This window comes from Mytilus trossulus, chromosome 7, assembly GCF_036588685.1.
Source record: "Mytilus trossulus isolate FHL-02 chromosome 7, PNRI_Mtr1.1.1.hap1, whole genome shotgun sequence".
NCBI classification, from domain to species: domain Eukaryota; kingdom Metazoa; phylum Mollusca; class Bivalvia; order Mytilida; family Mytilidae; genus Mytilus; species Mytilus trossulus.
This window is the reverse complement of record NC_086379.1, coordinates 21,988,313-22,132,491: the sequence shown is the minus strand read 5'-3', so window position 1 is coordinate 22,132,491 and position 144,179 is coordinate 21,988,313. Positions and strand designations below refer to the sequence as shown.

The following is a 144,179-nucleotide window of genomic DNA, read 5'->3' as shown; positions in this document are numbered from 1 at the left end:
TTCACGATTGAATTGTTCATATTTTTCATGTATTGCACTCTTGCACCCGACTAAATGGTAAGGATTTTATTCATTGTTTACGGTCGTACTGTTGTCTATAATTGCTAACATCCATTTAATTGGAACCAGAAGTATTTGAACATATGATAATCGATATATTCTTGTTTGTGTTGTTCAAATAAAATTGAGTTAGAAAATATATCCGAAAACAAATCTTGATAAAGACTTTTTGAACAGGACCTTAAGGGGGTAGACCTTGGTCCAGGGAGATAACTCTTTAATTTAGTGATGCGTTTGTAATAGACAAGTTTTATTAATATATTTTAAGCATTTACCTGAAACAGATTGGAATTAATCTATCATCATAGAAACTTAGAACGTATTTATGACAATGGCTGACACATTTCTCTTTACCTAGGTCTACCACCTTAAAGAAAAAAATGAGGTTTTACTCCTTTATAAAATGGATTAGCCTAACGAAACTGTTCGATCTACAAAGCTATACTGCTGAGATGGAACATATATACCCAAGCTTTATTATTTTTAAAGGCACGAACAAGCATGCTATAAGCAAACACTGGATTACGTTAAAATAATAAACGATTATATCAATGCACTAAGTTGACCTCAAGTGTTGCTCCCTGTATAATAGATGATATAGGCCTAAATATTTGTACATATAACTTGACATTTACAATTAACAAATACATGACGGCGACAAAACCATTTGTTTTCAGTAACAGGCATTGTCACAATTTGTGTAGTCATCATTAAATACCAATTAATACTTCTTTCAAGATCTGTTATTGATTTCGATTTTATCCAGATTTGACTGATTAATTTATTAATATATTATAGATGTCGCGTAAAAAGCAACATGTGTTATTTCGTAGTGCATTTCTTTTAGACAATAAATTCAATTAAAAAAAAATCGCACCTGCTCTTTCTCAAAAAGATTTTAACAGTGTAGTGTTCTACCAGTGAGACAAGTAATATCAAAATTATAGAACCTTCTACCAGCTCTAACTCAAAATATTGACAATTCTGTTTTAAGGGGGTGTAAAATTCAGTTTGACAGCTTCAGACGTGATAAAATTTGACCTTTTTGCACTGGACCAAATCACTACTTAACATAAAGATTCAGTACCCAAATTTTTTTAACATGTAATTACATCCCCCTACTTAATATTTCATGCATTTAATATCAAGAAATAAATCGGGAAAGTGTATCAAATAAAACATGCAAGATATACACTGTTTACACTAGGGACTATATTCGTAGGGCAACGAAAAAAGGACGATAACTGTGTCCTTGGACCTAATATTTCCCCATTCGGATGACCTTAATATACTAGGTAAACACACTGTCATGTTACCTAAGTTTGAACTAAAATTTATCATTAAATATGGTACCAAAAAGCCTGCTAGATCATTATATTGCCTAGCAAGTGCACATTGTTCAAAGTTAAGATCATATTAAAAAATACCGAGTTATTTTTAAAAAAAAAAGTGGGGGGCAGAAAATAAGCACAAACATCGGATTTCAATTTTAAGGATGAGAAGAAGTTTTTGAATTAATCTAATCATAGATCTAATAATCAGTGTATGTAAAGTGCGGATCCTAAAATATCATTTTTACTGTATATGCCATAAATGTCTAATGTAGAATGATGAATAAACAGACGAACTTTTTTTAATTTTTGAAGAAAATGAAGAAAATTAGTTAAACTGTATATGTTCAGAAATACATAATACTAATAAAACAAAGAAAGAGAAGCGAGCGGGATTTTATCGCGCCTAAAGCCATCCAGCTGTGAAATATATACCAAAATAGGTGAATATTTAGGACATTTCACGAACAGATCGTGCAGGTGCTTTATAACTAACAGGTAAGATGTTGTTGCAGTAAAAAATATTCATTTTAATACAATTAATAAAGTTGTATAACGAAAAAAAGGTTTTGTCATTCAGTTTCTTCATATTTAACTAAATTCCACTATGATGATTTCGTAATGCTAGTCATGTTTACTGTCGAATAATGATACTATTCTTTCATTTTCACTGTGGAGCGAATCATTAGTATTGTATATGCGGTGCATTTTCACTGTATAATTATTTTTTATCTATTACAGCTCATTTCTTTCAGCATGTAGAGCAAGACTTTAGTTGACTTGCTTGCTTTTCTTTTATTTGATAATCATTATGATAACACCCAATTTCATTCAAATATTAATACAGGTTAAACTTTGCCTATTCATATTGTTTAAAATTTTCAATCTTATTTACAAAGTTTGTATAAACAATTAAACAAACAAAGCAAGCAAGCCAACCAAAATTTTGCTTTACATGCATTAAGAAATTAGCTGTAAAGCCTTAATTTAGCCGACTTGCTCAAACAATAGATAAAGTAAGAGAAAGATTTGATAAAATTTAACTTACGGAGGAAAGTTTGGTTTTAAAACACTCTAATAAATTCAATAGAAATAACATTTATTTCAAATGTATTCCATTATTTTCTTATAAAGCGTATATGGAAATTTATCCTTATTTCTTTTATCCATTTCCATGACACTTCACCACTAATTACGTACATCTTGATATAGATTGAACCTATGTTTTCCCGTTTAAAAGGTTTTACACTGAAGCCGTTTATAACTTGCTGTTCGGTGTGAGCCAAGACTCCATGTTGAAGACCGTATTTTGACGTATAATGGTCTACTTTTATAAATTGTGACTCGGTTGGAGAGTTGTCTCATTGTCACATACATGTACGACATCTATATATGGCTCAAAAACGAAACGATACGGGATAAAGACGGGATAAAAAAATCCACGCTACTTTTTTAATATATTTATAATGGGCTTAAAATGAGTCAGAATAGAGTAAAATAGTGGGTCGCATTTGGGTATAAGCGTGACGCTGGATTGCCGATTTTTTGCAAGCGTGACAGGTGAAAGTCAAATGATTGTGTCGTGAAAAACGAGAAATGAAGTCTAGCGGGACACGGATAATTACAAAAAATGAGAACAGCATAGTATAAGCGGGATACGGGAATCTGACAAAACAATAAGCGGAATACGGGAATCTGCCAAAACAAATCCAGGATCAGAACCCCCCAATGAGACCCCAGAATAAGATATTTTGTATATTCATCCTATTGTTACAGTCATGCCTTCAATAAAAAATGTATCCGATGCATGCATTTTTTTTTTATATTTTTGGTCCCTTTTTCAATTTTGTCGGGTCCAAATTTATAGACAAAAGTCCTTTAATATAGATATTTCGGATTCGTTGACATGCTGAATCTGACCGTGTATCTAGTTTAGGGATTTTTTTCATAGTTTCTGAAATAGCCCACATAGAGTTCCAAAGGGTATAAAATCAACAAAAATGAATTGTAGCATGCATTTCGTGTACAATAACCCAAATGTGTGTGGTTTTATCTTGCGGTAGTATCCATTCGCGGATCTAGAATTTTTCATTTTGAGAATCGTTTTTGTTACAAGTTTGAAAAGCTATATATTTGATGAAGAATGAATGAGGAGTTTGTATTTCAATTTGAAAATACATGTATCGTAAATCCTAAAGTCATCAACTAAGTTTTTTCATTTGTTGCAAGTGCATTTATCACATAATTCTACATTAAAAATTCCTCGCATCTTTGAAAATTCTACATTAATAATGACTGCACTAACAGTGATAATTCATCGCATCTATAGTTAAAATGGATCGCTTTCAATAATCGATATGCTTTATTATGATGCTTTTATAACACTTATTTGAACTTTAATGCTATGTTTGTATATTATAAAGACATATCACAAAGAAAATATGTTAAAACTTTCCTTCTAATCACTTAACTTGATATTTTCAAAACGTAAACAAATACAGGTTTCCCATGATCCTTTATTCTACAATAGACATACCCGCATATAACAGTAAAAATGAAGTAGCTGGATTCGCACTTTATATACACTGATAATGTTCATGTTAATGTTTCGATTTTTAAGTTTTATTACATTTTAAAAGGTTGCCATTGAGCATGCTATGTACTTTACAGTTGATAATCTAAGAGTAAAGTTCAATTGCATATAACTGTAGACTCATCAAGTTGGGCGTAATAAGCACTCGAGTTGGGTTCTATTGGTTTATTATAGTAATCCTGAATAAACACCCTGTAACGTATAGAATACACAATAAGTCACAATACATACGTTCAAAGAACGATAACTCTAATCATTATCTCCATATTAATATAATGAAATATAAATTATCCAAGTAAACTGTTAACCTCAGTTCGAAATATACCATAATTAATAAAATATGTTTTACTACAAATCATAAGCATGTATACCAAAGTCTATTTCCGGTAACTGTTCAATATGCAATTCTACAGATATCAATAACACCTTGTGTCAACGATCATTATCTACAGTAATCGATTCTAATACACTATTGTATTCGGAGATATTCGTAAACTAAACAATAACATTACAAACACAGACAAGACACACATTAATTAAACACATAGTTAAAATAGACAACACGTACACAAATAATCATGTAAACACAGAACACAGCTTACCATGTATATAATACTTGTGCTAGGGCTGAGCAGTGCTCCTCTATAAAGTTACTGTACTCTATACTATACTTCACATACTGGAATCTGAATATAAAGAAATATGACTTCATAAGTCTTAATGTCAAAATAGTAAATAATATAGTTAAACTCAATGAAAGACAATATTCTATGCTGGAATCTAATAGCAGCCAAATATGAAAAATAATACAATAACTGTAATATTCTTGCTGTCTTGCAAATACTAACTTAAAGTAAAAATATGAACTCTCTCATACTCATGGGAATCAAAGTGGACTTTCATACACATTTTCATAACACATTCATATCTTTTATACCAAGATAAAAATATCAAATACTAAATTAAATGTAAAGAATATAACTGACCTGAATATAAAGAATGGTTTCCAGAATAAGAATAAATAGAATATATCAAAACCACAATAAAGTATCAGTGTCTCTGTGTAGAATTTGAAAATAGTGCCTCAATATCAAAGGAGTTCACAGAGTTACCAATCGGAATAAAGAAATAGAAAACCCAGGATGTAAATACCTAAGTGAAAAGAAAATCATAGGGGCAGCAACCTAACAACGAGTTGTCCGATTCATCTAGATCTTCACCAGATAAACAATTTCCCCCCTTGTAAGATTTGCTCTAAATGCTTTGGTTTTTGAGTTATAAGCCAAAAACTGCATTTTACCCCTATGTTCTATTTTTAGCCGTAGCGGCCATCTTGGTTGGTTTGCCCGGTTACAAAACACAATATTTAAACTAGATAGCCTAATAATGATTCTGGCTAGGTTTGGTAAAATTTGGCCCAGTAGTTTCAGAGGAGAAGTTTTTGTAAAAGTTAACTAAGATTTACGAAAAATGGTTAAAAATTGACTATAAAGGGCAATAACTCCTAAAAGGGGTCAACTGACCATTTTGATCCTGTGACTTATTTGTAAATCTTACTTTGCTGAACATTTTTGCAGTTTACAGTTTATCTCTATCCATAATAATATTTAAGATAATATCCAAAAACAGCAAAATTTCCTTAAAATTACCAATTCAGGGGCAGCAACCCAACAACGGATTGTCCCATTCATTTTTAAAATTACAGGGCAGATAGATCTTGACCAAATAAACAATTTTACCCATTGTTAGATTTGCTCTAAATGCTTTGGTTTTTGAGTAATAACCAAAAAATGCATTTAACCTCCGTGTTCTATTTTTAGCCGTGGCGGCCATCTTGGTTGGTTGGCCGGGTAAAAAAACACCATTTTTAGACTAGATACATCAATGATGATTGTGGCCAAGTTTGGATTAATTTCGCCCGGTAGTTTCAGAAACGAAGATTTTTGTAAAAGATCTCCTAAAGGGGTCAACTGACCATTTTGGTCATGTTAACTTATTTGTAAATCTTACGTTGCTGAACATTATTGCTGTTTGTTTACAGTTAATCTCCATCTATAATAATATTCAAGATAATAAACAAAAACAGTAAAATTTCCTGAAAATTACCAATTTAGGGGCAGCAACCCAACAATGGGTTGTCTGATTGATCTAAAAATTTCAGGGCAGATAGATCTTGACCTGTTAAACAATTTTACCCACGTCAGATTTGCTCTAAATGCTTTGGTGTTTGAGTTATAAGCCAAAAACTGCATTTTACCCCTATGTTCTATTTTTAGCCATGACGACCATTTTGGTTGGTTGGCCGGGTAAAAAAAAAACACAATTTTTAAACTAAATACATCAATGATGATTGTGGCCAAGTTTGGTTTAATTTGGCCCAGTAGTTTCAGAGGAGAAGATTTTTGTAAAAGCTAACGACGACGGACGCATGACGACTACGACGACGACGGACGACGGACGACGGACGACGGACGCCGGACGCCAAGTGATGGGAAAAGCTCATTTAGCCTTTTAGGCCACGTGAGCTAAAAAGCAATTATTTATGCATTTGCCTAACGTTAGTTAATGATTTTTACCATAAAACATACAAGTAAAATAAAGAGCACTTCGATATATCTCAGCGATTATATTTGAATCAAATGTACATTCATGTTAAATGTTATAATTTTAAATAAGGTAAGCTACTTTAATATCGGGAAGTTGCAATGATGTTAAAAACAATCCCTATGCCATTGTTGAAGTCATATGAAACCTCAAATTAAAAAAAATGATGCATATTTTGTTTTTAACAAAATGGATAATTTTCATTATTGAACATATGCACATAAACTTTTTTCTGAATAAAATTCTTTAAATTGTCTACTTTTAAAAGAAGTTTCCTTTTTTATTGCTTGCTTCTAAGAAGCAATATGCCGACATATTTTCCGTATGCCAAGTGACCTTAGCGGGAACCTTCTCGTAACAATCCAGTGATCGCTATACGCATCATCGCATGGGTCTGTCACTGAAATAAATTATAATAATTATCTGATTGTACATGTTAAACACGTGCTCAATATCCATGATTTTTTGTTGATTGTTTACTAAAAGGTGACAATCGGTAAAGTTTGGAGTCAAAACACGGCATTAAATGAGCTGCAATATTTGTTAAATCATAACAGACAGAGACAAAAAATAGGACGATTATACGATATGTTTGCGTAAAAAATATTAAAGTCATATGAAATGAGTGAGTGGTTCAAAATAATTTTTATCCAATTCTTGAACCAATGCATGTGTATATCATAAACTTAGTCCACTGTGCACGAATTTCTCAATTTTAACGAAAATATACTGTTTAATCGTCATTTTTTTTTCTTTATGATTTTACAAATATGGCTACTCATTAAATGCCGTGTTTTGAAGCCGAACTTTACCGATTGTCACCTTATAGTAAACAAATAACAAAAAGCATGCTTATTGAGCACGTGTTTAACATGAACAATCAGATAATTGTTTTTTTAAATGACAGATCATATGCGTATTGCGACCACCGGATTTTTACGAGGAGGGTTACGCTCAGGTCACTTTGAATACGGAAAATCTGTCGGCAAATTGCTTCCTGGAAGCAAGCAATTAAAAATAAGTTAACATCTTCTAAATTTGAACAAATTTTCCTTAGAAAAAAGTATATGTACATAAGTTGTATAATGAAAACTATCCATTTAGTTATTAAAAACATATGCATATTTTTTTTTAATTTGAGGTTTCTTAGGACTTTAAAATCGTGCACCGAAGACTCTATTTTTGATATATTCATGGTGTTACAAATGTATATGACATTGGCCTTATTTTGTAGGGTAAAACTTCTTTAATTAAAGTATATATATTTTTTTTAGCTGGTACTTCATATATCCAGTGGGGAACTATGAATTGCACCAATGATAATGCAGAACTGATTTATTCTGGTAAGTTATAAACATATAATTATGAAGAACACGCAAATTATATTTATTAGAATATTACTTGTTACCTCTGTGTGTACGATTTTTCGTTATGCTATATGCAATGATTCTTCGTAAAATCGTATGTTGTAAAGTTGAAAACTTAGTAATGATAGTACGGTCATCAACAATTAGAGAGAAAAAACCTCATACGACATAGCAAGCTATCAAATTCATCAAAATGAAAAATGTAAAGAAAGCGTGAAAGAAGTGGGTTTTTTTTGTAGGTTTTGTTGGTGGATCTTCATATACCAGTGGTGGCGTTCCAAATAAGCTCTGTGTTCCGAAAGAACCACAGTGGGGTATTTATGATGGTAATAAAGTTAACAGCAATCCTTTCATCGGTGCTACTTTGTTCGATAACTGGGACATCAACATCAAGAACACACTTTTTGACAAGAAATACACGCATTATATAATTCAGTGTGCTGTTTGTCATGTGACCAAAGCAAGGTCAACGATCATGATACCGGGAAGGAAAACATGCTACAAAAATTGGAATGAGGAATACCATGGTTACCTGATGGCTGGGTTTCCTGATCATAAGGCTGCTTCGGAATATATCTGTGTTGATGAAAACCCGGATCACATCACAAAAGTACCTAGCTGGACCGACAAATCTCTTTTGTACTCGGTTTATTCAAGATGTAACGGAGCCACCCCTTGTCCACCCTACGTCAATGGTAGAGAAATGCCGTGTGTAATTCGTTCTAGATAAATACAATGAGATGTTTAAGCTGTCATACTTTTTACACTTTTTACATTAAATTCGACTGTTTTGACTTGTTTTGGTATTTTTTTTTCTTCTTGACCAATATGCATATGTTTTAAAATATGATACTGTTCATCAATTACCTCTTCTTATTTTCAAATGAGTCGGATTTCCGTCAGATACATGTCAAAAACAATCCAAACTTTCTGATTAGGGTCAATTAATATATCTACTATAATATTTGTTTAAAGAAACAACAAAAACGTCTTCATCTGCCTCGTTTTTAGACTTATAACTCTAATTTCCGGAAGCCGATAAGGGCCATTCAAAAAAAAATTATGTCGTTATTACGACATAGCATGTCGTAATTTCGACATAACATGTCGTTATTACGACATCGCTTCGTCGTAATTTCGACATAACATGTCGTTATAACGACATCGCTATGTCGTAATTTCGACATATCATGTCGTAATAACGACATAGCTATGTCGTAATAACGACATCGCTATATTTAAAAGAATATGTATTATGATAAGAAAAAGACTAAATAACAAAGAAATTAACAATTATACGTCATCATAATGTCCCCGATAATTAGAAAAGCCCCCGCATGGTCAGCTATAAAAGAGGGAAGAAAGCTTCCAGAGGGAGAGTCTCCGAAATGCTGTGTGGCAGACAGTGTTATTATTCAATTATTAGCTCCCTTGGTAAAACTCCAAATTTCATATTTAATGTATTCTATTGTTAAATAATTTACATGAAGCTTAATAAGTATATATTTGTTAATTGCATAGCTTTTGCTATTTGAATTCATTGGTTAAAGATATTTATTTATATTGTAAAGTTTAATATTTGCATCGTCGTAAAATCTTTGGATATCTTCTAAGGATAACTTCAGTGAGAAATTTATATATGTTATAGATAACAATTTTGATTAATATGGCCCATAGTGTTAGGCTGTACAGTCAGACAAAGTCGATAAGATTAACAAGTTACCGGTCGTAGAATAGCTATGCAGTCACACATGTTGGAAGAATGAAATGTGGAATTATTAGAGGACTGAAATTGTACAACCAAGTCAAGCCAAGCTTTCCATCTCCCTTTAAATGAGCGCAAACTACATGGCTTCTTGGTATAAGGGTGAATTGAAGTATTGATAGCTCTATTTCTACTTTCAAACGTTGGGCACGCGCGATGTTCCTACAACCCCTAGGATTTAAAACAGAATCTTCGAAATTTCATTCGCAAAATAAATACGATTTGTTAACATCTGTGCGAAAATGTATATTCCAAATGTTTTCCTGGTCCCAAAAGGATCGCGACAATGGTGATCGTCATAAATCTGCAAACCAAATTCGACTTTCCTTCAGCGGCCGTTCCCTAGATTTTTATGGTGACAAAAAAGCAGTTATAAAAACGTCCCCAGAGCTCGAGTCACCTATGGCAAGGCAATATTCCTGACTTTATCATAGTGAACTTTGACAAGGCAATATATCTGACCTTATCATAGTGACAAGTAGTCCAAATAATTATGACGTTTGGCAAGGCTATTTTTATTTTTTTTCTTGGACGCCTTCCTACAACGTCATAACGCCGAAGCCATTTTTTACGTCTGGAGTTTGAGAGCAAATTTTGGGGGGAACTTTGAAACCTAATTTTGACAAGAAATTTTTATTGCCGGTTGAAAATTTTTACGTAGTTACAAAGCCCTACCTTTTTTGAGCTTATTGATGTAAAATATTTCCAGAAATATCCAAAAGAAAGGATAAAACGAGATAAGATTCCATTTGAAGTGGGGGAATATTTATTTCGTTTGGAAAAGATTTCCCACAATTACCAACGGCACGTGACTTCCGGTGAATATAAAATTTGAAATCTCCGTTCTAAATTGGAGGGAGTAATTGGTGGTCTGACACCTAAAGAGCAAAAAAAGTTGATCAGAAATCTTTCGTTTTGTTTATTCTTGATCCTTAGTCAATTTGAAGTTAGAAACATTCTTTCTGAGCATAATGCGACTCATATTACAAATTTCACAGCTCAATTTAAACTGACTGTAATGTAAGCCTTTGATAGAAAATACTTGAAAATCTCATTTTGGACTTGAGGAACATAAACTTTCAATATCAAGATCAGTTTTTGTTGATTTATCCTTGTTTGTTCTACTGTTTTAAAGACTTTCCACAATTTTTACAATGAGTTTAATAAAAAATCCAAGGTATTGAAGAGTCAAGGAATATTGACCCCCCTTTTTTACACCTGGTGTCAGTAATGGAACTATTAACTGATCAAAAGTGCAGTCATGGTCATTTAACTGTTTTATTTACTATCAGTCAATAAAATTTAAGGTATAAAACTTTCATTTGGTATAATATATGAGATTTTTGTGAGTTTATGCAGTATTTATAGCAGCCTATGTTAACTGTCATATACATTGTATGCCGCAATGATATAAGTGGTAAAAATCAAATAATTTCATCAAATTTTCATGACGACAACTTTTTTGGGGTAGTAATCAACCCTTGTTTAAATATTTAACACCACAGAAACAACTTACTGTGCATTTATAACAATTTATAACATTTTTTATATGAAAGCATATTGTCAAGGTAGGAAAAGCTAAAAATAGCACACATTCAGGTTAAATGCTCTAAATTTGCAATTTGTGACTTTTTGCGCCAAAAAAGATTGAAATGTGGCTACTTTTATTTCAAATGATCAGTTAAGACCAAAAAATCAATTATTTTCTGAATTTTGGGTTTCACAGCATTTCTCTTAAAGGTGTCAGACCACCAATTAAAAATCCCTATCTGTTCAACCAAATTTTGCAATTTTCACAGCTTTCTAAATATTTTACCTTAAGTTTAACTTCATAGAAACCAGGTATATCCTGAATTGTACATGTATCAGCATTCTACATGCCAATTTTCACCATACCTTTAAAGCCTTCTAACAAATTAACTGACCATCAAACAGAGATACACAAAAAAAAAAACCTGGTTTTCTGAAAATCTAAAATTAGTATACTATGGAGCGCATTAATCCTCAATTTTAAATGCAAACTCATAGACAAATAAATGTTGGCTCAAAATGATCTAGATATATGTCTCTTTCATCAAAAGTTTCATTTCTGCATATTTGTTGGTTAGTTTAAGTAAACAAGTACATCAAAAGCACTATTTTGTGTCAGAGTAGGGCTACTTTTACATACGTTCTAAATTGGAGGGAGTAATTGGTGGTCTGACACCTAAAGAGCAAAAAAAGTTGATCAGAAATCTTTCGTTTTGTTTATTCTTGATCCTTAGTCAATTTAAAGTTAGAAACATTCTTTCTGAGCATAATGCGACTCATATTACAAATTTCACAGCTCAATTTAAACTGACTGTAATGTAAGCCTTTGATAGAAAATACTTGAAAATCTCATTTTGGACTTGAGGAACATAAACTTTCAATTTTTGTTGATTTATCCTTGTTTGTTCTACTGTTTTAAAGACTTTCCACAATTTTTACAATGAGTTTAATAAAAAATCCAAGGTATTGAAGAGTCAAGGAATATTGACCCCCCTTTTTTACACCTGGTGTCAGTAATGGAACTATTAACTGATCAAAAGTGCAGTCATGGTCATTTAACTGTTTTATTTACTATCAGTCAATAAAATTTAAGGTATAAAACTTTCATTTGGTATAATATATGAGATTTTTGTGAGTTTATGCAGTATTTATAGCAGCCTATGTTAACTGTCATATACATTGTATGCCGCAATGATATAAGTGGTAAAAATCAAATAATTTCATCAAATTTTCATGACGACAACTTTTTTGGGGTAGTAATCAACCCTTGTTTAAATATTTAACACCACAGAAACAACTTACTGTGCATTTATAACAATTTATAACATTTTTTATATGAAAGCATATTGTCAAGGTAGGAAAAGCTAAAAATAGCACACATTCAGGTTAAATGCTCTAAATTTGCAATTTGTGACTTTTTGCGCCAAAAAAGATTGAAATGTGGCTACTTTTATTTCAAATGATCAGTTAAGACCAAAAAATCAATTATTTTCTGAATTTTGGGTTTCACAGCATTTCTCTTAAAGAGCAAAAAAAGTTGATCAGAAATCTTTCGTTTTGTTTATTCTTGATCCTTAGTCAATTTGAAGTTAGAAACATTCTTTCTGAGCATAATGCGACTCATATTACAAATTTCACAGCTCAATTTAAACTGACTGTAATGTAAGCCTTTGATAGAAAATACTTGAAAATCTCATTTTGGACTTGAGGAACATAAACTTTCAATATCAAGATCAGTTTTTGTTGATTTATCCTTGTTTGTTCTACTGTTTTAAAGACTTTCCACAATTTTTACAATGAGTTTAATAAAAAATCCAAGGTATTGAAGAGTCAAGGAATATTGACCCCCCTTTTTTACACCTGGTGTCAGTAATGGAACTATTAACTGATCAAAAGTGCAGTCATGGTCATTTAACTGTTTTATTTACTATCAGTCAATAAAATTTAAGGTATAAAACTTTCATTTGGTATAATATATGAGATTTTTGTGAGTTTATGCAGTATTTATAGCAGCCTATGTTAACTGTCATATACATTGTATGCCGCAATGATATAAGTGGTAAAAATCAAATAATTTCATCAAATTTTCATGACGACAACTTTTTTGGGGTAGTAATCAACCCTTGTTTAAATATTTAACACCACAGAAACAACTTACTGTGCATTTATAACAATTTATAACATTTTTTATATGAAAGCATATTGTCAAGGTAGGAAAAGCTAAAAATAGCACACATTCAGGTTAAATGCTCTAAATTTGCAATTTGTGACTTTTTGCGCCAAAAAAGATTGAAATGTGGCTACTTTTATTTCAAATGATCAGTTAAGACCAAAAAATCAATTATTTTCTGAATTTTGGGTTTCACAGCATTTCTCTTAAAGAGCAAAAAAAGTTGATCAGAAATCTTTCGTTTTGTTTATTCTTGATCCTTAGTCAATTTGAAGTTAGAAACATTCTTTCTGAGCATAATGCGACTCATATTACAAATTTCACAGCTCAATTTAAACTGACTGTAATGTAAGCCTTTGATAGAAAATACTTGAAAATCTCATTTTGGACTTGAGGAACATAAACTTTCAATATCAAGATCAGTTTTTGTTGATTTATCCTTGTTTGTTCTACTGTTTTAAAGACTTTCCACAATTTTTACAATGAGTTTAATAAAAAATCCAAGGTATTGAAGAGTCAAGGAATATTGACCCCCCTTTTTTACACCTGGTGTCAGTAATGGAACTATTAACTGATCAAAAGTGCAGTCATGGTCATTTAACTGTTTTATTTACTATCAGTCAATAAAATTTAAGGTATAAAACTTTCATTTGGTATAATATATGAGATTTTTGTGAGTTTATGCAGTATTTATAGCAGCCTATGTTAACTGTCATATACATTGTATGCCGCAATGATATAAGTGGTAAAAATCAAATAATTTCATCAAATTTTCATGACGACAACTTTTTTGGGGTAGTAATCAACCCTTGTTTAAATATTTAACACCACAGAAACAACTTACTGTGCATTTATAACAATTTATAACATTTTTTATATGAAAGCATATTGTCAAGGTAGGAAAAGCTAAAAATAGCACACATTCAGGTTAAATGCTCTAAATTTGCAATTTGTGACTTTTTGCGCCAAAAAAGATTGAAATGTGGCTACTTTTATTTCAAATGATCAGTTAAGACCAAAAAATCAATTATTTTCTGAATTTTGGGTTTCACAGCATTTCTCTTAAAGAGCAAAAAAAGTTGATCAGAAATCTTTCGTTTTGTTTATTTTTGATCCTTAGTCAATTTGAAGTTAGAAACATTCTTTCTGAGCATAATGCGACTCATATTACAAATTTCACAGCTCAATTTAAACTGACTGTAATGTAAGCCTTTGATAGAAAATACTTGAAAATCTCATTTTGGACTTGAGGAACATAAACTTTCAATATCAAGATCAGTTTTTGTTGATTTATCCTTGTTTGTTCTGCTGTTTTAAAGACTTTCCACAATTTTTACAATAAGTTTAATAAAAAATCCAAGGTATTGAAGAGTCAAGGAATATTGACCCCCCTTTTTTACACCTGGTGTCAGTAATGGAACTATTAACTGATCAAAAGTGCAGTCATGGTCATTTAACTGTTTTATTTACTATCAGTCAATAAAATTTAAGGTATAAAACTTTCATTTGGTATAATATATGAGATTTTTGTGAGTTTATGCAGTATTTATAGCAGCCTATGTTAACTGTCATATACATTGTATGCCGCAATGATATAAGTGGTAAAAATCAAATAATTTCATCAAATTTTCATGACGACAACTTTTTTGGGGTAGTAATCAACCCTTGTTTAAATATTTAACACCACAGAAACAACTTACTGTGCATTTATAACAATTTATAACATTTTTTATATGAAAGCATATTGTCAAGGTAGGAAAAGCTAAAAATAGCACACATTCAGGTTAAATGCTCTAAATTTGCAATTTGTGACTTTTTGCGCCAAAAAAGATTGAAATGTGGCTACTTTTATTTCAAATGATCAGTTAAGACCAAAAAATCAATTATTTTCTGAATTTTGGGTTTCACAGCATTTCTCTTAAAGAGCAAAAAAAGTTGATCAGAAATCTTTCGTTTTGTTTATTCTTGATCCTTAGTCAATTTGAAGTTAGAAACATTCTTTCTGAGCATAATGCGACTCATATTACAAATTTCACAGCTCAATTTAAACTGACTGTAATGTAAGCCTTTGATAGAAAATACTTGAAAATCTCATTTTGGACTTGAGGAACATAAACTTTCAATATCAAGATCAGTTTTTGTTGATTTATCCTTGTTTGTTCTACTGTTTTAAAGACTTTCCACAATTTTTACAATAAGTTTAATAAAAAATCCAAGGTATTGAAGAGTCAAGGAATATTGACCCCCCTTTTTTACACCTGGTGTCAGTAATGGAACTATTAACTGATCAAAAGTGCAGTCATGGTCATTTAACTGTTTTATTTACTATCAGTCAATAAAATTTAAGGTATAAAACTTTCATTTGGTATAATATATGAGATTTTTGTGAGTTTATGCAGTATTTATAGCAGCCTATGTTAACTGTCATATACATTGTATGCCGCAATGATATAAGTGGTAAAAATCAAATAATTTCATCAAATTTTCATGACGACAACTTTTTTGGGGTAGTAATCAACCCTTGTTTAAATATTTAACACCACAGAAACAACTTACTGTGCATTTATAACAATTTATAACATTTTTTATATGAAAGCATATTGTCAAGGTAGGAAAAGCTAAAAATAGCACACATTCAGGTTAAATGCTCTAAATTTGCAATTTGTGACTTTTTGCGCCAAAAAAGATTGAAATGTGGCTACTTTTATTTCAAATGATCAGTTAAGACCAAAAAATCAATTATTTTCTGAATTTTGGGTTTCACAGCATTTCTCTTAAAGAGCAAAAAAAGTTGATCAGAAATCTTTCGTTTTGTTTATTCTTGATCCTTAGTCAATTTGAAGTTAGAAACATTCTTTCTGAGCATAATGCGACTCATATTACAAATTTCACAGCTCAATTTAAACTGACTGTAATGTAAGCCTTTGATAGAAAATACTTGAAAATCTCATTTTGGACTTGAGGAACTAAACTTTCAATATCAAGATCAGTTTTTGTTGATTTATCCTTGTTTGTTCTACTGTTTAAAGACTTTCCACAATTTTTACAATGAGTTTAATAAAAAATCCAAGGTATTGAAGAGTCAAGGAATATTGACCCCCCTTTTTTACACCTGGTGTCAGTAATGGAACTATTAACTGATCAAAAGTGCAGTCATGGTCATTTAACTGTTTTATTTACTATCAGTCAATAAAATTTAAGGTATAAAACTTTCATTTGGTATAATATATGAGATTTTTGTGAGTTTATGCAGTATTTATAGCAGCCTATGTTAACTGTCATATACATTGTATGCCGCAATGATATAAGTGGTAAAAATCAAATAATTTCATCAAATTTTCATGACGACAACTTTTTTGGGGTAGTAATCAACCCTTGTTTAAATATTTAACACCACAGAAACAACTTACTGTGCATTTATAACAATTTATAACATTTTTTATATGAAAGCATATTGTCAAGGTAGGAAAAGCTAAAAATAGCACACATTCAGGTTAAATGCTCTAAATTTGCAATTTGTGACTTTTTGCGCCAAAAAAGATTGAAATGTGGCTACTTTTATTTCAAATGATCAGTTAAGACCAAAAAATCAATTATTTTCTGAATTTTGGGTTTCACAGCATTTCTCTTAAAGAGCAAAAAAAGTTGATCAGAAATCTTTCGTTTTGTTTATTCTTGATCCTTAGTCAATTTGAAGTTAGAAACATTCTTTCTGAGCATAATGCGACTCATATTACAAATTTCACAGCTCAATTTAAACTGACTGTAATGTAAGCCTTTGATAGAAAATACTTGAAAATCTCATTTTGGACTTGAGGAACATAAACTTTCAATATCAAGATCAGTTTTTGTTGATTTATCCTTGTTTGTTCTACTGTTTTAAAGACTTTCCACAATTTTTACAATGAGTTTAATAAAAAATCCAAGGTATTGAAGAGTCAAGGAATATTGACCCCCCTTTTTTACACCTGGTGTCAGTAATGGAACTATTAACTGATCAAAAGTGCAGTCATGGTCATTTAACTGTTTTATTTACTATCAGTCAATAAAATTTAAGGTATAAAACTTTCATTTGGTATAATATATGAGATTTTTGTGAGTTTATGCAGTATTTATAGCAGCCTATGTTAACTGTCATATACATTGTATGCCGCAATGATATAAGTGGTAAAAATCAAATAATTTCATCAAATTTTCATGACGACAACTTTTTTGGGGTAGTAATCAACCCTTGTTTAAATATTTAACACCACAGAAACAACTTACTGTGCATTTATAACAATTTATAACATTTTTTATATGAAAGCATATTGTCAAGGTAGGAAAAGCTAAAAATAGCACACATTCAGGTTAAATGCTCTAAATTTGCAATTTGTGACTTTTTGCGCCAAAAAAGATTGAAATGTGGCTACTTTTATTTCAAATGATCAGTTAAGACCAAAAAATCAATTATTTTCTGAATTTTGGGTTTCACAGCATTTCTCTTAAAGAGCAAAAAAAGTTGATCAGAAATCTTTCGTTTTGTTTATTCTTGATCCTTAGTCAATTTGAAGTTAGAAACATTCTTTCTGAGCATAATGCAACTCATATTACAAATTTCACAGCTCAATTTAAACTGACTGTAATGTAAGCCTTTGATAGAAAATACTTGAAAATCTCATTTTGGACTTGAGACTCATAAACTTTCAATATCAAGATCAGTTTTTGTTGATTTATCCTTGTTTGTTCTATTGTTTTAAAGACTTTCCACAATTTTTACAATGAGTTTAATAAAAAATCCAAGGTATTGAAGAGTCAAGGAATATTGACCCCCCTTTTTTACACCTGGTGTCAGTAATGGAACTATTAACTGATCAAAAGTGCAGTCATGGTCATTTAACTGTTTTATTTACTATCAGTCAATAAAATTTAAGGTATAAAACTTTCATTTGGTATAATATATGAGATTTTTGTGAGTTTATGCAGTATTTATAGCAGCCTATGTTAACTGTCATATACATTGTATGCCGCAATGATATAAGTGGTAAAAATCAAATAATTTCATCAAATTTTCATGACGACAACTTTTTTGGGGTAGTAATCAACCCTTGTTTAAATATTTAACACCACAGAAACAACTTACTGTGCATTTATAACAATTTATAACATTTTTTATATGAAAGCATATTGTCAAGGTAGGAAAAGCTAAAAATAGCACACATTCAGGTTAAATGCTCTAAATTTGCAATTTGTGACTTTTTGCGCCAAAAAAGATTGAAATGTGGCTACTTTTATTTCAAATGATCAGTTAAGACCAAAAAATCAATTATTTTCTGAATTTTGGGTTTCACAGCATTTCTCTTAAAGAGCAAAAAAAGTTGATCAGAAATCTTTCGTTTTGTTTATTCTTGATCCTTAGTCAATTTGAAGTTAGAAACATTCTTTCTGAGCATAATGCGACTCATATTACAAATTTCACAGCTCAATTTAAACTGACTGTAATGTAAGCCTTTGATAGAAAATACTTGAAAATCTCATTTTGGACTTGAGGAACATAAACTTTCAATATCAAGATCAGTTTTTGTTGATTTATCCTTGTTTGTTCTACTGTTTTAAAGACTTTCCACAATTTTTACAATGAGTTTAATAAAAAATCCAAGGTATTGAAGAGTCAAGGAATATTGACCCCCCTTTTTTACACCTGGTGTCAGTAATGGAACTATTAACTGATCAAAAGTGCAGTCATGGTCATTTAACTGTTTTATTTACTATCAGTCAATAAAATTTAAGGTATAAAACTTTCATTTGGTATAATATATGAGATTTTTGTGAGTTAATGCAGTATTTATAGCAGCCTATGTTAACTGTCATATACATTGTATGCCGCAATGATATAAGTGGTAAAAATCAAATAATTTCAACAAATTTTCATGACGACAACTTTTTTGGGGTAGTAATCAACCCTTGTTTAAATATTTAACACCACAGAAACAACTTACTGTGCATTTATAACAATTTATAACATTTTTTATATGAAAGCATATTGTCAAGGTAGGAAAAGCTAAAAATAGCACACATTCAGGTTAAATGCTCTAAATTTGCAATTTGTGACTTTTTGCGCCAAAAAAGATTGAAATATGGCTACTTTTATTTCAAATGATCAGTTAAGACCAAAAAATCAATTATTTTCTGAATTTTGGGTTTCACAGCATTTCTCTTAAAGAGCAAAAAAAGTTGATCAGAAATCTTTCGTTTTGTTTATTCTTGATCCTTAGTCAATTTGAAGTTAGAAACATTCTTTCTGAGCATAATGCGACTCATATTACAAATTTCACAGCTCAATTTAAACTGACTGTAATGTAAGCCTTTGATAGAAAATACTTGAAAATCTCATTTTGGACTTGAGGAACATAAACTTTCAATATCAAGATCAGTTTTTGTTGATTTATCCTTGTTTGTTCTACTGTTTTAAAGACTTTCCACAATTTTTACAATGAGTTTAATAAAAAAATCCAAGGTATTGAAGAGTCAAGGAATATTGACCCCCCTTTTTTACACCTGGTGTCAGTAATGGAAGTATTAACTGATCAAAAGTGCAGTCATGGTCATTTAACTGTTTTATTTACTATCAGTCAATAAAATTTAAGGTATAAAACTTTCATTTGGTATAATATATGAGATTTTTGTGAGTTTATGCAGTATTTATAGCAGCCTATGTTAATTGTCATATACATTGTATGCCGCAATGATATAAGTGGTAAAAATCAAATAATTTCATCAAATTTTCATGACGACAACTTTTTTGGGGTAGTAATCAACCCTTGTTTAAATATTTAACACCACAGAAACAACTTACTGTGCATTTATAACAATTTATAACATTTTTTATATGAAAGCATATTGTCAAGGTAGGAAAAGCTAAAAATAGCACACATTCAGGTTAAATGCTCTAAATTTGCAATTTGTGACTTTTTGCGCCAAAAAAGATTGAAATGTGGCTACTTTTATTTCAAATGATCAGTTAAGACCAAAAAATCAATTATTTTCTGAATTTTGGGTTTCACAGCATTTCTCTTAAAGAGCAAAAAAAGTTGATCAGAAATCTTTCGTTTTGTTTATTCTTGATCCTTAGTCAATTTGAAGTTAGAAACATTCTTTCTGAGCATAATGCGACTCATATTACAAATTTCACAGCTCAATTTAAACTGACTGTAATGTAAGCCTTTGATAGAAAATACTTGAAAATCTCATTTTGGACTTGAGGAACATAAACTTTCAATATCAAGATCAGTTTTTGTTGATTTATCCTTGTTTGTTCTACTGTTTTAAAGACTTTCCACAATTTTTACAATGAGTTTAATAAAAAATCCAAGGTATTGAAGAGTCAAGGAATATTGACCCCCCTTTTTTACACCTGGTGTCAGTAATGGAACTATTAACTGATCAAAAGTGCAGTCATGGTCATTTAACTGTTTTATTTACTATCAGTCAATAAAATTTAAGGTATAAAACTTTCATTTGGTATAATATATGAGATTTTTGTGAGTTTATGCAGTATTTATAGCAGCCTATGTTAACTGTCATATACATTGTATGCCGCAATGATATAAGTGGTAAAAATCAAATAATTTCATCAAATTTTCATGACGACAACTTTTTTGGGGTAGTAATCAACCCTTGTTTAAATATTTAACACCACAGAAACAACTTACTGTGCATTTATAACAATTTATAACATTTTTTATATGAAAGCATATTGTCAAGGTAGGAAAAGCTAAAAATAGCACACATTCAGGTTAAATGCTCTAAATTTGCAATTTGTGACTTTTTGCGCCAAAAAAGATTGAAATGTGGCTACTTTTATTTCAAATGATCAGTTAAGACCAAAAAATCAATTATTTTCTGAATTTTGGGTTTCACAGCATTTCTCTTAAAGAGCAAAAAAAGTTGATCAGAAATCTTTCGTTTTGTTTATTCTTGATCCTTAGTCAATTTGAAGTTAGAAACATTCTTTCTGAGCATAATGCGACTCATATTACAAATTTCACAGCTCAATTTAAACTGACTGTAATGTAAGCCTTTGATAGAAAATACTTGAAAATCTCATTTTGGACTTGAGGAACATAAACTTTCAATATCAAGATCAGTTTTTGTTGATTTATCCTTGTTTGTTCTACTGTTTTAAAGACTTTCCACAATTTTTACAATGAGTTTAATAAAAAATCCAAGGTATTGAAGAGTCAAGGAATATTGACCCCCCTTTTTTACACCTGGTGTCAGTAATGGAACTATTAACTGATCAAAAGTGCAGTCATGGTCATTTAACTGTTTTATTTACTATCAGTCAATAAAATTTAAGGTATAAAACTTTCATTTGGTATAATATATGAGATTTTTGTGAGTTTATGCAGTATTTATAGCAGCCTATGTTAACTGTCATATACATTGTATGCCGCAATGATATAAGTGGTAAAAATCAAATAATTTCATCAAATTTTCATGACGACAACTTTTTTGGGGTAGTAATCAACCCTTGTTTAAATATTTAACACCACAGAAACAACTTACTGTGCATTTATAACAATTTATAACATTTTTTATATGAAAGCATATTGTCAAGGTAGGAAAAGCTAAAAATAGCACACATTCAGGTTAAATGCTCTAAATTTGCAATTTGTGACTTTTTGCGCCAAAAAAGATTGAAATGTGGCTACTTTTATTTCAAATGATCAGTTAAGACCAAAAAATCAATTATTTTCTGAATTTTGGGTTTCACAGCATTTCTCTTAAAGAGCAAAAAAAGTTGATCAGAAATCTTTCGTTTTGTTTATTCTTGATCCTTAGTCAATTTGAAGTTAGAAACATTCTTTCTGAGCATAATGCGACTCATATTACAAATTTCACAGCTCAATTTAAACTGACTGTAATGTAAGCCTTTGATAGAAAATACTTGAAAATCTCATTTTGGACTTGAGGAACATAAACTTTCAATATCAAGATCAGTTTTTGTTGATTTATCCTTGTTTGTTCTACTGTTTTAAAGACTTTCCACAATTTTTACAATGAGTTTAATAAAAAATCCAAGGTATTGAAGAGTCAAGGAATATTGACCCCCCTTTTTTACACCTGGTGTCAGTAATGGAACTATTAACTGATCAAAAGTGCAGTCATGGTCATTTAACTGTTTTATTTACTATCAGTCAATAAAATTTAAGGTATAAAACTTTCATTTGGTATAATATATGAGATTTTTGTGAGTTTATGCAGTATTTATAGCAGCCTATGTTAACTGTCATATACATTGTATGCCGCAATGATATAAGTGGTAAAAATCAAATAATTTCATCAAATTTTCATGACGACAACTTTTTTGGGGTAGTAATCAACCCTTGTTTAAATATTTAACACCACAGAAACAACTTACTGTGCATTTATAACAATTTATAACATTTTTTATATGAAAGCATATTGTCAAGGTAGGAAAAGCTAAAAATAGCACACATTCAGGTTAAATGCTCTAAATTTGCAATTTGTGACTTTTTGCGCCAAAAAAGATTGAAATGTGGCTACTTTTATTTCAAATGATCAGTTAAGACCAAAAAATCATTTATTTTCTGAATTTTGGGTTTCACAGCATTTCTCTTAAAGAGCAAAAAAAGTTGATCAGAAATCTTTCGTTTTGTTTATTCTTGATCCTTAGTCAATTTGAAGTTAGAAACATTCTTTCTGAGCATAATGCGACTCATATTACAAATTTCACAGCTCAATTTAAACTGACTGTAATGTAAGCCTTTGATAGAAAATACTTGAAAATCTCATTTTGGACTTGAGGAACATAAACTTTCAATATCAAGATCAGTTTTTGTTGATTTATCCTTGTTTGTTCTACTGTTTTAAAGACTTTCCACAATTTTTACAATGAGTTTAATAAAAAATCCAAGGTATTGAAGAGTCAAGGAATATTGACCCCCCTTTTTTACACCTGGTGTCAGTAATGGAACTATTAACTGATCAAAAGTGCAGTCATGGTCATTTAACTGTTTTATTTACTATCAGTCAATAAAATTTAAGGTATAAAACTTTCATTTGGTATAATATATGAGATTTTTGTGAGTTTATGCAGTATTTATAGCAGCCTATGTTAACTGTCATATACATTGTATGCCGCAATGATATAAGTGGTAAAAATCAAATAATTTCATCAAATTTTCATGACGACAACTTTTTTGGGGTAGTAATCAACCCTTGTTTAAATATTTAACACCACAGAAACAACTTACTGTGCATTTATAACAATTTATAACATTTTTTATATGAAAGCATATTGTCAAGGTAGGAAAAGCTAAAAATAGCACACATTCAGGTTAAATGCTCTAAATTTGCAATTTGTGACTTTTTGCGCCAAAAAAGATTGAAATGTGGCTACTTTTATTTCAAATGATCAGTTAAGACCAAAAAATCAATTATTTTCTGAATTTTGGGTTTCACAGCATTTCTCTTAAAGAGCAAAAAAAGTTGATCAGAAATCTTTCGTTTTGTTTATTCTTGATCCTTAGTCAATTTGAAGTTAGAAACATTCTTTCTGAGCATAATGCAACTCATATTACAAATTTCACAGCTCAATTTAAACTGACTGTAATGTAAGCCTTTGATAGAAAATACTTGAAAATCTCATTTTGGACTTGAGGAACATAAACTTTCAATATCAAGATCAGTTTTTGTTGATTTATCCTTGTTTGTTCTACTGTTTTAAAGACTTTCCACAATTTTTACAATGAGTTTAATAAAAAATCCAAGGTATTGAAGAGTCAAGGAATATTGACCCCCCTTTTTTACACCTGGTGTCAGTAATGGAACTATTAACTGATCAAAAGTGCAGTCATGGTCATTTAACTGTTTTATTTACTATCAGTCAATAAAATTTAAGGTATAAAACTTTCATTTGGTATAATATATGAGATTTTTGTGAGTTTATGCAGTATTTATAGCAGCCTATGTTAACTGTCATATACATTGTATGCCGCAATGATATAAGTGGTAAAAATCAAATAATTTCATCAAATTTTCATGACGACAACTTTTTTGGGGTAGTAATCAACCCTTGTTTAAATATTTAACACCACAGAAACAACTTACTGTGCATTTATAACAATTTATAACATTTTTTATATGAAAGCATATTGTCAAGGTAGGAAAAGCTAAAAATAGCACACATTCAGGTTAAATGCTCTAAATTTGCAATTTGTGACTTTTTGCGCCAAAAAAGATTGAAATGTGGCTACTTTTATTTCAAATGATCAGTTAAGACCAAAAAATCAATTATTTTCTGAATTTTGGGTTTCACAGCATTTCTCTTAAAGAGCAAAAAAAGTTGATCAGAAATCTTTCGTTTTGTTTATTCTTGATCCTTAGTCAATTTGAAGTTAGAAACATTCTTTCTGAGCATAATGCGACTCATATTACAAATTTCACAGCTCAATTTAAACTGACTGTAATGTAAGCCTTTGATAGAAAATACTTGAAAATCTCATTTTGGACTTGAGGAACATAAACTTTCAATATCAAGATCAGTTTTTGTTGATTTATCCTTGTTTGTTCTACTGTTTTAAAGACTTTCCACAATTTTTACAATGAGTTTAATAAAAAATCCAAGGTATTGAAGAGTCAAGGAATATTGACCCCCCTTTTTTACACCTGGTGTCAGTAATGGAACTATTAACTGATCAAAAGTGCAGTCATGGTCATTTAACTGTTTTATTTACTATCAGTCAATAAAATTTAAGGTATAAAACTTTCATTTGGTATAATATATGAGATTTTTGTGAGTTTATGCAGTATTTATAGCAGCCTATGTTAACTGTCATATACATTGTATGCCGCAATGATATAAGTGGTAAAAATCAAATAATTTCATCAAATTTTCATGACAACAACTTTTTTGGGGCAGTAATCAACCCTTGTTTAAATATTTAACACCACAGAAACAACTTACTGTGCATTTATAACAATTTATAACATTTTTTATATGAAAGCATATTGTCAAGGTAGGAAAAGCTAAAAATAGCACACATTCAGGTTAAATGCTCTAAATTTGCAATTTGTGACTTTTTGCGCCAAAAAAGATTGAAATGTGGCTACTTTTATTTCAAATGATCAGTTAAGACCAAAAAATCAATTATTTTCTGAATTTTGGGTTTCACAGCATTTCTTTTAAAGAGCAAAAAAAGTTGATCAGAAATCTTTCGTTTTGTTTATTCTTGATCCTTAGTCAATTTGAAGTTAGAAACATTCTTTCTGAGCATAATGCGACTCATATTACAAATTTCACAGCTCAATTTAAACTGACTGTAATGTAAGCCTTTGATAGAAAATACTTGAAAATCTCATTTTGGACTTGAGGAACATAAACTTTCAATATCAAGATCAGTTTTTGTTGATTTATCCTTGTTTGTTCTACTGTTTTAAAGACTTTCCACAATTTTTACAATGAGTTTAATAAAAAATCCAAGGTATTGAAGAGTCAAGGAATATTGACCCCCCTTTTTTACACCTGGTGTCAGTAATGGAACTATTAACTGATCAAAAGTGCAGTCATGGTCATTTAACTGTTTTATTTACTATCAGTCAATAAAATTTAAGGTATAAAACTTTCATTTGGTATAATATATGAGATTTTTGTGAGTTTATGCAGTATTTATAGCAGCCTATGTTAACTGTCATATACATTGTATGCCGCAATGATATAAGTGGTAAAAATCAAATAATTTCATCAAATTTTCATGACGACAACTTTTTTGGGGTAGTAATCAACCCTTGTTTAAATATTTAACACCACAGAAACAACTTACTGTGCATTTATAACAATTTATAACATTTTTTATATGAAAGCATATTGTCAAGGTAGGAAAAGCTAAAAATAGCACACATTCAGGTTAAATGCTCTAAATTTGCAATTTGTGACTTTTTGCGCCAAAAAAGATTGAAATGTGGCTACTTTTATTTCAAATGATCAGTTAAGACCAAAAAATCAATTATTTTCTGAATTTTGGGTTTCACAGCATTTCTCTTAAAGGTGTCAGACCACCAATTAAAAATCCCTATCTGTTCAACCAAATTTTGCAATTTTCACAGCTTTCTAAATATTTTACCTTAAGTTTAACTTCATAGAAACCAGGTATATCCTGAATTGTACATGTATCAGCATTCTACATGCCAATTTTCACCATACCTTTAAAGCCTTCTAACAAATTAACTGACCATCAAACAGAGATACACAAAAAAAAAAAACTGGTTTTCTGAAAATCTAAAATTAGTATACTATGGAGCGCATTAATCCTCAATTTTAAATGCAAACTCATAGACAAAAAAATTTTGGCTCAAAATGATCTAGATATATGTCTCTTTCATCAAAAGTTTCATTTCTGCATATTTGTTGGTTAGTTTAAGTAAACAAGTACATCAAAAGCACTATTTTGTGTCAGAGTAGGGCTACTTTTACATACGTTCTAAATTGGAGGGAGTAATTGGTGGTCTGACACCTAAAGAGCAAAAAAAGTTGATCAGAAATCTTTCGTTTTGTTTATTCTTGATCCTTAGTCAATTTGAAGTTAGAAACATTCTTTCTGAGCATAATGCGACTCATATTACAAATTTCACAGCTCAATTTAAACTGACTGTAATGTAAGCCTTTGATAGAAAATACTTGAAAATCTCATTTTGGACTTGAGGAACATAAACTTTCAATATCAAGATCAGTTTTTGTTGATTTATCCTTGTTTGTTCTACTGTTTTAAAGACTTTCCACAATTTTTACAATGAGTTTAATAAAAAATCCAAGGTATTGAAGAGTCAAGGAATATTGACCCCCCTTTTTTACACCTGGTGTCAGTAATGGAACTATTAACTGATCAAAAGTGCAGTCATGGTCATTTAACTGTTTTATTTACTATCAGTCAATAAAATTTAAGGTATAAAACTTTCATTTGGTATAATATATGAGATTTTTGTGAGTTTATGCAGTATTTATAGCAGCCTATGTTAACTGTCATATACATTGTATGCCGCAATGATATAAGTGGTAAAAATCAAATAATTTCATCAAATTTTCATGACGACAACTTTTTTGGGGTAGTAATCAACCCTTGTTTAAATATTTAACACCACAGAAACAACTTACTGTGCATTTATAACAATTTATAACATTTTTTATATGAAAGCATATTGTCAAGGTAGGAAAAGCTAAAAATAGCACACATTCAGGTTAAATGCTCTAAATTTGCAATTTGTGACTTTTTGCGCCAAAAAAGATTGAAATGTGGCTACTTTTATTTCAAATGATCAGTTAAGACCAAAAAATCAATTATTTTCTGAATTTTGGGTTTCACAGCATTTCTCTTAAAGAGCAAAAAAAGTTGATCAGAAATCTTTCGTTTTGTTTATTCTTGATCCTTAGTCAATTTGAAGTTAGAAACATTCTTTCTGAGCATAATGCGACTCATATTACAAATTTCACAGCTCAATTTAAACTGACTGTAATGTAAGCCTTTGATAGAAAATACTTGAAAATCTCATTTTGGACTTGAGGAACATAAACTTTCAATATCAAGATCAGTTTTTGTTGATTTATCCTTGTTTGTTCTACTGTTTTAAAGACTTTCCACAATTTTTACAATGAGTTTAATAAAAAATCCAAGGTATTGAAGAGTCAAGGAATATTGACCCCCCTTTTTTACACCTGGTGTCAGTAATGGAACTATTAACTGATCAAAAGTGCAGTCATGGTCATTTAACTGTTTTATTTACTATCAGTCAATAAAATTTAAGGTATAAAACTTTCATTTGGTATAATATATGAGATTTTTGTGAGTTTATGCAGTATTTATAGCAGCCTATGTTAACTGTCATATACATTGTATGCCGCAATGATATAAGTGGTAAAAATCAAAAAATTTCATCAAATTTTCATGACGACAACTTTTTTGGGGTAGTAATCAACCCTTGTTTAAATATTTAACACCACAGAAACAACTTACTGTGCATTTATAACAATTTATAACATTTTTTATATGAAAGCATATTGTCAAGGTAGGAAAAGCTAAAAATAGCACACATTCAGGTTAAATGCTCTAAATTTGCAATTTGTGACTTTTTGCGCCAAAAAAGATTGAAATGTGGCTACTTTTATTTCAAATGATCAGTTAAGACCAAAAAATCAATTATTTTCTGAATTTTGGGTTTCACAGCATTTCTCTTAAAGAGCAAAAAAAGTTGATCAGAAATCTTTCGTTTTATTTATTCTTGATCCTTAGTCAATTTGAAGTTAGAAACATTCTTTCTGAGCATAATGCGACTCATATTACAAATTTCACAGCTCAATTTAAACTGACTGTAATGTAAGCCTTTGATAGAAAATACTTGAAAATCTCATTTTGGACTTGAGGAACATAAACTTTCAATATCAAGATCAGTTTTTGTTGATTTATCCTTGTTTGTTCTACTGTTTTAAAGACTTTCCACAATTTTTACAATGAGTTTAATAAAAAATCCAAGGTATTGAAGAGTCAAGGAATATTGACCCCCCTTTTTTACACCTGGTGTCAGTAATGGAACTATTAACTGATCAAAAGTGCAGTCATGGTCATTTAACTGTTTTATTTACTATCAGTCAATAAAATTTAAGGTATAAATCTTTCATTTGGTATAATATATGAGATTTTTGTGAGTTTATGCAGTATTTATAGCAGCCTATGTTAACTGTCATATACATTGTATGCCGCAATGATATAAGTGGTAAAAATCAAATAATTTCATCAAATTTTCATGACGACAACTTTTTGGGGGTAGTAATCAACCCTTGTTTAAATAGTTAATTTAACACCACAGAAACAACTTACTGTGCATTTATAACAATTTATAACATTTTTTATATGAAAGCATATTGTCAAGGTAGGAAAAGCTAAAAATAGCACACATTCAGGTTAAATGCTCTAAATTTGCAATTTGTGACTTTTTGCGCCAAAAAAGATTGAAATGTGGCTACTTTTCTTTTAAATGATCAGTTAAGACCAAAAAATCAATTATTTTCTGAATTTTGGGTTTCACAGCATTTCTCTTAAAGGTGTCAGACCACCAATTAAAAATCCCTATCTGTTCAACCAAATTTTGCAATTTTCACAGCTTTCTAAATATTTTACCTTAAGTTTAACTTCATAGAAACCAGGTATATCCTGAATTGTACATGTATCAGCATTCTACATGCCAATTTTCACCATACCTTTAAAGCCTTCTAACAAATTAACTGACCATCAAACAGAGATACACAAAAAAACAAACCTGGTTTTTTGAAAATCTAAAATTAGTATACTATGGAGCGCATTAATCCTCAATTTTAAATGCAAACTCATAGACAAATAAATTTTGGCTCAAAATGATCTAGATATATGTCTCTTTCATCAAAAGTTTCATTTCTGCATATTTGTTGGTTAGTTTAAGTAAACAAGTACATCAAAAGCACTATTTTGTGTCAGAGTAGGGCTACTTTTACATACGTTCTAAATTGGAGGGAGTAATTGGTGGTCTGACACCTAAAGAGCAAAAAAAGTTGATCAGAAATCTTTCGTTTTGTTTATTCTTGATCCTTAGTCAATTTGAAGTTAGAAACATTCTTTCTGAGCATAATGCAACTCATATTACAAATTTCACAGCTCAATTTAAACTGACTGTAATGTAAGCCTTTGATAGAAAATACTTGAAAATCTCATTTTGGACTTGAGGAACATAAACTTTCAATATCAAGATCAGTTGTTGTTGATTTATCCTTGTTTGTTCTACTGTTTTAAAGACTTTCCACAATTTTTACAATGAGTTTAATAAAAAATCCAAGGTATTGAAGAGTCAAGGAATATTGACCCCCCTTTTTTACACCTGGTGTCAGTAATGGAACTATTAACTGATCAAAAGTGCAGTCATGGTCATTTAACTGTTTTATTTACTATCAGTCAATAAAATTTAAGGTATAAAACTTTCATTTGGTATAATATATGAGATTTTTGTGAGTTTATGCAGTATTTATAGCAGCCTATGTTAACTGTCATATACATTGTATGCCGCAATGATATAAGTGGTAAAAATCAAATAATTTCATCAAATTTTCATGACGACAACTTTTTTGGGGTAGTAATCAACCCTTGTTTAAATATTTAACACCACAGAAACAACTTACTGTGCATTTATAACAATTTATAACATTTTTTATATGAAAGCATATTGTCAAGGTAGGAAAAGCTAAAAATAGCACACATTCAGGTTAAATGCTCTAAATTTGCAATTTGTGACTTTTTGCGCCAAAAAAGATTGAAATGTGGCTACTTTTATTTCAAATGATCAGTTAAGACCAAAAAATCAATTATTTTCTGAATTTTGGGTTTCACAGCATTTCTCTTAAAGAGCAAAAAAAGTTGATCAGAAATCTTTCGTTTTGTTTATTCTTGATCCTTAGTCAATTTGAAGTTAGAAACATTCTTTCTGAGCATAATGCGACTCATATTACAAATTTCACAGCTCAATTTAAACTGACTGTAATGTAAGCCTTTGATAGAAAATACTTGAAAATCTCATTTTGGACTTGAGGAACATAAACTTTCAATATCAAGATCAGTTTTTGTTGATTTATCCTTGTTTGTTCTACTGTTTTAAAGACTTTCCACAATTTTTACAATGAGTTTAATAAAAAATCCAAGGTATTGAAGAGTCAAGGAATATTGACCCCCCTTTTTTACACCTGGTGTCAGTAATGGAACTATTAACTGATCAAAAGTGCAGTCATGGTCATTTAACTGTTTTATTTACTATCAGTCAATAAAATTTAAGGTATAAAACTTTCATTTGGTATAATATATGAGATTTTTGTGAGTTTATGCAGTATTTATAGCAGCCTATGTTAACTGTCATATACATTGTATGCCGCAATGATATAAGTGGTAAAAATCAAATAATTTCATCAAATTTTCATGACGACAACTTTTTTGGGGTAGTAATCAACCCTTGTTTAAATATTTAACACCACAGAAACAACTTACTGTGCATTTATAACAATTCATAACATTTTTTATATGAAAGCATATTGTCAAGGTAGGAAAAGCTAAAAATAGCACACATTCAGGTTAAATGCTCTAAATTTGCAATTTGTGACTTTTTGCGCCAAAAAAGATTGAAATGTGGCTACTTTTATTTCAAATGATCAGTTTTAAAGACCAAAAAATCAATTATTTTCTGAATTTTGGGTTTCACAGCATTTCTCTTAAAGAGCAAAAAAAGTTGATCAGAAATCTTTCGTTTTGTTTATTCTTGATCCTTAGTCAATTTGAAGTTAGAAACATTCTTTCTGAGCATAATGCGACTCATATTACAAATTTCACAGCTCAATTTAAACTGACTGTAATGTAGCCTTTGATAGAAAATACTTGAAAATCTCATTTTGGACTTGAGGAACATAAACTTTCAATATCAACATTCAGTTTTTGTTGATTTATCCTTGTTTGTTCTACTGTTTTAAAGACTTTCCACAATTTTTACAATGAGTTTAATAAAAAATCCAAGGTATTGAAGAGTCAAGGAATATTGACCCCCCTTTTTTACACCTGGTGTCAGTAATGGAACTATTAACTGATCAAAAGTGCAGTCATGGTCATTTAACTGTTTTATTTACTATCAGTCAATAAAATTTAAGGTATAAAACTTTCATTTGGTATAATATATGAGATTTTTGTGAGTTTATGCAGTATTTATAGCAGCCTATGTTAACTGTCATATACATTGTATGCCGCAATGATATAAGTGGTAAAAATCAAATAATTTCATCAAATTTTCATGACGACAACTTTTTTGGGGTAGTAATCAACCCTTGTTTAAATATTTAACACCACAGAAACAACTTACTGTGCATTTATAACAATTTATAACATTTTTTATATGAAAGCATATTGTCAAGGTAGGAAAAGCTAAAAATAGCACACATTCAGGTTAAATGCTCTAAATTTGCAATTTGTGACTTTTTGCGCCAAAAAAGATTGAAATGTGGCTACTTTTATTTCAAATGATCAGTTAAGACCAAAAAATCAATTATTTTCTGAATTTTGGGTTTCACAGCATTTCTCTTAAAGAGCAAAAAAAGTTGATCAGAAATCTTTCGTTTTGTTTATTCTTGATCCTTAGTCAATTTGAAGTTAGAAACATTCTTTCTGAGCATAATGCGACTCATATTACAAATTTCACAGCTCAATTTAAACTGACTGTAATGTAAGCCTTTGATAGAAAATACTTGAAAATCTCATTTTGGACTTGAGGAACATAAACTTTCAATATCAAGATCAGTTTTTGTTGATTTATCCTTGTTTGTTCTACTGTTTTAAAGACTTTCCACAATTTTTACAATGAGTTTAATAAAAAATCCAAGGTATTGAAGAGTCAAGGAATATTGACCCCCCTTTTTTACACCTGGTGTCAGTAATGGAACTATTAACTGATCAAAAGTGCAGTCATGGTCATTTAACTGTTTTATTTACTATCAGTCAATAAAATTTAAGGTATAAAACTTTCATTTGGTATAATATATGAGATTTTTGTGAGTTTAGGCAGTATTTATAGCAGCCTATGTTAACTGTCATATACATTGTATGCCGCAATGATATAAGTGGTAAAAATCAAATAATTTCATCAAATTTTCATGACGACAACTTTTTTGGGGTAGTAATCAACCCTTGTTTAAATATTTAACACCACAGAAACAACTTACTGTGCATTTATAACAATTCATAACATTTTTTATATGAAAGCATATTGTCAAGGTAGGAAAAGCTAAAAATAGCACACATTCAGGTTAAATGCTCTAAATTTGCAATTTGTGACTTTTTGCGCCAAAAAAGATTGAAATGTGGCTACTTTTATTTCAAATGATCAGTTAAGACCAAAAAATCAATTATTTTCTGAATTTTGGGTTTCACAGCATTTCTCTTAAAGAGCAAAAAAAGTTGATCAGAAATCTTTCGTTTTGTTTATTCTTGATCCTTAGTCAATTTGAAGTTAGAAACATTCTTTCTGAGCATAATGCGACTCATATTACAAATTTCACAGCTCAATTTAAACTGACTGTAATGTAAGCCTTTGATAGAAAATACTTGAAAATCTCATTTTGGACTTGAGGAACATAAACTTTCAATATCAAGATCAGTTTTTGTTGATTTATCCTTGTTTGTTCTACTGTTTTAAAGACTTTCCACAATTTTTACAATGAGTTTAATAAAAAATCCAAGGTATTGAAGAGTCAAGGAATATTGACCCCCCTTTTTTACACCTGGTGTCAGTACTGGAACTATTAACTGATCAAAAGTGCAGTCATGGTCATTTAACTGTTTTATTTACTATCAGTCAATAAAATTTAAGGTATAAAACTTTCATTTGGTATAATATATGAGATTTTTGTGAGTTTATGCAGTATTTATAGCAGCCTATGTTAACTGTCATATACATTGTATGCCGCAATGATATAAGTGGTAAAAATCAAATAATGTCATCAAATTTTCATGACGACAACTTTTTTGGGGTAGTAATCAACCCTTGTTTAAATATTTAACACCACAGAAACAACTTACTGTGCATTTATAACAATTTATAACATTTTTTATATGAAAGCATATTGTCAAGGTAGGAAAAGCTAAAAATAGCACACATTCAGGTTAAATGCTCTAAATTTGCAATTTGTGACTTTTTGCGCCAAAAAAGATTGAAATGTGGCTACTTTTATTTCAAATGATCAGTTAAGACCAAAAAATCAATTATTTTCTGAATTTTGGGTTTCACAGCATTTCTCTTAAAGAGCAAAAAAAGTTGATCAGAAATCTTTCGTTTTGTTTATTCTTGATCCTTAGTCAATTTGAAGTTAGAAACATTCTTTCTGAGCATAATGCGACTCATATTACAAATTTCACAGCTCAATTTAAACTGACTGTAATGTAAGCCTTTGATAGAAAATACTTGAAAATCTCATTTTGGACTTGAGGAACATAAACTTTCAATATCAAGATCAGTTTTTGTTGATTTATCCTTGTTTGTTCTACTGTTTTAAAGACTTTCCACAATTTTTACAATGAGTTTAATAAAAAATCCAAGGTATTGAAGAGTCAAGGAATATTGACCCCCCTTTTTTACACCTGGTGTCAGTAATGGAACTATTAACTGATCAAAAAAGTGCAGTCATGGTCATTTAACTGTTTTATTTACTATCAGTCAATAAAATTTAAGGTATAAAACTTTCATTTGGTATAATATATGAGATTTTTGTGAGTTTATGCAGTATTTATAGCAGCCTATGTTAACTGTCATATACATTGTATGCCGCAATGATATAAGTGGTAAAAATCAAATAATTTCATCAAATTTTCATGACGACAACTTTTTTGGGGTAGTAATCAACCCTTGTTTGAATATTTAACACCACAGAAACAACTTACTGTGCATTTATAACAATTCATAACATTTTTTATATGAAAGCATATTGTCAAGGTAGGAAAAGCTAAAAATAGCACACATTCAGGTTAAATGCTCTAAATTTGCAATTTGTGACTTTTTGCGCCAAAAAAGATTGAAATGTGGCTACTTTTATTTCAAATGATCAGTTAAGACCAAAAAATCAATTATTTTCTGAATTTTGGGTTTCACAGCATTTCTCTTAAAGAGCAAAAAAAGTTGATCAGAAATCTTTCGTTTTGTTTATTCTTGATCCTTAGTCAATTTGAAGTTAGAAACATTCTTTCTGAGCATAATGCGACTCATATTACAAATTTCACAGCTCAATTTAAACTGACTGTAATGTAAGCCTTTGATAGAAAATACTTGAAAATCTCATTTTGGACTTGAGGAACATAAACTTTCAATATCAAGATCAGTTTTTGTTGATTTATCCTTGTTTGTTCTACTGTTTTAAAGACTTTCCACAATTTTTACAATGAGTTTAATAAAAAATCCAAGGTATTGAAGAGTCAAGGAATATTGACCCCCCTTTTTTACACCTGGTGTCAGTAATGGAACTATTAACTGATCAAAAGTGCAGTCATGGTCATTTAACTGTTTTATTTACTATCAGTCAATAAAATTTAAGGTATAAAACTTTCATTTGGTATAATATATGAGATTTTTGTGAGTTTATGCAGTATTTATAGCAGCCTATGTTAACTGTCATATACATTGTATGCCGCAATGATATAAGTGGTAAAAATCAAATAATTTCATCAAATTTTCATGACGACAACTTTTTTGGGGTAGTAATCAACCCTTGTTTAAATATTTAACACCACAGAAACAACTTACTGTGCATTTATAACAATTTATAACATTTTTTATATGAAAGCATATTGTCAAGGTAGGAAAAGCTAAAAATAGCACACATTCAGGTTAAATGCTCTAAATTTGCAATTTGTGACTTTTTGCGCCAAAAAAGATTGAAATGTGGCTACTTTTATTTCAAATGATCAGTTAAGACCAAAAAATCATTTATTTTCTGAATTTTGGGTTTCACAGCATTTCTCTTAAAGAGCAAAAAAAGTTGATCAGAAATCTTTCGTTTTGTTTATTCTTGATCCTTAGTCAATTTGAAGTTAGAAACATTCTTTCTGAGCATAATGCGACTCATATTACAAATTTCACAGCTCAATTTAAACTGACTGTAATGTAAGCCTTTGATAGAAAATACTTGAAAATCTCATTTTGGACTTGAGGAACATAAACTTTCAATATCAAGATCAGTTTTTGTTGATTTATCCTTGTTTGTTCTACTGTTTTAAAGACTTTCCATAATTTTTACAATGAGTTTAATAAAAAATCCAAGGTATTGAAGAGTCAAGGAATATTGACCCCCCTTTTTTACACCTGGTGTCAGTAATGGAACTATTAACTGATCAAAAGTGCAGTCATGGTCATTTAACTGTTTTATTTACTATCAGTCAATAAAATTTAAGGTATAAAACTTTCATTTGGTATAATATATGAGATTTTTGTGAGTTTATGCAGTATTTATAGCAGCCTATGTTAACTGTCATATACATTGTATGCCGCAATGATATAAGTGGTAAAAATCAAATAATTTCATCAAATTTTCATGACGACAACTTTTTTGGGGTAGTAATCAACCCTTGTTTAAATATTTAACACCACAGAAACAACTTACTGTGCATTTATAACAATTTATAACATTTTTTATATGAAAGCATATTGTCAAGGTAGGAAAAGCTAAAAATAGCACACATTCAGGTTAAATGCTCTAAATTTGCAATTTGTGACTTTTTGCGCCAAAAAAGATTGAAATGTGGCTACTTTTATTTCAAATGATCAGTTAAGACCAAAAAATCAATTATTTTCTGAATTTTGGGTTTCACAGCATTTCTCTTAAAGGTGTCAGACCACCAATTAAAAATCCCTATCTGTTCAACCAAATTTTGCAATTTTCACAGCTTTCTAAATATTTTACCTTAAGTTTAACTTCATAGAAACCAGGTATATCCTGAATTGTACATGTATCAGCATTCTACATGCCAATTTTCACCATACCTTTAAGCCTTCTAACAAATTAACTGACCATCAAACAGAGATACACAAAAAAACAAACCTGGTTTTCTGAAAATCTAAAATTAGTATACTATGGAGCGCATTAATCCTCAATTTTAAATGCAAACTCATAGACAAATAAATTTTGGCTCAAAATGATCTAGATATATGTCTCTTTCATCAAAAGTTTCATTTCTGCATATTTGTTGGTTAGTTTAAGTAAACAAGTACATCAAAAGCACTATTTTGTGTCAGAGTAGGGCTACTTTTACATACGTTCTAAATTGGAGGGAGTAATTGGTGGTCTGACACCTAAAGAGCAAAAAAAGTTGATCAGAAATCTTTCGTTTTGTTTATTCTTGATCCTTAGTCAATTTGAAGTTAGAAACATTCTTTCTGAGCATAATGCGACTCATATTACAAATTTCACAGCTCAATTTAAACTGACTGTAATGTAAGCCTTTGATAGAAAATACTTGAAAATCTCATTTTGGACTTGAGGAACATAAACTTTCAATATCAAGATCAGTTTTTGTTGATTTATCCTTGTTTGTTCTACTGTTTTAAAGACTTTCCACAATTTTTACAATGAGTTTAATAAAAAATCCAAGGTATTGAAGAGTCAAGGAATATTGACCCCCCTTTTTTACACCTGGTGTCAGTAATGGAACTATTAACTGATCAAAAGTGCAGTCATGGTCATTTAACTGTTTTATTTACTATCAGTCAATAAAATTTAAGGTATAAAACTTTCATTTGGTATAATATATGAGATTTTTGTGAGTTTATGCAGTATTTATAGCAGCCTATGTTAACTGTCATATACATTGTATGCCGCAATGATATAAGTGGTAAAAATCAAATAATTTCATCAAATTTTCATGACGACAACTTTTTTGGGGTAGTAATCAACCCTTGTTTAAATATTTAACACCACAGAAACAACTTACTGTGCATTTATAACAATTTATAACATTTTTTATATGAAAGCATATTGTCAAGGTAGGAAAAGCTAAAAATAGCACACATTCAGGTTAAATGCTCTAAATTTGCAATTTGTGACTTTTTGCGCCAAAAAAGATTGAAATGTGGCTACTTTTATTTCAAATGATCAGTTAAGACCAAAAAATCATTTATTTTCTGAATTTTGGGTTTCACAGCATTTCTCTTAAAGAGCAAAAAAAGTTGATCAGAAATCTTTCGTTTTGTTTATTCTTGATCCTTAGTCAATTTGAAGTTAGAAACATTCTTTCTGAGCATAATGCGACTCATATTACAAATTTCACAGCTCAATTTAAACTGACTGTAATGTAAGCCTTTGATAGAAAATACTTGAAAATCTCATTTTGGACTTGAGGAACATAAACTTTCAATATCAAGATCAGTTTTTGTTGATTTATCCTTGTTTGTTCTACTGTTTTAAAGACTTTCCATAATTTTTACAATGAGTTTAATAAAAAATCCAAGGTATTGAAGAGTCAAGGAATATTGACCCCCCTTTTTTACACCTGGTGTCAGTAATGGAACTATTAACTGATCAAAAGTGCAGTCATGGTCATTTAACTGTTTTATTTACTATCAGTCAATAAAATTTAAGGTATAAAACTTTCATTTGGTATAATATATGAGATTTTTGTGAGTTTATGCAGTATTTATAGCAGCCTATGTTAACTGTCATATACATTGTATGCCGCAATGATATAAGTGGTAAAAATCAAATAATTTCATCAAATTTTCATGACGACAACTTTTTTGGGGTAGTAATCAACCCTTGTTTAAATATTTAACACCACAGAAACAACTTACTGTGCATTTATAACAATTTATAACATTTTTTATATGAAAGCATATTGTCAAGGTAGGAAAAGCTAAAAATAGCACACATTCAGGTTAAATGCTCTAAATTTGCAATTTGTGACTTTTTGCGCCAAAAAAGATTGAAATGTGGCTACTTTTATTTCAAATGATCAGTTAAGACCAAAAAATCAATTATTTTCTGAATTTTGGGTTTCACAGCATTTCTCTTAAAGGTGTCAGACCACCAATTAAAAATCCCTATCTGTTCAACCAAATTTTGCAATTTTCACAGCTTTCTAAATATTTTACCTTAAGTTTAACTTCATAGAAACCAGGTATATCCTGAATTGTACATGTATCAGCATTCTACATGCCAATTTTCACCATACCTTTAAGCCTTCTAACAAATTAACTGACCATCAAACAGAGATACACAAAAAAACAAACCTGGTTTTCTGAAAATCTAAAATTAGTATACTATGGAGCGCATTAATCCTCAATTTTAAATGCAAACTCATAGACAAATAAATTTTGGCTCAAAATGATCTAGATATATGTCTCTTTCATCAAAAGTTTCATTTCTGCATATTTGTTGGTTAGTTTAAGTAAACAAGTACATCAAAAGCACTATTTTGTGTCAGAGTAGGGCTACTTTTACATACGTTCTAAATTGGAGGGAGTAATTGGTGGTCTGACACCTAAAGAGCAAAAAAAGTTGATCAGAAATCTTTCGTTTTGTTTATTCTTGATCCTTAGTCAATTTGAAGTTAGAAACATTCTTTCTGAGCATAATGCGACTCATATTACAAATTTCACAGCTCAATTTAAACTGACTGTAATGTAAGCCTTTGATAGAAAATACTTGAAAATCTCATTTTGGACTTGAGGAACATAAACTTTCAATATCAAGATCAGTTTTTGTTGATTTATCCTTGTTTGTTCTACTGTTTTAAAGACTTTCCACAATTTTTACAATGAGTTTAATAAAAAATCCAAGGTATTGAAGAGTCAAGGAATATTGACCCCCCTTTTTTACACCTGGTGTCAGTAATGGAACTATTAACTGATCAAAAGTGCAGTCATGGTCATTTAACTGTTTTATTTACTATCAGTCAATAAAATTTAAGGTATAAAACTTTCATTTGGTATAATATATGAGATTTTTGTGAGTTTATGCAGTATTTATAGCAGCCTATGTTAACTGTCATATACATTGTATGCCGCAATGATATAAGTGGTAAAAATCAAATAATTTCATCAAATTTTCATGACGACAACTTTTTGGGGGTAGTAATCAACCCTTGTTTAAATAGTTAATTTAACACCACAGAAACAACTTACTGTGCATTTATAACAATTTATAACATTTTTTATATGAAAGCATATTGTCAAGGTAGGAAAAGCTAAAAATAGCACACATTCAGGTTAAATGCTCTAAATTTGCAATTTGTGACTTTTTGCGCCAAAAAAGATTGAAATGTGGCTACTTTTATTTCAAATGATCAGTTAAGACCAAAAAATCAATTATTTTCTGAATTTTGGGTTTCACAGCATTTCTCTTAAAGAGCAAAAAAAGTTGATCAGAAATCTTTCGTTTTGTTTATTCTTGATCCTTAGTCAATTTGAAGTTAGAAACATTCTTTCTGAGCATAATGCGACTCATATTACAAATTTCACAGCTCAATTTAAACTGACTGTAATGTAAGCCTTTGATAGAAAATACTTGAAAATCTCATTTTGGACTTGAGGAACATAAACTTTCAATATCAAGATCAGTTTTTGTTGATTTATCCTTGTTTGTTCTACTGTTTTAAAGACTTTCCACAATTTTTACAATGAGTTTAATAAAAAATCCAAGGTATTGAAGAGTCAAGGAATATTGACCCCCCTTTTTTACACCTGGTGTCAGTAATGGAACTATTAACTGATCAAAAGTGCAGTCATGGTCATTTAACTGTTTTATTTACTATCAGTCAATAAAATTTAAGGTATAAAACTTTCATTTGGTATAATATATGAGATTTTTGTGAGTTTATGCAGTATTTATAGCAGCCTATGTTAACTGTCATATACATTGTATGCCGCAATGATATAAGTGGTAAAAATCAAATAATTTCATCAAATTTTCATGACGACAACTTTTTTGGGGTAGTAATCAACCCTTGTTTAAATATTTAACACCACAGAAACAACTTACTGTGCATTTATAACAATTCATAACATTTTTTATATGAAAGCATATTGTCAAGGTAGGAAAAGCTAAAAATAGCACACATTCAGGTTAAATGCTCTAAATTTGCAATTTGTGACTTTTTGCGCCAAAAAAGATTGAAATGTGGCTACTTTTATTTCAAATGATCAGTTAAGACCAAAAAATCAATTATTTTCTGAATTTTGGGTTTCACAGCATTTCTCTTAAAGAGCAAAAAAAGTTGATCAGAAATCTTTCGTTTTGTTTATTCTTGATCCTTAGTCAATTTGAAGTTAGAAACATTCTTTCTGAGCATAATGCGACTCATATTACAAATTTCACAGCTCAATTTAAACTGACTGTAATGTAGCCTTTGATAGAAAATACTTGAAAATCTCATTTTGGACTTGAGGAACATAAACTTTCAATATCAAGATCAGTTTTTGTTGATTTATCCTTGTTTGTTCTACTGTTTTAAAGACTTTCCACAATTTTTACAATGAGTTTAATAAAAAATCCAAGGTATTGAAGAGTCAAGGAATATTGACCCCCCTTTTTTACACCTGGTGTCAGTAATGGAACTATTAACTGATCAAAAGTGCAGTCATGGTCATTTAACTGTTTTATTTACTATCAGTCAATAAAATTTAAGGTATAAAACTTTCATTTGGTATAATATATGAGATTTTTGTGAGTTTATGCAGTATTTATAGCAGCCTATGTTAACTGTCATATACATTGTATGCCGCAATGATATAAGTGGTAAAAATCAAATAATTTCATCAAATTTTCATGACGACAACTTTTTTGGGGTAGTAATCAACCCTTGTTTAAATATTTAACACCACAGAAACAACTTACTGTGCATTTATAACAATTTATAACATTTTTTATATGAAAGCATATTGTCAAGGTAGGAAAAGCTAAAAATAGCACACATTCAGGTTAAATGCTCTAAATTTGCAATTTGTGACTTTTTGCGCCAAAAAAGATTGAAATGTGGCTACTTTTATTTCAAATGATCAGTTAAGACCAAAAAATCAATTATTTTCTGAATTTTGGGTTTCACAGCATTTCTCTTAAAGGTGTCAGACCACCAATTAAAAATCCCTATCTGTTCAACCAAATTTTGCAATTTTCACAGCTTTCTAAATATTTTACCTTAAGTTTAACTTCATAGAAACCAGGTATATCCTGAATTGTACATGTATCAGCATTCTACATGCCAATTTTCACCATACCTTTAAAGCCTTCTAACAAATTAACTGACCATCAAACAGAGATACACAAAAAAACAAACCTGGTTTTCTGAAAATCTAAAATTAGTATACTATGGAGCGCATTAATCCTCAATTTTAAATGCAAACTCATACTACCGGATTTCAAATTTTATATTCACCGGAAGTCACGTGCCGTTGGTAATTGTGGGCAATCTTTGCCAAACAAAATAAATATTCCCCCACTTCAAATGGAATCTTATCTCTTTTTATCCTTTCTTTTGGATATTTCTGGAAATATTTTACATCAATAAGCACACAAAAGGTAAGGCTTTGTAACTACGTAAAAATTTTCAACCAGCAATAAAAATTTCTTGTCAAAATTATGTTTCAAAGTTCCCCCCAAAATTTGCTCTCAAACTCCAGACGTAAAAAATGGCTTCGGCGTTATGACGTTGTAGGAAGGCGTCCCAGAAAAAAAATAAAAATATCCTTGCCAAACGTCATAATTATTTGGACTAAGTGACAAGGCAATATTACTGAAAATATTATAGTGGACTGGTAAGGCAATATTCCTGAACTTATAAGAGTGGAAAGGCATTATTTAATGACACTGGCATAGAGGACTGTGGTGAGGCAATTTTCCTGACCTTATAATAGTAACAATGCAATGTTCCTGCACTATCATAGTGGACTGGGAAAAGGCAATATATCTGACCTTATAATAGTGACAAGGCAATATTACTGACACTATCATAGTAGACTGTGGCAAGGCAATATCACTGACTATATAGTGGACTATAGTAGGGCAATATTCCCGACCCTATCATAGTGGCCTGTGACAAGGCAATATTCCTGACCTTATCATAGTGGTCTGTTGCAAGGCAGTATTCCTGACCCTATCATAGTGGTCTGTTGTCAGGCAATATTCCTGACCCTATCATAGTGGTCTGTTGTCAGGCAATATTCCTGACCCTATCATAGTGGTCTGTTGCAAGGCAATATTCCTGACCCTATCATAGTGGTCTGTTGTCAGGCAATATTCCTGTCCCTATCATAGTGGCCTGTGACAAGGCAATATTCCTGACCCTATCATAGTGGTCTGTTGCAAGGCAATATTCCTGACCCTATCATAGTGGTCTGTTGTCAGGCAATATTCCTGACCCTATCATAGTGGTCTGTTGCAAGGTAGTATTCCTGACCCTATCATAGTGGCCTATTTCATAGCAATATAACTTATCCTTCCAGAGCAACCCATGGCAAAGCAATATCCCTAACCCTTTCAGAGTGGACTGCGACAAAGCAATATTACTGACCCTTTAATACTGGCGTGTGGCAAGGCAATTTTCCTGACCTGATCATAGTGGCATTTTAATATCCCAGACCCTATCATAGTGGCCTATAGTAAGGTAATATTCCTGACCTCATCATAGTGGCAATCCAATATTCCAGACCCTATCATAGTGGCCTATAGTAAGGCAGTTTTCCTGACCCTTTCATATATATAGTGGCCTATAGTAGGGCAATAGTCCTGACCCTTTCATAGTGGCCTATAGTAGGGCAATAGTCCTGACCCTTTCATTGTGGCCTGTGGCAATCCAATATTCCTGACCCTATCATAAAAGTGTTTAGAAAGACAATATCCCTTGCACTTTCATAGTTACCTGTAGCAAGGCAATATTCTTTACTCTATCATAGCGCCATTGTTTTTTCGGTAGTAGTCTAATACCCCCTTTTTCATCCCAATCGACCCATCTTGCACACTTTGTTCTTGTATTAAAGTATTTTCCACTGGACGTTAATCAAAATTTTAATCAATTGATCGGACTTTAACAATTTATTGTTTAAACTTTATAAATAAGTAGATGTGGTGTTATCATTAATGAGACATTTACCCACAAGAAAAAAAAATTGTGGATTCATCAAGTAATGGTTCACGGTTTTGCCTTCAACAATGAGCAAACACCATATCATATAGTGAGCTATAGAAGGCCCGACATCAAAAAATGTAAACGATCTGAACGACAAATTATACTGACTGATTTATGACAACATTATAAAACAAAAAATGTCAGACACCAACTAATGACGAGGTTCTGACTTTAGATAGGCACATTTAGAATGTGGCCGGTATTAACATGTTTGTGAGCGTTCAATCCTCCCCTAACAAGAAACTAAACAGAGATTAAATGAAAATAACTCGATTCGAGTTGAACGAATTAATATCAAGTGATATTCAATTCTCGCGTGTAATGAAATCTAAAGTTTGAACACGTACTGCTTTTTGGACTGTGGACCTGTTGTTCAGTTCTCAAAGTTACTTGACATGACATATACGTTATTTTGTCCATCTGATGAGTTCAGCCTTTTTCAACGGATTTTTATAGTTCGTTTTTATGATGTACTGTTTTACCACTGTCCTAGTTTAGGGGAGGGTTGGGATCCCGCTAACATGTTTAACATCGCCACATTATTTCCTGTAATTCAGTGGTTGTCGTTTGTTTATGTGTTACATATATGTTTTTCGTTCATTTTTTTTTATATAAATAAGGCCGTTAGTTTTCTCGTTTGAATTGTTTTACATTGTCTTATCGGGGTCTTGTATAGCTGACTATGCAGTTTGAGCTTTGCTCATTGTTGAAGGCCGTACGGTGACCTATAGTTGTTAATGTCTGTGTTATTTTGGTCTTTTGTGGATAGTTGTCTCATTGGCAATCATACCACCTCTTCTTTTTTATAAGTAGAATAAAAAAAAGTCATACATACAGCATCAAATATTTATTTATATATTCGTGATACAGATTTCCAGTGCATATTAAAAAATAAATTATGTATTTCAAAGTATGTTTCTAGTGGCTTATAAACTTTAAAATTGTTACACAATTTGACACCAGAAAGTATTTCAGATCTGACCGTATTTATCTAGAACAAACTACACACGTCATTTCTCTGCCATTGACGTAGGGTGGACAAGGGGTGGCTCCGTTACATCTTGAATAAACCGAGTACAAAAGAGATTTGTCGGCCCAGCTAGGTACTCTTTTGATATGATCAGGGTTTTCGTCAACACAGGTATATTCCGAAGCAGCTTTATGACTAGGGTAACCAGCCATCAGGTAACCATGGTATTCCATTTTCCAATTTTCGTAGCATGTTTTCCTCCCCGGTATCATGATCGTTGACGTTGCTTTGGTCACATGACAAACAGCACACTGAATTACATAATACGTGTATTTTTTATCAAAAAGTGTATTCTTGATGTTAATGTCCCAGTTATCGAACAAAGTAGCACCGATGAAAGGACTGCTGTTAGCTTTACCGTCATAAATACCCCACTGTGGTTCATTCGGAACACAGAGCTTGTTTGGAGCGCCACCACCCGTATATGAAGATCCACCAACAAAGCCTAAAACGATAAAATTACTACGAGGTTTGAGGTAATAACAGAAATGGAAAAATAAATAGGAATATTTAAGTTAACACAGCTACATGTAGTCAGAAATGGTTCAATGATTGGTTGTTTAGCGTTCCAATCTTAATTTCCATCGTCCCTGTTGACATTTTTTTTACTGAAACACGCGTCATGCTCTTTAACCGGCATAATTTTTTAAATTGTAATTTGGATGGAGAGTTGTCTCATTGGCACTCACACCACATCTTCTTATATCTATATACAAGGTTGGCATATATTGTATGCCGGTTAAAGAGCATGAAGCGTGTTTCTGGAAAATAACATGTAGTTATAAGTTATTAATAAAATCCTCTCTTTTTTTTTGTAGTTTTGACAAACTGCTTTCACTGATTTAGAAAGAAAGAAAAGGCAAAAAAGCGCAATCAGGATTTATTTATTTAGCATGAAACATAAACACGTGATACAATGTACAAAACAATTCTACGAGTATTTATTGTAAGAAGATTGCGTGAATGTTGGCTAAAATATTTGAAAAATATATAATATGCATAACCGTAAAACCACTATAATTATATGATATGCATTTTCAATAGGATTTTAATATGATTGAAAGCGAACTTTCCCTTCAAACGGTAAGATCTTGGTAATTTGAATTGATTTCTTGTACTTGATATATGTTGTGTACACGTTATCATTTTGTAATGGTTATAATTTGTACCAAAAAAATGTAGAAATTAAAATTTGTATGTTGACTTCGTACATATTACAATTTGTACATGTACATGAAGTGCATGTACATGTACAAATTCAATTTGTACAAAATTTGACAGAAATTCACTTATACAATGTAACTTAGAAAACTATCTAGATGGATACATGATATGTAATTGATACATTCATGCCAATTAATTCTGATAGTACAATAGAAACTAGTACATCAGAATGTTACTTATTCCTCTGCGCTTTATGATGCCCCAACTTATCCTCGAAATATCTGAAGTTTAATTATTGTGTCTGGAGAATATAGGTACCGCAATGGTACAGCTATATGAATTTAAAAAGTTATATGTCCGGTGTTTTTTGTATATGCATGTACATGTAGATGAAAAGGTGGTGCAGCACCTCTAAATGTAATAATGCAACTTTATCATATAAAATATTATAGATATTTACCGGTATAAACCATTTCTGTGTTTTCATTTGTGCATTTCGTCTTTCCCCATTGGATATAGGAGGTACCAGCTGAAAAAAAATGAGTCATTTCAAGAACTTAACATGGGAGTTCTGACATTGGTGTTCATACATGTACATCTATAATTACATCGAATTTATGTTTCATTATGATACGTTATTTTGATTGGCTAACAACGATCTCGCGTCCTTCTGAAATTAGCATTCATTTCACAATGAAATGTAATATGCATGATGACACGAGCTCTTACAATAAATTGCACATGTAAATCAAAGAAAAACTTGATAGAAACCGTGTTTTCATGATCCTAGCTGAAAGAAAGGTAATGTAAGTGTTGAATATTTCTTTTTTTCTAATTTCGCAGGGTTGTAAAAGAGTTGACTGTGCGCATATTATTAGAATGAAGCGCTTTTTCGCTTCACACAAAATGTTCTTCTGTTAACGCAACGCTTTTACATGCAAATGAATTTACAAAAAGAAGCATTCAATTCCAAAGTACAGAGTTCCTTTTGAAGAGGGGCGAAAGATACCAGAGGGACATTCAAACTCGAAATAAACTGACAACGCCATTGCTAAAACAGAAAATGACCAAAAGACAAACGATAGAACAAAAAAAAACAATAAATAAAAAAAACGACTGAGCAAAACAAACCCCAGTTTGTCTTATCGAAGTACATGTATATTAACGTGATGGAAACAAAAGATTAATGTTTTATAGAACAAAGAAGATTAAAAAACTTTCATATAGCCGACTCTCCTTTTCTTGATGACTTTTATGGCGTTTTCGGATAAACGCATTCGCCCTTTTAGATAAATTTAAATTGTAAAATCTAACAAGAATTTAGTGAAGAATGTATTTATTAATTAAAACACAAACATCTTACACACTGGTAGTTTGTTTTACTTGTCTGATATTTTTATAGTTAACTAAAAGACATATAATGGATGAAACTAATTAGTAATACATACTTTTCACTCTCGCTTCGATTGTAGTGCTGATCCGTTCAAGACCCGCATTCACAAGTTTCTTCATTTTATTCCTCATAACAAATTCAACACCTTCCTGGATTTCCTGCTGAATATATGCTTTTAGATGGTTGTTCATATTAGTGACGTCTAAGTGTGCTTTCAATGTGGCTCCCATTTTATCAAGTAGTGGCATTGCTATCCCATCTCGGCACTTGTCTCCGGTACATTTATGTGCACCAGTGGAACCAACCAGGCAGGACAGAAAAACGTAAAAGATTACCAGACTTTCCATTGCAATTCACCAATTTGTAAACACAAACAACTATCTTCAGCTGGGGCTATAGCAAAATGACATGTGTGCAAGGTTTTATTTTATTTATTTACGTGTTATATTCTCATAAAGGAGTGACAACTATACAGAAATGTGTCACTTAGTCAGATAGTGTTACATACACCAAAATCAATAATATTTTTTTTGGAAATTCATTTTGAAAATTCTTAGAAATTTTCAAATAACCTTCCTGATACAGACATTTATTTAAAGTAAACAAACTGCATTTTTTTAAATTCTTTCTATATATAATCTATCGAAAATTGTACACAAGATAAGTGTGCCAAAATCCGATTTTACAAAGCAGCTGAAAAATGAAAAATAATTTATTTTAAAATTGCGGGTTCATATTCTTTTTAGTGTTAAAACTTTTATAATATTATGTTTATACTACCTCTAGATTTGAATGCAGGTCATCACAAGTTCGTGAGTGACTGTGTGTGCTTTAATGTTGACATTATATGCTTAAATAGATGTCAATACTTTAACAATTTTCAGTAGCCAAAATAAATCATATTTGCATGTACATGTAGCAATGGATTTTTAATTAAATAATTGATCAATTGCAGTTTTGACGCATAATACTGAATCCTTTTGTCAGAAATAATTCCTCATTTGAAGTTATATTGGTGTTTCAAATCGTCGGTTTCTTGGAAATATTTTTTTATTTCACTAGCAGGTTATTTTCGAAGAGTACCAACGGTTCGTGGTCCGTTGAACGTTTTGGTCAACAAAACGCACCATTATATGAATGTACGTATATTCCTCCGTTATATTTGGAACACACTTCAAGAGCTGCGAGACTGAGTACAGTGGAATTCATATACACTTCTTATCTGGATAAATGCAGATTTGTTACTAATGTATTTATGATTTCTGTCGTTAATCAAGTTTTCAAAAGGCAGATTGCAAACATATTTACATCAGCAGAAAACCGTAATAAAAGAGAGACGAAAATTACCAAAAAGACATTCAAACTCATAAGTAGAAAACAAACTGACAATACATTACCATGACAAAACAAAATGAGACCAAAAGACAAGTAACAGTTTCTATAATACAAGAAAGATAACCAGAAACTGAGCAACACGAAAACCTAAAAAGAAACATAAAAAGAAAGCTCACAAACGGCCTAATGGGAACCACAAACCAGGTGATATTGCCATCACACCACAGTGAAATTGAACAATCAAATAGATTCGTAATTTTTTTTCGAAACAATAAGGACCAACCTATGTTTAGTGAATAAATCGTCTGCCTATGAAAATGAAGAATTTGAATGCGATTTAAAATTCAACGGCCAACCACTCATCTTCTTTACACCTGCATCTGTAGAGGAAATACGTAAAATTACTTTGAAAGCTCGGCCAACCAAATCATGCGAATTAGATCCTCTTCGGACAAATATATTAAAACCGTGTCTTACATATACAGTTTAGCAACCGTCATCACCAAGATATTAAACTTGTCACTGGAATAGTGATGTGTACCATCATCTTTTAAGGAGGTAGTTGTCCTACCACTCTTGAAAAGGTTGGTCTAGACAAAGAGGTATTGAAAAATTATCGACCAGTCTCTAATCTTCCGTTTGTATCCAAAGTCGTCGAAAATGTCGTCGAGACTCGCCTTGAAAACCATCATACAATGTACGTTAAACTCTCTTCACGACAATATGTCAATCAGCCTACCGTGTGTTTCATTCGACCCAGACAGCATTACTTCGTATGCATCATGACATTACTGTTGCACTTGATAACGACTGTTGTGCCGTTTAACTCATGCTAGACCTATCGGCTGCTTTCGATGTATCGATCATCCTATTCTCATTAAGCGGATGAAATACTCTTATGGCCTAACCGATACAGCACTCAGTTGGTTGAAGTCATATCTCGAGATGAGGACTCAGCGAATTGTTATTGGTCCTGTTCTTTCTGATGAGATTCGTCTCCTATTGGGTGTTCCTCAATGATCGGTCTTGGGACCAAATTAAAACTTTTTTTTTTTTTTTAACTACATAATAATTTTATTCGTCAAATATTGCTTGTTACATAAACCATCAAGATTCCAAGCTTCTCTTGACGTACCCTGTTACAATCCACTGACTACCCAGGGAATAGTCAGCTGATTAAATTAATTGACATACATGTTTTACAAATCTCTATATTAACAATTTAAAAATATTATTCATTGACTATGTGTCTTTTTATTGAAAGTAACATTGGACTTATTGCCTTATGTCCATTAAGATTGGTATCTACTCTCTTTGTGTATTCGTTAATAAAAATTCTGAATACGTCTATGTTTTTTGTTTTCTGTTCAGATACATAGTACGACTTGTATATTGTAAAACTAATAATTGTAATCAAAAAATTTATCGGGTAATACTTGCTGTCTGTGATTTTGTATCCAAATATCATGTGTTGTAATTTTATTGAAAAATGTAAATTACTCTTTTTTAAAAGTTCGTTAAATTGTTGCCAAAATCTTGTTAAATAAGAGCAATTGAAAAAATAATGAGCATTGTCTTCTTCTAAGTTACAAAAATTGCAAAGACTGTTATTAGTTATTTTCCATTGTAATAAATGCTTTTTGGTTGGTACAATAAACTGTAGTAGTTTCCATCTGTATATTTTTAATTTATTTTCAGTTAAGTATTTGAAAATAAAGTTATATAATGAATTCATATTTGATTCTTCTTGCAATGGTAAAATATTGAGCCATCTGTTTATCCCTATTGACGTTTCTTTTTTACTATTCACTAGAGAGTCCTATAACATTTTATTTGAAAAAAATGTAGTCTCAAAATAACGATCTTTCCATGTGATCTTATTTCTCTGGATATTTACTTTACTTTGGACAGAATTTTCTTGTTTAACTATGTCAATCCAATTTTGTGGAATGGATTGTTTCAATTTATGAAATTCAGCAATCCAGTTTACTTTACACTTTAATTTGTTCAAAATATAATTTTCTGATAGTGACATAGTGTCATCTAGAATGTCATTCAAGTATATTATATCACTTTTAATCCAGTTTTCAAATATAATTGGTTTCTTATGAAATGCAATAAATTTATTTCCCCAAATTGTTTGTTTTCTTATATCAGCATATGTCACTGCTTGTTTTGTTTGCCCACCCCCAGTAAAAATCCAGGACTTTATTACTTCTCTATAAAACTCTGGAACACGTTTAAAATATTCTAAATGTTTTATATCATTTAAATTCATATTAAATATAACTAAAATATTATTAGACACTTTTAAATATTTAAAAGGTATTAGCTTCCAGTTGGAAAATTTACCATTAACTAGTCTATATACCCATGATGCTTTAAGCGCTATAAAATAACTTTTAAAATCGACCATTTGTAGGCCTCCTTTTTCATAAGGAAGTGTTATCAGGTTTCTTTTTACTTTGTCTGGCTTCCCATCCCAAATATATTTAAAGCTTCTTGTTTCTATTTCTTTAATATAGTTTTCAGGTGTTAAGCAGACACTTCCCAAAAACGTAAATAACGGCAAAATTAATGTTTTGATAATTAGTATTTTCCCTAAAATTGAAAGATTCCTTTTTTCCCATGTCTTGAATAATTTCATCATTTTCTCTATTTTACAATTCCAATTTAATTTTTCGCATTCATCTTTATCATGTCCAAAAAACACCCCTAATGCTTTAATGGGTTTATCTCCCCAATTAATCCCCGCAATTTTATCTTTACATGATTTCAATTTCCCGATCCACAATCCTTCTGTTTTATTTCTATTTACCAATAGTCCTGAAAATGAGCCAAAAATTTCGATTATATTCATTGCAGATATTACATCGTTTTTATCTTTACAAAATAATGTTGTGTCATCTGCTAGTTGTGAAATTTTAATGCTGTGACTTTTCCCATCTAACTTAATAGTGATTCCTTTTACTTCGTTGCTGTTCCTTAACTTTAGAGCCATAATTTCAACAGCCAAAACAAACAATAATGCTGATAAAGGACAGCCTTGTCGGATTCCCCGTGAATTTTTGAAAATTTCTGATACCCACCCATTGTTCATAACACATGTTTGAACATCTGTATACATAGTTTTAACCCACTTAATGAATGATTCATTAAACCCAAAATGTTTTAAAGTTCCAAGCATAAAATCCCATTCTAAAGAATCAAATGCTTTTGTAAAATCCACAAAAACAAGTGCTCCCTCTATTTTGTATGTTTCTGAGTAGTCTATTACATCTTGGATTTGCCTCAGATTAAACCCAATGAATCTATTTTTAACATAACCGGTTTGATCCTCATTTATAATTTTTGGAAGTACCTTTTTTAAACGTTGCGCAAGAACATATGACAAAATTTTAAAATCTATATTAAGAAGTGATATTGGACGATAGTTTTCTAAAAGTAATGGATCCCCCTTTTTAAATATCAAAGTTAATATACTAGTACGTTGTGAATATGAAAGACTGTTTCTGTCGTATCCTGTATTTAATACATTTACCAATAGTGATTTAAGTTTATTCCAAAAACATCTATAAAATTCTACCGTAAGTCCATCAAGACCTGGAGATTTATTTAATTTCATTTTAAAGATACCATATGTGCATTCTTCTACTGTAATCTTCCCATCGCATATTAGTTTGTCATTTTCATCAACGGTACATTCTAATTTTGTATCGGTGATATATTTTTCTGTTAAATCTTTATTTAAACCTTTTTTGTTATACAAGTTTTCATAATAATCTTTTATTTTGTTTAAAAGTTTCTCTTGATCCCAAATTAAAACTTTATTGCATTTTCGCAAGAACAATTGGCGAAATATGTAAACGACATAATATGTGCTATCACTGTTATGCAGACGACAGATACGTTTATCGCATGATTAAACCACTGATAATTGGACAAATATATCCAAACGACTTGAGACTTGCGTAGCTGACATCAGCAAGTGGATGTTCTAAAAACTGCTAAAATTAAACGAAGACAAAACCGAGCTGATAGTGTTTGCTCCAAAAAAAAGAATGAAAAACCTTGCATCTCAATTTTGGTGGAAACGTTTTCAGTGATGCTGAGTGCGTAAAAAAACTAGGCATTTATTTTGAGAAAACTTTGGCAATGGACAAACAAATTAGCGCTGTTTTAAAGTCATTTTTTCATCAGAAAAGAAACATTGGACGAATTCGTCCATTTATTACCGAAGAAGCATGAAAAACATTAGTATGCTCCCTTGTAACTACTCGTTTGGGTTATCAGAACGCATTGTTGTATGGACTCCCATCAACTACAATTCAAAGATTACAGCGAGTTCAAAACACTGCTGCCAGTGTCATTACAAGGAGGAGGAAATACGACCACTTAACGCCAACCCTTAAGTCTCTACATTGGCTACCCGTAACATACCGATGTCAATATAAACTCATCGTCTATGTGTACAAGGCTTTGCACAAGGAGGCTCCGGTCTACCTACAAGAACTCGTTTATATATATAAACTAATGCAAACACTCATATCTGAAAATGCTATGATTTTAACAACACCACGTGTGCGAGCTAAAACATATGGGCAGAGGAGGATAGAATATTTCTATATGCCCTATTTTTTTAGGATCTCATAACATGGGCTTTCATATTTAATTGTTAATACTTATATATGTGTATGAATATGTTGTAAAGCGCTTAGAGTAATTTTTTATATGATATAATGCGCCGTTATAAATACTGTATTATAATAATAATAAAATAATAAAAAAGAACCATTAACATTCAGCATTGAATCCGGTTCTTTAGAAGAAGAAGAAGAAGAAGAAGAAGAAGAAGAAGAAGAAGAAGAAGAAGAAGAAGAAGAAGGGTCTAAAATCAGCACAAACAATATATATATATATATATATGTGTGGGTGTGTGTGTGTCTGGCACTAATCAAGCATTTAGTTAATATGTTTCCATTTATGACATATCGTGTTTTTTTTATAGTTGACTGTGGAGTTTGTGTCATTGAAGGATTTCGGATATCTTTTTTGTTTGTGAAATATAGATCCAGTAAGAGCTTCGATCTGTTTTAAGATAAAAAAAAAATTACGCCTGGGAGAATTATTCATATTACTTAACGATTTTTTCTTTTCAAAGAAATAAACATGATTTGCAACCAATTAAATAGCTCTTTGTGCTAATATCACTGTTAATTTCAGCTTCTTTTGGTTTTTATAATGATTTTTCTATATATAGCATGTTATATCGAATATTTGATGGATTATCTTAATGGTGGTGTGGATGAGTAGTCGTTTATTTCTATATTCCTTAATTTTCTGTGTGTCTTTTTCCTTATTATTTACATTTTGATCCCGTTATGCTCTGTTCTATATATTTTAGGACCTCCTACATGTATTGTCATTATTTTTTTCTTTCTATTCTTTCTTTTTTTTTTTATTTTGTCCATGATTATTCTTTATTTCGTTAACTTCATCCAGACACTCATAGATTATACCTGTTATAACATATACATTTGTCGAAATTTGCCGGGGATTTTTTTCACAGAAGGGCCAATTTCAAAAAGTGCCGACAGAATAGAATTTACTATAAAAACAAAAAATAAAAATGCTTTTTGATCAATATCTCGATTTACCTATATTCTAATATGTGTGATCAATAGTTAATTTAACCCTTAAAAAGGATGAAAGTCCAATATTTGGCTTTTCGGGTGTTTTTAGGTGGAAAAACAGGAATCCCCCCAGAAGGACATTTCAAACCAAAAAAAAGTTATGTTTTTTATGACTGTTGTTATTCATACTACCTTTTCCCTCAAAAATGATATTGGTTTGGTGTGTCCTTATTACATAAAAAAACAACTTTTTAAAGAAAAAATTGCAACATCGATAAATTGTATGGATATAGCTTCTAAATAAGAAATATAATGATAAATAAAGGCAACAGAAGTATACCGCTGTTCATCGCCGTAGCTCCATCGGTACTGTAGAGCACAGAACTGCCAAGAAATGATGGTTTTGAAGAAAGAGTTCGAATCTCGCTCAGAATGATTGCATTTTTTGTGTTGTTATATTAAATTTTAATGTTTCTAACTAGACTCAAGCTATCATATTTTTTCGGATGTTTGCTTAATTCATAGAGTCGTTCTTGTTCATTTTGAATATATATTTTCCAAGTATATCATTTTACATGTATCAAACAAATAATGACGTATCGTTTGTTGTGTGCAATTCTATGACTGTCCATACTATTCACTTACTTTCTATTCATGTGTTAGATATATTCAAGGGAAAAATGATGTAGGTGCCTGTGCATAACCAATTACACTAGAATTAATTCTATAGAAATGAAGCCTGCGTGTAGGGGTGTAATATACACAAAACTTAAAATAAGGCCATTGTATACAAGTTTCAAAACAAACAAAAAACAATTTTTCGAAACCTTTTTTGAACATGGTATTATATGTAAAAATGCAGTCAACAACAATTTTGTCGCAAATTCACAAACTGTATAGATACTAGTACTGAAATGTTTACCACCGTCCCTACACCGGTAACTAAGTCATCAGAAAATAAAACAACATTACAGAACAAATCAGTTACACTACAAATCGTGAATGATTGTAGGTAAAACAGCAGGAAGCTGCTGTAATAGTATCACAACGAAGGGCCAATTTGTTGTTAAAATTACAGAAAGTCAATATAACATGTGTTAGTAACACAGGGTGATCTATGACCAACTGATGTAAGATGTTCTCCGGTTTAAATATATTCATGTTTGATCTTATCTTATTTAATAGACGATAAAACCTTAAAAGACCAGGACAAATACAGATATACTGTGTAACATATATTCAGAATGATAAAATCATTATTTGTATTTGTTCGATATTATTTGGCTCCTTGACAAGTTACGGGGTATGGCACCTTGCATAAAGGATGTTTATAATAAAATAAAATCAATATTAAAAAATCAATATTCTTGGCCTTGTTTTTGTAGGAATACCTGTTCAAGGTATGAAAATAGATGATGTGACGTATTTTCATGTACTATAATTAGCATCTATCGGGCTATTTAAAACATGATTTACCTATCTTATCGAATGAAACAAATTGCCGGCAAATTGGCTCTACCTCTTTATTTTTATTATGCCCCACCTACGATAGTAGAGGGGCATTATGTTTTCTGGTCTGTGCGTCCGTTCGTCTGTCTGTTCGTTCGTCCGTCTGTCCGTCCGTCCTTCCGTCCGTCCGTCCGTCGTACCGTTCGTCCGTCCGTCCTTCCTTCCGTCCGTCTGTTTGTTCGTCCGTCTGTCCCGCTTCAGGTTAAAGTTTTTGGTCAAGGTAGTTTTTGATGAAGTTGACGTCCAATCAACTTGAAACTTAGTACATATGTTCCTTATGATATGATCGTTCTTATTTTAAAGCCAAATTAAACTTTTGACCTCAATTTCACGGTTCACTGAACATAGAAAACGAAAGTGCATGTTTCAGGTTAAAATTTTTGGTCAAGGTAGTTTTTGATGAAGTTGAAGTCCAATCAACTTGAAACTTAGTACACATGTTCCCTATGATATTATCTTTCTAATTCTAATGCCTAATTATATTTTTTATCCAATTTTATGGTCCATTAAACATGGAAAACGATAGTGCGAGTGGAACATCCGTGTACTTTGGACACATTCTTGGGTTTTTTTTATATCCTGTATCATTTTGCTATAAGATAAGATAAGATAAGATAAGAATTTTATTAATCTAATCAAGAACCCATAAATGGCATCATTTTACAACACAATATGATTGGAAAAAGCAAAACAGAGTATAACGTTATGGACAGTATCAGAGCCTAACACAACATGTATTTTAATGCTAGTATATATACTCAAAATTTTTAGCAAAAGAACATAAGAATACGGGAAAATAAAATATTACTATGAATAAGTTTCACTTTTTAAATTTACTAAGAACTAACCAGTAGCCAACTCGATTAAATGACCTTTGTTACTTCATACAAACGTACTGAGATCACTAGAAACCGAATACCGAATTTGAGATTGCTATATTTGAAGTTGTTTACAATTTTTTCAAGGGCATCCACTTGTAAACATATATAACTATCTAATTAAGCTTTCATCCGCATTCTACTTATTAATAAACATATATCAATAACAATCATAGATTTTGGAAATACTGGTCCAACGGAAAATGTACGGATAATTGTATTTAAATGTGCTGTTGAGGAGAAATATAAGAAGGGTCTATAATTAAAGTAATGGTAATTAAACTGGGAATGGAAATGAGGAATGTGTCAAAGAGACGAGAACCCGACCAAAGCAGAAAACACCACAAGGCCACCAATTGGGACTTCACCATAGCGTTTAAAATCAAGCACCCGACGGGCTTCAGGTGGCCATTAAACAAAAATGTATATTAGTTCAGGGACACTGGACGTCACACTAAGCTCCAAAATATATAAATGAACTTAAATTAAAACTGGACAAAGTTATGCCCCCGTATTCCACTCTGAAGTAACTGTATTATAAAAGATAGTCAATGTAGGATCCTAGATATGAGATATTATATCGTGGCAATGGAACCGCTTATACAGCAAAAATGAAAAAGTTCCGTTATCTCCCAAAAGAGCAAATATTAATAAAAATCAAAACTCTGACCATATTCACACATTTAATACATGTAAGACAGCAAAGTGATACTTCTTAGGGTTCAAACTTTAGGAGTAATGCGGAATAACTATAAACCCATAATCGGACAGACAAACAGACTGACAAACGGAGGGATGGGGATAAAATAATACCCCCCTCCCCCCCCCCAATTTTAGTTAGGGGACATAGCAAAAATACCAAATTTACAAGGGCAGAGGCTATAGACTTGGGACAGGCACAAAAATGCGTCGGAGTTAAAAATAAAATAAGAAAACAACGAACTTTATCAAACATTTTAATAGAATTAGTTTCGCTCTTAAGCATCTTTTATTTATCTTCTTTGGTTATATAATATAACTGAAATGCTAGAAAGCACAAGGTATATAAAAAAGAAGATGTGCTATAATTGCCAATGTGACAACTATCCACAAAAAAACAAAATGACACAGACATTTTAAAACAACTATAGGTATCCATACGGCCTTCAACAATGAACAAAGCCCATACCGCATAGTCAGCTATAAAAGGCTGCGATAAGACAATGTAAAACAATTCAAACGAAAAAACTAACGGCCTCATTTATGTAAAAAAATTAACGAAAAACAAATATGTTACACATAAATAAACGACAACCACTGAATTACAGGCTACTCTATGTTTTCTCAGATACAACTGCTTGTTTAATTGCTCACAATTAAACATAGATTACAATGTATATAAATAACAAATCATAATACCTTAAAAATGATCAATTTCTCATGAAAAGTGTCAATAAAAGCTATTCTTGGAGCATTCGAGCTAAAAATAAAGCTTCAATTTTTAATTAACTGAATCTGATATAAAACCAATATTAACTTGTATATCAAGACGGTAATGCTTTATTAACAAGTATATTTGTCAATGAACCGGAATTATACAAGTTTGGAAAGAAAAAATGAAAACAACTAGTTATTAGAACTTTGCATACGTCCTAAGCGCTTTTTATGAATTTACCAGTTATCAGGAACGCTTAAAGACGAATTTTTGAAAGCCTTTTGATTTATTAAAAAAAAACGAAACTTTGATACTGAAATTACATAATGTTATGAAGATTGCCTGAGACAGTGCCAAATACAAATGCCCCCCCCCCCCCCCCCCTCCCCACTTTAACACACTCTTTTCGTACATTTAGCCAAATAAGCTTCAAATTGAACCATGTAAAATGTACAAAATAAATGCAATATTAATAATTTCCTTTTGATCCCATTTAAGGGAAGTTTCTCCACACCCCTCCCTACACCCAACTCTTTTATACCTCCGAAAGACAGGTATAACGCTGTCTGTAATGAAGAAGGGTCAGACTATTTACTTCCATTAAAGAAACTTATAATTAATACACCTGGTTCATATATTGATCTACTTCCATCTGTATTGTCATGTCACTATGGAAACATGACCGTCTATTACTATTTATTGAGAAACATGCATAAATGTCTTTAATATGCCTAAAGGTAAATTAAGGTAAGTTAGTCTACGTTTTATATGTTGGATGACGAGAAATTTTGTTTTACATTTAACGATAATGGTACTATGAATAGGAAATAACGAATGCATTAAATTTTAAGAATAAACGTTAATGTATTATGAAATGCTATTATTGTTTATACATGTAGATGTGTCACACATATACAGTGTATCGCAATAGAACGTAAAATCACAAAAATACTGAACTCCGAAGGACATTCAAAACGGAAAGTCCCTAATCAAATAGCAAAATCAAATGAAGATATTTTAATATTTGATTGACCTGAAAATTAGAATGCCCATCAGTGACTGCAATTCGTCGTTTTTCTTTTTGTCCGCGGTGTTGTTTGTTTTTCTTGAACTAAATCTATTTGAATTACTTCCGCAATATCTTCTGTATCTTCATTTTGGGGCCTTATATAGCTTGCTATTTGGTGTGAGTCAATGCTCCGTGTTGAAGATCGTACTAAAAATTGTTTACTTTTTACACATTGTGACTTCGATGTAGAGTTGTCCTATTGGCAATCATATACCACATCTTCTTATTTCTACTTCGAGTTCTTTAAAACGATCTTTGTAATTAAAGGACTCGATACTGTGCAATAGATTTTGTCTACTGTTCTCCGCGACATATCTAATTATACACACATGAGGCCGTTTATTGGTAGATTATTTTTTTTTAATTTTCCCTCATTTCATGGTAAAGCATACAAATTGAAGAAAATCAAATTACATTTTAAGGTATCGTGGTGTAAATAGGAAAGCGCCACATCTTAGGTTCTATCAGGGTAAATAATTTAGTGTTCATTGAGACATGTATCAATTCGATAAAAACAAATATTCTGGTCTTGCATATGACCAACACACTATTGTGAATCAAGATTGTTTCCATACCTTATAGGGTTAAATTTTAATTTGATTGATAGCCTTGAAAATCTAGATAAAAATGTTCGTGCTTTACGGGGGAAAAATAACCATACTCCCTCCCTTTTCGAAGTTAAATTGTTGCTCTCTTAAAGGGGCACTAGCTGTCAAATTCATGGTCACCAATTTGATTCAAATTCTCATATTTGATTAATAACAATGTAAAACATTTATCCAATCTATCAAACGTTTAAAATAAACAGTTTACAGAGCATGGGGTAGATGATATGTAGGTTCGTTTCGTGTGTATTTAAATCCAGATGCCATCTAATTAACTATCGATTTGACCTCAGATGACCATATAAGCGATGTAAACACAAATAAAGATATGAATAGGTTAAACCAGCACGTGCAATTGGATTTTTATAGGTCTGTTTGATTTGAATTTATAGATTAAAAATATAAGTTTCTCATTGTTTTTAACCGTATAAGAATGATTTATGTGGATCGAATTAGTAATCAAATGATTTACCGTAGTTTCACTTTCATTGTTGACATTTTTTTTTCTTTAAATAACCAGTTCACGTACAATGCATGCGTTGTCAGTCTCTAGCTAGGGTTAAATTGAAGTTCACATGAATACCGGTTAGAATGATGATGACGTATTCACTTGCAAGTGAATCAGTCAAAAATTGTGTATAATTGCTTATTTCAACAAAATTAAAGCAAATTGATTGCTAAAAGCAAATTATTATTTCATTATTCCAATTTAATTAATGATTAATCTGAAAAAAATCATACTTTATTTTTTTATATATATCGTAGCTAGTGCTCCTTTAATGTTTAAAGAGCGGTTGGTAAGATAATTGTTTTTTTACCGTTACTACGCATCAAGTATTATGATATGTAAAATTCAGGTTCTAAATGAATTAGGATCATTTGCTGCTACGTCTATTTTCCATAATTGATTTATCTTATAGCAGAATATTATAAAATAAATCTGTTTTAATGAGAGAAATCACGCGAGGAAATTGTCTCTTGATTAAACAACGACATTTAGAAAACATATCTTTCAAGTTGGAAGAGGTTGGCGAGGGAGAGTTAGGAGTTTACTATGCCCGTGACAGTAAAGTCTTGAATGTGTATGCCTGCATCTGAAAAAATCTTTGTTTAAAAAAGGATTCGTTTATTTCTGTTGACATGTCGTCTAATACTTTCCACCTAAGGAATCGTACTAGTTAGAGAAAACCCAAATGGAAGAATTTAATTGACAGACTGATAAAATACGACTCTTCCTTGAAAGAAAAAAACTCATCATAGATACAAGGGTGTCTTCCTCGAATGCCAACATTTTATATGTTATCTATTCCTTGAATGCCAACAAAAATATTTCAATAGATGTTTATATAAGAACAATAGGTGTTTTTTTAACTATTTAAATGATTTTATAAGTATTAAATTGTAAAACTTAATAAGAGAACTTGACGAAATTGCAACAGTTTATCACTTTTTGATAAGAAAATATAGAAGATTTTGGGGTTGAAAGTATCATGAATTCTATAGAGTTTAAGAAAACAAAAATATTTTTATTTATTTTTATTAAAAATAAATATTTTGTGAATGAAATTATTTCTTAACATAAGACATATTTAAAAAAAAATAAAGAAATTCTAGTTAAATACAATTATTTCAAACTAAAAAAAGGATATTAGAGATTTATCTAAATCTATATCATATTGAATATTTCATTAGTAAATTTAAACTTTATTAACTTTTTTTATTGAACAATCATTAATAAAATTTTACACTTGTAATAGACTGTTTAATGAAAATGGCTTGTATAAAATATTCAACAATATTCACATATGACGATTTGTAGTGCTTTTTTCAATCTGTTTATATGTTTACTTATGTTATATGTATTGTCTTCTGTGTTCTCTGTCTGCAAACAAATAACATATTATTCAAAAAGTTCTTCCTTTTTATGCTATGAAAAAAGTATGAGAATATACAAAGTTTGGAGAAATCAAATCAAATAGAATAGGAGAAAATTACAGCACACAAAACTATAGAAATATTGATAAAAGCATCATAGTCCACAGACTTTAAGTGATGCAACAATTTCAAAGTTATTGGTTCAAGCAGTTACAGCAAAAAATGAATTTTCAACATTTTTTACAAACATGAAATACAATGTGATTTTAACTACCTGGAATTTACCTTTCTGTTCAATTAGAATGATTGTTTTGAAAAGCATCCACTTTTGTTGTGATAACTTCTTGCGCCTATTCCTTGAATGCCAACATAAATCTACAGGTAAATTGTCGGTAGATCAAAGGATGTTGGCATTCAAGTAATAAACCGATACAAGTACTAAAGTTGTATATGGGAAACACATATTTCGGCCACAAAAGACTAATTAGTGACGCTCGAATAAAAAAGTTCAAAAGGTACATAAAACGGGATTAGAAGAGCACCAAGAACCAATAACCCCCAAAGGGTTTTCCAAATATAGCTTTGAGATCTATTCCTAGGGTAGCAATTCCATGGTATTTCGAAAAATGCAATATATGTTTATATATATTGTAAAACAGTTATTTAGATTATTAAGGAGAGAGATAATTTCCATCGCAGTTTCAAGAAATATCTGAAGAGACTTTATGTGGTATGAATCTAAGGTCTACACAATTGTATTGTCTACAGTCAACATAATATGGCCGTGATAATACTAAATGGTCAAAGGACAAGATCACCGTTAATTTTCCTTCTTAGAACTTTTTGCTATAAACAAGTTGAATACATGTAAAAGATGAAAAAAAGAAAAGAAAAAGACAAGTTTTTGGTAAAATTTAGCCGTAGTTTCATTATGTTTGAACGGAAAATCTACAACCAAGATTTATTTAAGAATTGAATACTTCTTTTTGTAACTTCATTGGGGTGTTAAAGCGTTGACCGAAGTACATTTTGTATGAAGTGCGAAAGCGCTTCGTTCTAAAAATGTGCGCACGGTCAACGCTTTTACAACCCTATGAAGTTACAAAAAGAAGCATTCAATACTTATAATTACATTTTTCATCTAGAATCATGAAAAGACGATTTTTATCTTTTTTGTTTTTGTTTAATTAACATGTGCACTTTATTGGCGGACCTCATGTTAGTATTGTTTTATTTTGTAATGCAATTGCTTAAGGAATAACGATCGAGTGATGTGCAGTTAGCCAATCAGAATAGCGTATTATAATGAAACATACATCTAATGTAATTATTTATCTATATTGTTCATATAAGGTATTCAATAGTTGTAACGCTAAGGGTGCGGACACATGCGGATCACGCATGAAAGATTACCCCTGGTCTTTAGGGGGAATCTTTGCTCAGTATTTGGTTTTTTATGTTGTTTTTTGTTTACTATTATTTGTCTTTTCATCGTTTTTTTACTTCACGTTTGAATGTCTCTTCGATATTATTTGCCTATTTTTCAAGAAATGCCGAAAATGGCCATATCTCAATAACTGTTATTTAGTCGAATAGTTTTCCCCATTAGAATCCGAGACATGTGACATTGACATCGGTCACGTCATCCTAACAGATTATATGGGATTTATATGCTTATCACACCACATCTTCCTATATCTAATTATCACTTTATCCGATTTGTTTAGATGAGTGGTATAAATACGTGTTGCTAGACTGATAGTACGATTTCCTACTTACACTTTGTTCCAGATCCTGGTCAGAGGTATAGGTGAATACGTACTGATAATAGTATTTCCTACTAACAATACGTTCCAGGTCCTGGTCACTGGTATAGGTGAATACGTACTGATAATACGATTTCATACTGAACAATTATATATTATTGAGAAGAGGTTTATCTCGATTAGTACTCAACTGGGGGGGGGGGGGTTAATAAATAAGAAATGTGTTTTTTTACGTTAGTTTATGTAGCTCCTTCAAATACAGATAAATTCTAAAGACATTTCAACCTGTTTATCTAAGCTCGCTTCAGTTTGCTGCAACTTATATTCTAGGAAATTATGCCTAGGAAATTACAACGTATGCCTAGGAAATTATATTATTAAAGGTTTAGAAATAAGATCCAGATGTAAACAAAATATATGAAGTAATATAATATTTTATTGTGATAAGATTTAATATAATAGTTTTATAAACCACATGTTGTGTTAGGCTCTGATCCTGTCCATAACGTTATAGTATGGTATTAGTTTTCTGTTTTGCTTTTTCCAATCATATTGTGTTGTAAAGTGATGCCCTTTATGGGTTCTTGATTATATTAATAAAATTCTTATCTTATCTTATTCTATTCTTATGGAGCTACCATTTGATTTTTATGGGGGAGGGGGGCTATAGGATGAAATTTGAAAAAATAGGCAAGACAGGACTTTTGAGTAAAACAAGAGGCTCTCAAGAGCCTGAATCGCTCACCTTATTTTTTTTTGGTTAAATCTCTCATCAATGATTATTTTGGCTTTTCAATTTATTTAAATGTTCTTTGAATCGTCCTATTTTCTTCAAAAGCAAAAAAAATCATTTTCTCCTATGTTCTATGTTACCTATAGGAGCTATGTTTCTTGACATACAAGGAAATAAAATATAAAATTTATACTAGATACTCTGATAATCATTTAGCCTTAGTTTGGCTGAAATTGATACAGCAGTTTCAAAGGAGAAGATTTTTTTAAAGTAAGTCAACATGATGAACAAATTGTGAAAAAAGTCTTTAAAGAGCAATAACTCCTTAAAGGGTCAATTGACAATTTTGATCAAATTCACTTATTTGTAGATCTTACTTTGCTTAACATTTTTGCTATGAACAGTTTATCTGTATCTATAATAATATTCAAGATAATAACCAAAAACTGCAAAATTTCTTTAAAATCATCAATTCAGAGGCATTATACCTGAAAAACCAGTTACCCAATTCCGCTGAAAATATCAGAACAGGTTGACCTTGACCTAATAAATACTTTAACTTCTTGTCTTATTTGAGTTTTCGAGATATAAGCCAAAAACTGCATTTTACCCTGTGTTCTATTTTAGCCATGACGGCCATGTTTTTTGACGAAATAGAAAATAAAACACAAACTTTATATTGTACACCCTACTGATCATTCAGTTGAAGTTTGGTTGAATTTGGTTGAGTAGTTTTAGAGGAGAAGATTTTTTAAAGTTAGCAAATATGATGAACAAATTGTGAAAAATTGTCATTAAAGGACAATAACCCCTTAAGGGATCAATTGACAAAAAAATGGCAGGACGACAATTTAGGTAAAAAAAGTCAGCATAAACTAAAAAAAAAAAAAAGGCAGGTCCGAACAGAGTGAAAAATAAAGAGGCAGGTTAGAGATTACAGCTAAAAAAATGCAGGACAAAATTTTTAATCCTAGCCCGCCCCCTCCCCCCCCCCCCTAAAAATCGAATGGTAGCTCCCTTAGCTATAAAACCGACCGTTTAATCCACCGTTTTCTACATAAGAAAATACCTGTACCAAGTCAGGAATATAACTTTCCGTTTTGAATTTTAATCGGCGTTTGGTATTTTTGGTATTTTACTTTTTTTAAACTGTTAGAAGAAATCATATTACAATTGTATATCAGCTTTGTATTATAATCGAATTTGTATATTTACCAGATAATTGTTATATATATAGTATCTTTGATATTAAAAAGTAGAAAACTATTAAAAAAAAAAAAAAAAAAAAAAAAAAATACTTTCCCATTGATTAGTGGTTCATTAACGTCCATTGTAGCTTCAAACACTCATATTCAAGACGATACCATATTCATGAGATTAAAATAAACCCTGCCTTATGTACTAGCTATTATAGACAAACATGCTTATACTTAATTTAGTCAGTTAATTTTGTTCGATAACACATACTGTAGCAGTCATCAGGAAGATAGAGATCTCTCTATTTTGACACATGAGGGGGGTAGGATCCTTATCGGGGCTCCGGGATCGGGTGTTTTTAAGCTCGGGATTTCGAGATTGACCCTTTCGTGATTCGGGATTTCTTTTTTTCGAATTTCGGGACCTCGGGATTTCTATTATTTAAGCCCGGGATTTCGAGATCAGAACCCCTCCTATCCCCCCTCACACATTATCATAATTTTGAATCATCTTGATATGCTCCTGAATGCCACATGTTTGGTGATCTTCAGCAGACTAATGTATCTTACCTACTATAAGATTGCTTCTTACCTAAAAAGAAAAGGGGGACGGGATTCTTAAGTGTTCTTAAACGTTTTGGTGTAGGATTAGACTTGTTCACCTGAAAAGAATTTTAACTCAAAACAGCAATGAATGCTTAAATTCTATCAAAAATTAAAAAAAAAAAAAAAAAATCAATACTCAGTCTGGATAAGTCATTCAGATCTTTAAAACTAAAAGATTTTATACAGAATGTTACAGTAATTTGAATTTAAAGCAATTAAAAGTAATCACTAGCTAGTAGTGTAGAAAATTATTTTTTTCAAAATATACAAACAAACTATCATCGATAAAGTAACTGTCAGCTTGTCTCGTTCTCATGCATACTCTGTTTTAATTGTAAAATTGTTTGTGTTTCTGGTCTCATTAAAATGGAAGATAAACGTGATAAATGATCGCGTTTACGTTATTTAATCATATTGATATAAGGCTGTATTTGTAGTCATCGAATAGATTATGGAATGTCCATATGGCAATTAATTCCTTTTTGCTATTTAGTTTATGTGTAATGTATGATTGTTAAATATTTTAATACTTCGAGATGTCAGAGGAAATGTTCTGTTTCATGATTCATAGTTATGCACATTTTATCTCTTTATTTCATTTTCTTCATTAGTAGAATTCGTTAAATGTCTACATTAATCAATCTTTTATTTGTTGGTGTTTTATTTAACATTATTTCTCTCATAAAATAATTTTGAAAAGATCCGTTCTTGTTTCCATGTTTCCATGTTTCTATGCTTATGGAAGCATTGACATCTTATGTTACTTTCTTTTAAAGTGTTAATAAAGAAGCATAATTAGGTAAACGCCGACGTCGCAGAAGACACCCATTGACTTGCCGGTATCGCAAATCGGCGGTTTTATAGCAGCTTGGACTATTCAGAAATTATTTTTATATTTTTTCTGTAAATATGAAGAAATAACGACAACATTTTTTATGTTATTTCGAATATACAGAAAAAACGTTTCAGTCATTCCTTATAATTTGATTTTAAATTCGATTTTACAAAATAATGTTTATGAGGTGATAAACCATTGCAAAACAGCGTCAGCCAATCAGAAGTCGTGTTTAATCAAAATGTAATTATTTACGTATAACACAATACTCGGTTTTTATTTCAGAAGTCCAAAGACTAATACCATGAAGACAAAATGTCGTTAAAAAGTGATACTAGTGATTTGACTGACATTATTCTCTCTGGAAAACTATCAGAAATACCACCTCTGCCAAAAAGAACTTTGAAGATATACTTATGTTCAAACCGATCAGGTAGAAAATTTTTATGAATAATTATTTCCATTTGATGCCTCGAGTTTGTATAAATGTATATCGTGTTTGTGTGTCTCTATAAAAACCAAAATAAACTTCACACACATACACTCACATTTTTGAAGATATACTTATGTTCAAACCGATCAGGTAAAAAACATATTTAAGGTGGTACCTAACACTTTAACTAAAATTAATTTGGCTCGTTTAATTTTCATAAAATTTTGACAAAGTATTTACTTTGACTCTTTGACAAATGTAGAAAAATTTCAAAATATTTGAACCAACTGTTTTATCAGAAAATTTACACTGGTTATATAGCAGTTTGACAAACTCTTATTTTGATCATTGAGAAGCTTAATATTCCTTTAACAACACAACGTAATTAAAACGTTTAGCTGATTTTACAGAGTTATCTCCCTGTAGTGTTAGGTACCACCTTAAAAAAAATAATTAAACTCTGTAATGTATATGAAAAATTATTTCCATTTGATGCCTCGAGTTTGTATAAATGTATATCGTGTTTGTGTGTCTCTTTAAAACACCAAAATAAACTTCACACACATACACTCACATTTAATACTGCAGAAAGTTTTGTTCTTTGTGAATTGAAATTTGTTCGTGGGTGACATTTTGTTATTTTTTGGCGTTCCCATTGAAAGTCAATAAACAAAAAGCGCTCGAACATTACTGTGAGCCATCGACTTTGAAATTAGATCATATATCGCATATAATTGTACGAGTCTATCCAAACCCAGACACAGGCCCTACAGATATCTTTAATGTGATGTTAATTGCAGTTTGAATTTTATATTATGATAATCTTTACTCTACATATGAGGGTGTAGGTTGGGTTGGCAGAAAAAGAATGATTAAAGCATTGAAAAAATAGGCGGTGTTGAAATAAAGAGAATAAAGACTGAGAATGGACACAATTCGTTCTTATGTTGTACTGTTATACCACTGTCCCAGGTTAGGAGGAGGGCGATAAAGAACCGTTTTATGAAAAGGGAGGACAACATTATCTAAAATGGAGTAGATTGTGGTTAAAATTAAACAAATGTTTTCTGGGTGTTAAGATTCAACTTGTTTAGTCTTATTGGATGAATGTTTATTGTTTATCTTTTTGTCTCAAATGTAAGTCTACCTCTTTAAATAAAATGCGAGCAATGTGAGAAAATGGTTTTAGAATGATAATGGGATATCATTATTGATGTAGTCCAAGTAATATGTCTGTCGTAAATGAAATTATGCCATTCAAGGAAGTTATACGGAAGTCAACGTTAAGTATGTTCAATCAGTTAAAAGTATCCGAAAATCATTTGATTAATACAATTTTGAGTAACGATTTATTGTAAGAGAGTATGGTACAATGAGTTATCTTAAAATTGTCATCTATAATTGAAATAAATACTATAAATATTTTGTTATGCTGTGTTACGGGCCCATTGGTGACCTTGTTTTTCTTCCCTGACAGCTCCCCCTTTTCCATTTTCAATTTTCATTTTGAGTCTGAAATAAAGATTATCTAATTCTTATCTTTATATATCTAAGACAAGAACCAAATTATACGATGTCCTATTCAAAACTGATTTGATAAAAAATAAAATAAATCTCTAACAAAGTCAAGAAATGTTGACTACCGGCCATTGAAAAATGGCAATTACTGAACAGAGGCCAACAGTTAGTCCTTCAAAAGTGTTGAATTAGAGCGGATTCAAATGATATAAAACATAGTTATAACTACATGTAATATAAGGACAACTTCATCTTTCTTTTATTAATTATATTTATATTTAGCCTCCTAACAAATAGAATATATTTTCCTTTTACCGTAGACAAATTCTGTTTTAATTAAGGAGCATTGCAACAAGAGTTTTTTCTTTCTTATTTTAATAAGCTTTCGGTCTGTACAGTCGTAAGCACATTATCCCCTTCATTACGTTAGAAAGGATAATGAAATGACTTAAATTATAAATATAAGAATTATATTGAAGAAATAAATCATCAACACGACAAAAGACAATATTGACAAATTTAATATACTCGGGAGAAAAAAAACACATCCGTGTTCATCGTCTTGGCAACATATATCCGATCATAATATTTCTTAGTTAACATAATCGACCAGAATAAAGAGTTATGGTGATCATATTAGTACTGTTTTATCCTTTAAAGAGATTAAAATAGATACTTCCATGTAGTAATAATTTAATGCCTGTTATCCTGACATTGTATACTGTAAAATGTGTCCAGCAAACTAATCAAAGTGGCATCTTTGGTCAAATATGGATATATATCACTTTGTCATCGTTTTTGTAATACTTTAATTTCCTTGGAGTTATACTATATGGCAATTCTTTATTGTATAACTATTTTTGCAAAAGTTTCTTACGGTATAAATCACATCTATCATAGGAATCTATCAATAAACCTTTTTTATTAATATTAATTCACACGATAAGGATTATGTTCATTTTAAGTCAGATTGGAACTTTACCTACATAAAGGTATAAATAAACTCGGCATAGATACCAGACAGTGGAACGACGGAGACAGATGAATTCATCAAAATCTAGTTTAAAGAGTCGACGTAGACAGATGAATTCTAGTTCACAAGATGAAAAAAAAATTAATCCAGAACCAGTTCGAAACATTTCAATCTCAAACATTTCGAGTAAAATTAGTATTAAAGTGTCCTTCACAAACAAAATAGTTGCCCACTAGGTGATAATGAAGAAGATTCATAAAAATCGAAACCATTGTTAAGGATTAGTTATTTAATATATTAACCTGCTCTTTTTTATATTCTTAAAAAGGGGGTTTATTTGGTTTCCAGCCCCTGCTGGCATAAAAAATACGGTAGGTAAAAATGTGAACTAATGTATTGGGGGGGGGGGGGGGCACAGGTTTACAAAGACTATGTAAAGAAACATACCTTTAACGATGTTTTACAAACAAATAATCCTGAAATATTAAAGATAAATAGCAGACATGAAAGACGAGTGAATGTAAGGAGTAAAAAAATTTGGGTTTTTTTTGGTAAATAAAGCACCTATTGTATACAGTCAGATGGTTACATAAGTCGATTTATATTTTGCTAGATTTTGAATTAGAGCGTTATCATCTTTGGCGTGATGCCTTGCCCGCTCTACAACAAGAATGTGTACAGCATGGATTGGACGTGGTTTGGATGGATGTTCATTATGGAAGTGAAATTGACCACGTGCAGGACGCCTACAGGTTCCAAGAGCATTTAGAAGAAATAAAGAAATGTCATCAGCAATCAGTTGGTCCTTTCTTTGTGGTAATATAATCAATTTATTTATTTAAATGACTGTGTTTTTCTTTCTCTTCCTATTTTTTGCAGGAGTCATTTTTTTGAAGTCAAATCTCCGTTTAAGAAATTTAATCTGAATGATTTTTGTTTTTCACTTTTAGTACACCAAAAAGAGAATATTGTTATGCCGTTCGTTAAATATCCATAGTTTTAATATTCATAACATTGTTGGTTTACATGTAGCTTTTAAAAATATTGTGTAGAATTGATCATATTCTAACATATCCGATATCATTTGTGAAACGGTCAACATCCAATTGACCTTATAGTGTTATAATATGAAAAACAATATTTGAGTAACAGTGTCGAATGGAAAAATGCTTTTACGCTTTTCGCGAAAATAAAATTTCCGGACTCAGAATGTTGTGTCATGTGCACTATTAAGTGTTCATAGTATCACATACTAACTGCAACAAACTCAAGGACATACCACCCTAGCGTTCACCATAATATCAAAATCATACATAATAATCTCGCAACATTAGACTATGTAACTTGATCATAACCAGATATATAAGCATGACCCGGACAACCAACCAAGATGGCCACCATGCCTAAAAATAGAACATAGGGGTAAAATATAGATTTTGGCGTATGTCCCTGAAACTATATAGAGCAAATCTGACATGGAGTAGAATTGTTTATCAGGTCAAAAACTATTTTACCTGAAATTTTCAGATGAAACGAACATCCGTTGTTAGGTTGCTGCCCTAAATTGGTAATATTAAAAACATTTTGCAGCTTTTGGTTATTATCTTGAATATAACTATAGATAGGGATAAACTAAAAAAAAACAGCAATAATGTACAGCCGAGTAAGACCTAAAAATAAGTCATGATGACCAAAATGGTCAATTGACTCCATAAAGAGTCATTTCCTTTTAAAGTAATTTTTTAACAATTTTCATAAATTTTGTAAATTTTTACAAAATATTTTCCACTGTTACTACCGGGGAAAGTTCATTATAGATAAAGATAATTGTAAGCAGCAAGAATCTTCAGTAAAGTAAGATCTACAAACAAATCACCATCACCAAAACACAATTTTGTCATGAATCAATCTGTGTCCTTTGTTTAATATGTACATAGAGCAATGTGAGCGACACAGGCTCTTTATACCCACCAGTTTTAACATTATTATTGATCTCCTTTTTTATGTCATGAAATTAAGGAAATTGACGAAGCTAACTAAATATAGTAAATATTTTGATATGACGTCTTATTAACGCGTCGTTAACACCCGGATGGCTTGATTTATTATGATACATAGTTATAAAGGCTTTGAGAAGGTTGAAATGTCAAGTTTTTCGACATTTTTTGTCCAGTGCATTACTTCATAATTTTAACCTGATCGTTTGAATATTGAATTATGTTTCAATGATGATGATGCGTCGAGTGTGTTATGGAAGCAACCTTTTAACTTCAAAAGTTGAAAAGCGCAAAAACATTTTTTTCGACGCTATTAATCAAATATTGTTTTTTCCAAATTTTAACACTATAAGATATGGGGAATATTGAAATACTTTTTTATTGTCTTGACCAAAATAATTTTATTCATCATTTTTTTAAGGAAAAAACCATAACCTCATTTTCGAAGTCGTTCCTTTGACGTCATTGATTGTCTATACATCCATCCCACGGTCGGTCAATGTTTTAATGATGTTAAAGTTTTTCAACAAAAAGCGCTAAAAATATACGTGACGCATGTAGTCACTACAAATGTTCCTAACTGAATCACGTCATAGTACTAACACCACGTGACACCGTCACTACCTGATATAAATAAACGTGATAGAACAGAACATCACACAACAGAGTCACTAAACTTGATATATAAAACAATGTAGTATGCGTCATAGCATATACCACATATAGTTATTGAACTCCAACTGCAGATAATAATTATTACAAATCATCCCATAATTAACTAACAGTTTGTATTGGCTGCCGTAGTGACAACTAATTATCCATATGCGTACATTAATTTACATCAGTCTGTAGAATTCACGTTTTGCTAAATGCGATATACATTAACCTCGAACTCTCTCTTTGTTCCATAATTAACAATTATTCTTAGTACAGTTAAACTGTATCTTGCAAAGAGGAATATCATATGAGTGGTGTAAATCGGATGTTGACTCTATATTTTTTTTACTTTTATGTTTTTATCACAAACTTTCTCATGAACAAATGTATCAAAATCAAAGATCTAAATCGTGTTTCGTCTATAATTCAAATAAAAGAGAAAAAATCTATGAAATATGATATGGCACTGCGTACTTTTGTACTCAAAGGGCGGATCACATAGAATAACAAATTCACCACACAGTTATATATCAAATAGGGAGATGTTTTTCTAAAGGATGTTATTTGAATTTCAATACTTTGTTATTCAAAAGCGTTATCGGATTTCAATGGTTACTAATTGTACGCACGTATATGCAACTATTCTTTAAAACCAAGAAAACATTAATGATTGGAGTTGTTACAGAGTGACGCCTCTTGGTTTTACCTCAGATGTGATTATACATGATATAAATAAGAAGATGTAGTATAAGTGCCAAATGAGAAAACTCTCCATCCAAGTTACAATCTAATAAAAGTTAACAACTATTGGTCAACGTACGGCTGTCACAACGGAGCATTGGATCACATCGAATAGCAAGATGCAAAGAGGAAAACCAATATTCTAATCTATATAAAAAAAAGACAAACGAATAACACTATTTTACCACACTAACAAACGAAAACTACTGATCAGGCTCCTGACATAGGAAATGTGCATACAAATGCAGTTGGTTTAAACGCTTTAAAGTATTGTCTTCCTTTCGTTAACCATTTCGATTAATTACTGAGGACAGGGGACTCTTAAAATATTTACTTTTATTGTGTATATTGATGATCTTGTTGTTATTTTTTATTTTCATTTTGTTATGTTGTGTCACATACTATAAATGTGAAGTTTTATGGCAATAAAGATTTGAATTGAATTAATGATAACATAATCACCAAACTATAAATCTGGATGAGATTCATAAAATAGAAAATATAATGCAGATAAATAAGAATTGAAAAAATAGGAAAAAGATTAAGAAAATTATCTATAAAAATACAGAAATATATGTTTTTTTTCTTTTCATTTTAGTGTTTGATAGGAAATAAATACGGAGATTGTCCGTTGCCGATTTATTTAGATGAGCAAGATTTCCAAGATATCAGAAAAGAGACATTAGCATGCGGTAAAGGTAAACAAAAAATAATGAAATGAACAATTACACTGTACGAGTTAAAATTTGAAAACACGGTATCTGAATGAACATAGGTTCGTATCTTTTCGTTAAACGTTACGACAGAAATTTTTATCTACTATAAGATTTAAAAAATCAACAAATCTTCTTGGAAGTCATAAGAATGATTTATGGTTTATAATATTTCAAAGGGTTCTATTTCAGAAAAATTCCATTTGATACCTGTAGCATGTGTTTGACTGATTGACTTATTGATGTTTTATCTTTTTTCATTCCCATCATATACATTATATTAACACCCACTATGCTGTTTTAAGAAAATGTCATTGACCAATGTATTTCTATGGTATAAATAATATTGCAAAGTCATTGGCTTATTCTATATTTTCAAGTAAGTTAGGTGAATTTGAATTTAATAATAATTCTGACAATTTAAACTCCTTTTTTATTTGACAAGAGACTATATTCATCTAATAAAAGTAAAAAATAGTGTTGATAACCTTAAATTTAGAGCACCAATATGATTAAGGTTTTTTTTTAATGACTCTACTGCTAACGTTATTCTCATCCCGTTGCAAGCTGTTGTAGAAACTCAATATGTAAAATATCGAATTGCATATTCTGTCAAGGCACTAACAACAAAAAAGATACACGGTACAGATCTGAAGGTAATATCAGTTACTGACACTAAGACAATAATAACTTATTAGAAAAAAAATCATGTATTGATATATTTACAAACAAACAAACAAACAAACAAATGATTTATTAGAGTCTCACCTCTTTAAAACATTTGACATACAACACAATATAATATTAAAAATTAATAATAGAGCCACTCTAAAAAGAGTTATGAGAGACTGTAAAAACACAGATTAAAATACATTTATATTACATCTATTACATATATCAATAAATCTTTAGCATAAAACACCTTACTATGAAAACAATTTTACAAAAGAAAACAAACAACATTATAAACACTTATTACGAATATAAAATACACTTTCTCTTAATTAGTACTTCATGGCAGATTCTGGCTGTAAAATAACAAACTCTAGCATCATCACACATAAATAAAAACTTTACATTTGGCTCGCCAATTCCTTGATTTTAAGCATCCGGGAACACTCGCTTGTGCACTTAAATGGGCTTAATTAGTTTAGAGAGACTGTTGTGAATACTGTAAACCAACTTATTTTCGCGGATACTTTATTTCGCGTTTTACCCTTTCTTGACCACTTCGCGGCTATTTTATTTTGCGATTTTCTGATTTATTTGATGGGGTTTAATAAGGAAAGATTCAAGATTCACATATTCGCGACGATTTATATTCGCGTTATTTTTCTACTCGCGAAAGTCGCGAAAATAAATCACTCGCGAAAATAAGTTGGTTTACAGTAGTTGAAAGAGATTTTTTTCACTCCAGAAACGACATTATTAGATGACTGGTACACCAGAGATGGTAATTCAGTCCCTACATTGTATACACTTCGACCAATTAGAGAAAAATATCCAAACTACGAGTTCAGGTAATGAATTACGTCCAATTTACCGTAGAGTAGTAACTAGAGCTAGGATATATAATTATTTTCGACAAATTAGAAAACTTATCGACACAACGGTTTCATGCAGAAAGTAAAATAACAAAAATACCGAACACGGAGGAAAATTCAAAACCGGAAGTCCGTTATCAAATGGCAAAATCAAAAGCTCAAACACATCAAACGAATTGATTACATCAATATAACATTTCAACTGTAATTATAAATGTCGTGAATGATATTAGATCAATTGTAAAAAAAACTTGTTCTTGTCATTCAACATCCGAATAACCTTAGAGCTGATACTGACCGAGGGCTGATAAGAGAAAGTAAAGAGTTTACTGTATTAATCAGTTTGAAACTTTGAAGAAATGCATTTTTTTTTGTATCATTTGTTTTGCATTATTCAAAAGATATTTTCCTGTTTCTCAAATTTGTCTTAAGCCAACCTACATTTTCACTAGAGACATACAATAGAGGTGTATTTTCAGGTATCTGTCGATTGACTCCGAACTGCCGGAACTCCGTGATGCTTTCCGTTACTTTCATTTAGCACATCCTCACATTTTTAGTACTCATTGTCACATTTGCTAATTTTGTTTTCTTATATTAATCTTTTGCATTTTAATTTCAAGACCTAAAATGAAATTGAAAGATCATCAGACAGCTGTAGAAAATTGGACAACTACGTACAAGGAACTGCTGAACCTGATTCAACAAGGAGCCAAAAAAGCCTTCAACAACGTTGAAAACATCGAAAAACAGCAAAAGTTTGATAATTCAGGTATCATGAATGAAAATTAAGAATGGATATAAGAAGAGGTGACATCATGAAATTATATTTGTCGATTTTAACTTAATTTGACATTTAAGTTTTTTTTATCAACAAATTTATCAAATATGGAAAAAGGTAATCATAGACCTTTTCGACGCTCTGATTCAATTTTCAATACGACTAAATTTCAATTATTTTTTGCATCATTCCATAAATCTGCAAATAATTGAAAGACCATTCCTCAAAATGATATTAACGCAGGGGTTACATGGATATATATTCAATTTTTATGTACGGGCAATAAAGGAAGTACGCAACTAATTCATGGCCCCATTGCTTTCTATGTTAAATTCCCCAATTTCAAGCAGGCACAGGTATTTGTTAAAATTCAAATAAAGTGACAATTATTACATGTCAAAGCAACACATTATGGTGTCCTATACTGACCAAATCAACATACCTTTAATTGCTTATAAGAAAGAACTGGTTCCCGCAATTTCGGATGTCCCAAAAAATGTAAAAAAAAATGTTCACCAGTAGCTCAGCTTTCATTTGATACTAAAAATACATATATATTCTGCATAGTTACATGAAGTTTATAAGTAACACTCATGCGTAGGAACTAGTTTGTGTAAAATATGTACTACTTTCTGGTATGGACTTTCTGGCTGGCCAAAATTAGTGCAGTTACACCTAAACAGTTAGATGGTCGATTGCGCTTTGTTTTTGTTGACGTTTGTTTCTGTTTGTCAGCTTATATTTAGGCTATGGTGTTAACTGACTAATGAAAGCTAATTAAAGCATTTATTTTATATAAACATTAGAACATATGATTAAAACGCCAGTGAAATTATCTTGGTAGAATGGCATGGCCTCATCAAATATACCTTTGTCATCACATGAGACAAACATTATTTTGTAAATATATAAGGAAAATGTAATATGATTGCAGACTACTCCCCACAAGATACCAAATGACACAGCAAATTACTATAGATTGCCATACGTCCTTCAACAATGAGCTAAACCAATACTGCATAGGCAACAACAAAAGACTCCGAAATGACAAATTGAAGGTAAAAAAATTCAAACGCATAACTTTTGTTCAAAACAATGAATGAAAAACAGCTTCCCTTCGAAGCCCTTTGAAATTTTTTTTTTCTCAAACAGGTTTGGAGGCAGAAATAACAGAAGCACTTAGTTTGTCACCAAAGGACTGTATATTTTTAGAGAGAAATATTGAAAGTTAGTCATTAATATGTTTGTAGATTTATGTCTTTTTGATATATATATAAAAGACAATATATCCATTTAATACAGGAATTTTATATTTTTTTATAAATGGGAAATATAACACAGTATGGAATGTTTTACCGTACTTTTGACATTTTTACCTAGTATGTCTGCTATTTTTGCTCGAACATTGTCAATATAATGGAATTTTAAGCTTCTTTCATACACGTGAGAAATTTAGCTAAACCATGGCCAGGTTTGATCCACCATTCCTACAAAAGGAAAAACTGTACCAAGTTAATATATGACAGTTGTTTTCCATACGTTTGATATGTTTGAGCTTTTGATTTTGCCACTTAATAAGGGACTTTCCGTTTAGAATTTTCCTTGGCGTTTGATATATTTTTTTTATTATTTTTTTGCTCACATCTAAATGTTTTTTGTATTTTAAGGAAATGCTGTTTGTGATATTGATTAACTGCCCATGTGTTTTACTAAATAGAAAACAAACGAAAGACTTTAACAAACCCTACGAAAACTGACAGATAATTCAGGTGCACCGGAAGGGTGAGCTAATCATTTTTTAAAGTGACTGTCGCAATTTTGCTCATCTATAGTACATTTTTGGTCATAAGTCTAATTCGGTAATGTCACATTTGAAGAATAGAGTCCGGGATTGTGGAACTTTTGAGTCAATAGCTTTCTTGTTAGCATCAACCCTTTATCAAGACCATTATTGTAGATAATAGCTCAAGAATATCGTATTAACTGGATTAACTCTATACGTGCTTATTGATGTTGCTACAATCAGAAGGAAAGTTCATAATTATGAATATGTATGAACTAAAAAAACTACCAAAATAAGTGTATCCGTTACATATTTAAGGATCTTAACTTTTGCCACGGCATAACACTTTCTGGTCAGGCCGAGTATATTGAAATACCGGATAATTCAAAAACAAATAATCCAATAATTAGTTTACAAAATGCATAATTCAAATATTCATTGGCACATTACTTTGAAATTTACACATCACAAATGGATTTCATTGCATTCCGCATCAAAATAAGCAACAGTGTCTAATACTGTGCACACCAAAGAAAAACGACACACGCATAGTGTCCAAAACCAAGTAACAGTCTGAGCGGACAGAAATACATACAGTTGAATAGTTATGTAACACAACTTTCTATAAATCTATAAGTTCTCCAAAAATCGGCGTAAAACTGCCATGAATAATAAAATCCTATTTAACTTTTCATAAAGTATAGTTCCTTTCTCACCTTCAATTATTAAAAAACTAAAACAGACGGCTTTTATATACCAATAATCTCCAAATATTCTGCAATTGATCTAAATAATCTCCTAATATTCTCCAACTGACATAAAAAATATCCAAATATTCTCCAACTGACATAAATAATCTCCAAATATTCTGCAATTGATCTAAATAATTTCCAAATATTCTCCAACTGACATACATAATCTCCAAATATTCAACAATTCTTTGTTTACAAAAATATAAACATATAAAACTGTTGCCTTTATTTACTATGTGACCTTAGAGAAAATGCTATGTTAATCTCTTATAGCAGGATAGCCATTTGACTTAATGACTTTAACAGGCGATAACCAAAACGTGAATATGGCAAAATTAATTACAGTGGACGGACAAAATAACACTTGTACACTTTTATCAAACTCTTGGGTGGTTTTTTTACCCTTTTGTACAACCTATGTGATTATAACAATGATGTAACTTTCTCTTTAGTTTATGAAAATAAACGAAGAAAGTTGATAAAATTGTAACTGATGCTGATATTATATTTTAGGTATAAATACTGGAGTTGTCGGTGCTACCTCTTTCATCGACCTTGCCGCTGACATTGCAATAGATTCTAATAAACAGAAACTTCTTGATAGATTAAAAGACAGAATAAGAAAAAATGGCATTACAGAAAATATATTTAAATTTGACATTGCTTGGTTAGAATGTGAAAATGTTCACAAAGCTATCGAACAACATGGCGAATATATGGAGAATATTATTGCAGGAGTTACAACTAGGTTGGTCAGTATTGTTAAGGAATGTGTCAACAAGCAAAATGATATCGAAAACGAGATTCAACCAGTATCCTCGGATATTCTTGTTCATTTACATCACTGTAAGAATATGATGATTGACTCGTGTATGTCTGGGTTTGAAAAACTACTGTCAATTGTTCAAAATTTTATTCTTACTGGGAAAAAGGTAGAACACAATCCAATTTTATTGACAGGACCATCAGGTTGCGGCAAATCAACACTTATTTCAACGATTTGTCACCAGACCAGGAATTTACTTGGGGAAGATGTGATATTAATAGTGAGGTGTCTTGGATTGAGTCCACAATCGGTTGATGGGAAACAACTACTACAAGGAATCTGTATGCAAATAAATCAGGTTTTACACCAGAACATTGACCTGAAATCTTATGACTTGAAACATTTAAACAGTTACTTTAATGGTTTGAAAAATAGAATAGCTAAATCGTTAAATAATTTTGTTATTGTGATTGATGATGTCGATCATCTGGAAGGTATCAATGAAATGAAACCACTTGAAGAGTCCGGCGAATTTGATTGGTTGTCAACGAAACTTCCAGCAAAAGTACATTTGATTATGTCTAGTCAAAAAATTGAAAATGAAAAAGGTATCCTCAAAAGGCTTGCAAATAAATGTGCTACCACCGGATCTTGTATTATATTTCCTCAATGGACATTACAGCAATACTCACTTGTTTTGAACAAGAAACTTAATGATATTCATCGCACTGTTACCGAAGAACAGGAAGCAATTCTTCTTCAAATGTTTACAAGTGCTTCTACCTGTCCTGTCCTCATAAACACGATAGTTGAGATCGCTGCAACATGGAAGGATGATATACAACCTAATTTGCATTTGCCATCAACAATTAATGAGGCTTTGCATCACAAAATGGACAATTTAGAAATGATGTTCGGTTTGGAAGTTATTCAACAAATTGTTTGTTACTTTTTGATATCAGAATTTGGTATAAGTGAAATGGAAATCATGGACTGTTTGTCATCTAATATGGAAATTATACAAACTTTAGATCTAGCCAGTCAACCGATTTGTAGAATTCCTATATCTCTTTGGATATCTATTAGGAACCAAATAGGTAAGAATATATGTTCATGGTTTTGAAGAAAAAAACCGTTATCGGATAATTTTGATAGTTTTTATATCCATCCAAATTTTTAAGTAAATATCAATATTAGAATTACAGTTGATTACAGAAAAATGCTCTATATAAACTTGATAAATATATGAATGATTACATAGATCATTGACAAAGATAGGCGGGGATACCAGACGGATATTAAAATTCATCGGCTGTCGAAAACAAAGAACTACAATCAGCGAAAAAAAGCCAAATACATTTGAAGAGCATTGAGGACTAAAAATTCCTTAAAGTTTTGCAAAATACAGCTAAGGTACTGTATTCCTAAGGTAGAAACACCTTAGTATTTCAAAAATTCAAAGTTTGTTAACATCGGGGAATTAAAACAACTCCACCAGCAGTGGCATCGATCCAGTGGTTGAAAATAAACTCATCATAGATACCAGGATTGAAATTTGATATTTACGCCAGACGCGTGTTTCGTCTACACAAGACTCATCGGTGACGCTCGAATTAAAAAATGTTTAAAAGACCAATTTAAATACAAGGTTGACGAGCATTTAGACATTTATTCATTGGGTTATAAAGTCCGATATATATAACTGTGTCACAGTGTGCGAATTCTATTGTATGCAATGTGAATGGATGGTATATTAATTTTCATTAAAAAAATACATATTCAAAGAAATTTTAAAACTTTTTTTAAACATAACATGGATATTACATATATTATTTTTACAGAAATGCTGCTGACTGAAATACTTATACATCGAAAACAACTGTTTGTTTGGAAAAACAGGGCAATAAAAGATATTTTAAACAGACGTTACCTGCTTTTGTCCTCTGATAGACCCAAATATCATCTAGATTTGGCCTATCTATTTTTGGAAATGTCTCAGGACCCAGAAAAAGATTTATTCGGCAGTGAACATTGCCTAGTTGATCCATGTCGGATAGTTACCTGTCCTCAACCACTATTGTACAGTAATGTCAGATATAACATAAGAAGTATCAACGAAGTATGGATGCAACTGTTGAATTCGGGTAAATAAATTCATAGTTATCAGGCTAAAATGCTGCACTTCAGACATTCAGACAGGCGTTTCTTTTTTGCCTTAAAACACGAAGAACAAAAATACAATACGTAGTAAGTGAGTTTCGACGAAACGAAATTCATTAAGGTTCTTACTATAATACTAAAAAGCTTCCGAAAATCAGGAAAAGTCAAGAGAGAACATTTTCCCGCCAAAATTTCAATGGCTATTATATCGAAAACAAGCACGGTGACCTATTATTTTTTTTCCTCTTTTGGATTCCTTTATTAATCCCCTATCAATATAAACTATTGTTTTGAAAAGTTAATCACTTTGAAACTGAGAAGCGAGCTCCCTTAATTTATTGATATTGAACATTGATTAATGACGACTACATCCAATCGGACGTAGTTTTGTTAATACATGCCGTCACATTGGACGTCGATTAAAGTATCAAAATATTGAGAAAGTGACATCAGATTTGGACGTCGATTTGAGAAATGGCCGTCGATTTGAAGAGAGAATGTCGATTAGAAGCCGGATGTCGATATACAGTCTAACATATATATCGACAAGAAGGACAATCTGAAATTCACAATCTAGACGGCAACCAAACAATAAACACTGGACACTTTTAATTTGCAAAACACTCATTTGCAAATCCGCCGCCGCCTCAAACAAGAGCTACAATGTCATGAATATAACCAAAATGTGCGGAATTACATGAGATTCAATAATTTCATTGGTTTTCTACTGTTACTAGCATATTTATTTTGCTATTTGATTTATAAAAACATGGGATTTTCAATATCCCATGGGACAGGGCAAAATCCCATGGGATTGACCATTATCCCATGGGATTTTGGTTAAATCCCATGGGATTTTTTTTGGTCCCATGGGATAATTGTAGTCCCATGGGATATTTGTTGTCCCATGGGACAAAAAAAATCCCATGGGATTTTTATTATCCCATGGGATTTTCAATATCCCATGGGACAAAATAAAATCCTATGGGAATAAAACTATAAATATATATATATAAATATAAAGTTATGTGTATGTTACAGTGAATGCTGTTTGGTAGTAAAATGTTTTAAATGTATGCAATTTTTTTTTATATACATATATATATATATATATATTTTTTTCTTTTGTCACAAACATGTTTTTTATTTGTTTATATGACAATAAAGATTATTCTTATTTTGGAATGTATAATAATATTTACAGTCAAAGAATAAAGTCCGTTCACTGAAACAAAATGATGAAATGTCTAAATAAATGAAAAAATATTGTTTTGAAATCTTTGACTTGTTTATTCTATTATGAAAAATAGAACTGAAAAATATTTTATATTCTGACTGAATAGTTTACTCTTTTCATGAGGTAAGATTTTCTTTGTTATAGTTTCATTGCAATACTTGCATATGCAAACAATTTGAATTAGATATACCTTTGTAGTGTACATAATAGTATGCTTATATTTGCAAATTTATAATATAAACACTTTTTGTTAAAGTTTTTGTTTTCTTTATTCACAACTTGCTATGTACAATTATTCAGTCCACTATATAAGAGTGAAGTCAATAAATAATTTCATTCACTAGAATATTCCTGCAATTCTTAGACAAGACATTTTTTTCAATCTGTTCTTCAAAGATCTTCCTCTGTACATCTTTATTGAATGGAGAGATTCGAATGAGAAGACAAAGCAAGTTTATTTGGACAACAACATTCTAATATTTTGTTCATTCGTTCCATCTTTCAATTGATAATTACATTGTTGTATTTCTATGATCAAGTTCTTGTGCATCAATGATCGTGATGATATGACTCCTTTTTGTTTATAGTCCTCATGTTGAAATTTCCTCTTTCAAATAAATGTAGGAAAAAACACATTCCATTTCAAATTAATAAAAAAAGTCGCTCTATGGAGAAAAATATCAGCTTTAAGTTTTCCGTTTAGTATTGATCTGTGAATGATGACTATGAAAATCGAGATGTCTGACCTACAAATACACAAACTCAAAAATATCGGTGAAGAAATAAATAAAATGGCTATTTTATCATGTTTATGATTATTATGATGAACTTTCTTTTGAATATTCAAGTACTAAATTACAGAAATCGCTTAACTTTTATAATAGTTTAGTTAAAGTACAGCTTATTTAAAAATTATAATAAACAAGAATTCGTCCAAAGTACACAAATGCCCTACTCGCACTATCATTTCCATGTTCAATGGACCATGAAATTGGATAAAAAATATAATAAGGCATTAAAATTAGAAAGATAATATCATAAGGAACATGTGTACTAAGTTTCAAGCTGATTGGACTTCAACTTCATCAAAAACTACCTTGACCAAAAACTTTAACCTGAAACATGCACTTTCATTTTCTATGTTCAGTGGACTGTGAAATTGGGGTCAAAAGTTAAATTTGGTTTAAAAATTAGAAAGATCATATCATAAGGAACATTTGTACTAAGTTTCAAGTTGATTGGACTTCAACTTCATCAAAAACTACCTTGACCAAAAACTTTAACCTAAAGTGGGACAGATGGACAAATGGACGGACGGATGAACAAACGGACAGTCAGACGGAAGAACGGACGCACAGACCAGAAAACATAATGCAGTTCTACTATCGTAGGTGGGGCATAAAAATAAAGGCCACCGATGAGTTAAAAAAGATATTACATTACAATGGCCTTTTTGCACCAAAGGGAGATAATTTGGAGCTTTTTCAATGATATATACATTTTAAAAGTCATCTCGGGCCAAACCGAATTGATTGTTTTGATGATTTGAATGATTTGGTGTACCATATGATAAAGTTATAAATAAAATGAGTTATGAAAAAAAATTATTAAATATTTTTCTGAAATTGTTATACCCAAGAGCCTCCTTAAAAGTCATTTGATCTCTATCATGTCTATTGGAGAAATGTCTCATTGGAACCGTCATTTTTATTTTTCCTAATTTTTTGTTTTTATAAATTAGTCTGGTATATTTGACGTTTGAATTGATGCTCTGTTTCAAATTTGGTTAGTGTTGTCTTTTATAGATTACTAAAACATGTATAGGGTATGGGTTTTCTCATTACTTACACATGTTACAGGTCATCACTGGCCTCTAATAAGTAATTACAATGCTTACATCCACTTAATTGAACTCTGATGGATAGTTTTCTCAATCATACCACATCTTATTTTAATAAATATTTAATCATTATTCAAGGACAAAAACTTTTATAACAGTGGACTTACCATTTAGGCTTTGTTGACCTCTGTAAATCTTATTTTGTTGATAATTTCTTCTGTTTATAGTTTCCTCTTTATCTTTAATGTTCTTGCCCTACACATAAAAGAGTAAACATCATTTAATGACAAAAATAACTACTATTACATAATTAGTAGGCAACTGAAAATTTTGCCTTATTTGTATATAACATCAACTTACTCATCATTCTTGCTGTTCAATATCATGAATATTATCATTATTCTATGAATCAGAGGTCACAGTAAAATTAACATTGGCAGACAGACATTTTTTTTATATGATACCTTGTAGTCATTCCATACAACAACAAGTAGACCTATCCTTAGAAAAACTGATAAAATGACAAAACCAAGAAAACTTATCATTGACCAAAGAACAATAAAATGCGGTCATGGTTTATATATGAATCTGCCATTCAGACATGCACACCTTACAATTGTTTCATATCTACCAAATATAATCTACCTGTTACTTTAAAAATATGATAAACTGACAAAACAATGCAGTGTTTCATTGACCAATGAACTATGAAAATGAGGTCAAGTTCATATAAAATATGGCAGACAGATATGTGTATCTTACAATTATTTCATTCACTAAGTAAAGGGGCCTTATTGCTTACAGTATCCGGAAAAAAGACCAAACCACAAAAACTAAACATTTTCAAAGTTCCTTATACCCTGCCAATTTGTTATGGATGTGCCTCTTCCAACTCAGGATCCTATAATTTAGTTATTGTCATTTGTTTATGTGAAACATATCTGTTTTTCATTTTTTTTGTACATAAATTAGGTTGTTAGTTTTCAACTTTCAACTTGGCTATCATGTGTAAAATCATACAAGTGTTCGGAAAACAGGAAGTTGTGGAGTGATGAAACTGAAAATGCATCACAAGGTATAGCTGACTTATTTAACCCTGAAACCAAATTTCAGAAATCCTTCTATTGTAGTTCCTGAGGAAAATGGGACAAAAAATATTCATTGGACGGACTGACTGACGCAAGGATGGATGGACAGACAGGGGTAAAACAGTATACCCCCTTTTTTAAAGTGGGGGTATAATTTTAATACGGGGGTATAAAAACCCTTGCAAGATGTCAAAACAAAAAGAAGTAACCTAATTCTTACTTGTTAGGGGCTATTAATTTATTGTCGGTTATACATATAACAATACAACATAAGCTCTGTAGAGCTTTTATCTGACATACATACATGACAAGCACAATACATTTGTACATGAAACATAAAGCTCATCACTGAGATATCATAGTAGTCTCAGATAGAAGGAGACGGGGTCAACCAAACTCCCCTATTCAATCTGAATGTAGGACAGAAAGTCACAGTCAAAAAGTCACACACTGTCACAGGACAAAAATTCACAATTTAGTTTTGAGATTATTTTTCTTTGAACAAGAAAACACTCTTTTTGTATTTTTCTTGAAGTTTTATACATGAACATGATGTAGCAACTTTGTAATTAAAATTTATTAAAAACAAATAAATCAGTGCATTAGGTTTGCGCACATTACCATTACATTTGCACACAAAAATCATTACGTACAACATGTACAATGTGTGCAGCTTTTGATTACATTTGCACGCATTTTTTGACATGTACATTATGTAAATATAAAAAAAAAAATATGGTATGATTGCCTTTTACAGCTGACTATGCGGTATGGGCTTTACCTCTGCTTTGCTCATTGTTGAAGGCTGTATGGTGACCTATGGTTGTTAATGTCTGTGTCATTTTGGTCTCTTGTGGACAGTTGTCTCATTGGCAATCATTCCACATCTTTTTTATATTGGCTCATTGTTGAAGGTCGTAAAGACCTATAGGTGTTAATGTCTGTGTCATTTTGGTCTCTTGTGGACAGTTGTCTCATTGGCAATCATACCACATCTTCTTTTTTATATTATGAACAATTTCCTTCAATTAAAAATTAATTATACAGAATATATGTAATAAAAAGAAAATATTTCAAAATCTTTTTTCATTTACATTCAAACAATTGTCGACAAATTGTTTGTGACTTTTTGTACTATCAACTTTGATACATTATGTCTGAGTTTGACATGTGTCTGACTTTTTGTCCTGTGACTTTTTGTCGGAATGTCCTGTGACTTTCTGTTCGTTTACCTTCCATCTTAATCAGTGAACTGAATAATTGTTTTTTGCAGAAGTCCGGGGAATATTAAAAAATCGCATGTGCAAATTGAGAGTCAACACTTACACAGGGACTACACAATACTTTTTCAATGTCAGCAAAAAGGATCACTGGTGACAGGGGAGTGTAACCGATGAATTGATCCTGAATCAGATAAGATTTTCCCGGTACGTTCAAACACCGCTCAGGAGGACCTCCTGAGTGCACACATGCAGGGCATACAAAGTGCACTTATGACAGTCCCTTTAAAGTCGTCGTATCTGCACACATGATGAATGCATATATTCGTTATAGATAGTTATACACTTTTAGAGTTTAATTTGCAAGTAACGGCCTGGGAACCTCTTAAGATTTTAAAATAATAATGCTACTAAAAATATATTATTTCCCCCAATTTTCGCAATTTTTTCGCTATATTTATTAAATCTTTAGGCGACTGTGCTTTTAGTGAATATAAATGATGACGAGGGCCTCACAAATAAATATAAATATGAAATATACAGCATAGAAAGTCTCTGTAAAAAGGCAGTCAAATCCTAACAGAACTGTAACTTAATGTTACATGTTCATCAAGTTCCAGCACCTCACCAAGCACCCTTGCCTTGCATACTGAGATGGCAAACTGGTGTGTGTCAGTATTTTGATATAAAACTGCGTAGTTTCATATAGTTTGATTCAACGTTTGTTTGGTTATTTTTTAAGGATCGTTGTAAAATTATATCTAAATCTTTGTTAAAATACGATTTTAAATTGTTCAATTCTTTCTATTTCATAATTTTGTCAAAGTCTACTTTTTAAAGTTTTAAATTTTAAAGAAAATATTCCATTTTTATTTTGAAGAAAATCTTTTTGAACTGTTATGACATGGTGTTGCAAAGCTGATTACAGGTAACTATAACATACAGTAATTTTCCATTACTACGACAGTGCGTGTATTCTCGGGTGTGTATAACGTATAGTTTTCTAGAGAACATCCTGTCTACGTGTAATACAGATTGATGACATTATACAACATTTCTTTTGTGAAATGTGATAATAGGTATCTGTGTGACTGTCCATCCCCTATTTCAACACCACTAAATTTTCGACGAAAAAAAATAAATAATAATTTATATGAAATTAAGAAGAAAAGTAGCAAATATAAACTTTAGTAATTACGCATTGAGTAAACATAATTTCAATATTGCATGAACAAATCCGTGAGAAAACGAATACATGTATGAATTAAGATGTGTTTAAAAAGACCCATTGGCTTTATTTCACACTAGGACCTAAGATAACTAGAACTAAGCAATGGTTGATCCAGAAATTTTCATAAGTTGGGACTCATTGACTGCCTTAGAGGGGTCACGTCCAGTCATGCTTCCGTGATTCCGTATATAATCTACCATTTGTTACCCAAGATTATTTTTTTTTTTTGGGGGGGGAGGCTGGAAGAAAAAACGAAATCCGCCTCTGCTAATTGGGAAGTCATTTGGACTGATACACACATATATATAAACATACCTCTGTGGAGGATCCATTCATTTGAAAAAGGGGGGTCCCAACCCAGGACAAAAGAAGGAGGGGTGGTTCCAACCATATGTCCCCACTCAAATGCATTGATTGTTATAAAAAAAAGGTGGTTCCAACCCCTGAAACCCTCCCCCTAGATCCGCCACTGATACCTAGTATGCATATAATTAAGAACAACTTTAAATATATGCATATAAAATAATGGTACGTCTAAAAACCGTTCAGGATCTCCTGGTTGCACACAGGACATTAAGCAACTTAGGACATGTATACTAGTAAATAATAGTGAGAGTTCATGTCTCTGATTCGATTGATGACTTATATTATAATTTTGTAATTTTTGTTTTGATAAAATCATAGACATATAATACATGTATTGAGACATATATAATACATGGACATATAATACATGTGTCTTTGAAAAAATCAAACCATCTTTAAAGAAGTTATTTCAGTTTGAATCGACTGTCTGTTGCATTAGGATTCCAAAACGACTTACGTTGATGTTATATTCGGTGATTTTTACACTAAACGTTTTCGTAATTTGTTTTAAAAATATTAAAAAGTACATGTACATCGTTTTTTCCAGATTTGTATAGTAACTGGTTTAATTAAGTCCCCTTGATGAAATTTAAATTGCGAGACGCTAATTAATAAACTATCTATCTATCTATATATCTTTATTTCTCAACAAACCAAATTACAATGGTATAGAGATACACACAATAATTACATAGTGTATATGTACAGACATACAAAAATTATACGAAAGCAAGAGGAGGTACATATCATATATTACGATATACATATTAAACTAAATGATATCAAGTACATGAATTACCCCGGAGAGCCTAAATGAATATTTACAATTCTTATATATTTGCACAAGTTATTAAGATCAGAAAGATTTTTACTATTCATCAGTTCATTAAATTTCAATGCATTTGGTTGATTTCTATATTTTTTTCTCAAAAACTGTTTACGATCATCATTGAATACAGAACACATAAAAATATAATGATATTCATCTCCGATGTCACCAGAATTACAAAGTAAGCATTTTCTATTTTCTCTTGCAACGTTTTGCCATCTACCAGTCTCAATAGGAAATCTATGACTTCCTGTTCTCAATCTACATAATGTAATAATATTTCTATCATCTAAATGTTTAAAATAATATTCAAATTGACAGTTTTCTTTATACATACGGTAGTTTATAGCTTTTGGCGATTCTTGCACGTTAGTGTGCCATTTCTGTTTAAATTGATCAACAAGATTTTGTTTAACAATAGTATAAAGCCATGTATCGTTTACAAAATATTGGGTATCCCACACAAATGATAAACCAGATTCATCAAGAATGGATTTAACATGTTTCAACCATGTAATATCATTTTTATATTTATACAATGAGTACTTGTATAGTATTGCAGGAAGTTTTTCTTGTTTTCCAGACAACAATTTAGTCCAGTAGTTAATTATACGGAGTTTTATATCAATCTCCAAAGGATATCTGCCCAATTCTCCGTATATCATGAAATTAGGTGTAGAATTTTTAACCTTAAGCAAAAGTTTGCAGAATTTCATATGAACCCTTTCTATAACAGAATTATTACCAAAACCCCAGACTTCACTCCCATAAATCAAAATAGGTTTAACAATCTTATCAAATAATTCAATTTGACATTCAATAGAAAGATTGTGCAATCTGCCTTTTTTGATAACGTCGTACATAGCACACATTGCTTTATTTGCTTGTGCTTTTTTAGCCTTTAAAAAACTTCCTGTTCTACTGAATAAGACACCTAGATAAGTAAACTCATTAACAATTTCTAGTACAATATCTTCATAATTAAACTTAACATTATTAGGTAGTCTACCTTTAGAAAAAATTACAATTTTACTTTTTTGTACATTCACTTTCAGTTTCCACAATTTACAGTATTCAGATAAAGTATCCAGTTGCTTTTGTAAGTCAACCTGAGACTCTGATAACAAGACTGTATCGTCTGCATATAATATAATAAAAAGTTTAAGATAACAATCTAGTTCAGTTTCTAATTCATCTGATAGAGATTTCAAACCATCTATGTTCTTTTCTATTAGAAAATCTTCTAGATCATTTACATATAAAGAAAAAAGTATAGGAGATAAATTTTCCCCTTGCCTAACACCAACATTACATGGGAAAAATTCAGAATATTCATTACTATAAAAAATTCTAGATTTTATGTTACTGTACATATTTGTGATAGTATTAAACATTTTACCATTCACAGAGTATTTAAGTAATTTTGACCAAAGTCCTGCATGCCAAACAGTATCAAAGGCCTTTGCAAAATCAATAAAGGCACAATAAAGTTTTTTCTTTTTCTGTTTTAACAGTTCAAATAATAGATGAAGTACAAAAATGCTATCGGTAGTAGAATATTTTTTCCTAAATCCAAACTGGTTTTCCTTAAGCAATAAGAAATTTTCTAAAAAAGAGCTTACTCTAAGATTGAGTACTGAAGTAAAAAGTTTACCCAAGCAGCTTAAAATAGTGATGGGTCTATAATTTTGTGGATCACACTGATCTCCTTTATTCTTGTAAAAAGGTATAATATTTCCAATAAGCCAGGATTCTGGTACATTTCCCGAACTAAATATAACATTAAAAAGCTTAACATAAACAGGCATAAAAATATTACATGTAGACTTTATATATTCATTTATAATTAAATCATCACCACATGCTTTTCCATTTTTTAGTTTTTTTATACATGTAAAAATTTCTACCTCAGTAACCTCAGCATGCGCCGTTATTTTGGATACGTCACGGATGACCGACGGTCATATTCAATACGATATACCAATCATCATTTGAATTTGGTCAATTGATCTTTAATAATTAGGACTAATTGGTGATTGCAGAGAATATGTCGCTGGTGATGGTTAAAAACATATAAAAGTAAACTTTGCAAAAAATAAGGTATCCTTGGAAAAAATTATGAAAATATATGAATATGCTAAATATTTTTTTCTTTCCGAAATAATAATTAATAAAGACGTTTAGAAATAACAAATTTTCACAGTTGGGAAATTTTCAATTCAAGTTATTTCCTTTTGAAAACGTTGACAAATATAGATCTTATTCGATGTACAATGTGGGCCGCTTGGAGATCAACTTGTGAAACCCTGCTTAATTAGGGTTTGTCTACTTTCGTCTTTTTATATTGCCAAACATTCTATAATCAAGGATTTGTACAAGGCCTTGTTATAATATAATGAATCTTATCGCCAATATCACCATAATTACATAAAGAACAGATACAATATTCTCCTAAAGAGTTTGCCATCTAACAATTCAAAACGAAATGTTGCGTCGAAACTGAGGTACCAAATCTATAAAAAGAATCACTATTTTAGTCGAAATTAAACTGTATATATTCTTTTTTTCAAAACTCCTGAAATAATTTAACATTATCTATAGAGAGCTTACATATGCAAATCTTTTTTAGAAGTATGTGAGCTTAAATAAAATTTGTTTATTATCCCCCTTTTTTTCCTTTTATAAATTTTAATTGTAAACGATTTTCTTTCTAAATTTGTGTTTGCTCATTAACTGGGGTTCATGCTGTAAAAAAAAAAATGTCTCCTTGTGTATAAGTTATTGATAAAACAAAAAATGAAGCCGCCAGAAGAATAACGGTACGCCTAAATACCGCTTGAAGGACCTCCTGATTGCACTCATGACATATAAACGAAGTGCACTCAGGACCCTTTATAGTCATCGCACACAGGATTGATGCATATATTCGTTATACGCTTCTTATTTTAGAGTTAAATGGTAGAATTTGAAATCGAACTTATATAGATATGTTAATTCTTATAAAATAATGAGGGCACGTGTCACTGATTACACAACTACTGAGTCATGAATTATCCAATCAACAAAATTGATTTGATTATCTTTATTGTTGTTTACAGATTGTGTTGTTAGTACAGTGTGACCATGCGAGAAGTAATATTGTGACGTTTTAAATGAATATCGCGATGTTTTAAGATTTTCGTATTTTATTAAAATTTCGTTCCATAAATTTTTAAGTTTTATTCTTAATTTTATAATCCTGTCCTGGATCATGCAGTAATTAATTCTTTGTACGATTTTGAAAAGGGAAATAAATGTTCATACTTTAAAAGAATTTATATAAATTAAAGTTTTGTATATGGAATCCGTTCTTAACTGTAAAAGCCGTACTTTTCAAACAATCAAACTCATATACATGTAGTTAGATGTTATTTCTCATTTTTATCGAACTTGTCCAGGAATTTTATTTTTGAGTTATACGAATGTTTTAAGAAATCCGCATTTATTAAGGTTTTTTTCTGTAATTAAAGTCGTTTTGTCCAGTTTCACAAGCCTGAAATGAATTTCAATGTGAAAATAAATTCTGAAAATGAATTTGTCTCCGTTTTCGTCTCCGTTTTTTTAAAATTATGATATTTTGGGTATAATTATTTCTAAACAATATGTTAATTAGATTGTAGTAAGATTCTAAACTTAATTTAAAAAAATGATTTTTGTTACAGCGAGAAAGACTTTCGAAAACAGTCTATTGACACGAAATCCGTTCAAACCACAACTAAGTCTTCGTGCACAGATTTCCGTTAAGGTTAAACTGAATATTGTACATACTTGTCTTCTCTTGTATAATGGTTTGTTGAGAATAAAGATATACAAATTCAATAAAATTAGATATTCAGTCAACATTGTGTTGATTTAGAGAGAGAGAGAGAAAAGAATCTCACTGAAAAAAAAAATCGAACTAGTTACAGAAAAAAACGCAACTATAAAATAATTTTCTTTATTCGTGAACTGCAAAACACAACAAATTAATTTACCCGTCATCATGAAAAAATAAACTGAAAAAGTACATCGAATGAGATATTTTATTTTTTCTATATACAAATGAATGTTAAAGGAAAAACTGAACTAACGATACAATTCCTAAAAAAACAATAAAGATAATCCAATCAATTTTGTTGATTGGATAATTCATGGCTCAGTAGTTGTGTAATTAGTGAATCGTGCCCTCATTATTTTATAAGAATTAACATATCTATCTAAGTTCGATTCAGGCGGGGATCCAGAGGGGGGGGGAGTCCGGGGGGTTGGAACACCCCTTTTTTTTTTGCCGATCAATGAATTTGAATGGGGACATGTAGTTGACCCCCCCCTTTTTTGTCCTGGGTTAGCCCCCCTTTTTAAAATGGCTGGATCCGCCCCTACGATTTCAAATTCTACCAAAATTTAACTCTTAAATATGAAGCGTATAACGAATATAAACATTCATCATGTGTGCAGATACGATGTCGGTAATGGGTCCTGAGTGCACTTTGTATGTCCTGAGTGCACTCAGGAGGTCCTGAGCGGTTGTTTAGACATACCCGAAGAATAAATCATTTCCTGAACTTAAAATACATTTATCTGTAATTAAAGAAAATTCGCCTTAATTCTCACATATATTTAAACAATTGTAAAATAATTAATTCAACGACTTTCTGTCTGTTTACTAATACTTTTCTTGTTCAGTTTTTGTTTATACCCATTATAGATAAACGGAAATAAGTACTTTTTTAGGAAATTTTACAACTAGATGAACGGAATTAAGTACTTTTTTTAGGAAAATTTACAACTCAAATTTTCAAAAACAAAATTCTACACTTTTTACCTGGATTTTTTTCTCTGTCTCGAATCCGCAACCGGTGACCCCGTATCAAACATAGCGACCAACACCTCACATGACGTATTCTCGATGTTGAGGTATTGACAATACACAATCACATTTATCGATATACAGCAAGTAAGGCTAGTAATTTGGTGTTGAATGCTAGTAGATCAGAATTTTTCAATTGAACTTTCCCAGTTTAAGGGGCACTAGCTGCCAAATTCATGTTCTTCATCGATTTTAATAAAATTCAAATAACGTGTATATAGTGTTGAATTGTTTATTAAAATGTTACGCACAATCTTGGCTGATATGCATAAAACCATTATATTTCATGACACTGCATGAAAAAAAAATTGACTTGATAATACCAGAACCAGAGACATATATATTGCATCTAAGATCTCTGCCAGAACTAAAAAATAAACTACCGTAAGTCCACATAAGAGGGTATAGGTGTGAATTAACAGAATAGAGAACAAAGGACAAAGAAAAAAAAGGAATAAAGAATAGTGAAAGAAAGAGAATAATGGAAAAAAGTGTAAGTTATTAAAAATATAACTAAAAAAAAGAAGACAGAAAAAAAGACACCCCCCTCCGAGACGAGCCTTACATGCACTGGTATTTGACGCTGCCGAGTTATTTTGAGATTAAGACATGTATTAGTAGTCAGCCCGTAAAGCCAGGTTAGAAATAAACATAATTGACAAGTTTCCTTCCCCTGCACTCTCGATCCCACGTGTAAATAGCACGTACGGAATTTCAAATAAGACATTGATACATTACAACACTTGCCGTCAGTATTTGAATATATTGATTAAGAAGGTATAGAAGATTAATGCACGCACACTATTATCCACCACTGGCCTAAATAGTTAGTCCGCAAACAACGAGGGTCATAAAAACCCAGCACTTTGAACACAGCTTCCCACTATCCATTTCTACCATAGAAAACTTTTGCCTTTCATTTATCAAAAATGTAATATGTTGATATTAAGGGTATATAAGAATTATTGGGCAATTCAAACCATTCCTATTGTAAGTGATAAAACTAAATTTATATCAGGGTGATTGAAATGAGGGAAAAAAAGGGGGGGTCAGGAGTTCAGGGCCCCCTTTTTTGGAAAAAAAATGGTTGAATATATATGGAATGACTGAGGTATTGCAGGAGCAGGCCCCTCTTAGGCAGTCGGTGGGCCCCCACTTATGAAAAATTCTGGATCCACCACTGTGGTCTTCAGTTGTATTATCTTTTTAAAAAAAAATTACACCTGTATAGTGTTTATATTCTAAAGTGTAAATCAAGGGAAAATAATGTAAACTATATGTGCATTGGGACCTTTTAAAAGGTATTTTGGGGGAAGAAAGAAGGGAGGGTGAGTCCAGGGGAGCTAATCAACACCCCCTTCAATTTGAGAATATGCTATTATCTTGTAAACGGTCCAGATCCCCACCCCTAAACCATATATATTCTTGAATGGGACTATAAAACAAATGAAATGAAATAAAAAGGAGGTCTTTGGGGTTACCCCACCCTGTTCAATTTGAGAATGTGCTATTATCTTGTGAACGATCCAGATCCCCACCCCTAAACCATATATATTCTTGTCGGGGACAATAAAATTAATAAAATTAAATAAAAGGGAAGTCCACCCCCTCTAGTTTAAAAACTTGTAAACGGTCAAGATCCCCACCCCTAAACCATACATATATATTCTTGTATAGAACAATAAAACAAATCAAATGAAATATAGGAAGAGTCAATTGGGGTCACCCCCACCCCCACATGTTTGAGAAACTTTAAAATGGTTGAGATCCGCAGTGGTTAGGTTAAAAAAATTCCAGATCCCTGATCCCCACCCTCAAACCATATATATTCTTGTATGACTATGAGACAATAAAATAAATCAAATGAATATAGGACCATCCCCTTTGTCTTGGGTTGGGAACCCCCGCTTTTTAAAATGGCGAGATCCGCCCGGCATACCATCTAGCTAGCTATTAAGGCTTTAAAAATATGAAACCAAACAAGGAAATTAACAGTCATGTTGGGAGTGTAGGCAACTGTTTTGAATTTAAAAAAAGCCTTTTAATACATATATATCATTATATAACAATGTTAAATTTTTTGTGCATTTATTTTTGCTTACCGTATTTTCAATAATGGACAAAATTGCATGATTGAATATTGTAATTTAAGAAAAATCAGCATACATGTTATAAAATTTCGAAGTGGAAACTGGGAATTTGACAAAGAGACAACAACCCAATCAAAGAGCAGACAACAGTTGAAGGTCACCTATGGGTCTTCAATGCAGTGAGAAAATTTCGGCACTGGTCTTCAGCTCATAAATATGTATCAGAAATGAAAATAAGATACAGCTTTCAGTTGTATTAATAAAAACCTCACAATAAGTTCTGAATATCAGAATATACAGTATTGCAAGATTCTCTCAAAATATACACATAGAGCTGAAAAACTGTTAAATTAATCATGCTTATTTAACATTAAAGTCCATGGAGTCCATCTAAATATGCATACTCTCGTACAAAGGAATATAAGTATGCAGTAGACATCAAGTTTTCAAAAATAAGAGTATCTATGCCATTAATTTACGACAAGATCTTCAATCAAGTAATAATATCTGTTTGTTTAAATATTTCCATCGGAGGTTAGTATGTCAGACCTCCTTTTTGGTGATGATGTTTTCGTTTTAAAGTTGAGAAAATTGTTTGTACCAACAAAAATAAAAACAAAGTCAATCTAGAATTATGTTTTTATCATTTTTTTATGTTTAGGTTGGCAGCAAGATGAAAAGGACAAGTATGCAGTTCAAAATTCAAAATGCGGATGAGCTGAGGTTCAAGGTCTTACCTTTGCAGATTTTCATATTTTGCATGAATGAATTCAAAGGTTATATGATGGACGGCAGAGAAAGAAAAAAACAACTTTTTAATTATCCTGCTCCTGGATAAATGTAAAACATCTTGTTTTTAGGTAAGTTTTATGCTCTGTTTTGATAGTGTTAGTGCATTCATCTGTCCAGTCTTTCCTCTAAATTGTATCCTCTTTAAGATTTTGGTGAGTGTTCGCCATGAATTTCAGTAAGTAACTTGTGGATTTACATGTATATACTAAAAATTTAGTACTTATATTAATGAGATTTTAGCATGACATCCTGCCAAATGCTTGCTAATCATGTTTATGTTCCAAAACATACAAGTATTTGGACTGTACGCATACAGTCTGCTCAATTTTAAGAAGTTGGTCAAGTTTATTAGAAACAAATGTACAGTACAGATCAACATAACTGAAATCTTTAATAGATTAATACAAATAGTTTAATTGCAGTTAAAATAAAAACACAGGTTTGGTCGAGCTGGTACCAGACAGTACAAGTATACCTAAATGGTCTGACTGTACACATATGGTGGGACTGTAAGTTCTTGACCGTAAACATAAGATCCAAATACTGATATGGTCTGGAACATTTATACATGTCTTAAAATTAATATCAAACACATTGATGTTTTTGGTAATAAGTTATTTGATAGAACTATAATGTTTTGGGATATCAAAATCAAAAATATCCCATTTTTACTTTAAATAAAGAAGAAGATTTAATTGATGTATGTATAAATGTATATTAAAATGAGACAGCAAGCCAACGACACAAAAAATAAGGATGAAACATACATAATTTTTTTGTATCAATGCTATAATTTCCAATATGTTCAAAGAGTTCAAGGTATTTTTTCATTGAAATAAAACACAAATTGAAATCTGTCAGAACTTCAAAAGCTTAAAGAAATATTGTTTCTGTTGTCTGCATTTTGTATAATATATTGCAAATTCTTGTGAAAAATGGAATGTTATTATAGTTGTCTAAAGTTTTAACATTGATCTTTATACTGTAAATTCATAAATTATTGCGTGCATTTATTATTGCGATTCTGGCATTTTAGACTTAAATGCAATTTTAAATTTTACGATTTTGAGAAAAATCCTGTTTAATGTATATAAAATATTTCATAATGCGAGTTTAAATTATTGCGTTTACAACTCCGTTGCATTTTTCACAATAAAAAAAAACTCGCATTAATTCTGAATTTACAGTATATATATATCATGTATATATTATGTATATAACTTGGGAAAATACCCAAATGTTATAAAGAATCAAAAATTAATTTATTGTTATATGGTATTAGAATAGGAAGATGTGGTATATTGCTAATTTGACAACCCTCCATCAGAGACCAAAGGATTTAGGCCGTTAGCAACTGATGACACTGGACAACCTTTAACAATCAGTAAAATCCATACTGCATAGCTATTTTTATTGAAAATCATATTATTGCTACATGTATGCAAACAATTTTTTATAATACATTTCTTTAGATTTTATTGGTTCTTTTTCAGAAGGATTGAAATTCACCACCTAGAATAAATGGAGAAAACATAGAAACAAGACCAGAATAAATTCAAAGACAAAAGTTGGATCGGTTATTATTTTCATCACTCAGTCAATGATTTGAAGTTCTTTTAAACATATACGTCCCTGTTTTAAATACAAAAAAATATTGAAACCACAATAATGTCAAAGTTCTGTGCTGAATGGTCAAATAGTGGACTATACCATCAAACAAAGCTGGATGATAAGAAACTATTAATGTTTTGTGTTGAGGGATATTGTGGAAAAAAAAGATTTACTTAAATAGCTACTAGTATGTTAAGCCTAACAATAGAGGTTTTATTGATTTCAAATAGTAAATAATTGTGTTTCAAGAATTAGTATTCTGTAATTCATGAATAAACATATATTGATACTTACATTATCTGCTTTGTTGTTTAAAAGTTAAGTTTTGAACAGTTATAGAACAATATGCTAAATTAACATTTCCCAAGAAAAAAAGATATTCAATTAAAAAGATTCATATTATAATAATTTACTACCAAATAGAATACACTGTAACATACACATTACTGTATATTTATATCTATATATTTACAATTAGAATCCCATAGGATTTTAATTTGTCCCATGGGATATTAAAAATCCCATGGGATAATAAAAATCCCATGGGACAACAAATATCCCATGGGACTACAATTATCCCATGGGACCAAAAAAAATCCCATGGGATTTACCCAAAATCCCATGGGATAATGGTCAATCCCATGGGATTTTGCCTTGTCCCATGGGATATTGAAAATCCCATGTTTTTATAATTCAAATTGCAAAATAAATATGAAAGGAACAGTAGAAAACCAATGAAATTATTGAATCCCATGTAATTCCGCACATTTTGGTTATATACATGAAATTGTAGCTTTTGTTTGAGGCGGCGGCGGATTTGCAAATGAGTGTTTTGCAAATTAAAAGTGTCCAGTGTTAATATATAAACCCAAAAAGTAATTTGTGGTAATAAACTATGTTAAAGAATATACAAGTTATAATTATCAGATCAATTCATAACATAATTTTGAAATGCGTGAAAATTCATGCATACTGAAACATGTACGTATTTAATAATACACATAATCACATAGGCGCGTGTATAGTTTGATTGATTTGAAATTAACCATATTCAGCCATTTCTAAGTGTTATTTGGGCGTTGGGATCAATTTTTACCTTCTATTTGATGTAGTAACGGTGAAGTAATACCTCTACACATCAAAATAGACATATACAAAATATTATCAATTTTAACTGACAAGAGTAATGAAAACATAATTTTTTCCTATTTTTTTTTTTATTTTTTTTGTCTGTACATATATCGGCCTAAGTTTGAACAATCAAATAGGAAACTAATCATTAACATCCATGTGGTAATCTCTATAAAAAAAGAGGGCGAAAGATACAAGAGGGACAGTCAAATTCATAAATCGAAAAAAAAAAACTGACAACGCCATGGCTAAAAAAGGGGAAAAAAACAGAAAAATAATAGTACTCAAGACACAAAATAGGAAACTAAAGACTACTAGTAATCAAAACGAACCCAACCAAAAACGGGGTTGATATAAGGTGCTCCGGAAGGGATATATAGATGCTATTTGTCGTAATTTTCAATTATTGTTTTCATACATGCAGGAGACGTCTCATTGTTGAAAGAATATGTGTTCTGCAATTTTGAGTATTTGTTAGCACTGACGCATTCAACTTCAGTTGATTTTCTTCTTGAGATACTACAAATTACAATGAAGCAAGTGCTCGATGCAGAAATTTCCATAGTTCACCTAGCCGTTTCTACGTCTAGAAATATATTGCTGAAATATCCAAATCAGTTAGCCAATGAACTGATAAGTCGATTGAGAAAATTGAAAGGTAAATGACTCATTTGCATGGTAAAACTGTTTATCTATTTTACATTACTTTTAAAGCATGCCATTATGGAGTATTAATAGAACGACAATACTAAGACAAACGATTTTTTAAAAACATTATACATTGCAATACATACATTTATCCAAGTATCAGTTATAGTTTTGAGATAGTAACCGATGATCAAATCTTATAGAAATCCATCAAAAAGATACAAATCAATAAAAAAAAAAAAATTAGTGGAACTTAATGATCAGACACGTTTTTAAGAAGTTTCGAATACCACATACAAGCAATCGTGGAAGCAAACATATTTTTCAACCAATAGTTTGAAGCTGTCTACTATTAATCTACGAAATATGCCGGACAATAACAACAAGTATGCTGCAGTGCATGTTTAGTTTAACTGAACATGATTATGCGTCATTCTGCAGTTCATTGCATTGTTATTCGAATATCTGGTTCTTCTAAATATAACCTTTTTTTGGATTTTGATAATAAATCATATTAGGAAAATGTCCATTTTCAATGTATGAATATATAAAAAAGAAGATGTGGTATGATTGCCAATGAGACAACTATCCACAAAAGACCAAAATGACACAAACATTAACAATTATAGGTCACCGTAATCTTTGAGGCTCTTTGATCACGTTCATGCTGTGTAATATAAGAAACTATGCTGTGTCGAATATATAATCAGATGCCAAACTCAGACCTGTAGGAAGCTTTAATGTTCTGTCTATACTTTAACCAAATATTAATAGTTCGATTTCTATGATCGTAAAAAGATGTGCCTGGGGGCATTTTATTCATTTGGTCATGTTTTTGTCTGTTTATTTAACATGTGGTGTTCGCCGTGGTGTTTTCTCTCTTTGTTTGAAGCTCACATCTTACTATCCTAATGGCACATTTCTGTATCAACTTGTTCATACCATTCTTGTCTTTAATTGTAGATTTATATACGCACCATTTAGATTCTCTGGTTACTCAATGTATGAGGTGGTGTGATAGTAACACGGTACCACTCATGGTTCCACTGACCTCCTGGTTACACTTACAAAGAATACAATTAGCTGCCTCTGTGGATGGTTTATATGGAATCAAACATTTTACTGTCTTACCAAACAATCAAAGTATATTGTGCTCGTTAGGGTTGGTAAACATAGTTTTATACCACATCCCAAATAAGAGCATCTTAAGAACATTTTCAGGTAAGCATACTAGCGTACATTCGTATACAGCTTTAGTTTTAGTTTCTGAAGCAAAGTATGAGTTAAACAACTATGACCTATATGAAATCAATTATACAGGATTTTAAAGGTTACTTCTTTTATGCAATGGAGAGAAAAAGGCTGATAAAAATGCGTATTGAAATTGAAAATTCATACGAAAATTATCATTGGCGAATTTAATCTTTCTCTTGTCTCCTTACATATAAATGCGTTGTCCACTGCTATACCAACGAAAGCAGTACTTGTGTTGTACTAATTGTTCTGTATTAGTACATGGGTTTCTGTTCTGTGTCATATTAATATGTTTTAACACCTGGAATACATTTTGACATTATGTTGATTTAAAAGAGATGGGTTTTTTTCATTGAAACAGTAGAATTACAACGATTTCATTTTTCAATTAACATCAATATTTGATGTTTATTTTACACGTAAATTTATATGCAAAACTTGAAAGCTGACATGAAACCAAATTACCTCTCTTCCTGTGTATAAAATTATTCTAGTGTCAGATTTTACAAATAAAATATATTAGTTTTCTTTTATTACCAACTTAAAATACAAACATTCGCATTATTCGTCGTAATTATTCAAATATACTTTTCCTAACTGATTCAATTTTTAAAGATATGATAGGTACGTGATTTGATTTCTCGTTTATATAAATAGAAGACTGTTTGAATTCAAGAAAGTATATATCTTTTGTATATGCTTCTTTTCATAGGACACAAAGGACCTGTAAACTGCATTGAGCTGACTAATAATGGTCAATGTTTTATAACCGGCTCGGATGATAAGTGCATTCGTATATGGAATCTCAGCGAAGGACTATGCACAAATATTATTAAGTAAGAGTATCAAATACATATATGAAGGGTAGGCTGGAAAGATAGGCGGCCAGTTGATCTTAGTAATTCATATGCAGTGATTATTAATCCTGTCAAGTCTGGCCTTAAGGTCATAAAACTTTCGAGCAAGATTTGTGTACTCGGACTCAAGAATCAACAAATCAAAATACAGGATTTGGTGTTTCGAGCATGATTTTTGTGCTCCAAGCACTGAGCAAAGTTTTATGACTTCAACCCCTGATGAAGTGACTTTGAACCGTGCGCGTAGATATTTTTTCAAAACGACCTTAGCTGCAAATTATTGCCATCTTTCCTGTTGAAAGTCGGTGGATCTCTTGGTATTATTTTACTGACACGTATGATATATCTACGAATACATAAAGCTGCGGTTAACAAACAATAAATAATGAAATAAATCAATTAAATGATTATATCTCATTTTACTAATTTCTCATAATGTTTCAAGTAAAATTTTATTGTGCCTATGTTGTGTTTTGTAAACTGTTGGATGTTACGCTTGTTTTTTTTTATCTTCTGTACCTTTATTTTACAATTTTCTAGTTATGATTATTTTTTAAGTTTTAGATAATACTACTACAACTGTTAATTTGTGTATACAACGATTCGTTTAAATAATAAAGAAATTATAAAGTGTTCATATTAAACCTTGTTATAGAGAGCATCACGGACCTGTTACATGTTTGACGCTGTCACAAAATGATGATCATGTGATGTCTGGATCAAATGATGGTAACGTCTTAATATGTGAGGTGTCAAGTGGGAAGAAAATACATGTATTACAAGGTCATAAGAAAGCAGTAACCTGTCTAAAGCTGATTGATTCATCACAGTTACTTTTGAGTGGTAAGAAATAATACTAACATTATCGACTTTAAAACCTTTATAAAAACGATATATTAAGGAATAAACAGTTCATATATATTAAGGAATAAACAGTTCAGATATATTAAGGAATAAACAGTTCAGATATATCATGGAATAAACAGTTCAGATATATTCAGAAATAAACAGTTCAAATATATGAAGGAATAAAGGCTATCTTAGTTTAAAACTTTTTTACAAATCAACAAATATTGGAAGAAAGTTGTGTTGTTGTTTACATTTGATATTGATATTACGCAAGAAATTTAATTTATTTTAACAATTTCAGGTTCCAAAGATCGTACCATTATTATGTGGTGTATGGTTGATATGATACAATTAAATACTTTCCGTGATTACATTAACAATCCAATTCTGTCCATAGATGTGTCGAGTGATAGTATTTTCTTATTGGTTGGTATGTTATCCATTTTAAACCACTACAAACTTAATTGAGATTTGAAAAATACGTATAATTATATATATACATGTATATATATAAGTACGTCTGAGTCAGTGACAACTCTACAACAGATGTAGCGGGACGGCTGCAGTGCAGGCGATTTGGTGTCACGATATCACAGTAGCATGGGTTCGAATCCCGGCGAGGGAAGAACCAAAAATTTCCGAAAGCAAATTTACAGATCTAACATTGTTGGGTTGATGTTTAGACGAGTTGTATATACATTATGTACACAGCCATGTATCATCATTATTGATGGCGATCCGATGGATACATCTGGTGTAGAGTTGTCACTGACTCAGACGTACTTATGAAGGTCTTGGGGTCTAGCGGGACGGCTGCAGTGCAGGCGATTTGGTGTCACGATATCACAGTAGCATGGGTTCGAATCCCGGCGAGGGAAGAACCAAAAATTTGCGAAAGCAAATTTACAGATCTAACATTGTTGGGTTGATGTTTAGACGAGTTGTATATACATGTATATATATATATATATTAAAATTGTGTGCTCCCAAAATGTTATAATAATTGGAGAAACTACTGTTTTCCTTCCCGTGTTATAATTGGCTTTAGTCATATTACGTAGAACGTTTTGAAATATTTGGATTCAAATGCTTCGTTATGCAATTGATTCTTTATGAGTTCGTCAACACTAAAAAGTCCAAGTCGGGGTTTAGTTATAATTCACATGCATATAATTTTAAAATATGTGAAAAATGAATATTTGTATCATATTGAAAAGGTTGTGAATGAAAAAACATCAGTATGGTTGATATTAATACATGTGTGTCCTTTAAAGAAAACAGCATTGGAATGATAAATATGTGTCGTTATATTTCTTTTTCTTTTATTATTTTAGCTTGTGAAGATAGTACACTAAATGTGATATCATTTGCAACAGGGTCTTGGATACATCAATTAAAGGGTCATAACGGATGGGTAAGTGATTAATGGTCTACCTATAAAAGGGGGCGAAAGATCCCAGAGGAACAGTCAATCTCATAAATCGAAAATAAACTGACAACGCCATGCCTAAAAATGAAAAAGACAAACAGACAAATAAAGTACACAAGAAATCTATAAAATAAGGTCCGCAATACATTTTCAATTTGTTTGGTTTTAATAGCTAATCAATTATCATTACATTATAAAGGAGGTTAATATATAATTAATATTGTGTTGTATAATTTGATTTCTCAGATTAATAAAGTACTTGTGTGTGAGGACTGCAATCACGTGATAGCAGTTTGCCAGGATGGATCAGTTTATGTTTACAATTTAAGGAACACCGAACTGCTAGAAACATTTCGAGGGACATACAAACCAATTACAGATGTCCGAATCTCATCCGATGAAACTTTGATATATTCATGTTCTGACGTAAGTGTGACTGTACCCTTAGCTTTTTATGTCAAATTAAATTTAAAAAAAAAGTTTATTAACGGTAATATAACAGTGCCAATTTTCAAAGCAGGGCATAAATTCGTTGCAAAAATGTTATTCTTTCTTCTGCTTTGTACGTACTTATGTATGTGTGTCTTCTTCTTTATTGATAATAGTATAGTGCTATGTAAATATGCACTTCATTCCAAAGAACTCTTTTTAAGACCCAGCAAGAGGATACAGGGTTAATATACCAGAGACACACTATTTTAAAGAAATGTGAGGAAGTGAACAACATATCAAAGGACTATCGCGTTCATTGTTTTAAATTTAAAAAAAAAAAGAAGATGCTCTTACAGTTTTATCATTACTTTACTGTTTAATTTATATTAATAACATCTAAATGTCTTCGAAATAAGTAAAATAAAGTAATTGACTTACCAAATGTTAAATAAAATAGGCAACAAAAACTGGTTTAAAGGAGGCATGCTATTTGCAAGCTATATTTAGTATATTGAATACTATCAAAATTTAGGTACAATATGTTTCAGAAATAGATATCTAACGTATCATTCTCTTAAAGAATTATATCGTGAAACAATGAATTAACCATTTTTACTTTGGTTTAATTGCAGAACATGTTGAAAGTATGGAGCCTTCACAAGAAATACACGAACAATTCTAACGACATGAAGCATTCTAGTACTGTTACATGTATACATGCTTGGGATGGCACAGCTGCTACAGGTATTATTACGAGTGTCATTTATCTCAAAAATAGAATCGAGAAACAACACACATCAGTAAAAGTTTCCACAGCCTATTGCAGTTTTATTGCCGATGTGGATCGTAGCCAGTTATCCAGATATTTACTACAGTAATATTGAAAATTGACGGTGGCATAAAGCAATACTAATAATCCTCTAATAATGCAAATTCAACATATTGAATAGCCCATTAATGTCAACAGAGATTGCGCAACGTTTATGACAACGATTTTCAACGGTGAATGTGATGGCAGATATCAACGTTGACTTAACATGCCTAATTGCATACCAATTCACATCAATCTATATATAGATACTGTTTAATATTCTGCTAAGCTTTTGGAACCCTACCGACATTATGTTCAGAACTGAATGGTCGTCTAGAATTGTAAGGAAAATTTCTTGGTTAATGAAAATTTGAAGGTTATTTATACATTATGGCTGATATTGTCTGATTGACACATTAGATTTATAGTGTTGTGTTTTAAGGACTTGGTTACATTTTGTTTGTTTTTGTTCTAATTGAGATTGTAACATGGTGATGACTACTGTTCCCATGTTTTGACAATTTTACCTATTATGTCTGGGTTTTTTCACGAATCGGTGTGAATATAATGTCATACAAATGAGATGTTTAGCGCTATAAAACTAGGTTCAATCCATCATTTTCTACATTTGAAAATGCCTATACTAAGTAAGGAATATGACAGTTGTTGTCCATTCGTTTGATGTGTTTGATCATTTGATTACGCTTTTTAGTACGGACTTTCGGTTTTACATTTTCCTCGGATTTCAATATTTTTATGGTTTTCCTTTTTTCATCGATATAGGAAGATAGGGTGTGAGTGCCAATTTTGGAAATGACATTGTCTTTTTTCTTCGACTTTTGGTTTTTAAAGGTTCACAATATATTTACAATACAAAAATACGCACAAGTCGTACATATCAACTTTAAAACCAGGTTGATGCAATTATTTCGTTTAGACACCCGCTTATTTCTTCGTGCTATATTAAGAAGAAAAAAACAAAATCTTGAAATACAATATAAATTTTGTACTTTTAAAATGTTTGTGAATGCATTTAAAACAAAACGTATTGAGATATGACGTACCTTTTAAACAATAAGCTATTTGAATATATACAGGTTCAGAAAATGGAGTCATTAAAGTTTGGAACATGGAACAGGTTGTGCTGAGGGACAGTTATTCTAAACACACCAGCAGCATAACATGTCTCCAAGTATCTTATGACAGCAGTTTTATAGTGTCCGGGTCTAGAGATAAAACAATATGTGTATACGATATGACAATGCAAACAGTTGTCACTTTTTATGAGGTGAGGATTTTAAGTTTTCCTGATTCCGAAATAACATTGAATATTTGTTGTGTTCTTAAACATCATTGGCACACGAATATTCAGCATAGTGCGTTCATGATAAAGGTTAACTTAAAAAGAATTTTGGTTGAATTAAATTTATTGAGTGTTGGTTTGATTTTTATCGTTATCATGAGACTTACTTGTCTTTTTTCATCCCGTAATGAACCTTTTTTCCATTTGTTTATGCAATATTTGATATTTTGATAATGAATTCTTATATTAAAACAAAAAGACAAACAATCAATTTAAAATAATTAAAATAGTTTGCAGTTGTTTCATGATTTTTTCCAAATAGCTTTTCTCTGTTAAATTACGTTTAAAGCTTCATTAAAAATATGAAATAAGAAAAGATAAATTTCAATTGGATTACTTTGTTAACATTTGGGCGCATATAACACGTTTTCTGAAAACAGACATTACAAAAACGGATTGAGCGAATCAAAAAGGACTTCCAAATTGTTTCATAACAATATTTATATCTATCAACTAAATAGTTGATACATGTACTTGACAGCTATCAAAACGTTACATGTTCTTACATATAATTATTTTTCAATTGTTGAACATGGTAAAATCTGGTAAAATTGTTTTTCAAAAGCCCAAAATATCACAAAATTTGACGTTTATTTCACTCAAAATCGAGTTTAATTCACAATTACTAAATGAGTTTATTTCAGACTTACAACAGTAAATCTCAATATATAGATTTATTGCAAACTTTTCGTCGACACACACACAAACACGCTCAATCAATAAACTGGACCTTGTAAATGTTTCTAAATGAACCATACTATTGGAATCTTTAAAGTCCTTCATGTGTTTTAATCTACAGGAACACAAGGCACCAATACAAGCATTATGCATATTTACTGACGACTCACAAGTGATATCTATGGACTGTAACAGTATTGTATTCATATGGAAACCACACACTGCTCAAACCTTAAGGAGTTATACAAATATCAACGCCAGACTTTTCTTATTGTCCAGTCATGGCAGTCACCTAGTAACCACTGGAGGAGATCAAAGGTAGATAACAAATACACAAAAACATTATTTAAGTTAGAAAACAAATAATTAACAAATGCATACACGCTGACTATGCGGTATGAGCTTTGCTAATTGTTTAAGACCATACGGTGACTGATAGTGGTCAATTAATGTGTCATGTGGTCTCTTTTTGGGTGTTCTCTCAAGCAAATCATACCACATTTTATTATTTATATTTATTTATTAATTTGGTCAAAACATTTTGATATAGTGGTAAAAGTAAAAAAAAATCTTCGTTCCCCACTTGCAGATATTGTACGTAAATTTTCAACAAAACTGTCAGTCATGAAAGAGTTAATAAATTGTTATATCATGAAGTAAAAGTTAAATGACAAATTATTGTTGTACTACTTAATATCCGTATTATGTCATTAAATATTGACAAATAGTTTTTATATAACAGACTTACAGCGTTGGTTTTTCTTTATGAATTGTTTCACACTTAGTCTAGTCATTTGTGGGCCTTTTATAGCTTTCTATTCGGTTTAAGCTCTGTGTTGAAGGCTGTGTTGAAGGCTGTGTTTGGTCCTTTCATGGTTTACTTTTAATAACGTTGTGACTTGAATAAAGGGATGTCTCGTTGAGACTCATACTCAATCTTATTTCTTTCCGTACTATATATAGTATGCAAAACACGTTATGCGACTTCTTCTTAGTACTAAAAACTCATACCCAAATATGTAATCGTATGGAGTGCGCCAGAAAAAAATCAATAGCTTTCTTTTGATTAGTCCTATAAGAAATGCTTTAATCAGATTTATGAATTCTGAATATCTTATAACTTTAATGATTGAAATGTCTATTAAAGCAAACTAAAATAAATTGATAAAATTCTTTTCAGTGTGAAGGTTGTAGCGTTGGAAGATGAGTCAATAGTAACATACATTAACCATGCTGAACATGTTACCTGTCTTGCCTGTTCCGTTGATGATAAGTACATGGTGACAGGTTCAGCCGACAAATCTCTCAAAATATGGGAAATGTTTAATGGAAAACTCATTCAGGTGTGTTCAATATTATGTTATTTACCTATGGAAATGTTAACTGGTTAGTGGTAAAAATATGCTCCTTTTATCATGTATATAGTCATAAACTTCCCAAATTATCTTTTTTAGAATTAAATAAAATTTTCGAGCTATAGAAAAACGCCCCTATGAAACCATAAGTATTAACTAACAACATGTTTCCAACTGATCAAGCGGATTTTACATTTTTTAAATTTGCATAAATACAGTTTATCTGTGTGTGATAAGAATGGTTGCCGTTAGAATTATTACTGAATTCTAATCAAATATCAGTGTCACTAAAACATTACAGAATTACAACATTTATAGATTTTTGCAACTGCTGTCGTTATACATGCTAAAGTTTTACTTTCTTAACAACAGATTCCTAAATGTGGCATTTTTCAAATGTTTTAAACTCCGCTTTATAAGAAAATCTACTGCTGTGTCTCATTATTTATTTTGTGAATTCAGATAGTGTTTAAGAGGCTGTCCAAGTAAATATCAGGCATATCCTATGATATGAGTGGCACATCATAATTCTTTTCCTACTAAATTTTTGGTTCCAATGCAATGTTTATATCATAGAAAGGCTATATATGTCAAAGATATTTCTGAATCAACTGTGGATGGCTCAGAAAATGATTTTAAAGTTCACTAACAATACAACAAAATGTTGTACAAAATGAAGAGTTATCTCCCCCTTTTCAATGAATTTTCAGTGCTTTCTATGTATTTTTTTTCTCTTTATTTGTTGCAGTTAATAGAAAAACAAAATTTAACTTTGAGAAAGAATGAATTTATGATATGAAATAGATGAAAAAAATTTAAAAACAAAATATGTCATGTGCCATCCACTGCCTGGTTTTTCCATGGACACCCTCTTAAATACATGTATCTCAACCGGATCAATTACAATAACTGGACACCTCATTTGTGAGTTTATTCCAAAACACCTGTCTATAGATGGATCTATAATGAACGAACAGGTTAAACTGATCTCAGTCAAGTGAAATAAGTCAAATGAAACACAACTACAGTTTTTTTTTATCATATTTTCAATTAAATAATATAGGAGCTATGTTTTCCTTTGAATCAAAACGAGTAGCGTCCCCTGTTGCATAATCCAGCAACTGCAATATGGCTCTAAAAGTGCTCAAATGTATATATGTGAAATTTGACATGATATAGCGAATAAAGCTTTGAATTATAACATTTATCATGTTTTTAAAGATGACTTAATCGTGATAGGGTAGAGGCATTTGTAAATAATAACATAATCTTTAAGTCACTCAAATTGGGATTCAATATGTTTAAATGTCTTGCTACGAAATATCACGCTAAAAATGCCCTTACAAATAACGTTAGTGGTATAAATCAAAACTGATAGAAACACTTCTAAATTGGAAATGCTAAAAATATACAAGTATCTTCCTACCGATCAATAATAGAATTGTGAGAAGTTGTTTAGACAATACAACTTATTAAAAGTTCACAAAGGTTTGAATAATATTGTATTATCTGTTATATACATATAAACAATTGGTTTATCTAACTTAATATGTAACTCTTTCTCAAGGTTTGGTCCCTAACAGACCCAATCATGTTCACCAGAGAACTGTTTACCTTTCAGTTTGTTATACATGTCATACGTCATTGATATATCTTAATTCAAATTATTTGTTTTAGTTCCATTCTTAGTTTTAGTGATTCGTTAACATGACTTATGAATATATATCAATTACAGGTTTTAGTCGAGCACACTGCTATCGTTTGTAGTGTTGCCATTGGCGATGATAACGAAAATGTTGTTTCCGGTTGCAAGAATGGACAACTAACTGCATGGAGCGTCCAAACTGGGGTCGTTAAATATCAACTTGTCGGTCATACCAGTGGTATCACGACTGTCAAATTGACTAATAAAGGAAAATTGATTATTTCAGGTAAGAAAGAATTGAAATACGATAATTGTTGGGAATGTGCAGAAATTCATGCTACAGTAGTTTACCGATGTTTAAATATCTGAAACCAAATAAGGAGATACAAATCAAAGTACCAAAAAAAGACTCAGTAAATCGCATGAATTTTAATAGACACGATACCAGATCATTCATCGGTCGGATAACTCATCATAGATACCAGGATTGAAATTTTGTATTTACGCCAGACGCGCGTTTCGTCTACAAAAGACTTATCAGTAAGGCTCGAATAAAAAAAAAGTTAAATTGGCCAAATTAAGTACGAAATTGAACAGCTTTGAGGATCAAATTCCCTAATCTATTCTTGGGGTATAAAAGCCTTAGTATTTATAAAAATTAAAAGATTTGTAATCAGTTGATTCATAATTATGATCATACCAATGTTATTCTTGTAACACAATAAAGTAAGTGTCTCCTTCTGTATCACCCTTAGAATCTTCAAATAGACATCACATCACATAACATCACAATCTGGTATAGAACTCATCGGTTAAATGACAGATCAAATGACTATCCTAGCATCTAAAGATTTAATACCCCGAAAAAATATGCCGTTAGTATGTTGAGACACATTGCATTCGTAATTCGTAATGGTACTCATATTACATTCATTTAACTTGCATTTGTATGGCATAACTTAAATAGTTATACTTAGTCTTGCAAGATTAATCAATGAAAACAAATATCAAACAGCGAATTTAACAAATCCTCTGATATCACGGCCGACACTCGGCTAACCGAGAGATAGGTCGGTTAATCTATATTGAGTATGCGGCTATATCGGCGGTGGGTCTGTTAATTGGGTTGGTTATACGTCTGTTAAGAGTAAAACTCACAATTTAATGTTAGACTCTGTTAAATATACAGATTTTTTGGCATATTATGAGAATCACATTAAAAAAAGAAAAGTGTCTGACAAAATGATATCTATCATAGAACATTTTCCACCATTAAGAAAAATGCATAGCCTGCGCAATTTTAAGTAAAACGAAAAGGCGTCGCGCAAGTATGTGGTTTTTATGCTTGTACGCATAGAAATATTTTAGATAAAAGGTCAAAAACCATTTTTAGATATGATTTAAAGGACACAAAGTAGTACTTTGTTTCTAAAAAATCAATTGTCGTTGATAAATATTTCATAATTGTTATATAAGTTGAGTTAAACCACATTTTAATGAATATTAGGGGAATACAGTCTGTTAATGGGTTGGACAATTTAAATCGTGTCAGTTAAGAGTTATTTAGCCACGACAATAGTCTTACTACCTTGAGTTTATATTTTCATATTGAAAAAAATGAGATGTACTTGTGACGAAAAAATTACAATACGGTGCAACAGTATCCTTACAGAAAGAGCATTTTTTTCTCTGCATTTTATTAAAAGGGTATGTCACTTCAAATTAGCGTTATATGGACTGATTGGACGCTCGAATTCGCATTTTGTCTGTTCAACATCTGTAACATCTATGAATCTGTCATGTGTTGCAATGCAGCTGGTTAAATTCCATGCGTTTTCTTTGGAATACTAAGGCTTTTCTACCTCGGGAATAGATTACCTTATGCCGGCGTCATACATTGGCGGATAGACCGGCGTGCACCAAACGTGCAGAGAAAACTGACAAAGTCGGTATACGTAAGTTGCACGCCATATGTACGCTTAGCAATCGTTCAAAGCGCGTTGCATAAGTTTGAAGTACGTCGAAATACAAAGGTATAATAAAAATGTAAAATTAAGAAAGGAAATGGGGAATGTGTCAAAGCGACAACAACCCGACCATAGAAAAGACAACAGACAAAGGCCACCAATGGTCTTCAATGTTAAGAAAAACTCCCGCACCCGTTGGCGTCCTTCAGCTGGCCCCTTAAAAAATATTGTACTAGTACAGTGATAATGGACGTCATAATAAACTCCGAACTATACACAAGAAACTAAAATTAAAAATCATATAAGACTAACAAAGACCAGAGGCTCCTGACTTGGGACAGGCGCAAAATTGCGGAGGGGATAAACATGTTTATGAGATATCAACCCTCCCCTTATACCTCTAGCCACTGAAGGAAAGTAAATACGCTTGATGAACGCTACAACACGAGGAAATTTGTATGCAGCATAAAAAGCATACAACATACGCCAACATACGTTTCTTGAACGCCGGATAAACACTTAGCCTTAAGTACGCTTCTAGTACGCCCAACACACGCTTAAAGCATATTGGCAGCGTAAATGATTTTTAACACGCCGGAGACATACGCTGATGTGTGATGCCGGTATTAGTTGCATTTCCTCAATGCTTCTCAACTTTGTTTCTGGCCTTTTAATTTATTTTTTTCGAGCGTCACTTATGAGTTTTTCGTAGACGAAACGCGTGTCTGGCGTAAATATAAAGCGCAAATAACAAATTTCAATCCTGGTATCTATGAGGAGTTTTTTTCCGGTATGTATTTTCCTTTGTACCTAGTCAACATTCTTATTTTCTGCCGCCTAAGGAAATGTCTGTTGCAATAAAGTTCTAAACCGTGGTTCTAAACAAGAAATAGACATTAGTAAGTTTTTTTTATATTAGTGTGGGGTGCTGATTTAATGTGTAACAACAAGACAATTGTATATTCCTGTAAATCACAATAAATGTATAATATTAATTTTATTTTTCGAGTAATGATGTTTTCCTCTGATTTATGTACTTCTTAACTATGTAAATTAAATGACAAATTGGTGCCATGCATATCAATGAAACAGAATCCACATGATATATGCGACCATTCTTTGATGAAATTAATATTACTTTGATTTTACACTTTTTAAAATCATTTCTATCAATTTTCAGATTCCATTGTCTAAACTTATGTTTCATTGTTCATGTTTTGTTTTCATTTATTCTATAGCCGCTAGTCTTGAGCCTATCTCTTTATTCAGATAACACCCTATATAGCAATTGAATTATACTTGTAATGTCATTCATAACTCTTAACAGACCAATTAACAGACCGAGTTTTATACATCCGACCCATTAACAGACCATATTTTTATTAAAAATTGATTTATGTCACCAAAATACAGTTTTTCGTGTAGATTTTTCACATATTGATGTAAATATGGTAAACAAACATAATGCCAGTCTTTTTTCGATGTTCAAAAGATTGCATACAAGTAAACTCAACCAACTTGTCATTTTTGTGTACATTTTGTGTGTGTAAAATGTGTATAAATTTACTGATGAGTAACTCGCCTTTTCATTTTATAGATCGTTTATTGAAGTTAGAAAAAAAAGACTTACACCACTGGAGTCAGTACTCCAAATCATTTTGTCAGACATGAATTGTTTTTATGATATAAATATAATTAAAAAGTTATACAATGAAACATAATGACCTTGCAATGATTTTCACGATAACACCGGATTAACAGACTTTAGCCAACCCGATTAACAGACCCACCGCCGATATAGCCGCATACTCAATATAGATTAACTGACCTATCTCTCGGTTAGCCGAGTGTCGGCCGTGTGATATAAGACATAGAAAATAGTGAAGTTGTATTATCTATATCATTATTAATTAATACTTTGGTTGTAATGAAATTCATTGATATCCCAGTGAAATAAATAGTAATCAACAGACGCGTGTTTCGTCAACATACGACTCATCAGCAGCGCTTAGATCAAAATAGTTATTTTTAGCCATGGCGTTGTCAGTTTGTTTTAGATTTATGAGTTTGACTGTCCCATTTGTATCGTTCGTCCCTCTTTTATAAAGCCCAACAAGTTCAAAATTGAAGGGCATGTAGGACCCAAAATTCCAAAAATTGTGCCAAATACGTAATCTAGGTAATCTATTCCTGGGATAAGAAAATCCTTAGTTTTTCAAAAAATGCATTGTCAACGGGAACTTTATATGAATGACCATATAATTGATATGTTTGTCAACGCCAAAGTAATGACTACTGGGCCTGTGAAACTCTCGATAATTTCTTATTTGAAATTAACGTAGTTATTCCACTCCTTTGACGTCATACAACAATAGGCGTTTCCAAGACGTCGATAAATTCGGATCAAAACAAACTGCGATTGCGTAGAAAAAGTTAAAGTTACTGGCAATTTCTACTTTAGTTCAATAAACCAAAAGTCCTACGCCAATGTAATAAAAGAATAACTCATCAAAGAATTCAAAGATCGCAAAATATTCATCTCATGACCGAACAACACTGATAAATACCCGCATTCGTGAATTAATGTGTTGTTATGTCACTCGTTGAATTTTTGTCTCTATTTGAATCATTCGATTAGTTATTCTATAATTAACCCAGAGTAACAAATAGTGAAATAATAAAATGTTTCAGCTCGTGGGGTTCCTTTTCAATAAAAAAAAAAAAGGTTTTCAAATCTCCCGCGGCTGACTACTCTTAAGCAAAATAACTGTTTGAGAACAACGAATAGATTAATTACAATCTACTAACCCTTCCGGAACAACTGAAACCATTTCGTTTATTGTATTTTAGCTTCATTGGACAGCACGATAAGATTGTGGAGTTTACAATATGGACAACAGATAACTATGATTGATATGCACTGCCCAGTTATCAACTTCTCAATGTCTGAAGATGCCTCCCGAATGGTAGTGCAGTTAGAGAAGAACAAATACTCGCCATTACTTTGTCTACATAATAGTCCTTCAGTGGAGGGTAATCCACCTTGGGATCCAGGTAAGATAGAAAGTAATCATCGTCCAGAAAACAGACCGATTTCACGAATTGTCAATTTTGTTGAAAAGAAAACATGTATTGGAGTATAAAATGATTCCATGATTGTGTTATTATACTAGATATCAAGGATTGTCTTGGAACACGGAACCACGAACTAAAGTTTTCAAAGAATAACAAATTTTCAATTGAGTTGTATGCAGACTTTTGAAAATTACGAATTGAAATTGTACCGGAAAATGTCAAACCACGTAAAATGATAACCCAAAAAATAAATGAATCCATAGTTTTGTATTGTTAAAATTTGTTTATAATAATTAATTTAGGATTTTCTATTTCTTTCAAGTAGTTTAATCGCATACTTTATTTCTAAAAATAGCAAAAAGTAACATAACAAAAATACCGAAATCGGAGGAAAATTCAAAACGGAAAGCTCCTGATAAAATGGCAGACTCCGAAACTCAACAATTCAAAAGAATGAGTAACAACTATGAAGTAGATGTTCGCTATGTAACAAAAACTAAACTGCGAGCATCATGTGACTTTTTACATAATTTTACTGTATGTTTATTCGTTATATGGCGTCTCTATAGAAATATTGGAATAATCTGTCCCAACCTCTCATTTTCATATTTAGATTACTTTCGTTTCAACGTGCTTATTGTTGTTTGTTGCTTATGAAATCCCAGTTTCAACTTGACGTGAATGTGCTTTCCTACTTCAGGATTAGATTATTTCAGTTGTATTTGGCAAAACTGTTAGGCATTGTGGTCATCAATGCTCTTCAATCTCGTACCTTATTTGGCCTTTATAACTATTTTGGATTCGAGCGTTACGTATGAGTCTTGTGTAGACGAAATGCGCATCTGGCGTAAACTTAAAATTTAATCCTTGTATCTACATGAGTTTATTAATAAATCTAACACAGTCAAGTCACACTTATGTGGTAGTCTTGCCATAACTGTAGAATAATACATATATATGCCCCAGTCAACGCTTTTGTTTTAACTAATGACAAAGTGGCTCTCTTTGTATATTTTTTTTGACTGTTTTGTTCCCGGAAAATGAAGGTTTTCTTACTATCATTCCGTATTCCAGAAATAACAAAAGTACTACCTATCAATGTTAAGACCAGACAGCATCGACTTGCATTAGAATATCCGGTACAACGACTCCCTACAAGGAAAAGAATCGACTCTATATCCAGTGTACCAGAGATTGTTAAGGTAAGCTCTTATGTATTTATAAAAATGTTCAGGAGTAGTCAAAATAATAGAGCAATGATGTGTCTATTAACTTATTATTTTCATTGATAGATAAGTAATTTCAGGCAAATAGCTATAATACAAGCATTTTACAATCTTTTTGCAGTTTTTTTCAGAAATGTATCAATTTTACTTTACTGTCTTTCAGTTTCACTGCTGTTTTGTTGTATGTTTATATTACTGACTTCGGCATAAGGACAGTACTGTATACATGACTAGTGCAATTAATGTCCTGCATATAATCTATTGATTCTAACGGAATATACTGAAAAAGTAATATAAAAAATGTCTTAGTATTTCAACTATATACATGTATTAGAGACCAACGCGTACTTCAAATACGGGAGGGGCTGAGAGGCGGTTAAAAAGTGGATACTATTTTTTTGTAATCAATCACTCCTACATGTTTCAACCCATATCTATAACAAATGTTCGACAATTTCTTTTAAATCCTTTATACCATAAAATTTAATACAAAAACAAAATATATAGTGCATCTATTCATGAGACAAAATTGATATTTACATAAAAGGCAGAAAACCAAAAAGGTATAGCGCTTTTATTGCTGTTTTTCATCTTAAAGTTCAAAGATCAAATTTTTTTTTTTACCTCACTGCAAGTTTAAAATGGAGTTATTTGCAAAATATATTAGGCAGATTTTGATGATGTAATACAAACAATTTAAAGAAACTGGAAATAAAGACATATTTAAAACAAAATAGTCTCTTCGTATAAATAAAGGCAACAGTAGTATACCGCTGTTCAAAACTCATAAATCCATGGACAAAAAAACAAAATCGGGGTAACAAACTAAAACCGAGGGAAACGCTTTAAATATAAGAGGAGAACAACGACACAACAATAACATGTATATGTCTTGAAATGTGAAGGACCTGTGATCACACACTTTGACTGATACTTTTTATTTCTACTAAAATATATAAAAATATGATTTCTAAAATTCTCTAATATAAAGTACCTTGATTGGTGTATCCAAAGTCTAGGTAAAAAGTACAGTATGTTGTGTCTATAAGATCATAAGACGGTGTATTGATTCCACCCCCACGAAATGTTTGTAAAGGAAATATTTAAGGTTGAAAAGAATAGTACCAAAAATGTGTGCGTCTTAATGAAAGATTGATACTCAAACTGGCCTAAAATTGAGAGTATGATGTGGTTAATATAAGAGACATTAGTTCAAGAACACATACACCATAGCTGTAAAGAAAAACAGAAGACCGTACAAGTCAATCAAGGTGAAACATTCTACAGCCTCCACATCACGATAGACAAACCCACTAGTATTTTTTCATAAAAATGTGTAATAGCGGGTACAAGTTTTAGGTATTGAACTGCAGTGTTCAACCCAGATCCCTGTAAATTCTCAGAAATATCGACAAATATATTGAATTTATGCACCTACTTTCATTGAATTGTTTAAGGAGTTTTAACGTTTTTATATTTGAAATATTCAAATATGAAATATATATAGCACTCTCCATTTAACAGGTTTAAGTTAAAGAAGAATTATTTTATGAATATGGACTAGTCATATGATAGATCAAAATTTTTAATACACTTTTCACTTTAGGTGTCACCAATGAGAGCTCCGCAAACCAAAAAGAAAGGAAGACGTAAACAGGGCAAAAGTAAACATTATCAATTACTCACCAGAAAAGCTGTGGACAACTCGAATCATAAATTATCATCGGTGTGCTCGATTTTATGATACAATGTAGCACCTTTTATTGATTTTGCTTCATATAAGAAGAAATGAACGTCTTGATAGATTACCAATTAAAGTCACGTGAGAGCGATTTGAAAAAAGGAATATTAGCTTAGGAAACGTTTTAGTGCTTTCAAAACATTATCCAATATGGTATCAAATATAAATATAACAGCAATCTAAGATGTTATAATGCTGTTGCATTACGTGGTTCATAATAAATTCAAGAAAGTCTGTTTAATAGCTTCATAGAAAAATTCTGTCTCCCGCATTGTTTATCTTTTTTAGCATGTTATCGGATTCTAACATATATTTCATGCAAATCGTTAACACCAAAATTTGTATTGATAATGCTGAAGGAACGGTATATTGTCTTAACCATTCCCGTTTTGCACGAAAAAAAATGCCTTGTCTTGTTTGTTTTGTGAGATAATGAACACAAAGGTGTTTTAGACATGCGCAGATATAAGAACTAACTGAACGACATATGGAAACTGCTCTACAATTAAAATTAGACTGAGATTTGGGACAGACATTAACTTCTAACCGTTTAGTTTTTTTGCAGAAACTATTAACTGATTATTTTTTGTCTGATTGGTGGGTATTAGAGAGATGCCAGAGATACCAAATGGTTTTGGTGCTTTTCTTCATCACTTGTGATGATTAAATACAGATTGTGACGAATTGACAAACATTAATCCTCTCTGAACTTATTTTCAACATAGGTTATGCAAATATGACGTTGATGCAGTATGTTCGGTAAACTTATGTGGCCGAAATGTTACACGGTACAAGTAGTTTCAAGTCCTAGATTTAATTCCGTCCAAATAATAAAAATATTATCTATATTTTATTTACCATTAATTTATATAGGAGTGCGTTGTAATAAAAAACTAAATAAAAAAGATACAACATTTAAGACTTTTAATTATTAGAAGTCTTATGTTACGAAGTTTTCGTTAGTCACATGTCCAATGTCCTTGATCTCATTTTCATGGTTCAGTGACCACTTGAAAAACAAGTTCAGATTTTTTGTAATGTTAAATTCTCTCTGATTATAAGTAATAGGATAACTATATTTGGTATGTGCGTACCTTGAAATGTCTTCAGGCCCATTAGATAGTTTTTACTTGACCTTGATCTCATTTCATGGATCAGCGAACAAGGTTAAGTTTTGGTGGTCAAGTCCATATCTCAGATATTATAAGCAATAGGTCTAGTATATTCTGTATACGATGTATTCGCTGTAATGTGTACATGTCCAACTGGAAGGTGTCATCTGACATTGACCTCATTTTCATGGTTCAGTGGTTAGGGTTAAGTTTTTAAGTTTTGGTCTATTTATCTAAAACTATTTGCAATAGGTCAACTCTATTTGGTGTATGGAAATATTTTATGATCTATACGTCAGTTGCGTAGGTTTTATTTGACCTTTACCTCATTTTTACGGTTCATTACTCAGTGTTAAGTTTTTGTGTTTTGGTCTGTTTTTCTTCAACTATAAGCAATAGATCAACTATATTTGTTGTATGGAAGAATTGTTAAAATGTCTGCCTTGCATGGTGCGTCTGACCTTGACCTCATTTTCATGATTCATTGGTCAATGTTTAGTTATCTTGGTTAATGTAACGTTTATGAGACAGTCGTAATAAAGCTTTATATTAAGGATTATCAACAAAATATCAATCGGTTTTAGTTTGTAACCCCGATTTTGATTTTTGTTCAAGGATTTATGAGTTTTGAACAGCGGTATACTACTGTTGCCTTTATTTAGTAAAGAATGCGAGACATTTCAGCGTGTGCACTCTTGTGAAATTTAGTCGGGTATGTAGTTATAGATAGAACGAACACTATATAAAATGAACAGAAATGAATAAATAATTTCATTACCGTAAATGAAACATGAACAGCCAAAGAATATAAGCAAAAACTCATTTGAGATACCAGTTTTATAATTTTGTACGACAGACGAGCGGTTCGTCTATATAAAATCCATCAGTGACGCTGATCAAACAGATAAAATGCAAAATATTGTACAAAGTTGAAGAACAGATCTTAGCCATTCCTTTACTTTTTTCAGATATACCAAGATAAAAAGAAATGTTATCGTTGCCTTCGGGAAATTGTTAACCAGACCCCTTGGTTCTCGTTCATAAAAAACATACACTTTATTATGTCTGGTTTTTTTTGTTAACACATCGTCATCAATATAATGGAAATTGATGTGAGAGGTTAAACTAGCTATGAATCCAGGTTTTATCCACCATTTTCTACATAAGAAAATGTCTGTACCAAGGAATTTAACAGTTGTAATCCATTCGTTTGATGTGTATGAGCTTTTGGTTTTGCCATTCATTAGGGACTTTCCGTTTTGAATTTTCCTCTGAGTCCAGTATATTTTCTGTGTTTTAAAATTTTATTATCGTGCTCGAAATTTTTATGTCTGCAATGTCTGATTGTCAATGTAGGACCTTCAACAATAAACAAATAAACTCATCATAGATAAAAGGACTACATGTAGTATATACGCCAGACGCGCGTTTCGTCTACAAAAGTCTCATCGGTGACGCTCGGATCCAAAACCCATTAATTTATGAAACAAAACAATTTAAAAAATAAATAAATATGATAGTCTTCGATCAAAGAAAACCAATAAAATACAGGTTCCTGCCTTGTAGTGGGTACATACTACATGATAGTTGTCATATTAATAAGTCTGCAATCTCTCTTATATTTTGATTTAGGGCAGTAATATCAATACATAATTTCAAAAACTGTGTAGGTTTGAATTGCGCTTAAAACTTTTTCAAATGAACAGATAGGACAAAGTTTAAAAAACAAGTTTTAGTTTTAAAGTAGAAGATATAATAAATTTTACTAAACAAACATCAATAAAATACTTCATCATTGATTAATATATTATTGATTGTTAATAAGACGATACTTGTATCACGTTTTCAACATTCCACTACAAATCTATATGATTGTTATTGGCATTGAACTTAAAACATATGACGACATAAGCCCTGATACTTCCTTGTCGGACGTATTTTACAATATCGAACATGGCGGAAAGATGCGATTCGAAATGTGGAATATGTTTGTCTTTGCTATTCACAGAACCTAAACTTTTAGACTGTTATCATCATGATCATACATTCTGTTTGCCATGCCTTCAGAATTTGGATATCAAAGACAATACGATAATCTGTCCCTTATGTACGACATCTATTGCTTTACCAGACGATGGAGTAATTGGTCTGAAACCTTATCCATTTAAATTAGAATTTGTTAAAGTAGGCAAAGAGGTTTTGGATGCATGCGACTTATGCGATGATCAACACTTTGCGGTGTCAAAATGCGTGGACTGCAAAACCAATTTATGCAGCAATTGTCGCGATTATCACGGAAAATTAAAAACATCAAAGAATCATGTGATTCAGCCGTTGAAAATTCTTGAATCAGAGAACCTAGATGAAACTGAAGCAACTGTCAAGACAAAATGTAAAGACCATTGCAAGGAACTTACCTTATTCTGTAGACCGTGTAATACTGTATTGTGTTTTGATTGTTTTGCAGAAATTCATCCTTGTCATCAAGTTGAAATTTGTCTTCGATACTTCAAAATAAAAAGGAAATGTTGTTATTCCGAATCGCTAGTTTCAAAGCCAGAATATCGTTTCTACAAAATACTGCTGAAATGGTTAAACTAAAAGAAGTTAACTATAACAAACACTGTCTCGTACTGAAACACAGTGTGAAAGAACGTGCCACCAATTTGAAAGATCGGTTTTGTAGTGCTGTCGATGAGCTTACAAATAAAAATTTAGATATTATTGATGATATAAAGAAGAAAGATATAGAAAAACTTGAAAAGTACATGAATCAAATCGAAACTGACAAAATGTCGTTATCAGGCCTTATAATGACAACAGAGAACTACGTTAATCAATCATCATATACACACTTCCTTGAAGAGTTTTCTGTCATTGGAAAACGTCTTGATGAAACCTTGCGTAAATCAGTCAATATATTTCCGTCCATTCACGATTTGAATTATGAATGGGATGATGTCAGTCAAGTTGTAATAGAAAAAATATTTGGAGAGATAACTGCCACAGAAAAGGAAAAAGAGGTAAAACCAATGTATCCACATTTACCTGTACCTGACCTTAGTCTATTACCTGCGCATAAAGTGGTGAAACGGTCCGAGTTTGTAGTTTCGAATGAAGTACTAGACATTATTCCAACAAATAATGACAATGCGTGGTTATTAACTGCAGGTATGGCTTGTAGGTATAGTAGTAAGGGTATAAAAGACGAGAGCATTGAAACTCATGCTGACATTAAACATTTTGTTCATAAAACTGCATCTAGAATGTTGTTTTGGTACGAGAATTCCGTCGTGAAGAATAATAAATCAATTTATTCTCGTTTCTGCACTGTTCCATTTAGAAATGGATTACTGTGTTGCCTATGTAGGAATGGTAATCTGTTTGTGTATAGTCCAACTGAAAAAATATTCTACGAGTTAAGAAAAGAAAAAGAATATTCAAGTGCATGTATTCAGAACGAATTTGAACTAAAAGATCCAAACAACATATTACAACAAGGTAGCACATTTACCGGCGAAAGAATAGTTATGAAGCAATTGCAAAATTTCAACTTTGTTATATCTTTTAGCAAAGATGTAATTGTTTTTGCTGACAAAAACTTTATAGTTCTCGATTCATTTCAGAAGCCGTTTGCCCTTTTTAAAGCTTTAGCCACAGATAACTATGGAAATACTCTCGTGGCGGACTACGTAAGTGATATGATTTATGTTATATCTAAAAATCGTGTTGTTAAACAAACATTGATGAATAGAAGCTATGGTGTAAATAATACAATCAACATGATAATAGATGAATGTGGATATATGTGGCTGGTTGGAGCATCAAAATGTATTAGGGTGTATTCTTATCAATAAATAATGCGCATGTGAGGCTTTTCTTTATTTGATATTAATCGATTTTATTTTCGAGAAACCAAAATCAAAATTGTTCTTGAACACCTTAATAGCAACTAATCCTTGTGATATTTGATATATCATGTTTTCATATTTTCATCATGACAAAATCTTTCAAACGATTTCAATCTTGCCTTGTGTGTTGAGATATTGATCAATAAATTCTGGTACTCAGATTCCGTTTTACTTAAAATATACCAGTTCTCTTCTTGTCAAATCTGGGACGTTTTCAAGTATATAGCTACGTTTCCGTACAACATCACAATTTTTAAATGAACTATTGGAGTTAAAACTTAACGAAGTCAAAGTCATAACTATTTTTGGTATACTTTTCTGAAAATCCAAGACCAAATAGGTAAAATGAAAATAAAATACAATGTTTATATTATATATAAAAAAGCTGAAGATATATTTGAATTGATGATTAGTTTATCTGAATTCGTGGGAAAAGAGGTGAGTGTACTTTTCCGTAATGTAGTCCAGATGATAGCAAATTAAACGGGTTAGTTGTTCTTACAGCAGTTTAATTATTTTTGACTTTGTAATTAACGATAGAGTTAATAGATCGACTTTGCTTGGTTTGTGTTTCGTTCACCTGAAATACCAAAAAACATATATATCTCACGTTTATATGAACTTCAATCAAATGACGGTGGTTATAGTAGAGTTTCAACGGCCCTGCAAAACATTTCCATATCTCCCAAAGAGACATAATGCCAGTGAAACTAACAACTATAGATCACCGTACGACCTTCAACAATGAGTAAAACCCATTACGCATAGTCGGCTATATAAAACCCCGAAATAACAACGGTACAACATATGAACAAACTATAAAATCAATTGAAAGGCTTTACTCATCAGATCGATGTACAGCAATTATCAGTACAAATGTAACGAGAGTAATAGAAATAAACCTGTAGTACATAAATTGTCAGTACAAATCAAGAATTGTAAAATATAGTTACTTAAATATTACAATAAATTTTAAGTAACAAAAAAATTACTGGATATTAAAAGTAGATTTCCAGTACCACAAATGTGTGTTACAGAAATAGTCTGGCGTATCAAATTTTAGTCTGGGATCTTTTTATGAGGTTTATCTATAAGCTGCATATACAGCTGGTAGTGGTACATTAAACTTCAATATATGGAATCTTGAATGCTAGTCATTCATTTGTTTGTTTGTCGTATAGATTGGTTTTTAACTTTCTGTCGATTTGTAGATCAAGGTATCTTGACCTTTATGAATATAACTTTGATATATTTTATTCGGTAATTAGTAACGAAAATTTCAAAATTGAAGATTACCGTGATGAAAAAAATGTTGTTTTATCAATGTTAATATCAAAAGTGGTGAAAGTTATGAGATATGATATATTATATTGTAAATCTACATACTAGTAAGTTGATATCATTTCTTCTCTACTTGTGTTTATTTCTTTTTTATCTTGTAGACATAATACGGATATTGTATGTGTTTAATGTTTTGACATGTTTCATTTAAACTGTATGGATAAAGATCACATATCTGTTGATAAAAAAACGGAAAACTATTATGGTTTAGAGAAAATATTCATAAATTTCTCGAGTAACTGATTAATGTGCAAATTTTACCTTTAAACTTAATATTAAACATATCACTTGTAATGTTGTTCGTAGTGACTAAATATATGTATGACATGTATAATAAGAATTATTTTCACCATGATATTCTGTGTAAATATACCTTACAAATGTAACAGATATACCACTGACTTTTCCTACTTACAAACACACGAACGATGAATGTTCTGATGTGTTACACCAGTTTGGTTTTATTTTTGTAATTAATGCCAAAAAACAAATCTTCAATATAAGCAGTGCAGTATTGTCGACTAGGCAATAGACTTGTACGGTTCTTATATCTCTGACCAAAGAAAGACGCCAAATCGACTGCTTTTTTTTACTTAAAAATAACAATTAATTCTCAAGCACATTTGGAAATATCCACACATCTAATTAGATATTATTAGAATATATTTGATAACGAGAGGAGTTCGCCTTTTCCAAGATACTACAATAATATACCAAATGTTATTAAGATCTCTCTGATTGACGAAAAATATATTTTATTTTGCTAAATTCAGCTTGAAATGTGTTATGTATCGAGATAAAGCAGTAGTCTCACAAGATTTTTAAACTTATCATTTAAGACTGTGTTTTGTTCCATCTAAATCTACGAACTTTATTTTTTATAATTTCTTTATTTTGTTATAAGGTGAAAAAAAAGTTTAAAAAACATACATTTCGTTTGTTTTCGTTTTTGTTTTTTGTTTTTGTTTTTATTTGTGTTTAGTTTGTTTTGGTTATATTTTTACAAGACCAGGTACTGGTGAAGGTAATTCACAGTAAATATTGTTAATAAAAGTGTCAATTAATCATATCAGTACTTTTGAATAACGAACAATTTTTTTTAAACAATAAGAATGCTAGATTTATAAGTAGAAATTAAAATTTTTACTAAACAAATGGAAATAAAATGCTTAAACGATAATTAAATTACGTATTCAACATGTATAATCAATATGCGTGGCTGTTGCTAAGAATTGATTTGTATACAAAGCTTCAGCTTAAATAAATTCCTGGTCTGTCCAACGTACCGCACAATATCAAGAATGGCGGAAGGCTGTAACTCGAAGTGTGGAATATGCAAGTCTTGTTTTATAGAACCTAAACTTTTAGACTGTTATCATACTTTCTGCTCACCATGCCTTCAGAAACTAGATGTGAGAGATAGTAAGATAGTTTGTCCGTTATGTAAAACAAATATGTCTTTACCAGATAATGAAGTTAGTGGTCTCAAACCTTATCCGTTCAAATAAGAGTATGCAATTATGGATTCATGCGAGTTATGCTATGAACAAAATATTGCAATGGCGACTTGTTTGGAATGCAAAATCAAATTATGCAGTTACTGTCGAAATTACCATGGAAAATTGAAAGCATCAAGGAATCATACAATTGAACCCTTGCAACAAAATAAATCAGATGACGTGGATCAGTCTGGAGAAAATGATAAGGACAAATGCAAAGACCATGGTAAGGAATTTTCATTCTTCTGTAAACCATGTAATTGTTTATTGTGCATCGAGTGTTCAGAAGAATACCATCGTTGCCATCAAGTCGAAAACTTTTCTCTGTTACTTCAAAGCAAAAAGGAAAAGTTGTTAGTCCGAATCGCTAGCTTCAAAGCCAGAATTTCGTTTCTAGAAAATACTGCTGATATGGTAAGATTAAATAAAAGTAACTATGACAATCACTGTCTCGTGATGAAACAAGATGTAAAAGAACATGCCAAATATTTGAAAGATCGGTTTTGTAGTGCTGTCGATGAACTAACAAATAAAAACTTACATACTATCGATGATGTAAAAACGAAAGACATAAACGAACTTGACATATACCTGATTGAACTCGAAAACGCAAAAATGTCGTTATCGGGACTTGTCATGATAACAGAGGATGTTATGAATAAATTGTCAGTTGCACACTTCCGTGAAGAATTTTCGCATATCGGGAAACGTCTTGATAACGAATTGTGTAAATCTGTAAGCATCTTTTCTTCTATTCATGACTTGAATTTTGAAAGGAAAGATGTCGCTAAAGATATTATAGAAAACATATTTGGAAAGTTTATTGCTAGAGCAAAGAAAAATGAAACAAAGCAAACGTACCCACAGTTACCGTTGCCTGAACTCGGTCTATTATCAGTGCATAAAGCAGAAAAAATATCCGAGTTTGTCCTTGAGACCGATATCAAAGACATTGTTCCAGCGGAAAATGACAATGCATGGATATTAACCGACACCGGTATCAGTATGTTAAGCTGCAAAGGTATATAAGAGAAAAGAAATTATAAATCTTAAATGTCGAGCGCAAAACGTATTGTAAGGAAATCTGCAAATGAGATAAACCCATGGTATGGATGTTTAAAGAGAGAAAACACCAAGCATAACCAATATTACGAACATCCATTTACAAATGAATTGTTTTGCTGTGTCGTTCGCAATGGCAACCTACTTGTGTATAATAATAAAGAGGCAATATTTTATGAGTTATCAGACCCTACAAATGTGCAAAATAAATTTGAGATTGAAGATTTTTTCAAAAAAATGCAAAAAAAGAGGTACAGTTACCAAGTCAAAGCTGTAGCTATGAAGCAAACTAAAAACTTGAATTTCGTAATTTCATTCTGCGAGGATGTCGTTCTTTTTACTGATGAACACTTTAAAGTTCTGAATTCTTTTTACAAATCAGGAGGGGAATTTAAAGCTATCGCTACGGACAATTATGGAAATGTTTTTTCTGGCTGATAGCAAAAATGGTTTTGTCTACATGTTATCAGAAAATGGCGTTTTTCAGCAAAATTTGTTTAGTGAAAATGAAGTCATTTATGATACCACTGACATGATAGTAGATGAATGTGGATATATGTGGCTTGTTGGGTCTTCTAAATCGATACAGGTATTTTCTTATCAGTGATCAATACGGTTAAGGTTTAAAACAGAGAGGCGATAGATATCAAAGGGTAGTAGTATTTGTCTTCATCTATGTATTATATGTTGTAATAAATCAAATGTTGTGACGAATTGACAACCATTAATCTTATATGAACTTCTACTAAATATTTATAACAAAGGTATGAACATATATTTGGTCAACTGAGGTGACCGACATGTTAAACCTTACATGTAGTTGAAACAAAGTACTAGTTTTATTTCCGTCCAAATAATAAAGCTTTTATATATTTTGTATACAATAAATTTAGATGGTTTGATGCGTTGTAATTAATATTAAAATATAAAAAGTATTACGTGCTAGACTTTTAATTACTTGGTATCGTAGTTTGTTAATTTAAGTTGTGCATGTTATAATCGATAGAAAGAACACAAAAAATAGACTGTATTGTCAGAAAGGCAAATCTAAATGTACTTTAGCATGTAAACACCACCCATCAGATATTTATATAATGATAAAATGAGGTGGTATCATTGCCATCAGAAAATTATTCACCAGAGCCCAGGTTTCATAAAAACTTATACGGTACTAAGGATACAACACTTGTGCTTAAAAAACTAAATTCAGTACCGTGAACAAAATGTTTGACTGCAACGGCAAAATTTCAATGTGTGAACTTCACAATGTGCAAAACCAATACCATTAGTTATTTGTAAGTCCATTGATGACAAAATATATATAAACCCGTCCTGAAATAAACTACTAATAAAAAAATAAAAATGATGGAGAGCGATCAACGACAATTTATGAATTACAGGTTATTGACTTGAAGCGATTATATTATGAATAACAGTTGTCGTATTGGCAAGTCTGCAATCTATATTTATTTTTATTTAGAGCTGAATTGTCAACACGTTGTATCAAAAACTGTCCATCTATTTAGTTTGATTTTCAACTAAACTGATAACACAAATGTTAGTGTGCCATTCCTAAGTTTCATTAAATATACTTTTAAAGATAAGTACTAGTTTTAAAAGAAGGAGATATAATGGAATTTCACTAAGCAACCAGTAATGAAATATTTTAACATAGATCAATGAATTAATGATTTTATATAAGACGATACTTTTGGCACGTTTACAACGTTTCAAATATATATATATATACTAGTACATGTAACTGATGTTTGCATTAAACTTTAAAATAGTTATCATAGGTATCAGGGCTATGATTTATTAAGCCAGACGCGCGTTTCGTCTACATAAGACTCATCAGTGACGCTCATATCAAAATATGTATAAAGCCAAACATGTACAAGGTTGAAGAGCATTGAGGATCCAAAATTCCAAAAAGTTGTGCCAAATACGGCTAAGGTAATCTACGCCTGGGATAAGAAATTCCTTAGTTTTTCGAAAAATTCAAAGTTTTGTTAACAGGAAATCATATGATGACGTGATTAAGTCCTAACAATTCCATGTCGGCCGTATCTTACAATATCGAGCATGACGAAAGGGGATGATTCGAGGTGTGGAATATGTTTGTCTTTTGTTTTCACAGAACCTAAACTTTTAGATTGTTATCATACTTTCTGCTTGCAATGTCTTCAGAAATTGGATATCAAAGACAATAAAATCATCTGTCCATTATGTACGACAACTATATTTTTACCAGACGAAGGAGTAAGCGGTCTGAAACCTTATGCATTTAAATTGGAATATGTGAAAGTAGACAGTGAGGTTATGGAAGTATGCGACTTATGCGATGATCAAAATTTTGCAGTATAAAAGTGTTTAAACTGCAAAACTAACTTATGCAGCAATTGTCGCGATTATCATGAAAAATTGAAAACATGAAAAAAAGCATGTGATTCAGACATTGAGAACTAGATCAGAGAAATTAGATCAAACTGAATCAACTGTCAAGGCAAAATGTGGAGAGCATAGCAAGGAACTTACCTTATTCTGTAGACCGTGCAATACTTTATTGTGTATTGAATGTTCAGGATAATTTCATCGTCAACATCAAGTTGAAAAATTAATGATGTTAATTCTAACTAAAAAGGAAAAGCTGTCAGTTGCAATCGCTAGCTTCAAAGCTAGAATTTAGATTCTTCAACATACTGCTGAAATTATGACGTTAAAGAAAAATAACTTTAACAAACATTGGCTCGTGCTACAACAGGATGTACCAGGTCATGCCACCAATTTGAAAGATCAGTTCTGCAGTACTGTTGATGAACTTACAACACAAAAATTAAAAATTATTAAAAATGCAAGGAAGAAAGAAATTAAACAAATGGACTTTATATGAATCAACTAGTAACTGAAAAAATCTCATTAGCCGGACAAATCTTTACAACAGATGACTATGTTAATTAATCGTCAGATACACACTTATTTGAAGAGTTTTTGCCTATCGCAAAACGTCTTGATATCGTCTTGTGTAAAACTTTAAATGTCTTTCCCACTATTCACGATCTGAATTTTTAAAGTAATAATGTCACTAAAGATGTTATTGAAAACATATTTGGAATGGTCACTACAAGACCTAAGGTTAGTGAATCAACGATAACGTTCCCACATTTACCGTTATCTGAAATAGGTCTATTACCAATGTATAGAGCAGCAAAAATATACGAATTCGTCATCGAGAATAATATCCTAGACATTGTTCCAGCTGAAAATGACAATGCCTGGTTATCAACCGAAACAGCTTTGTGTAAGTTTAGCTACAAAGGTATATCTGAGAACGATAATTATGATTTATATAAATTTCGTAACCCAAAACGTATTGTAAGGAAATCTGCAAATGAAATAAGGCTTTGGTTTGACGGTTCAATTTTTACAAGTGAAAGAATAAACTATAGAGATCCGGACTACAAAGTTCCATTTAAAAATACTTTGTTTTGTTGTACAGTTCGCAATGGCAACTTGTTAGTGTATAACGAAACCGAAACAAAACTAAATGAATTATCAGACAGAGACAGGGTCCAAAATAAATTTGAAATTAAAGATTGCATGATAAAAATGTCCAGGGTAAACGATATGCATACCATACATATGAGATGTAAAAAATCAAACGCCGTTTAACTATGAAACAATCCCAAAACTTAAATTTCGTTATTTGTATCTGCGATGGGGGAGTTCTTTTTACTAATAAAAACTTTAAAGTTCTTAATACGTTTTGGAGATCTGGTGATCAATTTAACGCTATTGCTACGGACAATTATTGAAATGTTTTTCTAGCTGACAGCAAAAAAGTTAATGTTATATGTTGTCAAAAAATGGCGTCTTCCAGAAAGATTTGTTAAGTCGAAATGAAGGTATTTGTGATACTTCCGACATGATAGTAGATGAATGTGGACATTTGTGGGTTGTTGGGTCGTCCAAAACAATACAACTGTTTATGTACCAGTAATGCATTCAATTGAATTTAAGCTTAACAAAACATATCGATTTATTGTATATTACATTTTGTTAATATTTTCATATGTTGTGTGTTAAAGCCAATTGTAACCGTCTTGAATAACAATAATTTCAGTATATTGTATATAGAAATAGGACGATGTGGTGTGAGTGTCAATGAGAAAACTCTCCGCCCAAATAACAATGTGCATATTTTTATATGTAGATCAAAAGAAGAATCACAAATATGGTTATGTTTTAATGACTTGCAATAATTGAAAGGTTGATTAAAAAAAAATCTTGTATCGTATTTTTACTCTTTTTTTTATCATGTTTGACAATGTATTTGTAAATTAAATAATTTTGTTTCCGGCCAGTTGTTGAATTTTGATTTGTTTTCATTTGTGGTTATATGGAACTGTAAATTTTCGGTTATATACCATTATTTCTGCATTAACTTACAACTTTATAATATTTATATTATATATATTACTAAAATAGTTGGGTATTGTTAGTCATAAATACCCTTGTGTGAGTATTGTTTTTCCTCTGTGGTAAACTTGGTATTTTGTCCAGTCAAATTTACACTAAAACATGTTAGATAAAAAGGAAGAATTGGTAATACTTTATAAAATTGGGACGAAAGATACCAGAGGGACAGTCAAACTCATAAATCGAAAATAAACTGACAACGCCATGGCTAAAAATTCAAAAATTAAAGGACAAACAGACAAACAATAGTACACATGACACAACATAGAAAACTAAAGAATAAACAAAACGAACTCCACCAAAAACTAGGGCTTATCTCAGATGTTCCGGAAGGGTAAGCAGATCTTGCCCCACATGTGGTACCCGTCGTGACGCTTATAAGATAACAAACCCAGTAAATAGCCCAATTCGGTAGGTCGAATTTATGAAAGGGAAGGAAATTGTCGTCATGACGTCAGGAACATATCCGATATCATTTGTGAAATGGTTATTCCATAACGGTCAACCAATTCGTGATGGCGTCCGTAAAATTTACGAAGAGATGATTTCAACTTCACCATTTGGAACTCTTCATTTAATAGCTTCCTTGTGAGCAACAATCCTCTATCAAGAAAATCATGGTGGGAAATGCAAGCATGGGAATATCGTATCAATTGGGAGATATATACACCGTATGCAGGTGCTGCTGGAATGTTGCTACTAAGAATGGAAAGTTCACTATTGGAAAGCTCAAATCATCTCTTTTGTTTTCTATCGACCCTCATAGTCACTTTGAGGTGTATTTCTGTCAAAGACAATACTGAAATCATAACGCTTTGAAAATACAATTACTCTAGTCATGCAGCTTCTAAGGAAGGGTGTGCGTATTTGATCTGCATCCAAAAAACGACCGTTAAACTGTCAAAAATAAGTACACTTCTAAAATTCATAAACAATGAATGATGTAATAGGTAAACTAAGAAAAGAACAGAATACAAAAGGTTCATTTACACATATCACGGTAATAATGTTACGGGATTGGTGATTAGTTCACCTTGCTCTTTATCGAGAAAAAGTGGGCTTACTTTTCTCTTCTGTAAAGATGGCGTACGCGTCAATCATAGCAAAGCTAAAATATTTTGAAAAGATAAAATGGGTGTACACCTTCTACGCAAACTGCATTGTATAAACCAGGTTTCAGCTTTTTTTTTACAATTAAAAATTAAGTTATTAAAGCATGGCTACCACAAAACTAGGATGTGTCGTGTTCCTCTTTTCAGAATTCAAAAGTACCTTTTTCAAAAGTGACCACAAATAATGTCTTACTTCATGTCTTTATTCAAATAGGTGAATATCTTTGTTTTGCGTGGAAGGGTGGTATAATTTATCAAAGAAATGGATGGTACTATTGAAAAAAAAACAAATTAACCAACTCAATCATACATTATATGTCGAACAGATATAAACAACACTACTAATCAAACAATAATTTCGTGAAAAGAAAAATAACTTACTGTAAAGCATTTCCAGGAAGATGAAACCTCAACATGAATCCTATTTAAATTTAATAAACATTTTATATATTCAGTTCGTCCGTAGCGATTTTCTGGATTAACATCAATTGAAACAGGGTTTTACCCGGGCGTTCTGAAAGAGTAAGAGGTAACCATCACACTTCTGGTGTGCTGTCTTGCACATGACAAGTTAAACTCTTATTCATTGATATATTTATTAAGGAAATGAGAGCGATATTTTTTTCTGACAAATTTAACACATTCGCTTTAATATGTGATACATATATTTATAGTCAACTAAGTTATGTTTATCATTTAGACCGCTTGTATTAGAAATTTTATGTGCATGTAGCAAACTATATCTAGCAATCGAAGTTACAAAATTCTCTGCTGTCAGAAATCAAATTTCAAAACCATTATGTTTATTATTCAATAGGTCATTACGTGATAAACTACTTCCAAACCAGTGGAAAATTGCACATGTTATTTCATTATATAAATGCGGTGATAAATCTTTGCCCTCAAATTATAGACCTGTCTCTTTATTATCTTGTGTGAGCAAACTTCTGGAAAAAATAGTTTTTAAAAATATTTTTAATCATTTGCATTCACATTATATACAAGTTTCAATCAGGATTCATTCCTGGATATTCTACTACTCATCAATTGATTGAGCTGTATAACCATATTATAAAGTCACTAAACGACAAACAACTTACTAGTATAACATTTGTGGACATAAGTAAAGCTTTTGATACAGTTTGGATCAAAGGTCTTTTATATATAAAGCCCGAAAAATATGGCATTAAAGGGGATTTATTATGTTGGTTGAAAAGTTACTTATCGGGACGGTCACAAAGAGTGGTTATGAAAGATTCACTATCCACATTGGGCTGTTTAAGAGCTGGTGTGACCCAGGGGTCGGTACTTGGTTCATTATTATTTTTGATTTTCATAAATGACATTGCAGATGATCTAAGTGGGTTTAGTAGACTTTTTGCTGATGACACATCTATTGGCCATACTGCACCCGATGACAAAAGTCTCAACACTTTAATAAATATTGATTTAGATAATTTACAAAATTGGTCTGAAAAGTGGATGCTAAAATTTAATCCTAATAAAACAGATATCATGATTTTTAACACTAGGAATATGCAGAACGTCCTTACTTTTGATTTTGGTGGAGTCTCAATAGCTCCTGTAGATACACATAATCATTTAGGTATATTTTTAGTAGTGACTGTAAATGGAATAAACATGTTGATAAACTGATAGAGAAGACGTCAAAACAAGTAAATGTACTGAGGAAACTAAAATTCAGACTAAAAAGGGAATATCTTGAAAAGATTTATATGATTTTTATTCGTCCTATTTTGGAATATTCATCTGAAGTTTGGGACAACTGTTGGCAAATTAATTCCGAAAGGTTAGAAAAGTATGGAACGCCATGACTGCCTTATGTTAATGATCAGCATTATATGCAGTGCTCACAACTTTATATGCAGTGCTCACATCATTATATGCAGTGCTCACAACATTATATTAAGTGCTCACAACATTATATTATGTGCTCACAACATTATACGCAGTGGTCCAAACATTATATGCAGTGGTCACAACATTATATGAAGTGCTCAAAACATTATATGATGTGCTCACAACATTATATGAAGTGCTCACAACATTATACGTTTTTTGTTGTATGATGAGATTGATGAATGATGAGATCATTCGGTAAACTTCGCGGTTTTTAGCGGAAATTACCGAATCAATTATTGGTAAATTACGGTAAATTAATGCTGGAGCAAACAAAGTTTAACAGTTATTAGTATATATGTTATCATTGAGGCAGTATACACTATTTAAAACTGATTGAAATAGGTAAATTAAGAAGTATGATCAATTTAACACAAATGAGTAGGTCCGGTAAGGGCCGATTTTGGCCTCAAATTTCGGACTATAATATACATGAAGGTCAAATTAGTTTCGACAATTTTCCATTTTTTCCCCGTGAGTGATCCATATCCATGAGAAAGAAGCCCCACAGAAACAATCAAGAACCGTCGTCAAAAGTAACTTTGCAGATAATGAAAAAAACATTCAGGATTGAAATTTTCAACCTTTTACATTGATCAAAATTGTAGCAAAAAAATATAAAAATCCCCAGACTTTAGACCAGCTTGTATGTGAGGAGAATTAGAACGCCAATAACAACAACGAAGAGAATTCACAGTAAAACAATACTACAAGTTCTCCATTAATATAATTATATTACAATTATATATTGACATAATAACGAGTATCGTTGTTTTTTTTGTGCTTCTGTTACAAAAAAAAAATTGTGTGGACTTTAGATAAAATCAAAGAAGTGCTCAGCAACCAATAGCATTCCTCTTTTATGTGTTGTTGCTATCATCTGGACCTAAACACAAATTTGCATCTTTTTTCGTGGTCCATTGTTATCAAAGATGTGCGATCTAAAAGATATTAATCTTCTATGACTTGTAGTGGATTATATTTTGTATCTTAATGTACCTTAACCAGAATTAATTTAGGTCAAGTAGTTATCAAAGGTACCAGGATTATAATTTAGTACGCCAGATGCTCGTTTCGTCTACATAAGACTCATCAGTGACGCTCATATCAAAATATTTATAAATCCAAACAAGTACAAAGTTGAGAAGCATTGAAAATGACTCCCTTTTTTCATGGACAATCGTTACTATCCAATAATAGTAAATCATTCTTTTTTACTCACAGTTTGTTTCAATCTTTACCTAAATGCAAAACTTCGATGCATGTTTATTTTATTAGTTGTTAGTGGTGTTGAACTAGCTGTCAGTAACTGCGAGTACTCTCAGATCATTATGTATAGTGTTTTTTTGTTGGTTTTTTTTTTGTACCCACCCACGTCCACTCTATTTTCTTGTTAGATGTATTTATATTTGTACCCATCTGATGAGTTAAGCCTTTTACAACTGATTTTCATAGTTCTTTCTTATATGTTCTGTTACGCCACTGTCCCAGGTTAGAGGGAGGGTTAGTATCCCGCTAACATGTTAAAACCCGACACATTCTGTATATATATGTGGCTGACCCAAGTCAGGAGGAGCCTATATTTCAGTGGTTGTCGTTTGTTAATGTGTTATATACATGTTAGTTTTTCGATCGTTTGTTTGTAAATAAATTAGGAATGTTTTACGTTTATCATTTCGGGCCCTTCTATAGCTGACTATGTGGTATGTGCTTTGCTCATTATTGAAGGCCGTACTGTGGGGCCGTTTAGTTGTAATTTCTGTGATGATGTCATTTTGTCTCTTGTGGAAAGTTGTTTCATTGGCAAGCATACCTCTTTTTTTTATATAGATTAACCGTGCAAACTGACGAACAAACGTAGTAAACGTTTTATTCATCCCCACAAACTCAGTTTTCATAAGAGATGATAACTTTAAATGAAAATGTTAAACTGGGTCATGAAGGGTAAATTTTTCTTATGAAAGTTTATATTTCTATATAAGACTGCTGATCATATTTAGAAGACAAACTACTTGGCGTGCTAAAAAGCTTGTAAAAAAATTGGAATAATCGATGTAAAGTTATGTTAAACACCTACAATGAAATGCTTTAAATTAACTTGCACTTTCCATATCTGTTAGATACTTATTCATGTAAAAATGCCAAATTCTGAAAATCGATGCCAAAAATTACTCATAAACATGTTTAACCCCGCCGTATTTTTGTGCCTGTCCCAAATCAGGAGCCTCTGGCCTTTTTTTTTAAATTAGTTTCTTGTGTACAATTTGGAAATAAGTATAGCATTCACTATCACTGAACTAGTATACATTTGTTTAGGGGCCAGCTGAAGGACGCCTCCGGGTGCGGGAATTTCTCGCTACATTGAAGACCGGTTAGAGACCTTCTGCTGTTGTTTTTTCTATAGTCGGTTTGTTGTCTCTTTGACACATTCCCTTTTTCCATTCTCAATGTTATCTATCATGACATATATAAGCTAGCGTAATATGGCACTTATGTGTTAAAGAAAGCTGACTGTTTTATTTAAAAGGTAATTAAGCTGTTTAAAACTGAGTACAGACTAAAAAGTGGCACCTTGCTAAAGCTCTTCAGTAGGAAATGAACTCGAGGAATATATCGTACAAATTTTCCTTCGATATTTCATTAAAAAAAGTTTTTAATATTTAACTTACATTTTGCCATTTGTATTTCTTTATACAACGAACAGAACTACTTCAATCATTCACTTCTTAGTTTCATCTTTTCCTTACTTATTTCAATCAGTTTTAAATATTGTATACTGCCTTTATGATAACATATATAATAATAAATGTTTAAATTTGTTTGCCGGGCATTAATTTACCGTAATTTACCAATTGGGGATTCGGTAATTTCCGCAAAAAAAACGAAGTTTACCAAATGATGTCATCATACATCGATCTCATCATACAACAAAAATCGTATAATGTTGTGACCACTTCGCATAATGTTGTGAGCACTTCATATAATGTTTTGAGCACTTCATATAATGTTGTGACCACTGCATATAATGTTTGGACCACTGCGTATAATGTTGTGAGCTCTTAATATAATGTTGTGAGCACTTAATATAATGTTGTGAGCACTGCATATAATGGTGTGAGCACTGCATATAATGATGTAAGCACTGCATATAATGTTGTGAGCACTGCATATAATGTGTGAGCACTTGATATAATGTTGTGAGCACTTAATATAATGTTGTGAGCACTGCATATAATGGTGTGAGCACTGCATATAATGGTGTGAGCACTGCATATAATGGTGTGAGCACTTAATATAATGTTGTGAGCACTTTATGTAATGTTGTGAGCACTGCATATAATGGTGTGAGCACTGCATATAATGTTGTGAGCACTGGATATAATGCTGATCATTAACATAAGGCAGTCATGGCGTTCCATAGAAAAGATTCAGATTGAAGCTGCACGTATAGTTACCGGTTAACCATGTTATGCTAGTATCAACTCTATTTATAGAGAGACGGGATGGGAGAAATTAAGTGTCAGAAGGGAAGTTAAAAAACTGACCATGTTTTATAAAATTGTAAATAACCAAACACCGGATTATTTACAAGTATTGGTTCCTCCGTATGTATCAGATACTAATAATTATAACCTGCGAAACTTTCTTTTCTTTCAAGTTACAATTGCAACAACTGTATTTTCATAATGTAAAACCTCCTATAGGTACTATTTTTTATGGAGATCTGCTATCTGTATTACATGCAAGGCTACGCAACAAGTGCCGTGCACTTAGCGCAGATTTAAACAAGGCCAATTTAGTACATGATGCATATTATGCATGTGGGTACCCTAGTGCAAGTGTTGAACACTATTTATTATATTGTAATAACTTTGCATCGCAAAGAAATGTTATGCTTCCTGAACTAACCCACTTAGACATTCCTGTTACAATTGATTTGTTATTGTTTGGTAATGACAACTTAGACAATGGATTTCAATTATTGAAGTTAAAACAAAAACGATACTTACATTAAATGTATGTTCTTGTCATCCCTTTATCCGCACTTTTAACGTCAGAATTTAATGTCCGTATCACAATTATATATATTCACAATATTGCATGTTACTTTTTCAACTTATCCAGGTAAATATTATAGAAAGTCATTTAAAAACACACTAGTAACAGTAGGTGTTTTCCCTTTAGACGGATCGTTTGGGTGTGTTTGATTATTCAAGAAGAACGTTTGATATCCATTGAGCCGTTTCTATTATTTTTTTGTGTATAAATATTATAATAACAATAGTTGTGATTTATTTAATTATTTTTCATGCCTTCATGCTTATTAGAAAAATACAAATTTATGTAATGTGCTATATAAATATAATGTATATTCATGTATATTATGATGATCAGCATTATATGCAGTGCTCACAACTTTATATGCAGTGCTCACATCATTATATGCAGTGCTCACAACATTATATTAAGTGCTCACAACATTATATTAAGTGCTCACAACATTATATTATGTGCTCACAACATTATACGCAGTGGTCCAAACATTATATGCAGTGGTCACAACATTATATGAAGTGCTCAAAACATTATATGATGTGCTCACAACATTATATGAAGTGCTCACAACATTATACGTTTTTTGTTGTATGATGAGATTGATGAATGATGAGATCATTCGGTAAACTTCGCGGTTTTGAGCGGAAATTACCGAATCAATTATTGGTAAATTACGGTAAATTAATGCTGGAGCAAACAAAGTTTAACAGTTATTAGTATATATGTTATCATTGAGGCAGTATACACTATTTAAAACTAATTGAAATAGGTAAATTAAGAAGTATGATCAATTTAACACAAAGGAGTAGGTCCGGTAAGGGCCGATTTTGGCCTCAAATTTCGGACTATAATATACATGAAGGTCAAATTAGTTTCGACAATTTTCCATTTTTTTTTCCCGTGAGTGATCCATATCCATGAGAAAGAAGCCCCACAGAAACAATCAAGAACCGTCGTCAAAAGTAACTTTGCAGATAATGAAAAAAACATTCAGGATTGAAATTTTCAACCTTTTACATTGATCAAAATTGTAGCAAAAAAAAAAACGAATCCCCAGACTTTAGACCAGCTTGTATGTGAGGAGAATTAGAACGCCAATAACAACAACGAAGAGAATTCACAGTAAAACAATACTACAAGTTCTCCATTAATATAATTATATTACAATTATATATTGACATAATAACGAGTATCGTTGTTTTTTTTTGTGCTTCTGTTACAAAAAAAAAATTGTGTGGACTTTAGATAAAATCAAAGAAGTGCTCAGCAACCAATAGCATTCCTCTTTTATGTGTTGTTGCTATCATCTGGACCTAAACACAAATTTGCATCTTTTTTCGTGGTCCATTGTTATCAAAGAAGTGCGATCTAAAAGATATTAATCTTCTATGACTTGTAGTGGATTATATTTTGTATCTTAATGTACCTTAACCAGTATTAATTTAGGTCAAGTAGTTATCAAAGGTACCAGGATTATAATTTAGTACGCCAGATGCTCGTTTCGTCTACATAAGACTCATCAGTGACGCTCATATCAAAATATTTATAAATCCAAACAAGTACAAAGTTGAGAAGCATTGAAAATGACTCCCTTTTTTCATGGACAATCGTTACTATCCAATAATAGTAAATCATTCTTTTTTACTCACAGTTTGTTTCAATCTTTACCTAAATGCAAAACTTCGATGCATGTTTACTTTATTAGTTGTTAGTGGTGTTGAACTAGCTGTCAGTAACTGCGAGTACTCTCAGATAATTATGTATAGTGTTTTTTTGTTGGTTTTTTTTTTGTACCCACCCACGTCCACTCTATTTTCTTGTTAGATGTATTTATATTTGTACCCATCTGATGAGTTAAGCCTTTTACAACTGATTTTCATAGTTCGTTCTTATATGTTCTGTTACGCCACTGTCCCAGGTTAGAGGGAGGGTTAGTATCCCGCTAACATGTTAAAACCCGACACATTCTGTATATATATGTGGCTGACCCAAGTCAGGAGGAGCCTATATTTCAGTGGTTGTCGTTTGTTAATGTGTTATATACATGTTAGTTTTTCGATCGTTTGTTTGTAAATAAATTAGGAATGTTTTACGTTTATCATTTCGGGCCCTTCTATAGCTGACTATGTGGTATGTGCTTTGCTCATTATTGAAGGCCGTACTGTGGGGCCGTTTAGTTGTAATTTCTGTGATGATGTCATTTTGTCTCTTGTGGAAAGTTGTTTCATTGGCAAGCATACCTCTTTTTTTTATATAGATTAACCGTGCAAACTGACGAACAAACGTAGTAAACGTTTTATTCATCCCCACAAACTCAGTTTTCATAAGAGATGATAACTTTAAATGAAAATGTTAAACTGGGTCATGAAGGGTAAATTTTTCTTATGAAAGTTTATATTTCTATATAAGACTGCTGATCATATTTAGAAGACAAACTACTTGGCGTGCTAAAAAGCTTGTAAAAAAATTGGAATAATCGATGTAAAGTTATGTTAAACACCTACAATGAAATGCTTTAAATTAACTTGCACTTTCCATATCTGTTAGATACTTATTCATGTAAAAATGCCAAATTCTGAAAATCGATGCCAAAAATTACTCATAAACATGTTTAACCCCGCCGTATTTTTGTGCCTGTCCCAAATCAGGAGCCTCTGGCCTTTTTTTTTAAATTAGTTTCTTGTGTACAATTTGGAAATAAGTATAGCATTCACTATCACTGAACTAGTATACATTTGTTTAGGGGCCAGCTGAAGGACGCCTCCGGGTGCGGGAATTTCTCGCTACATTGAAGACCGGTTAGAGACCTTCTGCTGTTGTTTTTTCTATAGTCGGTTTGTTGTCTCTTTGACACATTCCCTTTTTCCATTCTCAATGTTATCTATCATGACATATATAAGCTAGCGTAATATGGCACTTATGTGTTAAAGAAAGCTGACTGTTTTATTTAAAAGGTAATTAAGCTGTTTAAAACTGAGTACAGACTAAAAAGTGGCACCTTGCTAAAGCTCTTCAGTAGGAAATGAACTCGAGGAATATATCGTACAAATTTTCCTTCGATATTTCATTAAAAAAAGTTTTTAATATTTAACTTACATTTTGCCATTTGTATTTCTTTATACAACGAACAGAACTACTTCAATCATTCACTTCTTAGTTTCATCTTTTCCTTACTTATTTCAATCAGTTTTAAATATTGCATACTGCCTTTATGATAACATATATAATAATAAATGTTTAAATTTGTTTGCCGGGCATTAATTTACCGTAATTTACCAATTGGGGATTCGGTAATTTCCGCAAAAAAAACGAAGTTTACCAAATGATGTCATCATACATCGATCTCATCATACAACAAAAATCGTATAATGTTGTGACCACTTCGCATAATGTTGTGAGCACTTCATATAATGTTTTGAGCACTTCATATAATGTTGGGACCACTGCATATAATGTTTGGACCACTGCGTATAATGTTGTGAGCTCTTAATATAATGTTGTGAGCACTTAATATAATGTTGTGAGCACTGCATATAATGGTGTGAGCACTGCATATAATGATGTAAGCACTGCATATAATGTTGTGAGCACTGCATATAATGTGTGAGCACTTGATATAATGTTGTGAGCACTTAATATAATGTTGTGAGCACTGCATATAATGGTGTGAGCACTGCATATAATGGTGTGAGCACTGCATATAATGGTGTGAGCACTTAATATAATGTTGTGAGCACTTTATATAATGTTGTGAGCACTGCATATAATGGTGTGAGCACTGCATATAATGTTGTGAGCACTGGATATAATGCTGATCATTAACATAAGGCAGTCATGGCGTTCCATAGAAAAGATTCAGATTGAAGCTGCACGTATAGTTACCGGTTAACCATGTTATGCTAGTATCAACTCTATTTATAGAGAGACGGGATGGGAGAAATTAAGTGTCAGAAGGGAAGTTAAAAAACTGACCATGTTTTATAAAATTGTAAATAACCAAACACCGGATTATTTACAAGTATTGGTTCCTCCGTATGTATCCGAG

At 31.3% G+C, this 144,179-nt stretch overlaps 4 protein-coding genes and 2 long non-coding RNA genes across 7 annotated transcripts; 4 read left to right on the top strand and 2 right to left on the bottom strand.

Annotated features, from left to right (window-relative positions):
• The first annotated feature begins 7,864 nt into the window (after window positions 1-7,864).
• LOC134726903 (uncharacterized) lies at window positions 7,865-8,712 on the top strand. The gene is made up of 2 exons (XM_063591303.1): window positions 7,865-7,931; window positions 8,195-8,712. The coding sequence occupies exons 1-2, from the start codon at window positions 7,892-7,894 to the stop codon at window positions 8,683-8,685; spliced, it is 531 nt and encodes a 176-aa protein (XP_063447373.1). The 5' UTR covers window positions 7,865-7,891; the 3' UTR covers window positions 8,686-8,712.
• Window positions 8,713-44,982: 36,270 nt separating this feature from the next.
• On the bottom strand, window positions 44,983-48,134 carry LOC134726901 (uncharacterized). Its single transcript, XM_063591302.1, has 3 exons — window positions 47,773-48,134; window positions 46,785-46,853; window positions 44,983-45,605 (listed from the first exon to the last, which is right to left on the bottom strand). Exons 1-3 carry the CDS (start codon window positions 48,062-48,064, stop codon window positions 45,118-45,120), a joined length of 849 nt encoding a protein of 282 aa, XP_063447372.1. The 5' UTR covers window positions 48,065-48,134; the 3' UTR covers window positions 44,983-45,117.
• Window positions 48,135-59,161: 11,027 nt separating this feature from the next.
• Window positions 59,162-119,645, top strand: LOC134726252 (protein qui-1-like). Its single transcript, XM_063590652.1, has 24 exons — window positions 59,162-59,233; window positions 67,457-67,604; window positions 70,709-70,911; window positions 74,089-74,188; window positions 75,621-75,723; window positions 76,371-76,519; window positions 77,681-77,755; window positions 79,577-80,926; window positions 81,671-81,973; window positions 100,737-100,970; window positions 101,924-102,181; window positions 102,927-103,050; window positions 103,727-103,914; window positions 104,222-104,350; window positions 105,255-105,334; window positions 105,596-105,775; window positions 106,414-106,525; window positions 107,690-107,880; window positions 108,755-108,951; window positions 109,814-109,976; window positions 111,724-111,919; window positions 116,451-116,654; window positions 117,750-117,877; window positions 119,508-119,645. Exons 2-24 carry the CDS (start codon window positions 67,487-67,489, stop codon window positions 119,643-119,645), a joined length of 4,923 nt encoding a protein of 1,640 aa, XP_063446722.1. The 5' UTR covers window positions 59,162-59,233; window positions 67,457-67,486.
• Window positions 83,177-87,505, bottom strand: LOC134726900 (uncharacterized). Of its 2 annotated transcripts, none has more exons than XR_010108670.1 (3): window positions 87,387-87,505; window positions 85,234-85,321; window positions 83,177-83,972 (listed from the first exon to the last, which is right to left on the bottom strand). It is a non-coding gene; the product is annotated as an uncharacterized LOC134726900 (long non-coding RNA). The 2 variants fall into 2 exon arrangements; XR_010108671.1 differs by having other exon boundaries at window positions 87,481-87,505.
• LOC134726899 (uncharacterized) lies at window positions 95,368-99,197 on the top strand. Its single transcript, XR_010108669.1, has 3 exons — window positions 95,368-95,465; window positions 97,440-97,638; window positions 99,064-99,197. It is a non-coding gene; the product is annotated as an uncharacterized LOC134726899 (long non-coding RNA).
• Window positions 119,646-127,565: 7,920 nt separating the features above from the next.
• LOC134726251 (transcription intermediary factor 1-alpha-like) lies at window positions 127,566-128,534 on the top strand. The gene has a single exon (XM_063590651.1). The coding sequence runs from the start codon at window positions 127,566-127,568 to the stop codon at window positions 128,532-128,534; it is 969 nt and encodes a 322-aa protein (XP_063446721.1).
• The last annotated feature ends 15,645 nt before the right edge of the window (window positions 128,535-144,179 follow it).

Coding starts and splice junctions, on each gene's coding strand:
- LOC134726903 (XM_063591303.1), top strand. CDS start 7,892: ATGAATTGCACCAATGATAATGCAGAACTGATTTATTCTG. Junction 7,932..8,194: donor TGCAGAACTGATTTATTCTG/GTAAGTTATAAA, acceptor TTTTTTTTGTAG/GTTTTGTTGGTGGATCTTCA.
- LOC134726901 (XM_063591302.1), bottom strand. CDS start 48,064: ATGGAAAGTCTGGTAATCTTTTACGTTTTTCTGTCCTGCCTGGTTGGT. Junction 46,854..47,772: donor AATCGAAGCGAGAGTGAAAA/GTATGTATTACT, acceptor ATTTTTTTTCAG/CTGGTACCTCCTATATCCAA. Junction 45,606..46,784: donor CACAGAAATGGTTTATACCG/GTAAATATCTAT, acceptor TTATCGTTTTAG/GCTTTGTTGGTGGATCTTCA.
- LOC134726252 (XM_063590652.1), top strand. CDS start 67,487: ATGTCGTTAAAAAGTGATACTAGTGATTTGACTGACATTATTCTCTCT. Junction 107,881..108,754: donor CAGTTGTCACTTTTTATGAG/GTGAGGATTTTA, acceptor TTTAATCTACAG/GAACACAAGGCACCAATACA. Junction 117,878..119,507: donor GTGTACCAGAGATTGTTAAG/GTAAGCTCTTAT, acceptor TTTTCACTTTAG/GTGTCACCAATGAGAGCTCC.
- LOC134726251 (XM_063590651.1), top strand. CDS start 127,566: ATGGCGACTTGTTTGGAATGCAAAATCAAATTATGCAGTTACTGTCGA.